We start from the raw sequence: 144,179 nt of genomic DNA, 5'->3' as shown, positions 1-144,179 counted from the left end.
AACATATGAAAGTAAAACTTGAACAAGAAGACAAGATCCATAGAAAAGGAAAGGCAAAAAGAATATACTGTGTTTGTTTATGTTGCATGTTGTTGTTCTTTTTTCTTGGTTGTTCTGTTCAATTGAAAAGGGTTTTACTAACAGAATCTGCATGCATAAATAGATGGGGTCATATCTGCAAATTTATGATAAGATAGTTCTGTTGATTAATTGAAAAAGCTGTCTCTGGCATAAGTTGCATTGATCAATACAGAACGCCATATATGTAAATGTAGAATAGAATGCATAGTATGTATGTTGTTATCACTTCGTTTACCACAAAAAGATATTGTAGTATGCTTTAGTAAAATAGATATGGTAAAAGCAATGAGATATTGCAAAAATGTCAAAATTTGGAATTTTGTAAACTGTTTCATGTGTATATCATAGGTCAAGGACAAGAGATATTATATCATGGTCAGACCAATATGCATCCAATACGAAAATTCTATAGTTTATATTGCCTAGATTTGCCCAAACATGGTCAATCAATGATTTGTGCATGCTATTAGTTTTGTCAACTAGGAAATGAAGATTGTAGTTTTGCATGTAGGTTTCTAGCTGCTTTTTTTTTTGATTGCAATGCACCATATCAATATTCAAGTCCCCTAGTATAACTATGATATTGTTTAGATCTAACTGGTATAAGGATTTTGCAATGACGTTGAGGATATTGTTTAGGTTTGCATGTGGCAATGCATATGTATTGAGTATTGCAATTTCTAATGTGTCAACTTTTATTTTTGCAAACAATGCTTCTACAAAGCAGTCTTCAAAATGGGTATGTTCAAGGATAATGATATTTTCCTTTATCAATATCATTACTTCATGCTTAATGCAACTTGAGATGCAATTGAAAATTTTGAAGTCTTCATTTAAGTCGAACTAAGGTTTACGGGGCAGAAAGGGTTGGGGGTCTTATTACGCGCTTTGCATGGTTCGAGGCGAATGGCACGTGGCGCACATGAGGGGCACGTGGTTGCATGCGGTCTGGTGGTCTGATTGGCGGCCAGGTGTCCGTCCTCGAGATGCTGGAATGTTCAGCTTGTGTTTTACTGTCTTCGCAGCATTTGGGTTGGTATTGTTACTTGCTTATTTAGCTCTGCAGTCTGTGCGATGTTTGGTCTGCGGTAGAGCTCCTGTGGTAAATGTCTGTGTGAAGCTATGATTCTTAGTTGTATTGTTTAGAGGTTAAGTTCGGCTACTGCATTATAAGTTAATGGCATTTGGATATGGTTATACTATATGGATCTAAACAGAATTCAAGGATCAAGGAACCCAAACAAGGCATTGAGAACCAGATACGAGTAGTGCATAAGCATAATTCCATAATGCTTCTCAAGAAGATCCATCATTATGGGACACTGCAGGTATGATCCATATAAATGATGAACATGTAATATATTCAAAGGGCAGGTTTGGCAAACACAGCAACAATCTGCCTAAGCAAATTGTCCCAAGACTATTGGCAATTGTCGCATGTGAAAGAAGATGCCCAAAAATTACAGATCTTTGATGATTCACAAATTGTGGTGAATTCGATGAATGGAACAAATTGATTGGATAATTATAAACTTCAACTTATATTTCAGGAGATTCGACTTCGTTAAACATAGTATTTAACACATTATGTTTGAACATGTTTACAAAGACAGGAACATGGAAATTGATGGACTGTCAAAAGCAAGATTACACTTGGTAGCATGAGCTTGGCTCATTCAACAAAGAGTGGAAGGAGAGCTGATGGAATGTCTTTTAAATGCCAATATCTATGTATAATTTTTTATGCCACTGTTTATGAACATATCTAGGACCTGATTCTTCATGAGACAAAACTGGTTTCAAATCTCTAATGTATGTCATAATGACCATGACATGGCTGTCATATTGACATTTTTGAAAACTGGTTATGAAGCAACATATCTTTTCAGCCATACTTTTATCACTTCCTATGCTTAAGCATATCTCTATATCTATATTTTTTTATGGGACTGTTTATGGACATATCTAGCAGCTAATTTCTTATGAGATAAAACTCCCTTCAAAGCTCCGATATATGTTAGAATGACTATGATAGGGTTGTCATATTGACATTTTTGGAAACTGTTTATGAAACAAGATATGTTCCCAGCAATACTTTTATCACTTCCTATGCTTAAGCATATCTGTGAAATGCAGGAACATATATAATAAATGTAATTTTGTTTTCATAATAAAATAATTTTTTCTGTCTGAGCAGAATAAGGTAGTTGAACATCATATGAGAACCAATCTGGTTATAACTAGCTAACATGACATTTTAATCTAAGGTTTAAATAGACAAAATGTCTTGATTCATCATTATACGGAGCTAGTTGCATGCATTACTCAACTTCTACTTGTTGGGATCATCTCAAATAATATTGTTGTTATGATTATAACAATTGATAATATTAATATTAATATTAATGTAAACACAGAATAAACAATGACAATTTCATATTTGAATTCCAATATAATTGAATGACAGAAAAGATATAAATGACTGAATACAGCTTAAATATCTATGTTTTTTAAAACAATCACAGAGTAACTCGACTATAAATCTAGAGTAACTGAACCATAAACCTACACAATGCAAAAATTAAAAGCCTAACAAATTTACAAAAAGCAATTAATAGAAAAATTGACAAAAAGCAATTAGTCGAATAACAGCGTACCTGGAACAAAGCCGACTATTCAAATTGCTTCTTGTCTAGACCATATTCATGCACAACAGAGCCTGTACCAAGAACCACAGCTTCACCTAGGCCATCTCGGCCCAAATGACAAGGAAGTCACATGGTGCTCGAAGCTGACATTTACGGGAATTTCCATAAAACCCATGCAGGTAAGAGAAACCCTCAGATGGTATTAACTAGCTAAAAAACTGCGAACCCTGCTCTGCGACTGAGTCCTGCGAGCGCGCCTCGTGATCCTACTTGTGCCTCAGCATGGATCCTCTGGATCCGCCTGGTGGGGATCCGGATCTGCAAAGGGCTTTCTCCAATCTGGTCAAATCTCTTCCGCCGCAGCGACCTAGACCAACTGCAACAAAATTTGTGAAGAAGCTGGATGTTTTGCAGGAAGTCCAGCTGCCGCCTGCTACGCCAAGAATGGCTGCTCTCTCTCTTTCAGAGAAAGGATTAATTGGACAGTTCACAGGGCTTTGGCCGTCGCCCAGAACAGTCCAAAGGTGGGTCGAAAGGAACTGGTCGGATAAGACTCAAGGAAAAATTGCTATCAGATTCTGTGGCAGAGGATATTATACCTTTCACTTTGAGACCAAGGAAGACAAAGATCTAATATTCAGAAACGGGCCCTATTTTATGGACTCCAGGGGCCTCTACCTCAACAAATGGACTCCGGATTTTGATCCAGAACTTGATATTCCGAATGCGGTTCCAGTTTGGGTAAGGTTACCCCATCTTCCCCTTCACTGCTGGGGGGACGAATCAGTTAAAGCCATAGGAAATGCAGTGGGTAAATACATAGATCGCAGCGAGCCCAAAGACAACATGCAGGCGTGTGCTTGGATATGTGTTGAAGTTGATCTAGGTCGCGGATTGCCGGAGGCGATCAAGCTGAAGGTGGACGATTGGAGTCACATTCAACAGCTGGACTATGAGCAAATTCCATTTAAGTGCAAGGTATGTCACGAGTACGGCCACTTTGCAAATAGATGTCCAAAAAATGTGAATGTTGATAATGATGAACAAGAAGGGCAATGGGAACCTGTTAAAAAGAAAAAATCATCTCCTCCCACCAAACCAACCGTGGATTCTGATGCCCCCGGAACCTCAAATCAACAGCCTCCTGCCTCCCCTTCTCGGACCCCAGATCCTCCTCTCCCTCCCTCTACCAATCCCTTCTCAATCCTTTCCGAAGTTGAATCAGGGCCTGACTTTCCCACCATCGAGCCCCCGCCCATGCACTCGACCTCTCCCATTATGCAGCCCCCCCTCCAGCAGCTGACCCCTTACCTGCAGGCCCCCCCTGAACCTCCAGTTTCGAGAATTACCAGAAGCTCTTCAAAGGATCATGGAGGGCCCAGTGATATACCAAAAAAGCACGGACCTGGAAGAAAATCAGCTAAACAGCAAAGGGATGAAAGTGCTCAAAAAGACATAGCAATGGGCACTCAAACGCCAATAGAATCTTTTATAATGGGGCATCCGGAAAAAGAAAACAATGGCAAAGGACATGAGAGGCGGGCACCTCTCCACACAGTAAGTTTATCATGATGAAAATACTATCTTGGAATAGCAGGGGATTAGGGCACCCCTCCAAGCTAGTTGCCCTCAGGGACCTGATCCACAGTGAGAAACCTGAAATCATCCTAATTCAAGAGACAAAGCAAGAGCAGTGTGAAATGAACAAAGTCATTAGCCAGCAAATTTTTTTTTGTGGAAACATAAGTGAGGCAAGAGGAGCCTCAGGCGGTATAGCAACGCTTTGGGACAGTAACAAATGGATGTGCAGCTCTTCAAATATTCACCAACATTGGATTCGAACTGCTCTGGACAGCAGAAATGGAGGTCAGTCAGTGATAGTGTATAATGTGTATGTCCCAAACCAATGTAGAGAAAAAGAGATATGTTGGGACACTTTGAAAGAAAATATAGATCTGGATCAGAATGCCAACCTTATAATAGCAGGGGACCTTAACCTTGTACTGCATGCAAACGAAAAAAGAGGTGGTATCTTTACCACTGATCCCTACAGAAGTCGGTTAGAAACTATAATTCAGGACCATGATTTGATCGATGTCAGGCCTAAAAATCGTAAGTATACCTGGAGCAATAGAAGACTTGGAGCCAGCAACATCATGGAACGGCTGGATAGATTCCTTATCAGTATAAATTTCCTTTCCTCGTTTTCTTCAGGCTACTCAAATATTCTTAACGGGTCGGCTTCGGACCACTATCCAATAACTCTATCTCTCCAAAGTCACTGCCCGTTAGGGCCCATCCCATTCAAATACAGTTCAATATGGAATCGGATTCCGGCTGCAAAAGAAGTGGTGCAGACAACATGGCGCCAGCATGTAGAAGGATCTCCAAGTCACATCTGGGAGACAAAGTTAAAACAAGTAAGGCAGGTCTTAAAGAGCTGGGCAAAAACCAATTATCAAGAGCCCGAGCTAAACAAACTAAAAATCAAACAAGAGCTAGAGGAAATACAACAGAGTATTGAAAGGCAGGGGATAACTCAGCAGAACAAAGAGCAAGAGGGCAGAGCTTACTCTCAATTGAGCCAAATCCTTAGAGATGAAGAGGAAAAATGGAGGCTGAAATCAAGACAGCTCTGGTTGCAGGAAGGGGACAAAAACATTGCTTACTTCCATAAGCAAGCCACTGTGAGACAATTCAGAAACACAGTGAGCACAATAACAGACAACGAGGGAAACATATATAGTACTCAGGATTCAATAAAAGAAGCAGCCTCCAGGCACTTCTGTCAACTTCTGACAGAAGACAAAGATCCTGAAGACTACTCAGACATGCTCAAGCACTTACCAAAAGGGGTCACCTCAGAAATGAACAACAAGCTTATGAAAGAAGTGGAAGATGAGGAAGTTAAAGCAGCTATCTGGAATTTACAACCGGATAAGGCCCCAGGACCGGATGGATTCCCTATATGCTTTTACAGGGAATACTGGTCTCTGATCAAAAAAGACCTCTTAAAGATGATTCGATGGGTGTTGAGAAAAGGTAAAATGGGGGGATTCACCAATTCCACTTACCTAGCTTTAATACCAAAAGAAAACCGCCCTACAACATTCTCGAGATTCAGGCCAATCTCCCTATGTAACTCAGCCTACAAAATCATTTCAAAAATCTTGGCAACCAGGCTAAAACCCCTCCTCTCCACCTTGATCTCTGAAAATCAAGGGGGCTTCCTCCCCAATAGACACATTACTGATTCTATCCTTCTTGTTCAAGAGGCTATCCACTCCAGTATAACCAGAAAGGAAAAAGGCTTTGTTCTAAAGCTGGATCTTGCCAATGCATTTGATAGGGTAAGACACTCTTATCTGTATGTTGTTCTTCACAAAATTGGGTTTGACCCTTCCTTCATTACTATGATTACAGCTTGTATAAATGGACCTTGGATCTCCCCTCTAATAAACGGGAGGCCTTGTGCAGCCTTCCAGTCATCCCGAGGCCTTAGACAAGGCTGCCCTTTGTCTCCCTACTTGTTCCTTCTCATGGCTGAATCATTCAGTCAAGCCTTGGATTATAACAGGAGAGTAGGCTTAATCACTGGCATTAAGATTGAGCATGGAGTAAAGAATATCAACCACTCACAGTTTGCGGATGACACACTGTTGATGGGAGGGGCATCAATAACAATTGCAAGGAGATTTAAAAAGATCTTGGATCAATTCATGGACTACTCAGGAGGGAAAGTCAACCAAGTTAAAAGTTGCATCTATGGTTGGAATACCTCAAACCACACTATCCACAGTATAGCAGGCATATTTGGAGTTACTTGCAACATAGGCTGGAATCACTTCTCCTACTTGGGAATGCCAGTGAGTGTTGGCCCACTAAAAGCAGATACTTGGAATGGGATATTGGACAAAATAAAGAGGAAGGTGCAGCAATGGGGCACGATGTGGCTGAACCCAGCAGGAAGGTTGATTCTTCTAAAAACAGGTATTGCTTCTCTCCCTATTTATCGCTTCTCTCTATATCAAGCTCCCGCTATCTTCCATCAGAAAATGGAAAAACTCCTCAGGCACTTTTTTTGGCAAGGGGGGAAAACGGATAAAAGAAAATTTAATCTTGTCAGTTGGAAAAGCATAATCCAAATTCAGGAGAAGGGCGGATTGGGCATCAAATCCCCAAAGCTTCTCAATCTGAACCTAGGAGCAAAAATTGTTTGGAATCTGATCACAGGGCCTTCAGTGTGGTGGAAAAGGGTTTTGGAGGCTAAATATTTAAACTGCACAAGGCAGCAGCTGTTGAATTCCAATATTCCTAATAGGGATTGCACAAAGATCTGGCATCTTTGCAAAAAGGCAATGCCTTTCATGAACCAAAACATATCCAAAGTCCCAGGTGGAGGAAATAGTGTCAATTTCTCCTTAGACAAAATCCTCGGGCAGCAGCCTATTGGAGAAAAAGCCGAGGCAATGCCAATCATAAGCTGGCTCAATGGAAAAGGACTTCATCTTTTGTCCCAAATTTCTAAATGGGATACCTCCACTCAAGCCTGGATAGGCTGGAACTTACCAGATCCTCCCAATGAGCTGGGAAATAGTCTCAATGTGCTAAAGGAGCTTCTCCACAGCAAAGCTCCGGTCCAAGAAGGTGCTCTGGATGGATATCGTTGGGATCCATCTGGAACGCAGTATACAGTCAAAGCGGGACATCAATATCTCTGTGACAGTATTTATCAGCAAGAACCCTGGAACAATTGGAAATTAGTATGGAAAGCAGAAGCCCCCCCTAAGGTTAAGTTTTTCCTCTGGCTTCTCCTGAAAGGGAAAACTTTGACAGCAGAGAATTTAAGAAAGAGAGGCATAATGGGCCCATCCAGATGCCCAAATTGTTGTAGGTCAGAAGAAACAATGCAGCATTTATTTATTGATTGCCCGGTAGCTGGTGAGTGCTGGAAGGAAATGGCTTTACTCGGAGAAACACCATGGGAACCCCAGAACACAATTGCTGAAACCATCCATAAATGGAGGAGGAGCTGTCCGTGGAAGAAGAAAGGAAGTCAACTGGCACAAAGAGTATGGAACACCATACCTCTCACTCTCTTATGGCGCATCTGGCTAGCGCGAAATGGTAAAGTTTTCCAAGAAAAAGGATCCAGCATTAGGAAAATTTGTCACAAGGCCAAAATGCTGGCTCTGGAAACAATAACAAATCACACCAACAGTAAAGTTAGTGCAACAAATTACAGTGTAGAGGAGCGAAATTTCCTCAGCTATGTTTTGGAGAACACACCCAGGGCCCAGGAAGTCAGCAGGACAGGGATCAAGGCGAAGGAAGTAAACAGTGCATGGAAGTTACGAGTGAAAGAGGAGGAACTGTCCAAGTGGATGAGCAACTGCAATAAATTCTGCCTATTCTTCGATGGGGCTTCAAAGTCGAATCCAGGATTGGCAGGTGCAGGGGGCCTTATTTGCAATGCGAATGGTGAGCGCATCCTTTACTATGAATGGGGACTAGGGGAGAATTCAAATAATAGAGCCGAAGGACTTGCCCTGTATCAGGGGCTCATTCAACTAACCAAACTCGGGATAAAAAAAGCAGTCGTGTTTGGAGATTCTTCAATAATAATTAGGCTCATGGCGCACAGGAAGAGCACTCCCAACATTCTTCTTCAGCAAATAAACCGGAGAAACCAACTACTTCATGAAGCAATGGAAGAGATAAGCTACTATCACATACTCCGCAGTCTGAACAAGGAAGCGGACAAATTTGCCAACAGGGCATGCGAAAGGCCCGTTGGCAGTCTTCGCTGTAACTCCAGCGTGTCGTCCCAACCGCTACCATGACCGTTCCAAAAACAGTCAACAGCTCTCTGCCCCAAACTGACAGCAACAGAAGAATCGATCAGGTAATATGTGCCGGTGGCAGAGTCAAGCATGTGAAAAGGATTTTGCCCGGATTGGTATATCGAAACCTGCCTAGAAATGTGAATTGGCACAAGCTAACAGAAGAGGATCGTCCTTCCAAATCGAACCGCCATACTAAGCCAGATCTGCAACCGATTACACATCAGGCCAACAGTGATTCCAAGATGATCGATTTGATCTCTCCCCGCCTCCGAAAGCAGCAGCCCGACTCTATAAATTTACCAGAGAACAGATCTACACAGCGCATCAAGAATAGAAGTTTGTATGAGTATTGGTATAGTATTGGGCAATCTGCTCAAATCAGCAAGAGCGCTCATTCCATAGCAGCAGCGCCACTCAGCTACGCTCAGGCATTGGAGACTCGGGGATCAGTAGTAAGAGTAGCAAACAGGACGTGGTTGAAGACAAAGATGGCTAGATCAGAGGATTGTTGGCATTGCGCAGACCTCCAGGCTGAATTCGACGAATTGAGAGCGCAACATCTTGCCATGGAAGACCAGGTTAAAAGCCTGGAGACAAGAATGGAGGACCAATTCAAGATTCTGAACGAGAAGTACAGAGCTGAAATCAACCTCTTTCTGCATCGAGTATCCTCACTACATGAACAATTTAGAAACCTGGCCAACCGCTGCAGCCACGCAGAGGAATCAATCTCAATCCTCCAATATATGATGGATAAGAAGAACAAGGATGCCCCCAGCTCCTCCAGCGTCAAGCAGCCTGATCCAGACCCCCACCCAGAAGAATCCACAGCCAGACAGATCAACCACATTGAAATAGACTAATTATGAAGTGTAGATGTAAATTTTGGTCTCTGCAGTTTGTTAGGATCTACAGTAGCCTAGGAATACTTAGTGATAGAACTACTAAGGCAAGGGTCAAGGAAAGGATCTCTTTTGTAATTCCTTGGACCCAGAATAGCCAGAAAATACTGTATATTTTTTGGAGAACTGACTCCTTCTTTTCAGCCATAATATAGCATCCGAAATTTGTCTTAAAAAAAAAAAGAGAAACCCTCAGTATCACAGAAAAGCTTATAATTTTCGCAAACGAAACATTTCATCCAATATATAAGCAACAACAAATGAACAACATCTAGTACCAATATAGCAAACCTTCAATTCAGCACTTCTTAACAAAGCAAATGAACTTAACACTAACTAAATGAACTTAACAAAGTCGTTAACAAAGCAACCTTCCGTTCTAGGAGTAATATCAGAGTCGAATATTCATACATCCATAACAGAATTACAAACTTGAACAAACATTATGGACCAAAGTAAACATATACATAAATTATACGAGCGAAAAACGTTGAATACACGCCTAAGATAGGAAACCGTGCAGTTACAAAACAGACTACAATCTTCAATATTTTAACATTTCAAACAGTTCAAAATCCCCAATTTATTTAGATCTTCATGTGCAAAAACAGTTCAAACTACAAAAGACTGCGACTCAATCTGTACCAAGAACCATAGCTTCGCCCAGGTCCACTCGGCTCAAATGATAACGAAGTCACATCGTGGCTGAAACCCACATTTACAGAATTTTCCATAAAACCTATGCAGCTAACAGAAACCCAGAGTATCACGGCAGCCAGCAACCGCATCGGTCAACCCAAAGTCAGCGATCTATCAATCGCATATAGTCCCCAGCAGGGATCACGGAGTAACTGGACTATAAACCTAGAGTAACTGGACCATAAACCTACACAATGCAAAAATTAAAACACTAACAAATTGACAAAAAGCAAGTAACACAAAAATAGACAAAAAGCAATGAGTAGAATAACACCGTACCTGCAACGAAGCCGAGCGTTCGAATTCCTTCTCGTCTAGACCATATGCATGCACAACGCAGCCTATGCCAGTACCATGAGAAAATGTGCAAATGACGAAATTGGTTAACGAAGTCTGAACACAAAACCCTCAGTATTCAACCAGAATGCCATTAACTTATAATGCTCAAATAACCATGGACTGTTGCATGTAGGTAACAGAAACCCTCAGTATTTAACCAGAATGCCATTAACTTATAATGCAGTAGCCGAACTTAACCTCTAAACAATACAACCAAGAATCACAGCTTCACGCAGACATTTAGCCAAATTTCCATAAAACCCATGCAACTAAGACAAACCCTCAGTATTCAACCAGAATGCCATTAACTTATAATGCTGAAATAACCATGGACTCTTGCATCCAAGTAACAGAAACCCTCAGTATTTAACCAGAATGCCATTAACTTATAATGCAGTAGCTGAACTTACCAAAGCGACAGCACACAGTCGAGCGATAGAAGCTGCACCTGGAACAACACAACCGCAACCAAACGTTTGCGATAGAGTTAACCGAGCAGCCAGGAACCGCATTGTGTTTTCACCGCAGACAATACAACAAATACAAAGGAAAAATCGCAGAGACCGCAGAGCTAAACAACCAAGCAACAATAATAATCCAAATGCCATTAACTTATAATGCAGTAGCCGAACTTAACCTGTAAACAATACAACTAAGAATCACAGCTTCACGCAGACATTTACCGAAATTTCCATAAAACCCATGCAGCTAAGACAAGCCCTCAGTATTCAACCAGAATGCCATTAACTTATAATGCTCAAATAACCATGGACTCTTGCATGCAGGTAACAGCAATCCTCAGAGCAGGCAGGAACCGCATTGTCTTTTCAGCGCAGACAATACAACAAATAGAAAACAAAAATCGCACAGACCGCAGAGCTAAAGAACCAAGTAACAATAACAACCCAAAGGCCGCGAACAGGGTAAAAGCCAAATAACCATGAACTCTTGCATGCACGTAACAGAAATCCTCAGTATTTAACCAGAATGCCATACAGTAGCCGAACTTACGAAAGCCACACCCAGCAGGCAGGAACCCCAGCGCAGACGAAAAATCGCACAGACTGCAGAGCTAAACAACCAAGGAACAATACCCGAGCAGGCAGGAACTCCACCGCAGACGAAAAATCGCACAGAGTGCAAAGCTAAACAAGCAACTAACAATACCAATCCAAAGGCCGCGAAGACACTAAAACCCAAGCCGAACTTTCCAGCATGTCGAGGAGCAACAGCTGGCCGCCGACGAGACCACCACAGCGCATGCCGACCACAGCTAAGACAAACCCTCAGTATTCAACCAGAATGCCATTAACTTATAATGCTCAAATAACCATGGACACTTGCATGCACGTAAGACAAAACCTCAGTATTCAACCAGAAGACAAACCCTCAGTATTCACAATAATAATCCAAATGCCATTAACTTATAATGCAGTAGCCGAACTTAACCTCTAAACAATACAACTAAGAATCATAGCTTCACACAGACATTCACCGCAGGAACTCTACCGCAGACCAAACATCGCACAGACTGTAGAGCTAAACAAGCAAGTAAATACCAACCCGAATGCCGCGAAGACAGTAAAACACAAGCCGAACATTCCAGCATCTCGAGGACGGACACCTGGCCGCCGATCAGACCACCAGACCGCATGCAACCACGTGCCCCTCGCGCGCCACGTTCCATTCGCCTCGAACCATGCGAAGCGCGTAATAAGACCCCCAACCCTTTCTGCCCCATAAACCTTAGTTCGACTTAGGAAATATGCCAAATATTTGCAAAAATCGCGTCCGTCAACCCATGGACAAACCCTCAGTATTCAACCAGAATTCCATTAACTTATAATGCTCAAATAACCATGGACACTTGCATGCACGTAAGACAAAACCTCAGTATTCAACCAGAAGACAAACCCTCAGTATTCACAATAATAATCCAAATGCCATTAACTTATAATGCAGTAGCCGAACTTAACCTGTAAACAATACAATTAAGAATCATAGCTTCACGCAGACATTTACCCAAATTTGCATAAAACCCATGCAGCTAAGACAAACCCTCAGTATTCAACCAGAATTCCATTAACTTATAATGCTCAAATAACCATGGACTTTTGCATGCAGCTAACACAACCGACAGGAACCGCATTTTGTTTTCACCGCAGACAATAGAACAAATAGAAAGGAAAAATCGCACAGACCGCGCAGCTAAACAACCAAGTAATCATAATAACCCAAAGGCCGCGAACAGGGTAAAACCCAAATAGCAATGGACTCTTGCATGCAGGTAACAGAAACCCTGAGTATTTAACCAGAATGCCATACAGTAGCCGAACTTACCAAAGTCACACCGAGCAGACAGGAACCCCACCGCAGAAGAAAAATCGCACAGACTGCAGAGCTAAACAAGCAACTAACAATACCCGAGCAGGCAGGAACTTCACCGCAGACGAAAAATCGCACAGACTGCAGAGCTAAAAAAGCAAGTAACAATACCAACCCAAAGGCCGCGAAGACAGTAAAACCCAAGCCGAAATTTCCAGCATGTCGAGCAGGAACAGCTGGCCGCCGATCAGACCACCATAGCGCATGTCGACCACAGCTAAGACAAACCCTCAGTATTCAACCAGAATGCCATTAACTTATAATGTTCAACTAACCATGGACTCTTGCATGCACGTAAGAGAAACCCTCAGTATCTAACCAGAAGACAAACCCTCAGTATTCAACCAGAATGCCATCGACTCTTGCATGCAGGCCACACAGTAGCCGAACTCACCAAAGCCACACCGAGCAGGCAGGAACTCCACCGCAGACGAAAAATCGCACAGACTGCAAGCAACAATACCCGGGCAGGCAGGAACTCTACCGCAGACCAAACATCGCACAGACTGCAGAGCTACACAAGCAAGTAACAATACCAACCCAAATGCCGCGAAGACAGTAAAACACACCCCGAACGTTCCAGCATCTCGAGGACGGACACCTGGCCGCCGATCACACCACCAGACCGCATGCAACCACGTGCCCCTCACGCGCGCCACGTGCCATTCGCCTCGAACCATGCGAAGCGCGTAATAAGACCCCCAACCCTTTCTGCCCCGTAAACCTTAATTCGACTTAGGAAAAACGCCAAATATTTCCAAATATCGCCGCGGTCAACCCAAAGTCAGCGATCTATCGATCGCTTATAGTCCCCGGCAGGGACTAATAACAACATATTTTTAAGTTACAATAACCATTTAAATTAATTTATTTGCATAAACTATTTAGATTTATTTTTAAATATTATTTATTTATAATTTATTTATTTAGAAAATGTTTAATTTATTTATTTATTTTTATATGAAAAATATTGATGTTGCATTTCAAAATTTATATATTTATAATTTTTGGTACAATTTTTTACATAATAATAATAATAATTTAATTTTAAAATATATAAGTATGATATTATATGTAAAACTATTTTAAATTGAGCTTTATGATTACTATGTATTATAGTTTATGATTACTATGTATTGTACTTTATATATATATGGTTTTGGAGGTTTTAACTCTATAAACATTTAAATTAATCTAAAGTAGCTATCAATTACATTTTACATAAGGAGGTACTAAGTAGCAACACTGCATATTACACTTGTTTATTAATTTATTTATTTAATTGTTGTGGTTGTTGTTTTTTTCATATTTATAATAATAAAAGAATATTAATAATGTTTGGAATATTATATCTATGGACATGTTTATCAATAAAATATTTTTTAATATAATAATAACTTCCATCATTATATACATATATCCATTGACATTTTTGCCATAATTTAGTTTAATTATTTTAAAATATTAATATATTCTTTTAGTATCAGAATTTTGAAATGGTGTATCAAAAGTTGAGTTTGTCATTTTTATAAATATGCATGATTTATTAGAGAGTCTCAATTAATTTGTTATTTTCTTAAGGTTTGATAAATTACATTGGTCTTAGTGGGCGTTAATCATTATCATCATCATCATCATCAACATCTATTAAAGATATTCCATTATAAAAATTTGTCACAACAATAATTATAATTTTAATATAACTATGTTTTTGTTGAGATCTTCTGGAATACGATGTTGCAACACTATGTGTTGATGTTTCAGGCAAACACTTCACTCATCCTATGTGTTGACGTTTCAGGCAAACACTTCACTCATCCTATGTGTTGACGTTTCAGGCAAACACTTCACTCATCTTTAGCGACAGAAAGCTATATTACTGATACAATGAGTGCTAGGCCAAGAATAAATACATTAAGAATGTGAACGTTAAGGGATATAAGGATATTTGATGAACGTTATTGAAAACTAAAAAAAATAATTAAAATTATAAAGGAAGAGGTCAACTAAGATTGGAGTTGTCTATAATGCGACTTTTTGGAGATTCCGATCACAGAATCCGGCGGAAGAAATTGAGGTTAAATCTTGATTTGTTGCAGTTAAAATGGTTTTTTAACTGCATATTTGGATTCAGCACCTTGAAAAACCCCTGGGACCCTTTGATTGTGCAGAAACTAGATATCAAACTTGCGATTCCAATAAATTGCGGCCGGATTTTGACCGGAAAAACCCACCGGAAAAGCTTCCAAAAAGTCTCATTATAGACAACTGCAACTAAGATTAGTAATAATAATATTATATAATTAAATCAAATCCTTAGTTTATGAATAAATTAAATTAAATTAAATTTAAAAGATTAGTCAAAACGACACAAGAGAAAAAGAGGTAAATGAATTGAATACAATATAATCAATAATATGACTCGTTAATATTAATTAAAAGAATAAGGTTAATAAGAAATTTTGGTCATAGTAACGATAAGCTACAAATATTAATTAGAGAAAGCCAAATTAACAAATTAATAAAATAAGGAATAACAGTAAAATAACAAATTAATTAAAAGAATAAGGTTAATAAGAAATTTTGGTCAAAGTAACTATAAGTTACAAATATTAATTAGAGAAAGCCAAATTAACAAATTAATAAAATAAAGAATAACAGTAAAATATCAGATATGAAAAAGATGATGGTAAAAGTAAAAGGTAAAGAATTAGGTCAAAATGAAAAACCGATGATAAAGATAAGGTTAATAAGGAGATATTATAACTAGCAATTTCCCTAAAAGGTGCAAAGAGAAGCCGATAGACTTTTTAGATTGTGATAATTTTTACATTTGAATTCAACTTCCAACATTATCGACATTTAAAGGGAGAATATATCACTATTTAATAAGAAATAAAAAGTGGAATGTCAACCCATTAATTGATTATATCAAATTTAAAAAAGTTGAGACATCTTTTTAGGTGATCTTTTTCAAATTTCAATGTGAAGTTAGAAACATTTCTGGTTGTGGCCCAAATTGTAATAAACCCATATATACGGTTATATAACTTCAATAAACCCATACATACGATTATATAACTTCCTAAGAGGTGTTGGTTAGATCATTATAAATATTCTTATATGTAGTTATCATAAATTATTGGGGAGATCATTTTTAAGAGAGGTGGGTTAGAAGAGTATCTCATTTATCAAGAAAGAAATTTGCAACTTTGAATCAATTGTCTCCCAGAATAACTAGAAAGCGTGAGTATTGCTCACTGGAGGAAATTATGGTGAAAGGGATTCTTGTTCGACCTTTACTGTGACCTAAATTAGAGTCTCCACAGATAGAGACATGTCCTACTTGGCCATGTCCAATAGCTTGACACAACTATACTACCAAGCCCTCATTTCATTTTCCAGTGTTGTTAGTAGTCAATAATAGGGGGTTAGTTTTGAACTTGTGACTTCATCATGACCCGCTCCTCATTTCGTAGCGTTGTTAGTAGTCAATAATAGGGGATTCGTGTATAATTCATCGTGACCCACTCCAAGTTTGGCTAGTGTAGAAAAAATAGATAATGAAACAGAATGGATTTACCATTTGAGCTAGTAAATCCTGAACAGGAGTATGTACGAGCATTTGTCTGACTAATATGATTTACCATTTGAGCTACTAAATCCTTTGTTAATGATGTCATAACCCTTCCATATCATGTCATCTACCGTGCAGGAAGCTCACACGAAAAGTTGTTTTTGAGAAAATTGTGGCGAAAAGGTGTGTGATAGTCCGCATTCTACCTACCGTGCACAGGAAGCTCACACTCGAAAAGTTGCTCATAACCCTTCCATATCATGTCATCTACCGTGCACAGGAAGCTCACACGAAAAGTTGCTTTTGAGAAAATTGTGGCGAAAAGGTGTGTGATAGTCCGCATTCTACCAACCGTGCACAGGAAGCTTACACTCGAAAAGTTGCCTATCCTGCACAGGAAGCTTACACTCGAAAAGTTGCTTTTGAGAAAGTTGTGGCGAAAAGGAGTGTGATAGTCCGCATTCTACCGTGCACAGGAAGCTCACAATCGAAAAGTTGCTTTTGGGAAAGTTGCCTACCCTGCACAGGAAGCTCACACTCGAAAAGTTGCTTTTAGGAAAGTTGTGGCGAAAAGGTGTGTGATGGTCCGCAGGAAGTGGGTAGTGGTTACCAATAGAAAACGACCAAATCGTTGAGACTTTGACGTCTAAGGACCAATAAACATATTTTATGTTGGCGAGTGTTTCTTGGCGACTTGAAAATTACAGAAAGCAACCTTATGCACTAGGGATTCAATCGTTTAAATAACTAGGTATTGATACACAGACAAAGTAGCAAAGGTGCAGCTGGTAACTTCATTGGAGTTCAGTCGAAAATATAGAGGTTGATGTTGAAATCGCAATTTCAACGCAGCGGCAACATCGCCAGAATCCGTTCAGCATACACGCCTGGAACTTCTCGGACCAGCTTTCTGATGAAGGAATAATCCGGCAAGGAGCTCCGAGAAAATTTGGAGCCGACACGTGGTTCAGCCCTTACGTAACGCAACGTCATTTTCTCGGGTGTTAAAGTTGGGCAGCTAACTGACTTCCGATATTGTTGTCAGCCGTTCGATTTGCTTCTTCATCCTCCACCGTCGATCTTCGAAGATGCAGTCAGCCCGCATCAAATCAAGTTACGTGGAGTGTAAGGTTTCAGTTTGACCGCCGTGGAGGTAACACTGTGGCCTTTAATGCATTTACGAAGTTTTGGTGAGGCCCCTTTAATATGGGTATGGGCACATACGTATTTATATTTTTTTTATATGTTTTATATATTTTTATATATATATACGTTGTCATAAAAGTATACGGTGTGGAGTTTTTAGATAGTGCGTGCTGCAGTCTTCATTGGTTGTGTGCCTGCAAGCAAAAGGAAGTTTTATGGGCATGGTTGCTGCGCACGATGTGAGTGCGATTTTTTTATATGTGTTGCCCATTAAAAACCAGAGGAGCAGCGAAAACCAAGTATGATTGCACAGCAATGCATATGAAAAATTGTGGAGCGTATATATATTTTTGAGTTGACATTGTGTTGAGTTAGAGTGCACACCTGTGCATGAAGGAGATAGCAGAATGTTATTGTTGCACATGGGAGAGGTGTAAGGTGCAACAGCGAAAGAGCAGGGAGTGCTCAGAATGAAGACCAGCACATGAAGCAGGTGAAGACATTGCACGGTAGTGCATAGATTTTATTAATGAAATTGGATTTGCATTGAGATGTAAAAAGAAAAGGAACGCATAAGTTTTTTTATTTAATGTGAAAATCCAGGAATGAAAAAAAAGGATTTCACTCAGATGTAAATGTAAAAATATTTTTACAGCAGTATGTGTAAAAATAGTTTTACACCAGCAAATGTAAAAATGGGTTTTACAGCAGTAAACCCAGCTCAGTAAATTCTGAGGAGACAGAGTAGTTTTTTATTGGTTGAAATTTTTGTGGTGAATCCCTCTCAGCAAAGAGGATGAAGTTTGTATCAGGCTTTATATTGTAATCAATAGAAATATTTTTATGGCTGTGTAATACTCTGTTGTGAGAATTTTTATTAAAAGCTTCCCTGTGCACAAAGATCCTGGAACAGTGGAAACAGAGCATTGGCTCTGTGGTGTTTGTTTGTCTGGTTTTGGTATTTCCCCATTGCAAAAATACCCAACAGTGGTATCAGAGCTAGTCCAGGCTCTTTGAAGACTCAAAGAAGCTGAAGGAAGGTGTGGTTGCAGCAGTCAAACTTCTCCAGCAGTGTGAAGACTCAGCCAAAAGAGTTAAGGTATTTTTCAAAGCCTTCCTTTCTGTTGCTGTGAAAGGAACAGTCAATGATTTAAAAGAAAACACAGTCAAGTATTTAAAGCCTAGATAAGAATGGCAAGGTCAAAGAAGAAAGCCTCCAAGCTTGTTAAAAATGTGTCTCCCTCCCCTACTAAACTAGAAGGCAATCCATTAGAATACATTCTATTTGAAACCCCAAAGTTTGATGGAAACTTTGATGTATGGGAAATAATGATGAGGGCTTTCCTAATGTCTGAGGGGATTGAAGTCTGGGAGTCAGTGATTGATGACAGCAAGATGGATAAGGAATCCATGGAGTATGATGCACAAGCAGCAAAACTAATCTTGGATGGACTCCCTGATTCTGTGAAGAGGAATCTAGGAAAATATACATCAGCAAAGGATATATGGGACAGACTGCATGACCTTCATGCAAAGGGAGCACTGACCATGACAATGAGTCAAGAAGAACCCATCATAGAAGCTGAGAATGAAAAGCTTGACCTCATCAAGCTTCAAGTAAAAGAAAGAGATGAAGAGCTTGCTAAGCTTAAGAAGGAGCTTGATCAATGCAAGAGGAAACATCATGAAGAAGTCATATCCATGACAAATCAGCTGAATGAAGCAAAGAAGCAGGAAGATGCCTTGTCAAGTCAACTTGAACAAAGGCACATGAGAGTGAATAAGCTTGTAGAAGAGATTGGACAATACAAGGTAGAGGTCTCCTCCCTTAAGTCTGAACTACAAGAGGCCAGGAAGCAGGCACAAGAAGCTGAGAAGAAAATGGAGAGCAGTCAAGCAGAAATCTCCAAAATGAACACAGAGATTATCTCCTTCAAAATAGTAGCAGCTGAAGCTACTCGTAGCAAGGAAGAAACTGAGGGACAACTAGCAAAGAAAAATAATGTATGTGAAAAGTTGGAAGAAGAGGTTGTCCTCCTTAAGAAAAAGGTTGAAGGGATGAACAAAATCATGAAGAGCTCTCAAGCTTTGGATGACATGCTCAGCTATCACAGATCTCCATCTGATAAATCAGGACTTGGGTATGTAGCTGAACCCTCAAACAAGGATGAGGATGCTTTAAGCAAAGGAGATGTGAAGAAGCCAGAAAGAGATGGTGATGCTCCTAGTTCCAGCAAAGGCAAGGAGAAAAATGAAGGCTGCAATAGAAGAAATCCTATTCCAAACAGAAAACCAGCTCAAAGAAGCAATGTAGCTGATGGCAAAGAGGCAAGAGGCAATGGTCATCAACAAAGGATCTCAAGGCAGCAAAGATTCAGAAGTACATCAAGAAAACCTCCATCTCCCAGGTACCAAAGTTCATTTTATGGTTATTGTTATGCTTGCTCAAACTTTGGTCATATGGCAAAAGACTGTAGAGCATTTCATAAAGATAGATGTTGTGGTCTCCGACAACCTCCAAGAAACAGTTTTAGAAGAAATCATGAAATGTCATTCATGAAAAATGTAGAATGTTTTAAGTGTCATAACATTGGGCATATGGCACGAGATTGTAACTTAACATGGGATCTTACACAAGCTAGTCCCATGCAAAAGAAGAAAGTTACACAAGTATGGAGAAGGAAGGAAAGGCAATCTGAAAACCCCTTGAACTCCCCAGTGGATCTAAATTTATTTTGAGAAGAGTCTGCCAAAAGAAGACAAACACACATTAAAGGGGAGCTTGTAATTTTTTTTGTTTGCTGAACTGTATTAACAGTCATTTGTTGATGGAGGATGTATTGCAGCGCAGCAGTTGCAAATGAAATCTTTGTTAATCCCTCTAAAAGGTAATATGCAGTAGTGATGAAATCAACAATGTTTTTGCTTTGTGTTTATGCAATATGCACAGAAATGCATAAAGAAGAAAAGATGGCAGCGCTGAAATGTAAAGAGCAGCAGCGAGATAAGAGAAAAATGCAAAGCATGGAGACCCTCACTGCAGTGGGAAGATAGAACATAAAACAGCTGTTTGGAAATTTTTTGGAGCACATGGATTAGAATGAACAACAGTTTTGAATTTTTGCATGGCAATGGAAGGTAGTTTCCTTCTATGTAATGTGAGAGAACATACTCACAGAAGAGTGAGTATAATACACAGCAGATGGAAATGTTTTATGAAAATGCAAAGCAGTGAGAAGAAAATGAGAAGAAGGCAAAACGCAACAGAACGTAAATGCCCAGTGGTTGAGAATGCAATGAAATTGTTTCACACAGCAGTAAAAAAATGTAATGTTTTTTTTATGCAATGCAGCATGCAAAGAAAAGCATAAAGAAAAACAGGGACAGCAGATTTTTAGTGCACTTGGGTGAATGATAATGTGTGGCAGCAGAAAAATGAAAGGAATTGCACAGCAGTGCATTGTGTAAAAAAAATGAAGACTAAGATTGTGTGAAGCAAGGGTGCATAAGAAAAGGCAGCAGGCCGTGTTATTTTTTTGTGGAGAATGAAGTGCCAAAAGTATGGCACACAGCAGTATGATGAAACAAAAGGCAGCCACAGTGCAAATTGCAGAGGCAACGCAGCAGCAAATAAAAACCCAGGGATGACAGTCTATGGTTATGGGTATGGACAGCAGTGAATGTGAAAAATGCAGCAGCAAGAAATTTTGAACAGCAGCACATGCAAAAGAAATTTTCCTTACAGCAGTAAAGGTAAATGTAATGAATTTGTTGTTCATTAAATTGAAATGCAATGTATGCAACAGCAGTGAATGTAAGAAATATTTACACACAGCAGTGTAAATTTGTAAGGTGGGACAGAGTAATTGTTCCAGAAAAGACAGAGTATTATGTCTTTGAAGAATGCACAGCAATGCAGAGTTTGCAAAGAAATGTAAGAGAAGTGCAGCAACACAACATCAAGTGTAGACACAGCAGTGTGGGATAGACACAGTAAAGAAGATGGCACAACAGTGCAGCAGAGAATATGCAGCAGCATAAAAGAACAATGTAATGAGTTTGCACACACAGCAGTGCAATGATTGTTTGTTTTGGAACTGCATTTGAAGCAGTCATTTGATGAAACCCTCTATTAAAGAGGAAGGTGCTTTTCAGCACAGTGTCATGGTAAATCCCTCTATCAAGAGGATGATGCTTTTCAACATAGTAATAGGTGAATCCCTCTGTCATGAGGAAGGTGCTCTTAAGCACAGTTTCAGGTTAATCCCTCTATTAAGAGGAAGACAACTTTGTTTGTTTGTGAACTGCATCAGAAGCAGTTGGTGAATCCCTCGATGTGAGGAAGTGTTTGGGTAAGATTGAATGCCCAGCTGTTGAAATTAAAGGGGAGTGTTGAAATCGTAATTTCAACGCAGCGGCAACATCGCCAGAATCCGTTCAGCATACACGCCTGGAACTTCTTAGACCAGCTTTCCGATGAAGGAATAATCCGGCAAGGAGCTCCGAGAAAATTTGGAGCCGGCACGTGGTTCAGCCCTTACGTAACGCAACGTCATTTTCTCGGGTGTTAAAGTTGGGCAGCTAACTGACTTCCGATATTGTTGTCAGCCATTCGATTTGCTTCTTCATCCTCCACCGTCGATCTCCGAAGATGCAGTCAGCCCGCATCAAATCAAGTTACGTGGAGTGTAAGGTTTCAGTTTGACCGCCGTGGAGGTAACACTGTGGCCTTTAATGCATTTACGAAGTTTTGGTGAGGCCCCTTTAATATGGGTATGGGCACATACGTATTTATATTTTTTTTATATGTTTTATATATTTTTATATATATATATACGTTGTCATAAAAGTATACGGTGTGGAGTTTTTAGATAGTGCGTGCTGCAGTCTTCATTGGTTGTGTGCCTGCAAGCAAAAGGAAGTTTTATGGGCATGGTTGCTGCGCACGATGTGAGTGCGATTTTTTTATATGTGTTGCCCATTAAAAACCAGAGGAGCAGCGAAAACCAAGTATGATTGCACAACAATGCATATGAAAAATTGTGGAGCGTATATATATTTTTGATTTGACATTGTGTTGAGTTAGAGTGCACACCTGTGCATGAAGGAGATAGCAGAATGTTATTGTTGCACATGGGAGAGGTGTAAGGTGCAACAGCGAAAGAGCAGGGAGTGCTCAGAATGAAGACCAGCACATGAAGCAGGTGAAGACATTGCACGGTAGTGCATAGATTTTATTAATGAAATTGGATTTGCATTGAGATGCAAAAAGAAAAGGAACGCATAAGTTTTTTTTATGTAATGTGAAAATCCAGGAATGAAAAAAAAGGATTTCACTCAGATGTAAATGTAAAAATATTTTTACAGCAGTATGAGTAAAAATAGTTTTACACCAGCAAATGTAAAAATGGGTTTTACAGAAGTAAACCCAGCTCAGTAAATTCTGAGGAGACAGAGTAGTTTTTTATTGGTTGAAATTTTTGTGGTGAATCCCTCTCAGCAAAGAGGATGAAGTTTGTATCAGGCTTTATATTGTAATCAATAGAAATATTTTTATGGCTGTGTAATACTCTGTTGTGAGAATTTTTATTAAAAGCTTCCCTGTGCACAAAGATCCTGGAACAGTGGAAACAGAGCATTGGCTCTGTGGTGTTTGTTTGTCTGGTTTTGGTATTTCCCCATTGCAAAAATACCCAACAGTTGAGCTCACATTCCCCAATATCTGTAACACATTTTGGTTATTGCTTCTCTGTTATTCTATATCCAATGGCAGATATGATTAACTCGACAACAGTTGGTGACGCTACTTGCTCGGCATCCTCCACCACATCCATATCACAGGGCAATAGCTGCAGCTATGTTTTTGATGTATTCATAAATCACCGTGGTCCTGACGTGAAGGAAGGCCTCGCCAAGCATATCTACCATCGCCTGAAAGAACATGGATTAAGAGTATTTTTGGACCAACCAGAATTGGAAAAGGGAGATAGCATAACTTCTCAAATCGAAGAGGCGATTCGAACTACCACGGTCCATGTTGCAATTTTTTCTCCAAGATATGCTGAATCTAGTTGGTGTCTCAACGAATTAGTATTGATGTTGGAGTCGGGCTCAACAATTATTCCCGTCTTTTATCATGTCAATCCTTGGGAACTTCGGTGGACGCAGAGCCAAGATGGAGTTTATGCTCGAGCCCTGAGCATACTCCGGTGTATCCTTCTGTGTAAAGAGGACGAAAATGGAGCGTATGCTCGAGCCCTGTGCATGCTGGAAAAGAAGACAACGATAGATCCTCAAACCAATACAAAGAGGCCACGGCATAACTCGAAAACTATTGAGAAATGGAGGAATGCCCTTTCTACTGTAGCAGACACAAGCGGCATTGACCTGAAGGCGTGTAATGGGTAAGAGCGCCCCTGCTTCTCCCTTGTTAGTTTTAATTTTGTGGATTAATAAGGATTTCGATATCTTTTAGGCGTTCCTTACAGACACACATTTATTGTGGATATTATTCAGTGACGAAGTACTGCTCGTTGATGAGATCGTTGAACAAGTTCTGAAAAAAGTTCGCAGACCACTTCTGAATGTCGCTAAATATCCAACTGGCCTGTTTGAAAAAGTAAAGGATGTGGACATCACAGTGTCACTGCAACGGCAAAGCGGGAAGCCCAGTGTTGTGGGAATTGCGGGTCTTGGCGGAATTGGAAAAACGACCATCGCCAAAGAATTATTCAATCGGGAGATGTCAAATTACGATCGATGTTGCTTCTTGTCTGATGTCAGATCAGGAAATTTGCTTTCCCTGCAGAGTACCCTTCTTAACCGTTTGAGTCTCTCGAATGTACATATAAACAACATTGATGAAGGCATGGGGGCCTTCAAAAGGCATATCTCTTTTTCTAAGCGGGCTCTCATTGTTGTAGACGATGTTGATCATATTAATCAACTAGATGCATTATTTTCCCCACTTAAAGATACTATTCATCCAGGAAGCTTAATTTTAATTACAACTCGCAATAAAGACGTGCTCACAAGCTCAGGGATCGCAGAGTCTTCTATTTACACGCTGAAAGGCCTAAATCGAGAGCACTCGCAAGAACTCTTTTGCTCCCATGCCTTTGGTCAGCCCCGTCCTGCGTTGGGATTTGAGGAGGTGGTGGAAAAGTTTTTGGATGTCTGCAATGGGTTGCCCTTATCTCTTAAAGTGCTTGGAGCCCTTCTTTGTGGAAAATATGATTTAGAATATTGGAGAGCACAATTGCACAAAACCTCCAAAATACTTCCCAGTGATATTCAAAGCACACTAAAAATTAGTTATGACGCCCTGGATAAAGAGGAAAAGCAGATATTCTTAGACATTTCCTGTTTTTTCATTGGAGAACACAGGGATACCGTCATCAGAATATTGGACGGATCCGGTTGGGAAGGATGGCTGGGTCTTTGTAACCTAGAGAACAGATGCGTTATCGAGTTCGACAGTGAAAACTGTATAAGAATGCACGACCAGGTTAGAGACCTTGGCAGAGATCTCGCAAAGGAAACTCCTGAGCTTCGGCTTTGGTGGTTGACTGACAGCTTTCTTCATAATCTTTCTACGCGATCTCCTGTAAGTATTTTGTAGATTTCAGCTGGCTTCAAAATAAAGTTGCGTTAATCCTTTGAAGTTTTGAAGTATTACAACTTTGCAAGATTGACCATCTTGTTTCTAACAGTTCGAGGTGATCAATTCAGGTGCGTGGAATTAGCATGGTTCACGGAAATGTCTCTGAACAATCTTTGGAAACCCTTACGGACAACTTCAACCTAAGCAGCTTAAAGCTGCTTAGGGCTGAAGGTTATTTTGTTGAACGCCTATTCCGGGCTGGGCAGGTACCACAACTAATATATCTCCGCTGGGAGAATTGCCCGTACTCGTCCTTACCTTCCTAGATTTCACTAAAAACTTTACGAGTTTTATATATACAGAAGGTGAGCCACCTGCAAACACTATGGCAACATGAATCCCAGGTAATCTTTTCTTTTTTCTTTCAAGCAGATTTCTGTTTTGTTTTTCTCCAAATTATAAAAATTGCTTGCACTTGAGAATTGTCTTCGCATACCACAATGCCAGAATGTTCACATTTACAGTGTCGAACCCATTTTATTAATGTACATTGCAGGCACCTCTAGAATTGAGGGAGTTGTATATTCGTGCTCCCCTTTCAAAAGTTCCAAAGTCTATTGGAACGCTAAAGCACCTCCAAAAATTTGTCTTGTGGGAGAGTCACCTAGAAATTTTGCCAAATGAATTATGTCATATGGATTCCTTAAAACACCTTGCATTAAGGTATTGCTGCAGTCTGCAGGCGCTCCCAAACTCACTGGGGAACTTAACAGCTCTCCAAAGTCTTGACTTGGGCAACTGTTTTGCTCTGCATACGCTCCCAGACTCGGTTGGGAATTTTGTTGAAATCGTAATTTCAACGCTGCCTACGTACACATCCAAACCGCCAGCATGAAACCACAAACCGCCCAGACGATATCGCACCACCTTCCAGCGAAAAGCAGTTTCCGTATATTGGCCTCCGATGCGTTTTGGTGCAGGCATGTGGCTCTCGCCTGACGTAAGCAGCTCTGACATATCGGGAGCTATCGTTCACTCAAGTGAGGGCTTCCGATATCTCTCTCCACCGTCGGATTTACTCCATCGCTCTCCACCGTTGATCAACCAAAGCTGCTCCAAACCTGCATACGGCAAATATTAAATGTTGCGTGGAGTAATTTAAAAACTTGGTTGACCATACCCTTCTTTAATGCATTGTCATAAGCTTAGGTGAATAAGTTAAGTTAAGTTTTTTTATATATATTTATATACGGCATGTATTAAATATGAACTCGTATGTAACAAGTTTTTTTATGTTTTGAGTGTTGACTTTTTTTTTAAATGTAAGTATGGCACACGGGAGGCAATGAAAAATGTGTGTGTTCGCAGCAGCGAAAAAGAATGAGAGAGATGTATGCACAGCAGTGTGAAGAAATTACAATGAACAGGTTGTAATGTTTTTTGGGTGGCATTTTGTAAAACAGAGGTGTAAGAGAAAACCATGTGTGGTTTTGCACAGCAGTGCATAAAGAAAATGGTGGAGCGTGTTTTTTTTGTAAGCCTGTGTAAATTTTTTTTACAGCAGTAAACATATGTAAATTTTTATTACAGCAGTAAGTTGTTTTTCACAGCAGTGAATATAAGAAGGATTTTACAGTGGTAAATCTTTGTATCAGGTTTTAATGAATAGAATGTTTTTATGGTGGTGAAATACTCTGTTCCTCAGTGAAATTTTTTTTAAGTCTTCCTGTGCACAAGAGGATCCTGTGGAGGTAAAACAGAGCATTGCCTCTGTGTTTTGTTTGAATCTTGGTTTTTGGTATTTTCTTCCATGTAAAAATACCCAACAATGGTATCAAAGCAGGCTCAGGCTCTTTAAAGAAGTTAAAGAAGCTGAAGGGAGAAGGTTTGTAGCTGTAGCAAAACCTCTCAGGCAGAAAGAAGGCTCAGACAACGAAGGATTCAGGTATTCCTCATAGCTATCTTGTTTGTTATTGAAGAGATAGTCAGTTTTTAAAATACACAGTCAAGGAATGGCCAGCACAAGCACTGGTATGGGTATGTTTAACACCCAGCTCCCACAGTTTAATGGTAAGAACTATGACTACTGGTCAATAACTATGAGAGCCCTGTTTGCCTCTCAAGATTTATGGGAAATAGTTGAAGATGGTTTTGAAGAACTAGCAGATGAAACTGAGTTCAATGCATTAACTCAGGGAGAGAGAGATCTCCTGAAGAGCAATAGGAAGAAGGATGCAAAGGCCATCTTATTGTTGCATCTAGCAGTAGACCAGAGTATATTTCCAAGGATAGCAGCAGCTAAAACATCAAATGAAGCATGGCAAACCCTCAAGACAGCCTATCAAGGCATGGAGAGAGTGAAGATAGCAAAACTACAATTGCTGAGAAAGGATTTTGAAAACTTGAACATGAAGGAGTCAGACAACATTGAATCATTCTTTACTCATGTGATTGGTGTAATCACACAAATGAGAACTCATGGAGAAACCATTGAAGACAGAAGGATTGTGGAGAAAATATTGAGGGTCTTACCCTCAAGGTTTGATGCCATAGTCACCACCATTGAAGAGACAAAGGATCTCTCAAACTATTCAGTTGATGAGCTACATGCATCACTGATAACACATGAGCAGAGGTTGAGTAGGAATGAAAACTCATCTCTTGAGCAAGCCTTCAAGACCCAGATGTCCTTTGGAAGAGGAAGAGGTCAAGGCAGAGGAAACAAAAGAGGAAGAGGCAGAAGCCAGAACAGAGGTGGAAGGAACAGCCCATCAAATGCACAAGGAAGAGGCAGCAATCCAAATCAGAACCAAGGTCAAGGCAGCAGCCAACAAAGAGATCAGTATCAGGCTCAAGGACAAAGGTATGATAAATCTAATGTTCAATGCTATTATTGCAAAAAGTATGGACATTATGCTAGTGATTGTAGAAAGAAACAACATGATAAGAACAACAGACAAAATGCAAATGTTACAAGAGAAAACAGCAGTCAAGAAAATGTCCTGTTAGCTTGTAACATGGCTGAAACACATAGTGAGGACATATGGTTTTTAGACTCAGGTTGCAGCAACCATATGAGAGGGAACATAACCCTCTTTTCAGCCTTAAATCAGAATTTGAAATCAGAGGTCACACTAGGAACTGATAGTAAAGTGTCTGTTATGGGAAAAGGGGAGATAAAAATATTTACAAAACAAGGAGAAAGGAAAACCATAGCAGATGTCTACTATGTCCCCGGAATGAGATGTAACCTCTTGAGTGTTGGACAGCTTGTCCAAAAGGGTTACAATGTTTACTTTGTAAATGATGTGTGCACCATCAAGGACATACCACCCAACAAAAGATGCATTGCTGAAGTGAAGATGACAAGGAACAGGATGTTCCCTCTCCGGATCAGGGCAGACATGAAAAACAAAGGTGAAATTGCAGCAGTCACCCAAGAGGCCTTCCAAAGCGTGCCAAAGGATGAGAACTGGTTATGGCACTTGAGATTCGGGCATCTAAATTTTGGAGGTCTAAACTTATTGAGCAGAAAAGGAATGGTAAAGGGATTACCATTGATAGAGAAACCGGACAGCCTATGTGAAGGCTGCATTTTGGGAAAACAACACAGAGAAAGTTTTCCATCAGGGAAGAGCATAAGGGCAAAGACACCCTTAGAGATTATCCACTCAGATTTGTGTGGACCAATGCAAGCTCCATCATTAGCTGGCAGCCTATATTTCTTGACATTCATTGATGATTTTACAAGAAAGACTTGGATATATTTTCTCAAGAACAAAAGTGAAGTCTTTGAGAAATTCCAAAATTTCAAAGCACTTGTGGAGAACCAAAGCGGGCTGCACATAAAAGTATTGAGAACTGATAGAGGAGGTGAGTATATCTCAAATGAATTCCTAAAGTTTTGTAGAGAAAATGGAATACATAAACAGTTCACAACTCGGTACACCCCACAGCAAAATGGAGTTGCTGAAAGGAAGAACAGAACCATCATGGAGATGGCAAGGAGCATGTTGAAGGCAAAGCATTTGCCAAATGAGTATTGGGCTGAAGCTGTACATTGTGCAGTTTATATATTGAACAGGTGTCCTACAAAAGCAGTCTTCAACAAAGTGCCAGAAGAGGCATGGAGTGGGAGAAAGCAAGGAGTCACCCACATGAGAGTTTTTGGGTGTGTGGCCTATGCACACATACCAGATCAGCTAAGGAGGAAGTTGGACAGCAAAGGGGAGAAATGCATCTTCATTGGATACAGTGATGAATTCAAAGCCTACAGGTTGTACATTCCATCTACCAAGAAGTTCTTTGTCAGCAGGGATGTTCAATTCATTGAGGAAGAAGCTTGGGATGGAAGCATAGAGAAAACAGTGAATGTCAAGAACTGTTTGTCTCATGATGAAGATGAAGAGGAGGTGGCTGAAATGCATCCCCAAACAGCAGCGCGATCACAAGGACAGCAAGGGACACCATTGAGGATCAATGGGAGTGCTTCTCCAAGCACACCACAAGGAGGAAATTCAAGTGCATCTTCAAGCACTTGCACACCAAGTGAAAGAGGTAAGAAATTTAGAAATCTAAGTGACATTTATGATGAAGGAATGAATTCCTTATTTGCCTTGTATTTTCATGTTGATGATCCTATTCATTTCGAAGATGCAATTAAAGATAGGAAATGGATAGAAGCTATGGATGAGGAGATGAATGCCATAGAGAGAAACAAAACATGGGATTTGGTTGAGTTACCAAAAGGCAAAGAAGTCATTGGTGTGAAATGGGTCTATAAGACCAAGAGCAATGCTGAAGGCAAGATAGAAAGGCACAAGGCAAGGCTGGTTGTCAAAGGCTACAAGCAGCAGTATGGGAGAGATTATGAGGAGACTTTCGCCCCGGTTGCAAGAATGAAAACCGTGAGAGCAGTGCTGTCCATAGCAACACAAAACAAATGGAAAGTCTACCAAATGGATGTGAAATCAGCATTCCTAAATGGAGTGTTAATGGAAGAGGTCTATGTGGAACAGCCTCTCGGATATGAGAAGAAAGGTGAAGAGCACAAAGTGTGCAAATTGAAGAAAGCTCTTTATGGGCTGAAGCAAGTGCCAAGAGCATGGTACAGCCAGATAGATTCATATCTATTAGATAATGAATTTGACAAATGTGAAGGAGAACCCACAGTCTACATCAAGGAAAAGGATGGTAAAATTTTAATTGTTGTCTTGTATGTAGATGATGTTATTTTCACTGGAAATGATATTTATCTTATTGAGAATTTTAAATCAGTCATGAAGGATGAATTTGAAATGACTGACATGGGCTTGTTGAGATACTTCTTAGGCATAGAAGTAGATCAAAATGAAAAAGGAATTTTTATATCTCAAGCAAGATATGTAAATCAAGTTTTGGGCAGATTTAAGATGGAAGAATGCAAGGCAGCGATCACTCCCACAGTGATGGGATTAAAGCTCAGCAGAGAGGACAGCAGCAAGGATTTTGGTCCTAGCCTGTACAAAAGCATTGTGGGCAGCCTTATGTATTTAACAGCAACTAGGCCTGATTTAATGTATGCTGTTAGTTTAATTTCCAGGTTCATGGAGAGGCCGAAGGAGGCACATTGGCAGGCAGCAAAGAGAATTTTGAGGTATGTCAAAGGCACCAAAATGTTTGGAATTTTATATCATGCCTCAGAACATTCAGATTTGGTTGGATACACTGACAGTGATTGGGCTGGAAGTGTAGATGATCGGAAGAGCACTTCCGGTTATGTTTTTCATATGGGTTCAGGAGCCATCTCATGGGCTTCTAAGAAGCAGTCCATTGTAGCATTGTCTACAGCAGAGGCTGAATATGTGGCAGCTACAGCAGCAGCATGTCAAGCAGTGTGGATGAGAAGAATGTTGAGAAGCTTAGGCCAAGAGCAGGCAAAAGCGACAGTGATTTTTTGTGACAATAGCTCAGCTATTGCATTGTCAAAGAATTCAGTGTTTCATAAGAGAACGAAACACATTGATACAAGGTTTCACTACATCAGAGAATTGGTGAACAATGGAGAAATTGTCCTAGAACATTGCAGGACTCAAGAACAGGTAGCAGACATCTTGACAAAGCCACTTGATCAGAAAAGCTTTGAATTTTTTAGGAAGTGTCTCGGTATGACCGAATGCCCAGCTGTTGAAATTAAAGGGGAGTGTTGAAATCGTAATTTCAACGCTGCCTACGTACACATCCAAAACCGCCAGCATGAAACCACAAACCGCCCAGACGATATCGCACCACCTTCCAGCGAAAAGCAGTTTCCGTATATTGGCCTCCGATGCGTTTTGGTGCAGGCACGTGGCTCTCGCCTGACGTAAGCAGCTCTGACATATCGGGAGCTATCGTTCACTCAAGTGAGGGCTTCCGATATCTCTCTCCACCGTCGGATTTACTCCATCGCTCTCCACCGTCGATCAACCAAAGCTGCTCCAAACCTGCATACGGCAAATATTAAATGTTGCGTGGAGTAATTTAAAAACTTGGTTGACCATACCCTTCTTTAATGCATTGTCATAAGCTTAGGTGAATAAGTTAAGTTAAGTTTTTTTATATATATTTATATACGGCATGTATTAAATATGAACTCGTATGTAACAAGTTTTTTTATGTTTTGAGTGTTGACTTTTTTTTTAAATGTAAGTATGGCACACGGGAGGCAATGAAAAATGTGTGTGTTCGCAGCAGCGAAAAAGAATGAGAGAGATGTATGCACAGCATTGCGAAGAAATTACAATGAACAGGTTGTAATGTTTTTTGGGTGGCATTTTGTAAAACAGAGGTGTAAGAGAAAACCATGTGTGGTTTTGCATAGCAGTGCATAAAGAAAATGGTGGAGCGTGTTTTTTTTTGTAAGCCTGTGTAAATTTTTTTTACAGCAGTAAACATATGTAAATTTTTATTACAGCAGTAAGTTGTTTTTCACAGCAGTGAATATAAGAAGGATTTTACAGTGGTAAATCTTTGTATTAGGTTTTAATGAATAGAATGTTTTTATGGTGGTGAAATACTCTGTTCCTCAGTGAAATTTTTTTTAAGTCTTCCTGTGCACAAGAGGATCCTGTGGAGGTAAAACAGAGCATTGCCTCTGTGTTTTGTTTGAATCTTGGTTTTTGGTATTTTCTTCCATGTAAAAATACCCAACAAATTTAACAGGACTCCAAAGTCTTGACTTTGACGGGTGCTCTACTCTCCAGACGCTCCCAAACTCGGTTGGTAACTTGACGGCACTCCAAAGGCTTGACTTAGGTGGGTGCTTCTCTCTGCAGAGGCTGCCTGACTCGGTTGGGAACTTGACGGGTCTCCAAAGCCTTGACTTGGCCGGATGCTCTCGTTTGCAGAGACTCCCAGGTTCGATTGGAAACTTGACGGGCCTCCGACGTTTTCACTTAGGCGGGTGCTTCTCTCTGCAGATGCTTCCAGACTCGGTTGGGAACTTGATAAGCCTGCAAAGTTTTCATTTGAGTGGGTGCTCCGCGCTGCAAACACTCCCAGACTCAATTGGGAATTTGATCGGCCTCCAATATCTTGACTTTGGCGGGTGCTCCGCTCTGCAGATGCTCCCGGACTCGGTTGGGAGGTTGACAGGTCTCCAACGTTTTCACTTGGGAGGGTGCTCTGCTATGCAAACTCTCCCAGACTCGATTGGGGATTTGACGGGTCTCCAACGTCTTCACTTTGGCGGATGCTATGCTATGCAAACGCTGCAGACACTTCCAGTTTGGATTGGGAATTTGAAGGGCCTCCAATTTTTTAACTTGGGCCAGTGCTTCGCTCTGCAGACGCTCCCAGAGTGGTTTGGCAACTTGACGAGCCTCCGACAACTTCACTTGGGCGGGTGTTCCTCTTTGCAGACGCTGCCAGACTCGTTTGGGAAGTTGACGGGCCTCCAAAGTCTTTACTTGGGCGGGTGTTCCTCTTTGCAGACACTGCCAGACTCGTTGGGGAAGTTGACGGGCCTCCAAAGTCTTAACTTGGGCCGGTGTTCTGCTCTGCAGACGTTACCAGACTCGGTTAAGAACTTGGGTATATTCTCCACTGTGCAGACCATCCAAAGCTCTCAGAGTCAGTTGGGAACTTGACGGGTTTCCAAAGTCTTTACTATGCAGAGTCTCCCACGCTAGGTTGGAAACTTTATGGGACTCCAACGTTGAGCATTTTGGAAGGGTGTTGCAATTCACGGATGGTGTCTACAGTTAAGCATTTTGAGGTCGTTGGAAATGTCCCAAACGGCACTGTTGTGGTATTAAGTCAATCAGCGGCACGCCCGGTTTTTCTCATTGGGTGATAATGTTTGGCAGTCTTACCCATGTTTGTATGGTTTTTTTTTTAATTATTATAAAATGCATTTGAAAATATTATATTAGCGAAATTTTGTACAGTTATGAATTTGTATGATGTTTCATGTTGGTTCCAAATCTGTCTTTTTTTATAGTTTTTTATCATATGAATATAAAATGTATTTAAAAAAATTATATTAATAAAATATTTAAAACTTTTAAGATTTTTTAAAGGTTTTTTAACAAGAATATAAAGAGTGGCTTAAATAAAAAGTTTTAGGTTGGTTTGAAAAAAGTAAATAATTAAATGAAAAGTTGTTTATTAGGTTTTTTAATTTAATATTTATTAAATTTGGTATTTTTTTTTTGAATTTTTACAAAATAAAAAGAAAATATATATTATATAATTTAGATTTTAAAATAAAAATAAAAAATTTGTTATATGATTTGGATTTTTATAAGATTTGTTTTTTGGTTTTGTTTTTTTTTGGAAATATGGTTAGAGAAAATTTGATTATTATAGGATTTGGATTTTTTTTCAAAGGATTATAATTAGATTTTTTTTATATGGTCAAAATGAAATTATATTTTTGAAAGTATTAATACATGGAATATTTTAGAAAAAAAAATACTATTTTAAATTATACAATTTCAATCAACAATTTTACAATTCCAACAAAATTTTAAAAAAATTAATTGAATTTTGAATAAAAACAACTAAAAAATATTTAAATCATAATAAGTTTAAATTAAGTTAGATCTAAGACTTTTGTGATCCAAAATGTAGATATTAGTTTTTGGGATTAATCACATTGTTAGGATTTGGTCGACCTTTGGAACCAACTAATGTGGTTTAAATTAAGTTATTTTTGAGCCGCAAGGCTCATTCTACAACCCAGTGTGAGGGGATGTGTAAGTTTGTCCCTCCATGCCCAGTTAAAATAAAAATTATGTTCTAAATAAAAAAAAAATGTTGGCTATAATTAAAAAAAATGAATACGTTGTAAAGTAATTAGAAGTAAAAAAAAGATGTGTGAATGAGATGTTTAAATCTTATATTTTTCAAAAATATTTTAACAAGAGATTTAAATAAACTATTTGAAGATCTATGTTAACTAATTTATGCGGTATCTATGTATAGGAAAGAAATTAAGTTTTATGATTAAAATTTTTAGTTTCTCCTATAGATAATTTATTTAGCATTCAAAAATACGATGAAAAACAACACAATGTATTTTGCACTATAAAAAAGTTCACTCGTGAAGAAATTTGATCCCTCTCGGCTCATGTTAGATCCATACTTAAGATGGATTTATGCTGGTTCTTTTATTTTTATTTTTAAGGAATGCAAATTTATCTAATATAATTGAGTTATCAAGTGATTGTGAGGAATGATTGTTATTCTTCTCACATAAATTCAATTTCTGCAAATAATATTGATAACATTGATATCTAACCTTTTTGTATCAAAAGTATGTATGTTTCCTCCTAAGAGGTCACAGGAGTATGTATGCCTCCGTAGACTTAGCAATCAAATGGTTGGGTTGAGGTGGCCAAACAAGGGGTCTCATACACGAATTTGGTATTTGGCCTGCCCGTTACCTTAAAATTAGATAATAAGAAGAAGAAGAAGAAAGAACAAATGAATTTAAAAATAGAAATAAAACAAATGTTTAAAAATATGAAGAATTAAAATAATATTTTATTTTTGTATATATTTCATCTCTCTCTCACACACACACACATATTAGAATTTAATCATTTACAAAAGGATAAACTAAAAAATTAAATATTTAATTTAATGAATATTTAAAATTTTAGTTTTTCCATCCAGTTATTGTTAACATCTAATTATATATTCTTTGGTGAAATTTGCAAGTGAGCCTAATAAGGTATCTCCACAATTAATATATGCAATTCCAATAATTCATTTTTTATTAATATTTTTAATTCTCAATCTTTTAAATTATTAATTTACAAGGTCATCATGAAGAGTAATTATGTCATAAATAAGATTCAACTTGGATAAAGATCATAATAATTTATCCTTTCAGCTACAAGGTATCTCAAAACTTGATATTTGCAATTCCAATAATTCTTTTTCTTTTAATGTTTGTAATTCTCAATCTTTTACATTCTTAATTTATGAGGTCATCGTGAAGATTAATCATGTCATAAATAAGATATGAGCTTGGATAGAGATTGTAACAATTTATCCTTTCAACCATTTGAACTAGACACAATGAATTTTCAAGGTTGAATTGATTATATTAATTTTGTTAAGATTAATTTAAACTCTTTCCTTCTCCATTTAAGAATTTTATGTGTGTGTGTGTGAATTAATGTTAAATGATAGTACTTAGAAAACAAATTTACATGGATTTCAAAAGTGACCATGGAGGATAAAACCTCTCCTCATCTTGTTGCCATTAACAACCAAAGGACCAAAAGACTCCCATAACCAGGTTACATTGAGGCCAAAGCTAGAATTGGAGTGTCTTGCTACCCAACTATCCCATACATAAATAACAAATAGACTACCCAAGTATAAATGTCACCTACAAATTTCAAACAACAAAAGATCCCACCAGAATTCAAACATAAGATACCTTAAAAAATTACTATGACCAGTACATAAACAACCAAATTGAGACTAAATTGTCGCATACAACCATTTCCATAAAAAAGGATTTCAAAATAAATAACAAGTTCTTTGCAAAACGAGCCGAGAACCACCACGAAGATCACAACGTCGCAACCGGCCTATGCCGACACAAAAAGGAGACCAAAAGAGATAACAATTTCCCTACATAAACAGACCAATAACTACCAGAAGACCAACATAATGCACTACCTACCATTTATGCTCAATGATCAATATCTGAGGATGAAATATTTGTCGAAGTCCTTGCACTAGAACCAAGAGGATCCATTAGGTCCCCACCATCTGAATCACAGAAATATGGCTCTCCACATGCGCCAGGTGGGAGTCAATCCTATCCAAGAAAAACATTTGATTTCTGAGCAGCCTCTTGATGTCTTCCAGGGATGAAAAAGCATTGTACTTCTCCACTTGCTTATCCTTTAACACCAGGCCCAAAAAGGTCTTCATTTGCCAACGAAGATCCACATAGTTTAGTTATTTCTTCCTCCTTCCCCTAGTATACCCAAGGTCAGGAACCCAAGACGACATGTCCTCCAAAAGCTCGGAATCCGAAAAGTATTGTCTTTTTCCCCTCACTTGGGTCTCAAGCTTACAAATTTCCTTCCAAGTATTTGGTGAAACAAAATTGAAATACGTGGCAGCCAAGTCATGGGCACAAAGTCTCACACCTCATTTCCCTAGCTGAGCTCTTCCACCTCCCCCCATTTTGCACCCCATTCTCTATCTTTGCGACATAGCTGAGACTCGGGGGGCACACTTATTGCAACTTCTATGAATTCATCTACCTGCAAAAAACAAGAGAATGGATGTGACCCACCTCCTACAAGACCATGATACCAGTAGACCAAATCATCACAAAAGCTCCAGACATGTGACCCAAACCTTACAAAAGACCCACTGATTGAGACAAGGGATGAAACTTCCTCGACCAAGACCCTTTTCCCATTAACCATTGAACAAGAGAAAGACAATACCAATACCAAATGACTTCACAAACCAAGAGTGTGCAACCAGACAATGAATTCGACAACCAATGCTCATCCTTCCATGGAAATGACCCAACATTTTAGGACCCTCATAATTCACTTCGAATAGGACTCACAAGCCCCAACTTAAGCTATAAATGCACCCCCCAAAACAAAACCTAACGCAAAATTAATAAATTTCTCCAGATAGAATCCATAGACCAAAGATGAAAATACATACACAAAGATTTGTCCCCTAGACACACATACCTAGACCCGATGAAACACCTACATAAGGAAACCAAGAATAGAAAATAAATAACCTTAGATTCCACATTGCACTTGAGACTAGAAGCCCCCAATAACTCTTCTAGAAAGTAATCTCCCGGCATCCATGAACAAGACTAGGCGTCTAGGGAACACCAAGCATTCAAATGAAATTTACACTGGCCAACATGACCTCCTTTCCAACCTTTGAAACCCACTACAACCCACAACACTAAGATTCTCACACACTCAAAATGAACAAAGGAATTACACCAGGAGGCCAAGGACCTTACCTTGGTTCCTCTCTACTCACCACATAATGTCTCACCGCCCATCGAAGACCTTAAATAAAACCACCACCAACTGTGATACTACATGCACATGCATGCAAGGGAAAGCTTTGTCCTCCCTCTTTAAATGCTTAGTGTGTACTCAGGGTGGTGGGTGTAGCCTCCAAGGGCCCCGTTCCATCTACATTTACATGCCCATCAGGGGAGTACATACAATTTTAAAAATAATGATAAAATTTATATCAATTTAGTATATCTTCACTATAATAACAATGAATACATTGAAATTTCCATGTAACCATCTCCCTCCCTTTATCATCACATTTTAGGAGGGGTATGATTTTTGTCTTTTCTCATTGATTTGATCCTTCAGGGTTATGAATTTATTTCCATTAGAACTATCCATCATTGTGTGGACCAAAGACAATGGATGGTTCTATTCTCATGTTTTCATTTGGCCCTTTTGAAATTTTAGATAAACATGAAATTAAAATATTAGTCATGTGATACACATAAATACATAAGATTATGACTCTTGGTTTCATATCTGAAGAGGTCTCTTCGAATTCTCATGACTCTTGATGTTCACTTGTGGCTTTTCAATTTCCGCGCAAGTGAATATTACAATTTACATAATTCCCTATGGATTATGTTTCCAACATTCACCCCTACCCTAGTCCTACCTTAACCCAAAGGGTGTATTTGAGTCCAAGAAGAGAGCTGGAATATGAAGGTAAATAACAACCAATGGCTAGATGTGATCTATAAATCTAGTGGTTTAAGGAAGACCACAAATCAAATGGGGTAGAAAAAATCGGAGTCTTCTACTAGTGGTGGTTTAAAGAAGATCACAAATCAAAAAGGCAGTACAAGCCAAAGTCTTCTATCAATAGTAGTTTAAGGCTAGTCACCAACTATAGAACTTGGCTTGATTCAATTCCTAGAGCAATTTCTAATCTTGCTAGAAGTTTATGTCTTCTACTAAATGGAAGTGATTTTTATAATAGTTTAAAGATAACCACAAACTATTGAAATGGTGGTTTGAAGATGACTACAAGTTATATAGCAAAAGCAATAAGTCTTCTACTAAGTGGTGGTTTAAGGAGGACCACAAACCAAATGTTGGTTTTGGGATGACCATAAACGAAATTTTGTTCATGGAACATGAGTTTGTCTCTAGTTACATCTTGGACTCTGATTTTGGTTGACTATAGCTTTAGGCTTCGAGTACTAGCTTTGGTTTTGACTATGGCTCAAACTCACTTAATATGACTTTGAAACTGGTAGTTCACTATCAATTTCAACCTCATCAGATACAAAGTGAGAGGAAGTGAAAATGAAAAGTATGTTATTTTTAGCTTCGAGAGGAAGTTCCTATACATTTTAAAGTTAAACACATCATACGAAACATGTCACTAATGTTGATATTTCTTTGAAAATTTTATATAACTAATCTAGTATTTATGCATGGAAAGTTTCCATTCTTAGAATACTAAGTGATGTGACACAATCCAAGGTCTTGCAACAAGCAAACATGAATTACAAAACCATAATTGTTGTTATAGAGTGCACAACCCCAACCATTCGGTTTTGGATACTGTATTAAATGAATTCAAATGACTAAATCACATAGCATAATAGAGAGTAATTTAAGCCTACACACGAGAAATCAAAATAGATTTCAAATATTTTCTATTCATTCAGAATGTGATGTTACATACAAGAAATTTAGATCTAAGAGACTGGAGTCCTCAAAGTACTTGTAATTCATATGTTGTTACATAGTGATACCATGCAACAACCAAAACACTCTCGCTAACTCATAGAATGACCAGTTGATCTGAAATTAAAAACTTGAAGGTTTCTTAAAAAAAAATTGCAAGTCTATGTCTTATGGGAGATGGATCAAGTTGCAAAAGCACATAAACTTAGTGCTTTTAGCTTAGTTTGTAGAAATAAAACAAAGAAAAATGAACCATAAAAGAAACACAACACAACAATTTGATACCGGAGTTGACCCTTCATGGGCTACGTCTCTGGGTCCAGCTTCCAATGTTGGGCCTCTTCAATTATATGCTCAAATATGAAATTATATCAGTTTATAGTGCTCAAATAGAAAAATAGTGTTTCCAATGGATTTAGAATGCTCAAAAACCCCTATCTAGCTCTTCTTGAGCTCAAAAAGGTTGAAAATGAGCAAGATATGCTTGCTGAAACCAATATTTGTTATATGTTCTACAATTTTACAAAAATGGCTAGCCATTCTATGTATTCTACCTTTTCCCTGCCTGCCGAAAGACAAATTCGCCTAGTGCTGATGGGATTCTTGCCGAAAAATGCACAAAATGTCACCTCTTTAACTCCGGCAATAACCCCTTAAGCACCCAAGTTTTAGCCCCAATAGCCAGTCATATGGCCCATATGGTAAGGGGTTAGGCTAGCCGCATGTCCCCACCAGTTTAGTTATGTTGCTCCAAACGTTGGTCATGGGGTTGGTTTGTGACCGAGGATCGATGCTTATCCTCCCACCCCCTCTGTTGTAGCCTCCTGCTGATGGTCTTATGGGCACCACATAGAACCAAGGTTTGGGCCTAGTCACTACCCCTCTGTCTTCGGCTCCTCCCAACTAGTTGTGTGGTGGCATATAAGACTAGGGGCTAGGTATAAATACTTGACCCCTCTTCCCTAAATGTGCCATTACTCGATTTGAAATAAAAATTCCCACAATGTTATGTTAAGAACCATTGCATTAGTGTGCTAGTAAGGTGTTGTGATGGCTTGCCAAACGTCTAGGGGTCGAAACCTGTCGACGCCCTTTGGCACTGTTGAAAAAATAATTTCGAATAAGAATCCGCCACATGGCAGCCTATGATTGGTCATAAACAAAACACACCAACCAATAAGATCTTGCCAACCCAACTTGTATGACCCTTCCACATGTCAGCATGGGATTGGCTCGTCTGAAATCGTACCATACATAGTTAGTTGATGATGTCATCATATGGATTGCCAAGTCAGAAACCCAGTTAACTCTATTATTTGACTTTTTAGTTATTTGGAAAAAACTTCAGAACATCATAACTTTCTCATACAACTTCAGATTGAGGAGATTCAAGCAATGTTAGAAACAAGACAACAAACACGATGATTTGGCATTTGTTTTGAGTGATTTTGAGTACTTCCATTTTTGAGCATTTTTCTTATCCCCTAGATCATTCCTCCCCACTAGAAGCTTTTGAACCACCAAAAGTCTTGTTTCAGTCAGCAAGTAAGTGAAGTACAACTCCCTCGCTTTTCTTATCTCAATCCAATTGAATTTACTTGGATTAGTTCCTTTGAGCCCCACACGAAGATACTCCATGTTGCCTCTGCGCGAAGTTCTTATCCTCCTGTCAAGAATAGTATCTTGCTACAATTATTCTAAGTATTCAGGAGAAAAGTATTATATGGATGGAATTTGAACATTCTCTCCTTGATATTCAATCATAGGAGTCTCATATAATCTCAAATTTTCCACATTCACGACGACATAAATTTTCATGTATGGTGAAAAATATAATTGAAAAGCATTATTACCAATCTTCTCTAAGATTATAAAAAGACCATATCTGATTGCCTTGAGCTTTTTACCTTCACCTTGAAGTCTTTCCTTGCTGATATATAGCCAAACTTGATCTCCCACCTGGAAGATGTGGTCAACACGATGCTTGTCATTTCTCACCTTGTACTTGGCTTGACTCTTCTCCAACTGTTTTTTACCATCAGATGCACCAAATGAATTTGTTTAATGAAGCGCTTTGCTTTGTCACCGCAACATCTTTCCCAAAGATAAAATCTAAGGGATATTTGGTAAATATCCCAAACTTGCTTCGAATGGAGATGTCTTAGTTGAAGAATGCTTAGCTCTATTTTAGGCATGTTAAATGCAATGTAAGTGTTCATCTCAAATCTTAAAATGTTTGTTGCAATATCCACGAAGGATATGTACTATTGTTCTGTTCACTACATCTGACTGGCCATCGATTTTTGGATGAAATGTTGTGCTCTTCTTCAACTTGGTGTCCATCAATTCCCATAAACTTGATCAAAATTTCCTGAAAAGTCAAGAATCTTGATCAGAAATAATAGAAGTGGGAAACCCAAAGTGTACCCATACATTTTGGAAGAACATATTTGTGGTTTTTTTAGTTCATGTTTCTTACATGGCATCAACACACACATTTTGCTGAAATGATCCACAACAACATACAAATAATCATGACCTTTCTTTGAAATTGGTAGTCCTCCTACAAAATCCATAGAAATACTTTCCAAAGGACGAGAAAGAAACTGGAGTATACAAACCCAATTTCCTATTGCTAGGCTTTCTATTAGCACACATAGAACCTCCTCTTACATATCTTGAAACATTTTCATTCATGTGAGGCCAATAACAATATCTATGTAATTGTGAAATTGTTTTTCCTACACCAAGGTGACCAGTAATAAGAGAAGTATGAGCTTCCCTTATGATGTTGACTCCTTCACCTTGTGGAACACATGAATTGCCAAGATGATACAACAACTTGTTATGAACATGATAATCCAACTCTTCAACATGATTGCCTTAAATCAAAGTTGCATAAACATTTTTAAAATCATCATCTTGAGCATATTGTTCAATATAAATTTCATGCATGATTGAGTTATGCTTAATAATGACAGATCCATTAACAATAGGGCTTGACTACATATCAACAACTTTGTTGTATATACCTTTCTTGTACCTAATTACCAAATGGAGTTGTTGTATAAATCCCATCCACAATCCACTTGAAATGGCTAGCTTGTTATAGCTTGGTTTGAAATTGTAAATATTGCATAGGTTTATGGTCAGCATGAATAGTTGTTTCCTTACCCATCAAACAATGCTTCCATTTCTTCATGCTTTGTACCAAGGCAAACAAATCTTTATCATAAGTGTAGGTTTTAACCCCATACAAAAATTGTTGGAAATAATAATGAGAAGGGGGTGGGGGGATGAATCAATATTAGCAAATCTATAACCTTTTCATTTCCATTATCAAATTCATATACACTACTTCAGTTATGGCAACCCACGTGTATACACAACTGTGTTTAATGCAACTAGCGTATATCCAACAAACTTATGATTCAGTTAATTCATCATATGAGTGCATCAAAACATTATTAACCATATAAACAGTAAACAGGTGCAGTAAAACAGAACAAATCATCACACATGAACACCATGATATAAGGTGGAAACCCAATGCGAGACAAAATCCACCTGTTGTTGTTTTCTTTAAGATAAGAAAAACCTGTTTACAATCTTGTACTAGCGTAGACTCATACCAGTATGCAGGCACCCCCTGTAGAAGGCTACAACCTTCTCTTGTTCTCTAGCTTCTACTAGAAGGGAGCTATAACCCCCTAGCTCTTGTACTAGCCAATATATATTTACTAGTACGTAGGCACCGGCCTACAGAAGGCTACGACCTTCTCTTTTCTTCCAAGGACCACGTTTCATAAATTTTCAAAATGCATCCATCAATACTACACAATCACCTCTGCAATACAACCATCAACTATATTTGCATCATCAATCTCTGAATCACCCAACAACTGAATCACTAAAACCCTGTCATCAAAACACAGTCATGAGAACACAGTGTAGAACCCAGAACTCTGCAACGACCACTAGAACCAACAACAACCTCAAATATCAAATCTCATAATGTATACGCTACTTGGCTATGTCGAACCAGTGTGTATACACTCTTTCACCAAAGGGAAATCGCGTACAGATATGAAAATAATTACTTATACCTACGCTGCAATTTTCAACTTTAGATATACCCAGACCATAAGATATAAAGGATAAGACATGCATCAGTATTCAGATCTATTCATGATCATACCATATAATGATAATGCATTTTAGTCTTCATAGTCCTGGTTCATCAACCTTCATTCGCCACATAGGTGCATCCTTAACAAAGCATCACATACCCATAACCTGCATACTAGATCTCACCCTTCATCAGATATTCATCACTTGCACGCTTGCACTATGGCCTAATGATCTTCTTCTCCTTATATAGGTTTAGGCCTCTCTCAATACCATGGTCCAAAACCACATAGGACCAATACCTTGGACCTGGGGTCAATACCACGGACCAAAAATTAGTTTTCCAACATGTACGCGCCTTTCCTTCCATGAAAGTGCGTGTCTATGCTATATGTGCCTTTTGGTCTGCTAACCTGCGTGTACATGTGGCTTGGTCTATAGTGAACCTGCGTATACCTTACTTTCTTCATTCTTGTTGTTTACATGTTATACTATGATCTTCCATCTGAGAGAGTTGCCATCAAGGACAACACTTATGTCATACCTGTATCATAATGCCAACAGAAATTACCTGCACATGAATTGTAAAACAAAAAATAAACAATGCGAGAGAATAACACATAAAACACATATACACAAAGATTTTCCCCTGGATCCCAAAACCGGGACTACCAAATTGATTTTTCATTATTTTCCTTTTATATGTTACAATACATATATATACATGCTGAAGCATCCAATACCATGGACCGAAAACCATCGCGACCAAAGCCATGTACGAAAACAATGCACAAAACCATAGGTAGGTTCACCCACCTAATATAGGGTCCAAAAATATTTTCCTCGGGGTGCTGCCCCAGACCCCGTAGAGGGGGGCTACCCGCCCCCCTCAAACCTCTTGGATAGGGTGGGCTTCTGCTCCCCCCCATAACCCCCCGATTAACTAGGGGAGTTAGTCATAGAAAGAATATAACACAACCCAACATTCTCCCACTTGTTGTTTTCTTTCCACGGGAGAGCTTAGTTATTTATCCATCCTTGCAATGCTCATTGTTTCTCTACACCAAGAGAAATTCTCAGAGCTCACAAATTTTGTCAATGCATCTGCAGTATTCTTCAAAGTGTCCACCTTTACCAGCAACACCTTTTTGTCTTCTATCATATCCCCCACAAAGTGATACTGAACATCAATGTGCTTTATCTCTGAATGGTAAGCAAGGTTCTTTGCCAAGAGAATTGCACTTTGGCTGTCACAATCTATCCTTAAAGATCCTTGCACTAACCCCATACTTCAACACAATCTCTGCAACTAGACTACTTCCTTGCTTGCATGAGTGGCTTCCATGTATTCTGCCTCCGTAGTTGATAGTGCCACTATAGATTGTTTCTTACTCATCCAAATGACTGCACCTCCAAATAGGTTAAACAAATACCCACTTGTAGGTCTTCTTTGATCCAGATCTCCAACGTAGTCTGCATTAACAAAGCCATGAATATCCAATATTCTTTCCAATCATGGTCTTCCTTGGTAGCACAAATAATAATCACTAGTGCCACACAAATACCTGAAAACCTGTTTCACTGTTGTCCAATGCTCCTTCCCTAGTTTTGACATAAACCTGCTCAATACTCCCACTGCATGTGCAATGTCTGGTCTAGTATAAACCATTGCATACATTAGGCTATCGACTGCACTTGCATATGGAACACGAGACATGTCATCTTCCTCTTCTTGTGTCTTGGGACACTTTTCAGCAGATAACTTCACACCTACAGGAATAGGAACCTTTACCGGTTTACTATCTTGCATATTAAACCTCTGCATTATTGTCTCAACATACTCCCTCTGGTTTAACCAGAGCTTCCTCTTTGCCCGATCTCTTTTAATTTCCATGCCCAAAATATAGTTTGCAGCACCAAGATCTTTCATGTCGAATTTGGAGGACAATTGAGTCTTCAAATCCTGGATAATTTCTTTCTCATTTCCAACTAACAACATATCATCCACATACAAGACCAGATAAATAACATGGTCACCAATTAATTTAAAATACACACAGTGATATGATTTTCTTTTGGTGAAGCCAAGTCCCCGTATAAATGTATCAAATTTCTGATACCACATCCTTGGTGATAGTTTTAACCCATACAAAGACTTTTTTAACTTGCATACTAGTTATTTCTTACTCTTCACCGCAAAGCCTTCAGGATGCTTCTTGTAGATCTCCTCTTCTAGATCCTTGTGAAGAAATGTTGTCTTCACATCCACCTGTTCTACCTCAAAATCAAAAGTAGTAGAAACAGATAAAAGTAATCTAATAGAACCTACTTTGGTAATAGGAGAAAAAATACCACCAAAATCAATTCCCGACACTTGGGAATAACCTTTTGCTACCAACTGAGGTTTGTATTTCTCCACCTTTCCTTTTGCATTCGTCTTCTTCTTGAACACCCATTTGCTGCCAATGGGTTTCCTTCTAGCTGACAACTCCACTAGATCCCATGCTTCATTCTTGTGCAAAGATGCCATTTCATCAACCATGGCCTCTTTCCAGATTTTGCCATCCTCTGAATCTACTGCTTCCTTCACAGTTCTGGAATCATCATTAGTAATAGATAAAGCAAAATTTTGAACAAAAAGCAGATGGACTATACCTTTCTGGTTGCATTCTTTCTTGAACTGATCTTCTCACAACCAGAGTTTGTGGCTCTTCATCTTCTGATTCCCCTTCTGCTATAGATTCTGATTCTTCCTCCTTTAGCTCAAACTCTATCTTCTCAGGTACCTTTTATGGCAGTTCATGTTTAATAATATATTTCACCTCTCTTAACACCACATCTCGGTTGTACACAACCTTCCTTGTTACTGGGTTCCAAAGCTTATAACCCTTTAATCCTTATACCAAATAAATACGCAATTTTCATATTTACTATCCAAATTTGTTCTTTTCTTCTTTGGAACATGTACATATGCATCACATCCAAATACCCCCAGATGTGAAAAAGAGGGTTTCTTACCAGTCCATACCTCTTATGGAGTCTTATCCTCCAACGCTGATGAAGGTGATCTGTTGACTAGGTAACATGCAGTCTCCACTGCCTCTGCCCATAATTCATGTCCTAACTCGACACCATTGAGCATGATTCTTGCCCTTTCCATCAACGTCTTGTTCATTCTTTCTGCAACTCCATTTTGCTCAGGTATGTATGGAGTAGTCTTTTGTCGTGCTACACCACACTTCTTACAGAATTCTTCAAATTCCTTGCTGCAAAACTCTCCATTGTTATCTGTCATCAGCACCTTTATCTTCTTCTCTGTTTGGTTTTCCACCAGAGACTTAAATTCTTTAAACCTGTCAAAGACTTCATATTTCTTCTTGAGGAAATATATCTATGTATTCCTTGAGAAGTCATCTATAAATGATACATAGTACACAGACTTACCCAGTGATGGAACCTTCACAAGTCCAAACACATAACTGTGCAAAATCTCTAATATTTGTTTCGCCTTCTTACCACTATAGGGGAAACTCACCCGATTCTGCTACCCATATACACAATTTTCATAGAAATCAAAATCCAGAGAGCTATTAGTCATACCTTCTACCATACCTTTATCATGAAGTATTCGAAGGCCCTTCTCTCCAATATGTCCAAGCCTTTGATGCCATAGCATGGTCTTTTCTCCAGAGACCACTATATTTTCTACTCCACTTTCAGGAACCACATAATTATTGCACCCATCAATAACAGTGCTACCTTGCAGCTTGTACAGAGTTCCAATATGAACTCCTCGCATCAATACTAGTGCTCCCCGAACCATCTTGCAGGTGTCTTTCTCGAACACTGTTTTTACACCTGCATCATCTAGCTTGCTTACATAAATTAGATTTATGGCTAATGCAGGAATATGCAGAACACCCAGAAGTGTTCTAATCCTTCCACCTTGCAACTTCAACTTGACTTTTCAGTGACCAATGATTCTAGCCTTCCTGTCATTCCCCAAGAAGACATCACCACCATCATATTTCTCACACTCGTAGAACCACTCTCTATGGGGAGTGAAGTGAAAGGATGCACCTAATTCAATCAACCATGCCTCATGATCTACATGTGTACTTGAAGAAGCCAAGTACGCATCCCCTCCTTCATCTGAGGTGGTTTTCGCCTTTGTAGGAGGAGCATCATCAGATCCCTTTCCTTTGTCAAGAGCTTTAGATTTACATTCCATTTTGTAGTGCCCTTCCTTTCCACATTTCCAGCACACCACCTTTACATGTTTTGTTGGAGAATTAGATCTCCCTCTAGAATTAGATCTCCCACTGGATGACTTATTTTTGTTTATGTTCAGGGATCGTGCCCGTACAGACAAGGCATCACCATTCTAGCTCTCCATATTTTTCCATCTCATCTCCTCCATTAGTAAGGATGAGATTATTTCATCAAACTGCAAGGAAGTTTCATTTCTACCTATTGCAATAACCAGACTATCCCACGAATCTAGTAGAGAACACAACAAACTGATGCACTTATCTTCATATGGAATTTTAATATCAACATATAATAACTGATTTACCACAGTATTAAATGCATTTAGATGCTCTGTCACCAAGTCTCTATCTTTCATCCTCAGGTTATACAACTTTTTTCGTAGGAACAATTTATTCACCAGAGACTTAGATTGGTACAAAGTCCCTAATTTGACCCACAAAGCTTTATTCATAGCTTCCCCTGATGCATTCAGCAATACTGAATCTGAGACACACAATCGTATTGTGCTGTTTGCCTTCCGAACCAACTTCTTCCATTCTTCATTGAACACCCCTGTTGGTTTAGTACCCATATCTACCACGATTCACTGATCTTTATCTACCAATAGATCCTCCATCTTGAGTTTCCATAACTCAAAACTCTAATCATTAAATTTCTTGATCTCTATCTTTCCCCTGCTCGCCATCTTCTTTCACCAACAGAATCGATCCTGCAGATCTCCCACTTAACAGGGTCTACCATAGGCTCGAGGGAAACCCTTCAGCAACTAAGGTGTCCCCTTGAAGCCAAAACAACTATGATACCAAATGTAGGTTTTAACACCATACAAAAATTACCTGCATACGAATTCTAAAACACATAAAATAAACAATGTGATAGCATAACACATAAAACACATATACATAGATATTTTCCCCTGGGTCCAAAACCGGGACGACCAGATTAATTTTTCATTATTTTCCTTTCATATGTTATAATACATACATACATATATACATATGTATATATATATATATATATATAGATATATACACATGCCGAAGCATCCAATACCATGGATCGAAAACCATCGTGCCCAAAACCATGTGTGAAAACCATGCACAAAACCATAAGTAGGTTCGCTCACCTAATATAGGGTCCAAAAAAAATTTCCTCGGGCCGCTGCCTCGAACCTTGTAAAGGGGGGATACCCGATCCCCTCAAACCCCCTATAACCCCCTAGTTAACTAGGGGAGCTAGTCATGGAAAGAATATAACACAACCCAACAATAAGTTTGATAGTTAATTATTGCATTGGTAATGTAAAACCATTCTCCCACATTTACCCATGTTAACCAGTCTGCTAGGGTAAACATGTGATGAGAGGCTACTATGATGTGATTCAACTCCCCATGTACAATTAAGGAAGTGGAACCGATAAAACCAAACCAATATGATGTTCCACACATGCTACATAACCTTCAAGAGCTAACTAACCCTTCTAGGTGACCAAGCCTTGAGATAACTTGACATTTCACTGATCTGGACCCCGAGCTGCTCCCATGACAAGCCATGCATGCGACTGAGGTCTTCTAGTCACTCCCACAACAAGGCATGCCAACGATTGTGGACTTTTTCAAACAATTCTCAGCTAGTGACCCCAAATATTATGCCACTTTTTTAGGGCCAAGACTCAGGCCACTGCCCAGAACTTCATGAAATTTTTAGAAATGATAAATAGCAATGGAATAAGGCTACTAATGCAATCATTGGTACAAGAAATTGATTTGAACCCTACTATCCATGACAGGAATTTCGTCAAACATGTCACAAATATGTAATCTATAGTTCATAACAATAGATATGAGCATAGATATCTCATACTTATCGCAGACTCGTGAAGAAGCATTGATGTTGTAACACCCTCCTCCCACATTTACCCAACTTAACTGACCCGTCGGGGTAAACATGTGATGAGATTCTACTACAATCTGATTCAACTCCCCATATACAGTTAAGGAAGTGGCACTGACACAACACAACCAATCTGACCTTCTGTACATAGCACAAACTTCATTAAATTTTGACCGCTGGGGAAATTCTTGCTCGTATTTGATAAAGTTCATTAAATTCCTTAACTTCTGTGATGTGTTGCGGAATGGTTCGCACAATACTTCTGTTTTGGCTTCAGTCCTTCCATCTTCAAACAAAGACACAAACTGCAAAATACTTTTGACAAGTATGGCTGCTATCAGAGTGTTTATTGTGGTGGTTGGGACTATTATTTCCAACAGTCCCCCTTAATCATAATTGTCCCTATTGAAAATTCCCAAACAGTTTCCGAGATAAACAAAACTTTCACGTGCCAATGACTTTGTGAAGATATCAACAAATTGTTCCTGTGACCTGTAGTGTTGCAACACAATTTCATCATTGTTAATCAAATCTCTGATAAAATAATATTTAGCATCAATATGGTTGGTCCTCTTGTGAAAGAAAAAATTCTTTGACAATGCAATTGCTGAGGTGTTGTTGCAGAAAATAGTTGTCGTTCCCTCTTGGTCATGATGAAGATCCCTCAACATCCTCCTCATCCAAACTGCCTGACACACTGTTGTTGTTGCTGCGACATATTCAGCTTCTGTTGTTGACAATGACACTATTGGCTACTTGTTGGAGGCCCATGAAATGGCTTCAGAACCAAAATGGAAAACATACCTTGACGTGCTCTTTCTGTCATCGACACTTCCTGCCCAATCACTGTCAGCGTAACCAACCAACCTGAAATCACTTGTTGTTGTGTACAAAATGCCATACTGCTTTATTCCCATTAACATGCCTTAGAATCCTTTTCGTTGCTTGCCAATGTGTCTCCTTGGGTGTCTCCATTAACCTCGACACCAAACTTACTGCATACATTATATTCGGCCTAGTGGCAGTCAAATACATCAAGCTACATGTCATGCTTTTGTATAATGTTGGATTGGCATTGCTGTTGCAATCTTCTTTGCTCAACTTCAACCCCATGACAGTTGGAGTTGGTGTGGGCTTGTTGTTCTGCATTTTAAACCTCTCCAATATGTCTGCCACATTCTTCACTTGAGAGATAAAAATGCTATTTTCTGTTTGCTTCACTTCTATGCCCAAAAAATACCTTAACAGTCCCAAGTCAGTCATTTCAAATTCACTCTTCATGAATTGTTTGAAATCAGCGATGAGGAAACCATCACTGCCTGTAAAAATCAAATCATCTACATATAAGACAACAATAAGAATCTTACCATTGCTCTCTTTGATGTAGAAAGTAGGCTCACTATCACATTTGTCGAAACCGTTGTCCAGCAAGTAGGCATCTATCCTGCTATACCATGTGTGCGGTGCTTGCTTCAACCCATAAAGAGATTTCCTCAACCGATACACTTTGCCTTCTTGGCCTTCTACCTCATAAATAGGCGGTTGCGCAACATACACTTCCTCTTTCAACACTCCATTCAAGAATGCTAAGTCCATTTGATACACTTTCCATTTATGCTGCGCGACAATCGCCACAACTGTGCGCATTGTCTCCATCCTTGCGACTGGCGCAAATTTCTTCACGAAATATCTTCCATGCTACTGCTTGTATCATTTGATGACTAGGCTTGCTTTGTGGCTTTCAATCTTTCCCTCAATGTTGCTTTTGGTCTTATAGACCCACTTCACTCCAATGACATGTTTTCCTTTCGGAAGGTTCACTAACTCCCATGTGTCATTCCTTTCTATTACTTCTATTTCTTCCTCCATTGCCGCAACCCATTTTTCTTCTTTGACTTCATCCTCAAAATGGATTAGGTCATCCACATGACAAAACAAGGCAAATAAGGAATTCAGACCAATGTTACTATCAACTTCATCTTGCTCATAAATTCCATTTAAATTTCTGAATTTTGGTCTACACTTGTTGAAGATGGGCTTGACATGTCACTTGGTGTTGCGCTTTGCGGCGTGCTTGGAGAAGCACTTGCTTGGTTGCGCAAAACTGTCCTATTATTTGTTGATGGTGTTGTTTGTTGCCTGCTTTGTTGCGCTTTAATAGGAGTAGTGGGAGTCAATGTTGAGGAATTACTTGTTGCTGTTAATTCCTCTTTGTCCTCATGTGGTATACATGCTTTGACATTGACTGTCTTCTCTAAACTTCCATCCCATGCTTCCTCTTCTAAAAACTGCACATCTCTACTGATTATGACCTTCTTGGTTAATGGATTGTAGAGTTTGTATGCTTGGATTCATCACTGTATCCAAAAAATATACATTTCTCCCCCTTGCTATCCAACTTCTTCCTCAACTCATCCGGGACATGTGCATGCGCCACACATCCAAAAACTCTCATGTGAGTGACACTATGCTTTCTTCCACTCCATGCCTCTTCAGGAACTATGTTCTGGACGCTTTTGGTTGGACATCTATTCAAGATATATGCTGCACAAGCGACAGCTTCAGCCCAATAATCATTTGGTAAATGCTTTGCTTCATCATACTCGCCATTTCCATAATGGTCAGGTGTTCTTCCTTTCTACCACACCATTTTGCTGAGGTGTATACCTTGTTGTAAATTGCTTGTGAATTCCATGATCCCTACAAAAACGAAGGAAATCATTTGAGATGTATTCTCCACCTCTGTCAGTCCTGAGGACTTTGATGTAGTGTCCACTTTGCTTCTCAACAAGAGATTTGTATTGGTGAAAGCGCTCAAACACTTCACTTTTCTGTTTTAAGAAATAAACCCATGTCTTCCTTGTGTAGTCATCTATGAAGGTCAATAAATAGTGGTTGCCACCAATTGGTCCACATAAATCTAAGTGGACAATCTCCAAAGGTGCCTTTGCCTTTACTGACTTTCCAGCTGGAAATTTCTCTCTATATTGCTTGCCCAAGATACATCCTTCACATAGGCTGTCCGATTTTTCTATGAGTGGTAGTCCCTTCACCATGCCTTTCCTATGCAGAAAATTCAAACCTCCAAAGTTGAGATGTCCAATTATCAAATGCCATAACCAATTTTCATCTTTGACCTCTGCTTGAAAGTTTACTTGTATGGTAGCCGCATCTTTTCTTGCATCCTCTTGTGGGTTCATTGAAAGTTGTGCTTGTGCACCTTCTCTCTGCAAATCTGATCTTATTTTTAGGGGAAACATTCTATTGTTTGTCATCTGAACCTTTGCAATCAACTGTCTGAATGGAGGTCTATCCAAAATTGTGCACACATCATTTTTGAAAAAGACATTGTAGCCCTTTTGTATGAGCTGTCAAATGCTCATGAGGTTTATGCTTCAGACCAGGGACAAAGTAAACATCTGATATGTACTTATTCTCCCCCTTCTTTGTTAGGATATTAACGCTTCCTTTGCCCATGACAGAGACTTTGATATCAGTCTGTAATGTCACTTCAGATTTCACACTTTCATCTATATTGGAAAACGTTTCTATGTTTCCTGACATGTGGTTGCTACACCTTGAATCTTGATACCATATATCATATCACTTTGTTTTTCTTGTGCTACATTACAAGCTAAAAACATGTTATCATGGTTCTGACTTTCTTTTGTGAAATTTACACTTGGTTTTTCATATTGCTTCTTTCTACATTCATTTGCATAATGACCATACTTCTTACAGTAATGACATTGAACTTGAGATTTATCATACCTCTAACCTTGTGCTTGATTTTGGCTTGGGCCTTGACTTGGATTTTGATTGCTGCCTATTCCATTTGAGCTTGAAGGGCTGCTTCTTCCACCTTTGTGTGGTCTTCTTCCTCTTCCTTAGCATATGATCTTCCTCTGCCTCGACCTTGACCAAATGATACTTGTGTTTTGAAGGCATGCTCCAATAAGGAGCTTGTTTCTCTATTCAGTCTATGTTCATGAGAAACCAGTGATGCATTAAGCTCATCCACTAAGAACTGTGAGAGATCATTTGTCTCTTCTATGGCCACAATAATGACATCAAATCTTGCTGGAAATCTTCTCAAAACTTTCTCAACTATTCTTCTTTCCTCAAGTGTCTCACCATAAGACTTGATTTGAGTAACTAGCCCAATTACATGTGAAAAAAATGAGTCTACATTCTTAGACTCTTTCATACAAAGTGTTTCAAAGTCTCTTCTCAACATTTGCAGCTTTGTTGTCTTGACTTTTACCATGCCTTGGTAGGCTGTCTGGAGGGTGTCCCATGCTTGCTTGGACTTCATTGCTACTGCAACCCTTGGAAAAACACATTCATGAACTGCTTGAAAAGTGTAGAAGAGGGTTTTTGCATGCTTCTTACTGTTATCTCTTAACAACTCTCTTTCTTATTGAGATAGGACATTGCATGCTGCTGCATCTGCTGGTTCTTGAAAACCATTCTCCACCAAATCCCAAATGTCTTGAGAAGAAAACATGGCCTTCATTGTAATAGCCCAATAATCATAATTTTTACCTTTAAACTGAGGTATTTGAGGATTAGTCAATCTTGTGCTTGATGTTTCCATTTCTAAGTGTAAGAAAAAAACTTTCTGCCTATTGGTAAATATGCTAAAAACAATCTACCGTCAAATCAATTTTAACTTCCAGTAAATTTAAACACTTGTTTTTACATTAACAGAGTTTAACCCAAGAATGTTTGTTTTTGTTTTTACATTAACAGACTTTAACCTGAAAACGCTTGTTTTTACATTAACAGAGTTTAACCTGATCTAATACCATGTTAGAAAATAGGATTTAGGCGGAGAGACAGAGGGGAGAAGAAGCATAGGAAAGTAGTTTCGCAGAGAGTTGACATGCGTTAAGGATTTTGGCGCAGCTATACAAGGATTTCACGTAGCTATCCTCAGGCTTAAAAAACACAGAATTCACTCACGACAAAAAAAAACAAAGTAAAACAGAGTAAGCTTGGAGCAACACAATAAAAACTTAAGATTAAATTCTAATTCATGAAAATACATTTATATGAGACTTCGGCTCATTCACCAAGTAAAACAAAGGTTTACAGTGATTTACACTTCACGAGGGGTTGCAGAATAACACACAATAAAACATAGTAAATGTTGTTTCCACACGCCCACCAAAATTTGCTCTACGATTTTCTCCTCACAGACTCTAGGTGTCTAACTTACCCAACCTCTCTTTCCCTCACTTACAAAATGACTTTTACATCTATATTTATCTCAACATAGAATTTGACATTAATACATGACAAAGAAAAATAATTAATACGATGTTATTGTTGAGTGTGGACAGTGATCGCACAGGTGTTTATGGAGTATGGAGAATAGTCGCGTTGTAAATGCTTGTCCATATTTGCTAAACTTCATGTGATGTGCTACAGAATGGTTCGCGTGGTACTTCTGTTCTGGCTTCAGTCCTTCCATATTCAAACAATGACGCAACCTGAAAAAATACTTCTGACAAGTATGGTTGCTATTAGGGTGTTTATTGCGGTGGTTGTGATTATTATTTCCAACACCGATTTGATTGGGAAGGATGGTTGGGTCTTCGTAACCTAGAGAACATAGGCCTTGTCAAGGTCGACAGTGAAAATTGTATAAGAATGCATGACCATGTTAGAGACCTTAGCAGAGATCTCGCACAGGAAACTCCTAGATGTGAGCTTCGGCTTTGGTGGATGACTGACAACCTTCTTCATAATCTTTTGACGCAATCTCCTATAAGTATTTTGTAGATTTCAACGGGCTTCAAAATAAAGTTGTGTTAATCTTTTGAAGTTTTGAAGTATTACAACTTTTCAAGATTGACCATCTTGTTTCTAAAAGTTTGAGGTGATCGATTCAGGTGCGTGGAATTAGCATGGTTCACAGAAATGTCTCTGAACAATCTTTGGAAACCCTTGTGGACAGCTTCAACCTAACATGCTTACAACTGCTTAGGGCTGAAGGTTATTTTGTTGAACGCCTATTCCGGGTTTGGCAGTTACCACAACTAATATATCTCTGTTGGGAGAATTTCCCATACTCATCCTTACCTTCCTCGATTTCACTTAAAACTTTACGAGTTTTATATATACAGAAGGTGAGCCACCTGCAAACACTGTGGCAACATGAATCTCAGGTAATCTTTTCTTTTTTCTTTGAAGCAGATTTTGTTTTGTTTTTCTCCAAATTATAAATATCGCTTGCGCTTGAGAATCGTCTTCGCATACCACAATGCCAAAATGTTCACATTTACAGTGTCAAACACACTTAATTAATGTACATTGCATGCACCTCTCAAATTGAGGGAATTGTATATTCGTGCTCCCCTTTCAAAAGTTCCAAAGTCCATTAGAACGTTGAAGCACCTCCAAAAAAATTTCTTGTACGAGAGTCACCTTGAAATTTTCCCAAATGAATTCTGTCATATGGATTCCTTAAGACACGTTGGATTAAAGTATTTCTTAGTCTGCAGATGCTCCCAAACTCACTGGGGAACTTAACCGAGTCTTCAAAGTTTGGACCTATGCAGCTGTTTTACTCTTCAGACGCTCCCAGACTCGGTTGGGAATTTAACGGGACTCCAAAGTCTTGACTTGGAGGGGTGCTCTACTCTCCAGATGCTCCCAAACTCGGTTGGTAACTTGCCGTCACTTCAAAGTCTTGATTTAGGTGGGTGCTTCTCTCTGCAGAGGCTGCCTGACTTGATTGGGAACTTGACGGGTCTCCAATGTCTTGACTTGGGGGGATGTTCTAGTCTGTAAAGGCTCCCAGATTCGATTCGAAACTTGATGGGCCTCCAACGTTTTCACTTAGGTGGGTGCTTCTCTTTGTATATGCTTCCAGACTCAATTGGGAACTTGATAATCCTACAACGTTTTCATTTGAGTCGGTGCTGCGCGCTACAAACACTCCCAAACTTTATTGGGAATTTGATGGGCCTCCAATATCTTGACTTGGGCAAATGATCTGCTCTGCAGATGCTCCCAGATTCGGTTGGGAGCTTGACAGTTCTCCAACGGCTTACTTGGGAGGGTGTTCGATTATGCAAACGCTACTAGACTCAATTGGGGATTTGACGGGTCTCCAACGTCTTCACTTTGGCTGATGCGTCGCTATGCAAACGTTGTAGACACTCCCAGATTGGATTGGGAATTTAACTGGCCTCCAACATCTTCACTTGGGTCAGTGCTTTGCTCTGCAAACGCTTGTAAAGTGGGTTGGCAACTTGACCAACCTCCAACGTCTTCACTTTCGCTGATGCGCCTTTACGCAAACGTTGCAGACACTCCTAGATTGGATTGGGAATGTAACGGGCCTCCAACGGCTTCACCTGGGCCAGTTCTTCGCTTTGTCAACGCTCCCAGAGTGGGTTGGCAACTTGACGAGCCTCCAACGTCTTCACTTGAGTGGGTGTTCTTCTTTGCAGGTGCTCCCAAACTCGATAGGGAACTTGATAGGCCTCCAAAGCACGCCTGGAATTTGACGTCTTTTAAGACGTATTTTGGGTTTCAAGACGTATTTGATGACAACCGGAAAATTTAACCTGTCACATATGACGTCTCTTTGATATCTGCAACCTGTCAGAATGACGTCTGATTTCAAATTTAAATTGTCAAAAATTATAATACCTATAACATTGAAGGGATTTTCCTCTCAGCATAAGTTTAAATACAAGTAGTTGGTTGCACTCTCAATCTCTCGAGCGCGTTCGTATTAAATCCACAACTTCGCGATAAAGCATAATTGCATTGAATATTTATGTCTAGGAATTCACGTTTCCAACCACTATTCTGCACCCTCAATCTCTCTGGCGTGCCCATAGTAACTCAAATACGGTGAAACCTTATTAATCAAAATACAATGCCATATCACAATCATTTAGTGCACTCAGATTGTGTTCCAAATGCCAATGTAATCTTTCTAAAACAGCGCTGCAAAAACAGAGTTCCCCCATCCCCATCTTCAACTATGCCTCACACCTTGGGCCTTTCCCATTTCCCACAGGATTCCGGCATCGACTCCATCTCATGCGGGGAATTCCCTTTTGGCTGTAGGAATCGTTTCACAAGCCTTTCTATTGCAGTCCTACTATTCATATGGAGGCGAATATTGTGGAGGACAGCGTGGACGACTTGCCCTCCGCTGCCATAACCTTTTCGATTAAGATGCTTTTGGAATTGTGCAGAAATGGAAGGAGAGGAGGATATGACACAATTTTTTAAAATTACGGTATTCCTCCATGGTAAAACATGATCTATTTTGTTAATTCAAATTGAAAATTAAAGAGCTTGGTTTATTATAAATGGTTCAAATGGTTTTGTGAGTAGATTGTTATCATTTTGTTTAAATATTTAAATATTGTTAAGTACGTTAGCATTAGTTTATTATCATAATCTTATGTTTTCAAATTCGATTTCTGATTTTCTTAGTGCACCATATCTCTTTCTATTGTTTTCTCTTTGAATTTATCATCTTTCAAGTCAATTTTTTTTCTTTCAATACAATAGGTGGTCTAACATTTAACCAATTTTTTTTGGAATACTCATAAAAATTTTCGTAAAATATTTTTATTTTTGGAAACCTAATGGAATTGACCTTTTATCTATACCATTCATGTCAATTTTTTGTATAATGCAATGTCCTATAACACCCATAATTACTTCTAGTTAGAATTTGTGTGTTTATCACTGGATTTGTTAAGGGTTCAAACTTTGTACAATCCTAATAACCAAATTGTTATCTCAACTAAAAACTTTGTGGGATAATCTTTTAAGAAGACAGCATATGATTATAAGTTTTTAAAATAGTTATTATATAATAATATGGTTGGATGCATATATCAAATTCCAAATTTGATATGTTATTCATTTGTGTGAACTTGTCATATGCATTTTGAAACTTCACATATTCAAATTTAAATGGATTGAGATAACATTCATACTAATAACATTGAATGCACCCAAAACTTTAAATTTATTGACATATGCACTTCACACTTCCTCAAGAGTTGAGAGGCCATCTTGATCCCACTAGCATGCCCAACCAAGGTTTAAAACTTCACACTTCCTCAAGAGTTGAGAGGCCATCTTGATCCCACTTGCATGCCCAACCAGGGTTTAAAATGTCTATAGTTTACATCGTTGCTATCAGTCCAATAAAGCACAAAAGTATTTTGAGGTGTTTTTGACTTGCTAAAGAAATGCTAGGACTTACTCCCAATGTGATTGTGGAGGTTGTACGTTTGATTGAGGCGGTTAGTTTTATGAGTTTTATGAATGTACATGGTTTGAGGTTAATAAAAATTTAGTTGTTTCCGGAGTGGTATGCACTTGATATTGGAAGCTTTTCTTATTTAAAAAAAAAAAATTCAAAATACTATTGTGTATTTTTTAAAATAATTTAATTGTATTTTTGGGTGGGTTTTAAAAAATAATTTAATTGTTTTTTAGGTTTAATGTTGATTTAATTAGTTATAATATATTTTGGGTTGTTTTATAAATTAATTGTTTTAATGATTAAATGAAATTTAAGTTCAATTTAATATAATTATAACACATAACTCTTAAATAAGAAGTAAGGATTAGTTGTTTTGCTTATATTTTCAAAACTCTGAAGAATTTATAATGCTTTGTATGAGTAAAAATAAAAATAAATTATGGATATCTCATTATTATAAATCTTTTAGCCAAAAGCTTTGTATGAGTCTCATTAGTTTTTTCCTTTATCAATTCTCTCTCTTACATACGCATAGATATATACTAAATTAAAATCATATAAAATTTAAAGATATAAAAAATAATGGAATTAAGGTCTAATTATTTTTCATAGAAAGTTATTATATGAATAACAAAATCTATATACTTAAATCCATTTTGCAAATTGAAATAGTTTTTAATGTGGAATATTTTATAACATAAAATAAATTTGAGAATGAAATAACTTATTCTTTTAATTTGAAAATAAGAGACTATATGATTAAAAAGAGAGAATTAAACCAAAGATGTTACTACAGAATAAAATTGCAACAATTCTTAGAAAAAACAAGGTACTTTTAGAAGAAGATTAATGAAATTTGAGATGCAAAAATAGTTGAAAGAGAGTTTCAAGATAAGAGAAAGTTCACATTCACAAATTTACATGAAACTTAAAATGAAAAACATGAAAAATACAAAAACGTTATCAAACTTCCATTTGGCAGGCAAAGAAGATTTGGAATTCCAGGATTCCAGGCCTGCTCTAAAGTCTTTACTGTGGCGGGTGTTCTGCTCTGCAGACATTACCAGAGTCGGTTGAGAACTTGACGGGGCTTCAAACTCTTTCGATTGGGTAGATTCTCCGCTGTGCAAACTATACAAAGCTCTCAGGGTCGGTTGGGAACTTGACGGGTTGGCGCAGGGGCAACACTATGCAGAGTCTCCCATGCTCCTTCGGAAATTTGATGGGACTCCAACGTTTTCACTTGGAACATTGGAAGGGTATTGCAATCTACAGATGTTGCAAATTTGACGTCGTTGGAAATGCTTGAGAGGTGTCTTAATGTCTTAAACTGCAATGTAGTAGGTATTAAATCGATCAGTCGCACGCCCCGATATTGCACGCCATTGATCTCCCTGGAATGAATGGATTTATTTTTGTATTCGACTTTATGGTGCGCAAATTGATCATGGCGCCATAATATTGGATTGTTTAATGTATCAAATAGTTTTGGGTTTTCTCATTGGGTGATAATGTCTGCGTAGTTTAACTTGCCGAGGAGTTGCCTGGAAAGTTATGGAAATTTCAGGGATATCTACAGAAAATCTAGGAAGGATTTTTGTAAATATAAGTTATAGTTATTAAACTTCAAAATTTTAGGTGTATTAAACATTTTTGATGCTGCTGAATCTATTTCCATCATAAAAACGCGATTCAACAGTCTCTACAAGATTTTTTGAATTTGTTTTGATTAGCTTCCGACCACTTTTGATTTTTTGAATTTTTTTTGCTCAGCTTCCGACCACTTTTGGTAGTCCGAGCAAATTCCTCCGTTTTGAGGACTCCCATAATGTTTTGCCACTCTTACGTAAATGTTTGTATATATACTTTTCCATTATATTCTTAAATGTATATGTTTGCATGATTTTTTTATTTTTTTTTGGGTTATATCAATAAATGTATTTAATAATATTATATTAGCCAACTTTTGTGTAAAATTGTTTTTTATAGGAATATAAAATGTATTTAAAAATTTATTTTAATGAAATTTTAATATTTTTAAATTTTTAATTTTTTTATAATAATATAAAGATTTGTTTAAATAAGAAGAGAGTCGTCTACGGATGTGGAGGAATTGTGTCGATGGTCAAAAATGGCTGGAATCTGGACAATTTCAAAAAATCTTGTCTAAGACACTAAAGATTTTGAAGTTTAACCATTGTAACTTAGATTTATAAAAATCCTTGCTGGATCTTCTCAAAATATGACCAGAATTTCCATAACTTTCCCGGCAAAAAAACCGTCTCCTTCCCAATAAAAAGTTTTAAGTTGGTTTCATAAGTCTAAATAGTTAAATGAAAAATTGTTTATCATGTTTTTTATATTTAATATTTATTAAATTTGGTAAAAAAAATTCATATATGAATTTTTTACAAATTTATTAAAATAAAAATGTAATTATTATGTAATTTGGATTTTTTTCAAAAAATTATAATTAGATAAAATTCAATTATTATATGATTTGGAATTTTTTCCAAAGAATTATGATTAGAGTTTTGTTATATAATTGGAATGAAATTGTATTTTTGAAAGTACAAATATATTGAATATTTTAGAAAAAATCACCGTTTTAGATTGTACAATTTCAATCAATAATTTTACAATTTCAATAAAGTTTTAAAAACTTAATTGAATTTTAAATAAAAGAAACTAAAAAAATATTCAATCAAGTTTAAATTGAGTTATTTTTATTTTTAAGGAATGTAAATTTATCTAATATATTTAAGTTTATTAAATTATTGTGAGGAATGATTGTCATTTTTCTCACCTATATCAATTTTTACAAATAACATTGATAAATATTATTGTAATGACATCTAAATTTGTATCAAAAATATAAAAAGAAAGAACAAATAAGTTTAAAACTAGAAATATAAGAAGTGTTCAAAATATGAAAAATTAAAATAACATTTTATTTGTTATATATATATATATATATGTATGTGAGAATATTAAAATTTAATCATTTACAAAAGGGGAAATTAAAAATTAAGTATTTAATTTAAAGAATATTTAAAGTTTTAGTTTTCTAACCAATTATTATCAACATCTAATTATGTAATTTTTGGTGAAATTTGCAATTGAATGTATTTGGACAATTGATATATGCAATTCTAATAATTCATTTTCTTTTAATATTTTTAATTTTCAATCTTTTAAATTATTAATTTAGGTCGTCATCATGAAAAGTAATCATGCCATAATTAAGATTTGAACTTGGATAAAGATTATAATAATTTATCCTTTCAGCTACAAGGTATCTCAATAATTGTTATTTGCAATTCCAATAATTCTTTTTCTTTTAATGTTTTTAATTCTCAATCTATTAAATTTTTAATTTATGAGGTCATCATGAAGATTAATCATGTCATAAATGAGATATGAGCTTGGATGGAGATCATAACAATTTATCCTTTCAACCATTTGAGCTAGACACGATGACGTTTCAAGGTTGAATTGATTATATAAATTTTGTTAAAATTAATTTAAACTTTTTCTATGACACCTCAGGTGTCGTAAATATTTATTAGTTACTTTCACTGTTGTGAACTCAGTAATTTACTAAGCAGAAGAAATGATGGATTCTGGACTAGTTTTTTGAAATGGTAATTAGTTATTATTAAAAAAAAAAACATTATCCCTATAAGAAATCTTAAAATTTACCAATGGGGCCCTTAAAATAAATAAATATATACATATATATGATACAAGACACTTAAGAGTTAGGAACATTTATATATTTTCTTCATTTCCCCAAAGATGAGGGGAAGGGGAGGAGAGAAAAAAAAACTCAGGACCATGTCTGTGAAGTATTTTTCCCGAGCTGAGAGAGCCAGTGGGGGACTTCAGTTGATTGATTTCCTCTGTTGAAAGAAATTAAAATTCTAGGTTGGACTTGGAGGTCCTGATGCCAGTGAATTCAAAACTGTTGCCTAAGTGAGATTGAAGAACTCGAGGGAGTTCGAGGGAGAAATTGGACGTCAAAATAGCAGATAAATGTTTAACTAATTAAGGGTTTTTCCTCTTATAAAGCTATTGTGAGTAACTCCCTTGAAAGCCACTAGTTGTTATGAATAGCAGATAAATGTTTAACTAATTAAGGGTTTTTCCTCTTATAAAGCTATTGTGAGTAACTCCCTTGAAAGCCACTAGTTGTTATGTGATTTGCAAACTGGAATTTGTCATGATAATCTGCTAAAACTAGTAGGATGGTAGAAGCAGATGTGATTTTGCGAATAGAAAACAATACAAGAAAATATGCATGTATATGTATAAACATATTAAGTAAGAGGTTATTTCTTGAAAAGAACAGATAAGTATTTTGTCTGTTATTTATGAGTAGGTCAAACTACAAAGAAGTTGTCTCTTAAAATAGTTCTGTGTATGAGCAAAAAGTATGTTGCTTTCTTTCCCGATATCCAAACCTGTAAATATTAAACTTTAACACAGTCCAACTTTTATAGTCATCAAGGATTCGGGGGTCCAAAGTCACAAAACGGTGTGGAGACATAGAGATTATAATGAAAACTGGAAAATCTTGTAATATAAACCAAAAGAATTGAATTGCAATTATGTGTTTGAATTAGAATAGAGAAAGACCTTGACGCATTCCAAGGGTAAGGGTTAGACTGGAACCAAGCCAAGATTTCCTCGGCAGTTCCAGGCAGTCCCTTTCCTGCAAAGAAAGGGTTGAGCTTTGAACATGGAACAAGGTATGGACTAAAAAAGGAAAAAAATACAAAGCCATGTCGTGACATAACATTGTCGTGTCTGCAAGTCCGTAAACAAGATATGGGTTATGATTCTAACTAATGTTAGCGTTAGTTGACATAAACTGAAAACTCATGGGACTCTTTGTATTAATCGACATTTACCTTAAATTTCAATATGTCTTGCTTCAATATGAGGCCAAATAAGACCTCCAAGTTATGTATTGGTTGAAATAACCATGGTATAATGTTCATAAGTAGATGAAAAAATGCTTCATAAAATATAAATCTAAAACATTGGGTTAAACTGAATGGATTAATTTTGGTTTTTGTGTGGGAATAGTGCAAAAATAGTCTGTGCAGCCCTGAAGGGGCAGGGACTAATAACATATTTACTAACTTTTATAGGATAAAACGATGACATGACCACACTAACCAATAAGAAAATGTACATGCAAGGGAATTAGGGTTGTTACAACCTCTCCCTTGTGAGGGGAACATTGTCTTCAGTGTTCCATGACTATATCCAATACGACAAAATATAAGTAAGGCAACCTCTCATTAGGTTTCTTTCAACGAGATGATCTTGGTGATGTAAAATTTTGCCTCAAACAGGCTCCGAAATCATGAGATATGGTGTTACACTTATTCATAATGTACTCATGATTAGGCTTGTAAAGAAAGAAATGTTTCTGTTGAACAGGTATATAAAAAAAGAAATTCGAAGATAGATAGTAAGTGTGAGATCTTCCAAAATAATAAGCATGAGAATGTGAAAAGTCCATGTGCAGAACAACTACTAACAATTCCATACTAAAGGGTAGAAAAATATTTGTATGGACAACATAACTTTAGGGTGTTTCTTTGATTTCAAACATGAGAATATTTTAGCAAGGAGCCTCCCTTCTTTTCTCTCAAAATGGGGAAGATGATCAAGGAGGATCACAACATGAGTGTAGCCCAATCATTCTCATTAAAAGTTAAAGGGCTACACGTAAGAAATATGAACATGATATATAGTGAGACATTGAAATGTATTTAAAGCCTGCATCTGCTTCGATCATGACTCAATATGAAATCAAAGATTTCAACGGATTACAATCAAGTGGAGTTCGGGTAGAAGTTTCTGAATGAGATTGTATGCCTTCATTTCTCTTGATGAATAATTGAGGTAGTAATTTGATATTTGATGTACACCTATAGGGGAATTTCAGTGATATTATCTAGGTGAGTAAGTCATAGCATGATAGTGCATCACAAGAAAACTATTCATTGAAACACAATTTTCATTCTTTCTATCTTCCTCCTTACGGCCATTGTTGTTTTTGTTGTGAGATGAGGGGCTTCCTCTTCTGATGACGATGAGTAGCCCTTTTCATGTCATATATGTTTATACCTTTGGTTATTTGGGAAGTTTAGTGTTCTATATTTCAGATTCTGGGAGTTCATTCCACACATTCAATGTGCCACTACTGCATCATATTTTTGAGTCACATTGACCTACTTTGTGGTCATTCACTGGACGTTAAATTTATCTTATTCATCTATGGAATTATCCCTGGGAAACTAAAAAAGAAAGCATCAGAAAATAGATAAACAATGTCGTTTGTTCAAATCTTCGATGTACTCACTTTGGTGAAATAATTGTAGTTATTACTCACTTATCTTAGACAAGATTTGTAAAAATTATCTAGAAGTTTGCCTCATGTCAAGCTTCCGTACAATTTGTACTAAGTTTATTTTTAAATTTCGATTGAAGTTGTAGTTTAGTACAGATGAAAGGGAAAGTCCAGTATAACAAAATATTTCATGTAAGAGCCTGCATGTGAACTCTTGTGTATGCATAGATCATACTATGCTCCACATAGTGAGCCCATACCTCCAAGGGTTCTTCCGTGTTCTACCATTCATACCCACAATTCAATTCATGCATCCTATATACCTTGAAATGAAGCGGATATGCTCCTTTAGTTTAGAAATTCTGCACCTTTTCTGCCTAGACATCATGGTAAGGAAAAAAATGATCCCTTATGCATTTTTATTTGATGCCAAATAGAGGTTAAACATGAAAATGAATTTAGGTTCAATAAAAATGAAACTACCTAACATATGAAGACATTGTTTCATGTTGTTAAATAACAAATTTTGTTAGAGAGGCAACTCACCTTGCATTTACGTACCAAAAAGGCATCCAATGCAAGAAGAAAAAGCCAAAACAAAATGTAAAGAACAAAATAGGGATTTGACAGAAATTAATCTATTAATAGGTTGGTCAGTTTTTAAAAATATTTTTGTCCACAAGGCCAACTATTCTAGGGGATGAAAAGCACATCTCACTATAGAATTCCTGTGCAAACGGAATAAGGTGACAAATGAATAGCTCTAAAGTGTTGTAAGAAGCACCCACTCAATTCCAATGACAAAGAAGATATCCCAACTTTGCATTGCAGCAGGTAAAAGGTATATAATGCTACATACTACATTATTAATAATATTGCTCCTATATTCACAACTATCAGTAATGAAGTTTGGTTAATATATGTTACGACATATTATTTGAGATTATTAACTAGAAATTGCACCACATGTTGCAAAGGAAAAGTTGTAAGGTAGTAGCATAGGAAAGAGTAGCATTAAATTGTTACTCTTCCATGATGACAATGAAAGCATCAATTGCAACATTTGGAGCAAAAATCATTGATGTGGTTGATACTCAAAACCAATTCAACAATTTCAAACATTGTGAAAGCATGCAAAAGAATAAGAACTTTGTTCATGAAATAAGAGCCATTTTCAAACATTCTTTTGTGGTCTTCCAGATCTGCAAAGATCACTGTGAAGAAACCCTTGGCCCTCATTCGAAGTTTTGTTGGACCCACCAGCCTCTATTTCTTTTGGATCCATTTTACTATATCTTGCTCCTTCAACTGAATGTCCATCAACTTACAAATCAAGGCATGGTCCTTCATAAACTTCCATGATTCCTTTAGTTGATTATTTGGAATGATGTACTTGGGTTTTGATGTTACCTTGTGGAGGCACCGCCCCCACAATCTAGACTACAATTGGGCCCCAAAACAGGGTTTCCTTTGTCCCAAAATTTTATGTAGAGGAACAGTTTGGTCCATCTGTGGGTTTCTGTGATCCCATAACAACATTGCGATTGGAGGGGATTGTGAGTGTCCCTGAGGTACCACTCATATGGCTCGTCAGTGGAAGCAGTTGATAAGAAAATGAAAATTAAAGCACTCAAATATGAAAAAAATCATAGTCGTGATTCAGTAAAAAAGCCTGTAAGGGCAAAGACCGCATGCAAATAATTTTACTGTCAATGGTTGTTTCTAAAACATAATCAAGAATAACATAATGGAATATTGGCACCACATTAGAAAGTTGGAAGAAATAAAAAAAAAAAATGAGAATTGAGATATTGTGTAATATTTGATTCCAACGCCAACAGAAGATGTCCAAGTATTCCTTTTGGTCCATCTTGAAATGATCATGAAAATCAACAAACAGAGATGTAGGGCGTGGCCCCTCTTTCCCATTGTTCATCATATCCATAATTGGAGTGAAGATCACGAACCAGATATAAGATAAACCAAAAAACACAACGCTCCATCAATCGTGTAAAACAATAATTGTTAAATTTAATTTGTTAATCAGAAAGAGAAGCGTAGAGATTCATAAGTGAAAGAGAATTGGAGAAATTCTAAAGCGTATGTTACGTGATTAAAAGTGCATTGCTGATTAGTGATGGTGAGGAAATTGGTATCGCCACAGCCAGGTTTGCAAAAATTCTCAGGTATTCGATTTTCCACAAATAATGTAATTGCAATTATATGCAGATCGAAGTTATCGTCCAATTAATTTGCATCAAATTTTATCGTGAAACCATTGTTGACATTTTGGAGACCACTCAAATGTGGGGGCCAATCAAGGCGTTATGCATGTGGGGTTTAGGAGTCTCCCATTGCTCGTCATCGAGGATTATGTCACCCGAAAAACATCATTTACTAGGTCATATATCACAATAGTGTGTGATTTTACCTTCAATCTAATTCTCACGTATGTAAACCTTGATTTGTCGACATGAAGTTTCGTATATTCTAAGTTTGGTCCTTGCTTCCAATTTGATGGAAGAATATTGGAATCACTAACTATTTTTGAGTTGTAGCATATTTTTCTCTTGTTTTCTTTGTTTCATTTTCTTGATATATGGTTGTTTTCAATACATGTTTTGCTTACCTCTTTGTTTCATTCACTCATTTGGTTTTCTAGCTAAAATTAACGCTGATAAGCATCGATGGGCTTTGGGAGAGACCTATTGCTATAGAAAATGAACGATCAGTCCTTCCGGCAGTCTACAATGATGTAAAATACTACGAATAAGAGAGAACCGTTTTCCTATCTTCCATTGAAGACCTATATAAATGGTGAGTGACATGATATAGCTGATTTTATTATATATTTGAAAAGTTTTTATCCTGGAGAAGGAGATGAAGATGAAACAAATTTTAATTCTAACATCGTCAAGCATGAAATGGTCAAGTCTCTTAGCGATGCTTGTGGACCCAGCCCAACCATTTCTCCAGGTTAGAATAAAGGGAGCCGAAAAAATATCCACCAAGTGGATCTTGCCAAAAAAATCGATGAAGTACCCCGCCAATGGGTCCAGTCTGCAGTGACCCCACCATACCTCATTATCTTCAATGGTGAGGTTCAAATAACCCGCCAAAATAATGGATACCATCTTTAACAGGTCGCAGGATTCCAATTTATCCCAAAAGTATCTTCTGGAAGAATATGGCGCATATGTATTAAGAATATTAAATATGTCCTTCAAGCCCCTCATGAAACTAGATAGAAGGATACCTGCAAAGGATTTTTAGGCAAGAAAATTCATGACCTTAGGATCCCAAAAATCTTCAAGACCGCCAAATAAACTCAAAGAATCCACAACACATACCCACCACCTAAGACAAATGTATAGGAGATTGGGCCAAATTTTGTCTCCAATCATCATCGTCTCTTGTAAAAGGATAATAGAGGGGTGATTAACCCCAATCAAGTGCCGGAGTATGATGATTTTTTCGACACTCCCAAAGCCCCTCACGTTTAAGGATGTGATTATCATGGTAATCCCTCATAATCTGGCAAATAATATCTAAGGGCCCGAATAAGAGAGAAAGTAGAAACAAAATATGACGTACCAAGATACAATGTTCTAGAAAGATTGTGAAGATCACTATCAGTCCCATTTGAACAATTCGAAGGTTTCAAAAAATATTCCTTCATAATGGTCACATTCTGATGAGAATTGGGACTGATAGAGATGTTAGGAGACGAGGGTGAACGAATTAGCAAGGTCTCCAGATGGATAGTAGGATGAAGGCAGAAAAACTCGACATAACTCCCCACCAAATTAGTAGGAGAAACATCTCTAGAAAAAGTCCCAAATTGAATGTGAGTAGGGTCGGGGCTAACAATCAATGAGTCATGAGTAGTGTAGGTTGTTCCATTCGCATCAAAAGATAGAGTTTGGGTAGATTCAAAATTGTCTTAACATGGATCAATTTCTGGTACAGATAACAATGAAAGATGTTCAATACCATCAGAATGTGGCAGCGGAATATGCGAAGAAAAAATACGTAAAGGATGGAATGTAGAATCACTAAGGGAAACAACACTCGCTACCAAATCATTACGAATATGTTTCTCAGGACATGTCATAGGTGGTGTGATTTTAAGCTTACCCGAGAGAGAGTGCTGACCAATCTCCTGAGCCATCGGAGAGTCTACAAATGTGAATGGAGGACCCCCATCACAGGTGGTCTCTGATATTCCATGTCGCTGATTTCTAAATCTACGCGAGCGCTTAGCAATAATATTCCCAACATTATGATAACCTAGGTAGCAAAAAGGAATTGGCCAATAGTCAATTCGTTGCCTAGTAGAGAAGCCACCGCAATTGAGCTTCACCTTCGTGCTAAGGCCAACAACAAATTCCACCTCCACCGAAATCCATTCGATACATTTATCTCTCTGTAACATGATTGCTTCCTCTAGGAAAACAAATTTACCAATGGAATTGGCGATCATCATGAGTGATTCACGTGACTAGAATACAAGGGGTAAACTAGAGAGTTTATACCAAACCAATTTCTTTCGTGGTAATTCTAGGTATGGATCAAATTCCACATGCCACTGATGTAAAGAGAGGAAACCATGGCCATCAACCCAATACGATCCCAAAATCTTTTCATCTTCGTCATCATTAATAAAGTGGAAGTAGAACCACTAATTGTATAAAATGCCGAAAAGAGGAGAGTACTTAAGAATAGGGTACTAGTGTTCTTTAACACAAGACGTCATCTGAGAGTCATCCATTCATAGATAATACCACTTACCCGCCAAAGCCCGTTGTTGTAATCCTACCACCCGGTCCCAAAAAACATCAGAACCAAAAACGAGTTTCTGATAATCCAGATCAACCTTAACTGCATTCTTTTTCCGTGAATGATGGAATTTTTTTTCCATGGATTACCACATTCAGGTTCAATAGCCGGTGGGGATACCAAAACATTTGAATCCACGTGTATAACTCCATGTACAAGAGATATCCCAGAGGGTTGGACTCCCGACTTGGGATAGCCACGACTCTCTGCCTCAATGGTCTCATGTACCAACGCATTGGGTAATGGCATGTGATCACCCCAATTGCCTTTAGTATCAAGTGACATCCTCCTGATAGATGTAAAGGCCAGTTGTATAGCTGACACCGTCGACACTCTGCAACCCCACCTATATGTGCACCAAAGTAGAGAGCATTACTAAAAATACCTTATGCAGAAGTGTCTGAAAAAACCTCGATAAAATATGTAGACAGTAAATTAATGTCAATTATCAATTATAGGCCCCACTCATTGTAGGTCATCACCAACTTAATCCACTAGGACACCCTTTCAAGTACAATAAGCTGACCAATCACCACCAACCAATGTCGTTAAGAAAATCTCATCAAGCACACAATCGACAAATATCTTCAATGATGACCCAAACCATTAATGGATTCTCCCTCATAATTAATGGCCAACTTGGAAAATAAATATTTCCCCGGACCAATTAATGACCCCAAGAGACTCCTTCTTAATAGAATTCAAAATTAAAATATGTTACCAACTCCACCAACCAAAATGAATGCACTTACGTAGCTATAAAGATCATCTGAAATCCCCCGATCAACCAATTCAAAACCAAAGAGGAGTAGGAATATCCACAAGAGAAAAAGTTTAGAAGAAAGACCACGTAAAATGACCAGCTAGTTCGTCTAAGATAGACCACAGAGAAGACCAATAGGTAGTAGCTAAGATCCCAAAAAATCCCATGATCGACCAATCCCAAACTAGAGAAGGAGAAGGAAGATACACAGGAGCAAAGGTTTAGAAAAAAGACCACAAAAACAACCAACTAGTGCGTCTCTGATAGACCACATAGTAGAACAAAAACTAGAGTGTAAAAAAAATTGTTATTAGTGTACCTTGAAACAAAAAAACCAATAGAGATCTCTGATATCATCTAGAATCATGATAAAAACTAAATCTAGCTCAGATAATTGTGCTTAGACATATTGCACTCAACAACACCAACAACTGCACCAGTGAAGGCTACATTTAATCAATTTACCTCCACACATGTAGCCAAAATTACCTTCCTTGTGAATTTTGTGACTAATGATTCCACAATCCAATCTTTTATCCTGAATGTCTGCTTCTCGCAAAAGTTGTCGTAGAGATTTTGAAGTAGGCATATTGTCTGCCAACGGATATTTTGTAATTTTCCTCCACCGTCCTTGTAGAAATTATGGTGTAGATTTGCAACTGCTCATGAAGTTTTAATCAAAATCACAAGACACAAACCTACTATACTGCTCTGCGGAAGTTAATTCACAATTTAGAACAAAAATTTCAAACATGCAATAAGAAATAACACACATGCACACAATATTTTTCCTGGGGAAAGAAATCTACTAAAAACCCCAATTCCTGCTTGGATTAATATGATGAATAGAGGTGTATTACAATTTCTTTGCTCAATTGAGCACAAACTAGAAGTGAATAACCTATCTGTTTTCTCACTAAGAAGCTATGACCTAAAATTAGTCAATTTATGCCTCTACTTGAGCCCCTATTTCCTTGCGAAATTCCTTGAGAAATTTGCCCCTATTATTTAGGAATTTTTCCAAAATGGATTCCGCAATTCCCAAGGTTGATCATCTGACTGCATGCAAGACCTGTACACTCAAGACTAGTCTACAACTGATGTTACACTCCCTTGGAATCTCCACCATAGCTGGGGAACTCGAATTCTCTTCATGCACTAGTTATTATTTTGGGTTGATTTATCAATTAACTAAATGATCACTGAGTTTGACTAAAGTCTGACTACATAATTGACCTTCCACTAGTTCTTCCAACAATTGGAACTAGTTTAACTAAAAACAACTTGATATAATTGACTTTAATTGCTACAAATTAGCAATCACACATGCTTAACTGAACTCTAACTCCTCCAACTCAAATTTATTGAGTAAGCTAGTGACACAAGTCATGTCACACAACTTAACTGCATCCAAATTGTCTGCTGAAGTGGAAATTCAAATTTTCTCAATTTAATCAAGGCAAAATCAAATTGAGAATTTCTTGCTGCATTTTTCAACAATCCTTCAGGTGAATCTAATCCATGTTATCGATGACAGTCAAGAGTTCCAACATAACAATGTGTTGATAACAACAATGAGTGGATAGAAGTAGCATTCAAAATAAATGAAACGATCAAAAACACAAATTACAACACAATCAATGGAGACCCTGAAAAATACTCCAACTATGTTACTGTGTATTCATATTCAACGAAAGTGCCTCCATTTCTCCTCTCACTAAGCACACATCTGTTGTGATCTCCATCGCCCTAAATCCCATCAGTTGTTGTTAACCTCCATCGCTCCACTTCCTGAATAACCCATCAATAGTGTAAAGACAAACCCCTAATCTTTTACCTTTACCTTTTTTACAAGTGCCTTGTATTGAAAATTTTAAGACAAATGATTTCTTTTATATTAAAAAATTATCTTAAAATCCCCCTTTGTTTAGTAGTGTCGAATCCAACGACAAACAAGTTGTCTCTAATTGTATCAATAGAGATCGAAGGGACATAAGAGGAATTGATGTTCGGGAAATCTTGCTGGGGAAAGTTGTCACATTCTCCAGAGTTGGCTACCCCCACAAAACGAAGAGCACAAAAGGTCATTGTCTTTATATAAGATAACGTGAATGGTAATTGAAATAGCAGCATCGGTATATGCGTGAGACAATAGTAGCCTGCAAGCTAGTGGACTTAGGGCGCACTGTCAGAGTTAATTTTGCAATTGTTAGATAATATTGTTTTAAATTGATATGGTTTTTCCTTAATTTTTAATTGTCTTAAATAGGTTTCATCTTAATTGTTATTGTCTTAAGTGGCCATTGTCTTATATGTAAAGTTTTGTCTTAAAATATTTTTATCTCAAACTGCTTTTGTCCTAAAATATTTGTGTCTTACACTGTTTTTGTCTTAAATATAAAGCTTTGTCTTAAAATATTTTTGTCTCAAATTGTTTTTGTCTTAGTTTTGTCTTAAGATATTTTTGTCCAAATATGAAGTTTTTTCTTAAATTGTTTTTGTCTCAAATTGTTTTTCTCTTAAATTTTATATTTAAGACAATTTAATTTATATTAAATTTTAATGTAAAATAATTAAAATAAAAAATGACCTTTTAAGAAAAAATATTTCTTGTCTTAAGAAAACATCTTAAAAGTTCCCTTAGTGTAATAGTAACTAGTTCATTGAAAAAACGGATATTGGAACATACTCCATTTACCCTTATCTTAAAAATCAAACGCAATATACAGATTAGGGTCATTTTTGCTTCTTTTATAACTATGTTGTAGGAAAAATGAATCAATTTTATCATACCACGACTTGGGTGCCTGTTTTAGTCCATACGATGCTTTCCTCAATCTATTGAATAAATGCTTCCTAATACCATGTTAAAAATGGAAGACCATTGACCATACCTCGTTTCTGAAGTAGCAGTAGGTCATTAAAATTGATATGACCGAATCTTTGATGCCATAAGTCTTTTGTAGTGATAACTGATGAAGTCAAGGCTTGGTGTTGTACACTTCTTACATTAAGCTTATACATTCCTCCCACTCGAATATCTGATGCAATTGGCTTCATACAATCTAGAAGATCTTTAATAACACAATAAGACTTAAAAAACTCTACCTTAAGTTTCTGATATGTTATCATAGAAACATAGATCAGATTCTTTTTTATTCTTGGTACATACATTACATTTTGAATATGCCTAACATTTCCATCAGGAAATACGGCAAAAACATTACCATACCCTTTGATTTGGTACCCTCTATCACCACCAAAGTAGATATTAGCACCACTGTTCATTTCTTTGAAATTATCAAACCAATGTCTGTTACTTGTCCTGTGAGTGGAAGCTCCTAAGTACACAAACCAATTTTCCACTTCATCATCCTCAGTGGAGTACACATAATCAGATACAAACAATCTGAGATTCTAATTCTGATCATCATCAGCAAAGTTCCCTGCATGATTCTTATGTATATGTCGACCTTCATCAAGCTTCTTTTAATGGCAATTCTTAGCAATGTGACCAACTCTACTACAATAAAAACAGTTGGGTTATGAATCACTTCTGTTTGAAGACATACCTTGAGGTGGTTTTCTTTGTGGTGTACCTCCGCCTTTTTGTCTTGCATTTGCCTTCTCTCTGAAGGGCTTTTTCTTCGACATTAAAGCAAGATCTGAACTCTGGCGTTTTAGAGTCATCCACCTTTCTTCCTCTTGCATCAGGATCCCTGTCGATTCTTCAAATTTGGGGGTTTTCTCTCTCGCATTCAATCCCGTGATAAACATCTAATAGTCATCAGTCATACCATTCATGGTAATCGTGACAAGATCAGTGTTTGGCATTGTCTCCCCTATGTCACCCAGGTTATCTCTGGGCTTCTTGATTCGAGAGATGAATGCAACCATTGATTCATTCTTCTCCATTTTAATGGAGAGAATCTTGCTTTTCAGAAGCAACAGGTGATTTGTGTTTTTGATCTAGTACAGGTCCTTGAGAGTTGTCCAAATGTCATTTGTTGATTTACATTCTCGGATGTGAGGGATAATACAATCTTTCACTAACAATTTTAAGAGCACTTTTTCTTTATTCTCCCTCTTTTCCCAATCCTGGATTGTTGTTGTTGTTTCGTCTGTAGCTATGGCCGGCTTCAACTCATCACTGCTTGCAATTGCTCATGCGTTTTGCCTCTCCAACAGGGTCTGCAACTTAAATTTCCAATTAGAATAATTGGATCTGTCAAGCTTATTGCTCTCATTCAAGTATGCTTCTGTCATCTAATTGTTCATATTAACAGGTCTATCTCAAAAAAAATATTCAACCTCTAACAATTGAAATAAAATGGATCTATCTCCATATCTTAAAAAAAATGGTGCCCTTAATACAACCCCTTTCAGATGGAGGCACAAAACAAATCATTTTTAAAGATATAGAAACCTTCTTAAAAAAAATGACCCCCTTTTAAAATGCCCTCCAAACACTTTCTGCTTAAAAATATTATAACCCCTTAATAAAAAAGTATTCAAAAGGAGAAAAAACGATTTCAAAGATACCCAACGATAGAGCTCCTTTCTTTTGATTGCGCCTCGGAAGGTCTCCATAGTCGGTCAACACCATGACCCGTGCACTCAAGTTCTCTGCTCCTCAAAACAAAATCGCAGCAGATCTCGATCCACTACCCGGCTTCCGCCGCAGTTGACAAATCAGACCCTCTACCTTAGATCAGGTCGGTCCACCTACGCCAACTCGGCCCTTTTCACGTTGCTTTGTCAACTGACTCCACGCCCAAACAGAGATCTAATCCATTCAATCACTGCGCACACCGATGCCAACTCGTAAACCCCACATGTTTTTTTTTTACACGAAGAAAAAGTATGATATATTCCTAAAAAAAAGATTATATATTGCAAATGCAAGAAGCATATGTAAAAACGTGGACCGAACCACTTACAAAAATACCCCAAAAAAAATATCCAGAAATAACCCCAGAAACCCCAGATGTTACCACAACAACAACCTCCACACCACTATTTCGCAACAGATCTATGACCTCCGATGGCTTCTCTAAGAGCAAAATTCGGCCACACACCCGGCGCAAGCTGCCGCCAATCGACCTGCCCAACTTCGACTGCAATTGATAGATGCAATCAAGCCACCACCAGCATGCAGATCCACCATCCAGTGCTGGCTCTGTGGATCTCAGTCCACCGCTGCACCACACCTCACCGTTGCGCCCCGAGACCACGACTCTGCCACTACCGCCCTCACCGTTGATTGGCCTGATCAGTGGAGCCATAGATCGAGCACCCACGATTCCACTGCACTAACAATCTATAAATGCGTAGCCAACGGGTCATAAGTGCCAAAACTTGGTACCGTTCATTGTTCTGAATCTGCACGTCCATGCAAACCGCAGTTCGACACTCTCTTGGAATGAGCACCGCTCCACGAATTCAAAGCTGCTGACGCCCTCGGTCACTATTTCCCTGCGGCTGGCTCATCTGATCAACAATATCTACACCGATCTCCAGGCTTGCGTAACAACGCCTTAAAAAACAACCAGTCAGCCAACCTCCACGTCGACCAGGAGGAACGCCCTCTCGAGAAAGTTGTGGCGAAAAGGTGTGATCGTGCAGGAAAATGATCGTGGCAAGCGGGCACCAATAGAAAAATCAACAACTCTTGGGAAATTGAAAAATCAACAATTATCAATGTTGGAAGAAACTAATTCCAACTACCACCATTATTACAGCGGTCAGAATTCAACAGATGATTTAATGCAGGTTCTAGAATTCATTGACAATGGGCAATTAGGAAGAGTGTTGGAAAGAACTAATTCCAACTACCACCATTATTACAGCAGTCAGAATTCAACAGATGATTTAATGCAGGGCAAAACTTCCTGAAAAAACCACCGCCCCAATCAATCTCCAGAACTTTCTTTGTCCTGTATAAATACCTGATCAGCGAATGAAGTTGCAAGTTGTTAAGTTCCAAGTTCTAAATTATGTGCTGTGTTTATGTGTTTGAGTCTTTGCTCTCTGATAATCAACACCATCAGATTTGATTGACGGTAAAAGATTATTTGGATGATCGGTCGTGGGTTTTTTTAATTCAACAACTACACATTGAAATATCAACGCACGTGTAATTGTTTGATGTTTACGTACATCACTAGTACACTAGTATCATTGAAACAGCAATAGTATCATTGAATCTGGTAAGTGTAGGAAAAAAATCTACAAATTAGTTTAAAAATAATAGAAATTAGTTTTAAAAATAATAGAAATTTTGGTAAGATTATAATAAAATTTAGTATAATTTTTTGAAAATTTGAATTATAGCTGTTAAATTTTAGGATTTAAGATTTTGGGTTTTAAAGATTTTTGATAGTACTGAATCCATTTCTATTGTAAAAAGAATTTAAACACTCCAATATTTTGATTTTTAAATTTTTTTTAAAACCAGATTCCAACCAAAAAAACTAGAAATATATAGCCATATGTATTCATCCATTCTGATAAAATTAAATTTAAAATCCAAATTCTAAACTTAATAACTAAAATTTAATAAATCCATAACTGTGACATTGTTGTGCATGTACGTCTACTTCCTCTTAGCTTCTTATGGTGGATGCCGGTGGTTTTGCAGAGTAAAGTGTAAATAAGGCTACTGAAAAGAAAAGTGTAAATAAGACATATTTTATGTTGGCGAGTGTTTCTTGTGTACTGAAGGTTTTAATGTACAAGGATAGGTAACATCTGTGGAAAAAAATAAACACGATGCAATAAGCAAATGAATAGTTAGGCTATATAAAAAAACAATAATATAAACTGTGGTCGGAAGTTCATGTTTCCACGGTTCAAATTGCGGTATTGATTCTTTCCATCCAATTCATTCAAAAATAATTTAATAATAAAAGAAAGAAGAGGATAATATGGGGACTTGAAAATTACAGAAAGCAACCCTATACACTAGTATTCAATATTTTAAATAACTAGGTATTGATACACAGACAGAGTAGCAAAGGTGCAGCTGGTAACTTCATTGGAGTTGCGAGATCATTCAGTCGAAAATATAGAGGTTGAGCTCACATTCCCCAATATCTGTAACACATTTTGGTTATTGCTTCTCTGTTATTCTATAGCCAATGGCAGATATGATTAACTTGACAACAGTTGGTGAGGCTACTTGCTCGGCATCCTCCACCACATCCATATCACAGGGCAATAGCTGCAGCTATGTTTTTGATGTATTCATAAATCACCGTGGTCCTGACGTGAAGGAAGGCCTCGCCAAGCATATCTACCATCGCCTGAAAGAACATGGATTAAGAGTATTTTTGGACCAGCCAGAATTGGAAAAGGGAGATAGCGTGACTTCTCAAATCGAAGAGGCGATTCGAACTGCCACGGTCCATGTTGCAATTTTTTCTCCAAGATATGCTGAATCTAGTTGGTGTCTCAAAGAATTAGTATTGATGTTGGAGTCGGGCTCAACAATTATTCCCGTCTTTTATCATGTCAATCCTTGGGAGCTTCGGTGGACGCGGAGCCAAGATGGAGTTTATGCTCGAGCCCTGAGCATACTCCGGTGTATCCTTCTGTGTAAAGAGGACGAAAATGGAGCGTATGCTCGAGCCCTGTGCATGCTGGAAAAGAAGACAACAATAGATCCTCAAACCAATACAAAGAGGCCACGGCATAACTCGAAAACTATTGAGAAATGGAGGAATGCCCTTTCTATTGTAGCAGACACAAGCGGCATTGAACTGAAGGCGTGTAATGGGTAAGAGCGCCCCTGCTTCTCCCTTCTTAGCTTTTAATTTGGTGGATTAATAAGGATATCGATATCTTTTAGGCGTTCCTTACAGACAGACATTTATTGTGGATATTATTCAGTGACGAAGAACTGCTCGTTGATGAGATCGTTGAACAAGTTCTGAAAAAAGTTCGCAGACCACTTCTGAATGTCGCTAAATATCCAACTGGCCTGTCTGAAAAAGTAAAGGATGTCGACATCACAGTGTCACTGCAACGGCAAAGCGGGAAGCCCAGTATTGTGGGAATTGCGGGTCTTGGCGGAATTGGAAAAACGACCCTCGCCAAAGAATTATTCAATCGGGAGATGTCAAATTACGATCGATCTTGCTTCTTGTCTGATGTCAGATCAGGAAATTTGCTTTCCCTGCAGAGTAACCTTCTTAACCGTTTGAGTCTCTCGAATGTACATATAAACAACATTGATGAAGGTATGGGGGCCTTCAAAAGGCATATCTCTTTTTCTAAGCAGGCTCTCATAGTTTTAGACGATGTTGATCATATTAATCAACTAGATGCATTATTTTCCCCACTTAAAGATACTATTCATCCAGGAAGCTTAATTTTAATTACAACTCGCAATAAAGACGTGCTCACAAGCTCAGGGATCACAGAGTCCTCTATTTACACGCTGAAAGGCCTAATTCGAGAGCACTCGCAAGAACTCTTTTGCTCTCATGCCTTTGGTCGGCCCCGTCCTGCGTTGGGATTTGAGGACGTGGTGGAAAAGTTTTTGGATATCTGCAATGGGTTGCCCTTATCTCTTAAAGTGCTTGGAGCCCTTCTTTGTGGAAAATATGATTTAGAATATTGGAGGGCGCAATTGCACAAAACATCCAAAATACTTCCCAGCGATATTCAAAGCACACTTAAAATTAGTTATGACGCCCTGGATAAAGAGGAAAAACAGATATTCTTAGACATTGCCTGTTTTTTCATTGGAGACCACAGGGATACCGTCATCAGAATATTGGACGGATCCGGTTGGGAAGGATGGCTGGGTCTTCGCAACCTAGAGAACAGATGCGTTGTCGAGGTCGACAGTGAAAACTGTATAAGAATGCACGACCAGGTTAGAGACCTTGGCAGAGATCTCGCAAAGGAAACTCCTGAGCTTCGCCTTTGGTGGTTGACTGACAGCTTTCTTCATAATCTTTCTACGCGATCTCCTGTAAGTATTTTGTAGATTTCAATCGGCTTCAAAATAAAGTTGCGTTAATCCTTTGAAGTTTTGAAGTATTACAACTTTGCAAGATTGACCATCTTGTTTCTAACAGTTCGAGGTGATCAATTCAGGTGCGTGGAATTAGCATGGTTCACGGAAATGTCTCTGAACAATCTCTGGAAACCCTTGCGGACAGCTTTAACCTAAGCAGCTTAAAGCTGCTTAGGGCTGAAGGTTATTTTGTTGAACGCCTATTCCGGGCTGGGCAGGTACCACAACTAATATATCTCCGCTGGGAGAATTGCCCGTACTCGTCCTTACCTTCCTGGATTTCACTAAAAACTTTACGAGTTTTATATATACAGAAGGTGAGCCACCTGCAAACACTGTGGCAACATGAATCTCAGGTAATCATTTCTTTTTTCTTTGAAACAGATTTTTGTTTTGTTTTTCTCCAAATTATAAAAATTGCTTGCACTTGAGAATTGTCTTCGCATACCACAATGCCAGAATGTTCACATTTACAGTGTCGAACCCACTTTATTAATGTACATTGCAGGCACCTCTAGAATTGAGGGAATTGTATATTCGTGCTCCCCTTTCAAAAGTTCCAAAGTCTATTGGAACGCTGAAGCAACTCCAAAAATTTGTCTTGTGCGAGAGTCACCTAGAAATTTTGCCAAATGAATTCTGTCATATGGATTCCTTAAAACACCTTGCATTAAAGTATTGCTGCAGTCTGCAGGAGCTCCCAAACTCACTGGGGAACTTAACAGCTCTTCAAAGTCTTGACTTGGGAAGCTGTTTTGTTCTCCATACGCTCCCAGACTCGGTTGGGAATTTAACAGGACTCCAAAGTCTTGACTTGGACCGGTGCTCTACTCTCCAGACGCTCCCAAACTCGGTTGGTAACTTGACGGCACTCCAACGTCTTGACTTAGGTGGGTGCTTCTCTCTGCAGAGGCTGCCTGACTCGGTTGGGAACTTGACAGGTCTCCAAAGTCTTGACTTGGGCGGATGCTCTAGTTTGCAGAGACTCCCAGGTTCGATTGGAAACTTGACGGGCCTCCGAAGTTTTCACTTAGGCGGGTGCTTCTCTCTGCAGATGCTTCCAGACTCTGTTGGGAACTTGAGCAGCCTGCAACGTTTTCATTTGAGTGGGTGCTCCGCGCTGCAAACACTCCCAGACTCAGTTGGGAATTTGGTGGGCCTCCAATATCTTGACTTGGGCGGGTGCTCCGCTCTGCAGATGCTCCCGGACTCGGTTGGGAGGTTGACAGGTCTCCAACGTCTTCACTTGGGAGGGTGCTCCGCTTTGCGAACGCTCCCAGACTCGATTGGGGATTTGACAGGTCTCCAACGTCTCCACCTTGGTGAATGCTCCGCTATGCAAACCCTGCAGACACTTCCAGCTTGGATTGGGAACTTGAGGGGCCTCCAACGTCTTCACTTGGGCCAGTGCTTCGCTCTGCAGACGCTCCCAGAGTGGGTTGGCAACTTGACGAGCCTACAACATCTTCACTTGGGTGGGTGTTCCTCTTTGCAGACGCTCCCAAACTCGGTAGGGAAGTTGAAGAGCCTCCAAGGTCTTTACTTGGGCGGGTGTTCTGCTCTGCAGACGTTACCAGACTCGGTTGAGAACTTGGGCCTTCAAACTCTTCGATTGGGTAGATTCTCCACTCCTCAGACTACCCAAACCTCTCAGAGTCCGTTAGGAACTTGACGGGTTTCCAAAGTCTTCACTGGCGCGGGTGCAACACTATGCAGAGTCTCCCACGCTCAGTTGGAAACTTGATGGGACTCCAACGTTTTCACTTGGAAGAATTTTGGAAGGGTGTTGCAATTTACAGATGCTACAGTTGAGCATTTTGAGGTCGTTGGAAATGCATGAGGTGTTTTAATGTCTTAAAAGGCAATGTCGTAGGTATTAAAACAATCAGCGGCACGCCTCGTTATTGCCTTGTAATGAATGGAATTTTATGCAATTTAGAGATGCTACAGTTCAGCATTTTGTGGTCGTTGGAAATGGTTGATGTGTCTTCATGTCTTAAACGGCAATGTCGTAGGTATTAAATCAATCAGAGGCACGCCCTGTCATTGCCTTGTACTGAATGGAATTTTTTTTTGTATTGGAGTGTTGAATGTATCCATTCGTTTTGGTTTTTCTCATGGGGTGATAATGTTGGCCACTCTTAAAGTAAATGTTTGTATATGTATATGTTGGATGATTTTTAAGATTAAAGTTAAATCTGTTAAATGCATGAAATAGTAAAGGGATTGTACCAGCTGATTCACGTGTGGGTCCATGGGCACCACCACTGGCCTGTACACAAAGCTCCTCTCGATCCTCGTGCAATATGGCATCCATTCACTTAGCATTACTGTACTGTAGTGAGCAGTGTGCAGCTATTACGTGAGGGATAGTTGATTGTGGTAGTTTTGTTGTTTGAAGACTTTGAGAGTCCAGAGGTTTATTGAGTTTAGAGATCATTTTTCATTTTTAGGGGCAATTCAGTTTAGTTTTAGTTTAGTTTAGTTTTTTTTAATAAAAAATTTAAAATTTATGTTTTAAATAGAAAATTAATGTAGATTATAATAAAAAAATAAATATGTTGTAAAATAATTAGAAGTAAAAAATTAATTTGATTATTGATCAAATATTTTAACTAATTAATATTGACATTATTTAAAAATATATGTTAATAATAAAAAATCATTTTAATTTTCATAAATGTATATGTTATGTAAAATATTTTAATGTCAATTGCTTATATATTATATAACATTTTAATTTTTTAATGTATATATAATGAAAAAATTTAAGTTTTATGTATATACTCTATTTAGCATTCAAAAATACAATTTCAACCATGAAAAATAACACATTGTATTTTACACTGAAAGAAATTTGCAAGCAAAATAAATTTGATCCCTTTCGGCTCATGTTAAATCCGTACTTAAAATGAATTTATGTTGGTTTAGTTTTATTGCGGGCAGTGAAAACCACATCCTTATCACTGGAAGTACCCATCTCCATCTCTCCCATACATGTGCAACCACTCATGTCACCAACTCTCCCATACATGTGCAACCACTCATGTCACCAACGCTAAGTTGTTGTTGTCAAATATCTAGCCAAATTTACACACGGATAAATTTGATCCTCTCCCCTCATGTTAAATTCGTACTTAAAATAAATTTAGGCTGATTTGATTTTATTGCACTTAGTGAAAACCACGACAACCAATATTTCCAACCCTATAGGTCCATTAATACACTCTAATTTATGCTAATTTGATTTTATTGCACACAGTGAAAACCAGGGCAACCAATATTTTCAACCCTATAGGTCCATTAATACACTCTAAAGACAGTGTGTCATGCCCATACATCCATCTCTTTCTCCTCTATGCACATGTGGTACTCTCTGTTAGAAAAATAAATAGAGCGAGAGAAAGATTGTTCACACAACACAAAACACACGTGAAAACTAATACACTCTAAGGACAGTGTGTCATGCCCATACATCCATCTCTTTCTCCTCCATGCACATGTAGTACTTTCAGTTAGAAAAATAGAGAGAGCGAGAGAAAGATTGTTCACACAACACAAACACACACTATCTTATTGATCTCACGGACATTAAATATACACGAATACCCGATCTTTCTAGATCCGATAATGGTGGATCTAGATTACTAAAAATAGCTAGTACACCTATTAACCTAGGAACTCACACAATACAACTCAGGACAACTTGGAAGTCATGGAAGCATTACTTCCAACACCCTCCCTTAATGCTTACATGTAGAAAATATAAAAAACCCACATTATAACAATAAATAAATTTTTATCAGATTTGTCTGATATGGTCATCATCAACACCCACATCCACTTTGGAATCTTGCAAACACCGCTCTTTCACCACCACATATTCGAGCTGTCACTTGATCTCCATTTAAAACATAACTGCCTCTGACCATTGTTGATGAGCTTTGCAGAATTGACCCTTCTCAACCTCCGGGAGCGCAATGGGTTAGTCTTGATACTGAACTATCTTATGTGTAAGGCCTTCGTTTATGTCGGGCGCGGTTGGGCGAGCAGGCGAGCCGGGCTGTACGACGGTCGAACGAGCGCGGGCACGGGCGCACGGGCGGGCGCGCGAGTTGAGCTGCACGCGGGTAGGCGCGCGGGCGAGCGGGTGGGCGCGCAGGCGGGCGCGCGAGCTGGGCTGCACGCGGGTAGGGCGCGGGCGCGGACGTGCTGGCCTGCACGACAATGCGACGTTCGGGCGAACTTCATGCGACGAAAGTTCAACGATATTACGACACTTGGAAAATGCGATGGCACGTTGGGGAGTTTATAACCTATATGGCATAGGGATGTTGGGGGCTGGCCGACATACTCCAGAGCGCTATGGAAGGGGTGTTTAAACGTGGTTATGTGGTCGGCCCAAGAGCCACCACACCCCACTACCATGCATATATATGTTCAAGCGTTGAGAGCTCATTTGGCATAACGCATTCGATCAAGTCTCTTCACTCAAGGGTGCAGGAAAAAGTGCGCACTAAAGACAAGGAAAAGCGCATTCCTCATGCGCTTAAGGTTGTCTTTTGCACAGGTTAAGGTCGCACTTGGGATGAAACGAAGGGTGGGCAAGGTGTGCCCGTGACTTGGTAAAAGTGCAGATTTGTGTAAGGCTTGAGGAGGGGGTCTTGGTGTCTCAGGTGAGCACCCTCCCACCGTGCAAGGTATGCACAAAGGTTGTAAAAGGCTGTTTTGCCTCTATTGTAAAATTGGCTAAGTATAGACTTGGATTTTGCCAAGGATACTTGTGAAGCTTGTATTATTGAAGAAAGATTGATTAATATATATTGTTGGGCAGACTCATTGTTCAGGGAGTTGCCCCTCCCTTTATACTGTGCAATTGTTGTTCTCTTTTATAATTGCTGATGATAATGAATGAGTATGGGTGTTCATTAGTATAAAGGTTATGCATAATAATACTTGGTTGCGAAACACAAATTAAGTAAGAGAAAGTGAATTAGGCGTAGTCCATGACCATTAGTATTGGTGAAAAGAAAGTGTTCAGTGGTGCCGCACCTCGCCAAGAGCGGTTGGAAGACTACCGCAGGCCTGGAGGCGTGACATTATGGAATCAGTAGACAATTCTACAACTTGACCTTGTATAAATAACCTGTAATGACGCTCCCGGAGCACGATGGGTCACACCAACTTGACCTTATTAAGAACTACCTATGAACAATGCTCCTAGAACACGAGGGGTCACTTTAGTCATTAAATAATTCATCTGTTCTTTGTGGTTCTGCATTTCTTCTTTTTCCATTTTTCCCTTTTTAATTACCCAACAAAATAATTTTACAAACAACACTAATAAAACCACCACAACTTCACACATTATTTTCTCAACACATTATTTTCTCAACAAACTCTGCTGTCAGAACCATTAAAAATCTGCTACCACGTGGTTGATAAAATAGTCGTGTTGAACCCTCTATATGTGTGAATAATGAATAAACCATTCGAATAAATTGCTTGACTTTGAAAAATAAAACCACCACAACTTCACACATTATTTTCTCAACAAACTCTGCTGTCAGAACCATTAAAAATCTGCTAACGTGGTTGATAAAATAGTCGTATTGAACCCTCTATATGTGTGAATAATGAATAAACCATTCGAATAAATTGCTTGACTTTAAAAAATAAAACCTTTTTTTGTCAGGTGACCTTCATAAAAATAAACTTCTAAAATAATTAAGTTTGCAAGTGGCTCACGGCGCATATTCCTCTGAACGAGACTTCGGCCCTCAGAAATAATGGACAACTACGGTTTGAGGGAGACCTGCGACTCTGCTTGAAGAAAACAAACTGAGAAACTCGCTGGCAAAATCTTTAACCACTTTTGACATATATCACTGGCGAGTCTCTCTCCATCAAATGCCAACGCAAGCTTTCACACATCTGCAGAATACAGTCAAATTGGAGACGTTTTTCCTGGCATAGCTGTAATTTGTTAATATGGATCCGGTCATAAGAAAAAACATCCATTTGTTTTGAAAAGAACAAGCATACATCCAAACAGTTTTGGAGGTAGTTACGCTGGGGGAGATTTCGAAGAACCACATGAGAATTTGACGTAAGAAGGATCCGGCACACTGGAAGCAGCTACAAATAACAAACAGATCTATAAATCTACACACTTAATCACCAAAAAGAAAATTCTCACACTAAATTAATCTATGTACGGAAGCAAGGCAGCTAAGGTTTTCTATCTTCCTGGCTTTCCCACGAAGGAGTCAAGCCAATACTTGCTCTGATACCATGTTAGAAAAATAGAGAGAACCAGAGAAAGATTGTTCACACAACACAAAACACACACTATCTTATTGATCTTAAAGACATTACATATATAGGAATACACGATCTTTCTAGATCTAAGAATGGTAGATCTAGATTACTAAAAATAACTAGTACACCTACTAACATAGTAACTCACACAATACAACTCACAACAATTTGAAAATCATAAAAACATTATTTCCAATACTCTCGAACTTACCCACCACTTGGAAATTAATATTTCCAACCCTATAAATCCATTAATACACTCTAAAAACAGTGTGCTATGCCATACATCCATTTCTTTAAAAACAGTGTGCTATGCCATACATCCATTTCTTTCTCCTTCATGGGCATCTGCTACTCTCGTATTTTACCGATGGTTCTGGTTCCTCAGCTTTGGAAAAACCAAGTGTAATATTAACTTATTCTATTGATGAAGTTTTTTTAAGTTTCTGATTCATGGTTGATCCAATTGCTTTATGCGAGAATTTTTTTTTTTTATTATATTTTCGATTCAGAATTCCAAGCTGAAGAGTTTGAAGGTTTTTTTATAATATATGGAATTCAAAAAAGAAATTGTCTTAATTATTTTTTTAATATCAATTTAGTTTATATAAACATATATTAGTTGTTTCACACGATCAAAGAAATTATATTAATCGTTTTACCTAATTAAACGGGAGTTATTGTCAATATAATGATGTTGGACTCATGTTCCTTCTTCGGATGTGCTTTTCTAAACAAGCTTCATATTTATACCATTGAAAATGCATTGCATTGGTTGATTTTGAAGAACTAAGCAATGGAATCACTAATAGCCCACTGCAATTATTAGCCGTTTTGGATAAAGAATGCAATTATATTAATATTTTTTTAATTAGTTGTTATTATTGATAGTAAATAACTGGTTAGTAGAGTTAATAATAAATTTAATGAGAACAATGTGAATGTTTTAATGTATTATTATTTTTAATTTAAATAGTTAGTATTATTTGTAAATACATAACAAAAATCTAATTAAATCATTCTTTTATAAAAATTCCTAGTGTTTTTTTAATTTTTAATAAGAAAGAGAGGTTCTATTCATTTTTGCTAACTAGTTGTCATATGGGTGAAAAATTCCACAAAAAATCATGTTTAAATATCCATGAATCTCATAGTTAAAGGTAGAGTAGGAGATAAGATCATAATGCTAAAAATAAATTGCTAAGTAATTGTAAAATTATTTTAGGGTTCCAGTTGTTATAATTAATTGTAAAAAAATGATTACTTAAAGGCTAAGATCAAATTGGTAGATTACTGTTCTAATGCATTATTATTTTCAATATAAATAATTAGTGTGAATTGTAAACATATATAGACATTTTTATCATCCCAGTTGAATAGTTAGCTCCCATCATTCTATATCTGGGTATTATTATGCATTTGAGGCAAGAGAGGATTTAATAAAATTTCTCTGTTATGAAGGGTTTTTAATTTGTAGTGTTCTTGATTTCTAGTGGGAAAGACAAGATCCATTGATTTTTGCCTGATAAGCCTCAAGTGGGTGAAAATATTCCAAAGGAAAAAAATTCTTAAATATTCATGAATTGCTTTTTTGTAATATATCCTTAATAAGTGATTAAATACAATTATGAAAATAAGAGCATATGGAAGAGTTGAGGAAATATTTTTTATTATGTTTATGGGATAAGAAAATTCTAACACAATGTTTAAAAAAAAAACCTTCTCTTAATCATTTTAGGGTATTTAGCTATGATGCTTTATACCTGTTTCAAACGAGAATATGAGTAAGCCATATCAGAGAGTTGAAAATTGTATCTTTATTGAATTTAAAAAATGTTATAGGCTTTGGAACTCAAAAACTAAGAAGGTTATGTATAGTTGAGATGTGGTATTTAGAGAAGTCGAAGATGATTTCAAACAAAAAGTCCTACTAAGGGAGAAAGAACTAGAAAGACAAAATTTGAATTGAATGATGATGAATCAAACTCTACATAAGAATAAGAATTGGAAGAAGAAAATCCACAAAATCTGACACTAGGAAGATCGGTTCAAGAAAGAAGGCAGCTAGAAAGATATACTCCACCTCATTTCTATTCAAATTTCTCTTTCTTTATCACTGATAATGATCCTATAATTGTTAGAGAGACAATGGATTCACATGATATAAAACTATGGAAAAAGGTCATGGTTGAAGAAATGACAGCCTTGGACAAGAATGGAGCTTGGGATCTAATGGAGTTGTTATTTGGCAGCAAATCCAGTAGCAACAAAAGGGCGTTTAAAAGGACTTTGAATGCACAGGGGAGAGTGAAGAAATAGAAATCTTGATTAGTAGCAAAGAGTTATTCTCACATAAAAGAAATTTATTCTGGTGATATTTGTTTCTCATGTTGCCATGTTAATTTTTATTAGATTTAATTTATTTTTTGTTGTTGCTTTTGTTCTTGAAGTAGAACAAATGGACATGAATACAACATTCCTACATGAGGATTTCAAAGAATAAATCTACATGAAGTAGCCAGAAGAATTTTTTGTCAAAGGAAAGAAAGAACTAGTATGCTAGATGGAAAACTCCCTTTATAGGTTAAAACAATATAATATTTTTTTTTATTTTTTATTTTTTAATTTTGTGATTGTAAATAGGAACAACATGGCTCATTTGTGACTAACAAGAAATAAATAAATATGAATATTGAGCCTTATTTAAAGGTGTTTTTATAATTGTTCTAGCATCATTATTGTGTATAGATAGCAAAGTTTGCTTGTATCTTTTAGAACATGAATATTAAAATAGTCTTCAATAGAGCACACACTTCATATAAAATATAACACACACACAACAAACTGACACTTAGCAAAAGCCTCAAACTATAATATCCTCATCCCTTTAATTCACATTTGAAATTGTATGTGCATTTTTTCTTATATGAGTAATACACTTTAAACAAGTTGCATATCAACTATACCTGTGATATTCTTTGGAATTTTCCTAAAGTTCTTGACATAAATGTCCATGATTATAATAAGTAAATGATGTAAATGTCCATGATTATAATAGGTAAATGATGTAAATGGTCATGATTCTTTCTTTCTTTACATGCTTGTTAGTAGCTTGATGATGTCCTTCATATAGTGATCTCACAACATAGTGAAAAGGAGTCGGAGTCCTTAATAGACACTTAAATTTTCTTTTATTGTTTAAAATTTCCGGGTTTTAAGGTTTTCTATGGCCACCACATAAAGAATTGTCATAATTGAAAAAGTTATAACTCATATACTAAAGGGTTTTGTATTTTAATCTTTACTTCTTCTAATAGGAATCATTTCTCAACTTTCTTAGAAGAATCTTTGAATATTCAAAACTCAAATGTTGAGATTTATCTGGAAAGTAGTTATGCCTTTTTGTTTTTTTAATTAAATTAATTAATTAAAAAAAAAGGTCATACCATGGCAATGGTCCATAATATTATAACAAAATCTATTTATAAATTAAGATTCTCCATGGTAAGGTGGTGTTGAATCTCCATGGTTAATAATCTTGTTATATATATTTTTAAAAATATTATTCATTTATTAATTATTTTAATAATAATAATAAAAGAAGTTAATTTTTATGTTTTTTCTTTCAAAATTTTCAATGTGAAATGTATTCTAAGGTAAGTGTTTGATGTCTATCAACATTTATTAACAATTTAATTTATATGGTCATTCTAGTTTATACGTAAAAATATGACCTATTATCATCCAAAAATTACCATAAATTATTCACTTAAATCAGGATGATTATAACTGTAATTAAGCTATAACTTAATTTTTTATAAGATATAACTTAAAATTTATTATAAAATTATTTTAATAAAGCATATATTATAATAATAAATAAAATTGTGATTTAGCTTTTTATTTTCTTTTATTAAGATTAAGATGGAATATTACTATAAAGTATATAATGTCATGAATTCATAAACGCTATTTAAATTGAAATCATTTTTTATTTTTTTATTAAATTTAAAATTATTTCTAATAATAAAAATAATAATTTAATTTTAAAGCTATGGTTCTGTGTGAAATAAGAGATTTTATCCACATAACAATTTGGTTAAAAAAATAGATTTTAGAGAGGTCTGCATATTCTACTCCATCTAGATTTGAATTATGACTGTTAGCTCTGCTACTACCTTCAACAGGTGAAGGTCAAATTCGGGTCTATCTGCGTGGTTCGTGCTCAAAAAGGGACTGGCGTCAGCTGTCTTTCTCATTTTCCTTCACTCTGTTTACACTCGCATAAACCCCGCTACCTCCGTTTTACCTCTAAAGCTCCGGATAAGCCCACTTTCCCTTAGATTTCCCCTAAGTCCAACAAAGTCCTTTTCAGCCCCGAGCGCTTAACCTATGAAGCTGTGATCATATAACCCTTCACCTTAATCCCCACCGTCGATCGCGCATCCCGATCTAACGATCTCTGTGCTTTTCCCGCTCATTAACTTGGTAGCTCGTTCCACCGTCCGATCGTTCCTACCGCACGATTCAATGGCAGTCGCACCTCCCACTAACGAAACTTGCCCGCGCGTTAACTTGCAATATCGGCGGTTTTCGACACGTCCCATCTGCCATGTGTTGGGTGCCGATGGTGATCGCGTCCCCTACGTACGTTTACCGCCCTCCTCCATAAGCGGTGCGGGGAAACCACTTACCGCCATTCGCCCGTTTCCCCGCTCGTTATCATCCACGTACTTTCAACCTCCGATCATCGTCGGATCTGCTCGACTGCGATCCGACGAACCACGTTTGTCCGTCCACGCTTCCTCCCGATAGCTCCCTCTGATTCAATCTTAGCCGTTCATCCGCGCGATCCAGTGGCCAATAATTGTTCCCGTCATACTCACGCCTCCGCCATCAAGTCTACGCCACTTTTGACTAAGCTGTGCTTCCGAAGGACAATGGCGATCATTTACCAGCTCTCTGTGCAGTTAAGCTTCAATTACTACATTCAACGCATTGTACACCCGAAGGACGAGACGAGAAGGACAGCGTTAAGTAGATAAACACTTTTACTAGTTATGGAAATTTTTCCATACGACATTCCACCTATTTGAGAAGGACAACAAAGTACCAGAGAATGTCAAATTAATTTATTGAAGCAGCAGATTGTATCAGAGACCCATATCAGAGAGTTAAGGTGGTTGGTGGTCCATTATGACCCCTCCACGCATATGATAGCAGATATTTTTGTAATCAACCTCTATATATACCCAGAACACAGATGTAATGAGGGTTGATGGATGTTATTTTGATGTAAGGTTCAACTTTTGGAGACTGCAATTATTGTGATACCTGCAGCATCTGGTCTTCATTTTCAGCTAATACAAGCTTCTTTTGCTGTTAATTGCTCACTTTCCATTTATGCTATGTTCTAGGCTGTGCCGGTTATGTATTTTTCATGTGCTCTTGATGTTTAGCATTAGAGGGGCTGTCATCCCACCTCTGTGTTAGAATCTAGTATGTATCATTGAATATGCTGTGCAGGTTTCTGTTTACTTAGTGCCAGAGAGTTGTCATCCTGTTTGTGCATTAGGAAATATATTTGCAGATCTCTTTACTAGTTGCAGCCGGCCATCACAGGGTCCTGTGCATCTGCTGGTGTGGTTAGTATTCTCCATGTTCACCTAATCCTCAAACTGTGAGTAATTGGTGGTCTAAAGCCTTGTAGTCTGGGGGTGTTCACCCATGTTTGGGGTTAAGCATAGTAGGAGTGGTTATCTGGCTTGAATATGTATCATTCCTTCCATTCATCCAGCATTTTCCAACATTTTATGTTGAGTTTCTAATGTTCCCGAGCATCTCTGAGATACAACCTAGCAAAGTTTCTTGGGGTGATAACATTAATTGGCGCCATTGCCGGGGAGAGGAGATTGAAGCTCAGATTCCCTGGGAGAACGACATAGTTCCAGGTTTTGATGATAGACAAGGCCTGGACACATTTCTGGTTGTAATCATCTATCTGGCGACTCTACTGGAGGAAGAACAACCTTTGGCGACTCCACATTGAAGCTCTGGCTCAGTTTGTGAGGCATACTCGAAGAAATCCTCAGAAATCACCAGTTGAACCAGTGCCTGATCTTGAGAAGATTGTTAAACCGAGGAAAAAATCACAGAAAGGGGCACTAGGATCAGGTAAGCATAAGAAATCTCATGCATCTCTGAAAGATAAAGTTATAGTTGAAGATATACAGTTTGAAGATTTAGAGCTCAACACTGTTATTAAAGAACTCCTTCAGAGATTAATACAACCCCTTGTCCATCTAGTTCCCCTTTGAATCCCAGTCCGAAGAAAGTCTCCCATATAGTCCATAGCATCCCATTGTCTCTGTCATCCATTTCATTGTTTCATACTGCTCAATCTGCCAGTGTTCTTCCACATACCCCAGTTATGGCAGGCCAGCAAGCAACTACGAAGATAGAAAGAATTGTAGCTGCCAGGTATGGACCACTAGTCCTGCCTGTTCCTTTAAATGCTATGCCAACAGGAGAATATCAAAAATATATGCCTAAGTTTACTGGTACAGAGGGAGTGACAGCAAAATAACACCTTGAGGCTTTTTATAGTTATGCTGATAACTTAGACATAAGTGAAAGTGATGTGTGGATGAGAGTTTTTGTACAGAGCCTTGATGGAGAGGCTAGGAAGTGGTTCAGAGAACTAGCCCCTAGATCTATTGATGATATTGAAACTTTAGATGATGCATTTTTGAAGCACCGGGGATATAAAAAAGATTTTCTATATTACCATACTGAGTTTGGTAACCTGAAGAGAGAAAATGGGGAATCATTGCCTGATTTTAATAAGAGATTCAATCGTATGTATAGTAAGATACCAGCTGAAGTAAAGCCTACCCCCACCTCTGCCAAACTCACTTATGCCAATGCTTTTGACTCTGATTTCTACCTATTATTAACAGAAAGAAGATGTGCCACTCTAGTTGATATGCAGGATGCAGCACTAGAGGTGGAATCTAATATCATGGCTGCAGAAAAGCTCAAAACACATGCTGATAGAAGAAGGCAGAGAGGTGAGGCTTATTCTTCCTCTACCTCATCCTCAGAGCCTAAATTAGATAAAATGACCAAGATGATAGAGTCATTGGCTGCTGAAATATCTAAGCTGAAGGTTGAGCAGAATTCAGGAAAGACAAGGCAACATAACACATTTGCTCCAAGAAATTCCAATCCATTCAGAAGAGCAAATGAACAGTTGCAAATCATTCAGAAGGGTAAAGAACCAAATGAAGAACAGAAAGTTAAAGCTCCTTTCCAGAATGTAGTCATGGAGGAGGAACAATTTGAAGATGAGGATGAAATTCACTGTATGGAAGATAAAGGCAGTGCTACCTTTTTTACATTGGCTGAATACGAAGAATCTTTGCTGCAAGACCAAATAGGTCAAGAATGGGACAGAGAGGCTGTTCTGCAAACTGCTGACCAACAAAGATACAATCTGAGGTCAAATGAAAAAAATGTCAAGGAGAATCCCGCCCAAAGAGCTGCTGTCTGAACAGAGTCACAGAATAGCAAGCAGAGAAAACCAACAGTTGATGCTGTCATCCTCAAAGCTCCAGTTCAGGAGGTAAGAGGTTCTGACAAGTTCCCTTCCTCTTTCAGCCTTGAGTCAGAAGTCCAGAAATTAAAAATATTTGTGCCTCTGGTAGAGTTGGTAAAGAGCGAAGTGTTTAGAAAGCCTATCCTGGAAGCTCTTGAGTTGGAAACCACACAAGCCTCCACTGGCTCTGTCAATTTGCAAGATGACAAGCCTGCCATTATGCTTAGCCCCATGATTGAACCTGCTGATAATAATTCTCCATCTTTCTATGTCTCCTTGACCATTCATGACAAAATCCTCCACAATTGCCTGCTAGAAACAGGGGCCAGCCACAATTTGATGCCTAAAGCTGTCATGGAAGAGTTATGCCTTGATATCACCAGACCCTATCATGATTTATTCTCTTTTGATTCAAGGAAATTGAAATGCCTAGGATTAATCAAAGACCTGGCCATTACCTTAACTCAGCTACCCATGAAGAGTATGATTATGGATATTGTGGTAGCAGATGTCCCTCCTAAGTTTGGCATGCTGCTATCGAGAGGATGGATTAAGAAACTAGGTGGGACATTACATAATGATCTATCTTATGCCACTGTCCCAGTTTTTGGAGGAGAAAGCAGGAGATTGTACAGAAAAGCATAGTTGGCATACATAATCAGTGATGAGAAGAATCCTACCAATCATCCTATATATGCTTTGGACACCGATTTTGGAGCATGTATACTCCAAATAGAAGAATCTCAGAAGGCCTCAATGCAGATCAGGAAAACACGGAATCAGGCCGAGGGAAAGCAAGGAAGTCAAGTTTGGGAGATATTCTTTGATGGAGCATATTCCAGGGAGACTGCAGGAGCAGGGGTGGTGGTGGTATCTCCAGAACAAAAAAGCACACAACTGTCTTTTAAGCTAGCTTTTCAAGTCACAAACAATATAGCAGAGTATGAAGCTCTGATATTGGGCCTTAATGCAGCAAAAGACAAAGGAATCAGGAACATAAAGGTGTTTGGAGATGCTGATTTGATCATTCAGCAAGTAAATAAAACATTTCAGGCAAAGCACCCAAGGCTGAAAGCGTACAGAGATGAGGTATGGAGACTCAAAGATTCCTTTGAAAATTTCTATATTTCATATATCCCTAGAGCCAAAAATCAGCTTGCTGATTCCCTTGCTGTGTCTGCTAGCATGTTTATCCCTCCCATGCCTCCCAGACTAGTATATGAAGTCCAAATGAAATATAGACCATCCTTGCCTGATAATGTCCAGCATTGGAAATTTTTTGATGATGATGATGAGATAAATAGGTTTCTGCAAGTCATTGATGAGTTTTCTGAAATACAAATTGACCAAGAGAATGAAGCCTTGGAAGAAAACCCCCAATCCCAGCTTAGAAACAAAATTGGTAAAGATAGCATTGTCCAGCTTCCCAGCAATCATATTCCTAAGGGTTTAATTCCTCTAGAAAGACTGTTTGACCAGAATGATGTGCCTTACAAGGCTGCCCAAAAAGAAGATCAATCTGCAGTCTGTAAGCATGACATAGGGAGTCCAGGTCAGCCTAGATACATAAATCTGTCTTCCCATCTATCTGCTGACCAAAGTTCTGAGTACTGCAATTTAATGAAGCAATTTGCTGATGTGTTTTCCTGGGAGTATAGTGACCTGAAAACCTATGATAAAAAAATGATTCAGCATAAAATCCCTCTAGAGAAAGATACCATTCCTTTCAAACAAAAGCTGAGACCAATAAATCCTATGCTTCTCCCTATGATTGAAAAGGAAATTAAAAAGTTGTTGGCTACCAAAATCATAGTCCCTCTCAGATATTCAAAATGGGTAGCCAATTTGGTGGTAGTGAGGAAGAAAAGTGGAGAAATCAGACTGTGTGTTGATTTCAGAAACTTAAACAAATGCTCAAAGAAAGACAATTATCCCCTACCCAAGATGGAGCATTTGCTGCAAAAAGTCTCAAGAGCCAAAGTAATGTCTTTCTTAGATGGATTTTCAAGGTTTAATCAGATTGCTGTGCATCCAGATGACCAAGAGAAGACTGCATTCACCACTCCTTGGGGCACTTTTATGTATGCCAAGATGCCTTTTGGGTTGATGAATGCTGGAGCCACCTTTCAGAGAGCTATGGATATAGCATTTGTGGGAGAGAAGGATAAGTTTGTCCTTATCTACCTTGATGATATAACAATATACTCCAGCAGCCATCAAGATCATTTGCAGCATTTGAAAAGGGTGTTCCTGAAGTGCAGGAGGTTTGGGATTTCAGTCAATCCTAAAAAATCTCAATTTGCTTTAGAAGAAGGCAAGCTGTTAGGACATGTTGTTTCCGTTGTAGGTGTCTGAATTGACCCAGAAAGAGTAAAAGCAATACAGACTTTGTCTGTCCTGAGATCAAAGAAGGATATTTAGTCCTTTCTGGGCAAAATTAATTTTGTGAGGAGGTTTATACCAAATTTTGCAGAACTGGTGAAGCATGTTACCTCCATGTTGAAGAAAGGATCAGAGGTCAGATGGACTGATGCAGCAAGAAAATCATTTGAGTCTATTAAAAAAGCCATTATGGAAGCTCCCACTCTAAGCAGCCCAGATTACAGCAAGGAGTTCCATATATTTTCATTTGCCTCTGAAGACACCATTGCAGCAGTTTTATTGCAAGCAGATGAAGAAGGCTCAGAGCATCCAGTGGCATTTTTCAGCAAAAACTTAAGGGATGCTGAACTGAGGTATGACATTATTGAAAAACAAGCATATGCTCTTATCAAATCCTTGAAAGCTTTTAGAGTTTACATTTTGCATTCCAAGATAATTGCATATGTACCCTCTGCTGCAATAAAAGATGTCTTGACACAACCTGATGCTGATGGAAGAAGGGCTAAATGGATTGCAAAATTGATTGAGTTTAATATAGAATTGAAGCCCACTAAACTGGTCAGAGGTCAGGGTCTTGCCAAGTTGTTAGCTGAAGAAAATTGCAGAACATTGGACATACATTTCATGGGCACAATTGTAGAAAATGGTCAAACAGAAGAAGAGGAAGCAGCTGAACCAGAGAGAAAGCAGTCGGTGGCCGAAAATCTAGCTTCTTGTGATTGGTATTCTGCAATAGTTAAATTCCTACTCAAGCTAGAAACTCCTCCAGGCTCAAGCATAAGCCAAGCAAGAACTGTAAAGCTTAGGGCAACTAAATATTGCATTAATGAAAATCTGCTCTAATGGAGGGATCCGTCTGGAGTGCTTTTGAGGTGTCTGGACAAAGAACAGTCAATGGAAGTTATATAGTAGTTTCATTCCAGCATATGTGGAGGGCACCATTATTGGAAGACTACAGCCCATAAAATCCTTAGAGCTGGATATTACTAGCCCTCCTTATTTTCTGACATAGTTTCATTTGTTAAATCTTGTGACAGGTGCCAAAGATTTGAAGGAAAACAACAGTTGAAGTCCTTGCCCTTAAAACTGATACATGCAAAAGAACCTTTTCAGCAGTGGGGCTTGGATTTCATTGGAGAGATCAATCCACATTCCAGTGGCCAGCACAGATGGATATTAGTAGCCACTGATTATTTTACTAAGTGGATTGAAGCAATCCCTACCAGAAAGGTTGATCATAAGGTGGTCATGAAGTTTTTAATTGAAAATATCATTACTAGGTTTGGTTGTCCACATAAATTAGTCACAGATAATGCAGCAGCATTCAGGGCAAAAGAATTGGTGGATATGTGCAATTCAATGGGTATTAAACTGGTTCATTCCACCTCATATTATCCTCAAGGCAATGGTCTAGTAGAATCTTCAAATAAAAGCCTGATAAGGATAATTAAGAAGCTGCTGGAAGACAATAAAAAGAATTGGGATTCCAAGCTCAAGTATGCACTGTGGGCTGACAGAGTGACCATTAAGAAATCCACAGGGAATTCTCCATTCAAGCTGGTATATGGCACTGAAGCTGTATTCCCAATTCAGTTAACTCTCCCTGTGGCAAAATTCCTTCAAGAAGAGTAGAACGAGGAAGAAGACATGGCAAAAAGGATCACTGATTTAGTAGAGGTACATCAGATTAGAGAACAGCTGGTTGAAAAAGCTGTAGCACATCAGAAAAAGATCAAGGATGCTTTTGACAGAAAGACAAAGACAAACAATTTTCAGGTTGGAGACTTGGTGCTGAAGTGGGATGCATTGAAAGAGAAGAAAGGCAATCATGGGAAATTTGATGCTTTCTGGACAGGCCCTTTTATCATTTCTCATATTCAAGGGAACAATACCTTCATACTGAAAAGTATGGGGGGAGAAGCAGTTTTTGATGGCCTGGTTAATGGGCGGTTTTTGAAAATTTATGTGATTTAAGGTCTTTGGCCTTAAAAGTTGTAAATATTTTGCTTTATCACTTTTAGTGTAGGTTCAGTCAGACTCCATGCCCAATGGAACACTAGCAATTTTGGTAATTTGTTTTCATCGGAAAGGCATTGATCTACAGGTTCTTGAGACCTCACAGGGAGGATCTCATCCCCAGAAGGAGCCAGTGTTAGCTCTGCTACTAGCTTCAACAGGTGAAGGTCAAATTCGGGTCTGTCTGCGTGGTTCGTGCTCAAAAAGGCACTGGCGTCAGCTGTCTTTCTCATTTTCCTTCACTCTGTTTACACTCGCATAAACGCCGCTACCTCCGTTTTACCTCTAAAGCTCCGGATAAGCCCGCTTTCCCTTAGATTTCCCCTAAGTCCAACAAAGTCCTTTTCAGCCCCTTTTCCTTAGCCCTGGGTGCTTAACCTATGAAGTCGCGCCCATATAACCCTCTGCCTTAATCCCCATCGTCGATCACGCATCCTGATCTAATAGTCTCTGTGCTTTTCCCGCTCGTTAACCTGGTAGCTCGTTCCATCGTCTGATTGTTCCTGCCACACAATCTAATGGCAGTCGCACCTCCCGCTAACGAAACTTGCCCGCACATTAACTCGCAATATCAGCGGTTTTCGACACGTCCCATCTGCCACGTGTCGGGCGCTGATGGTGATTGCACTCCCCGCGTACGTTTACTGCCCTCCTCCATAAGCGGTGCGGGGAAACCACTTACCGCCATTCGCCTGTTTCCCCGCTCGTTATCATCCACGTACTTTCAACCTCTGATCACCGTCGGATCTGCCCGACTGTGATCCGATGGCCCACGTTCGTCCATCCACGCTTCCTCCTAATAGCTCCCTCCGATTCAATCTTAGCCGTTCATCTGCGCGATCTAACGGCCAATAATTGTTCCCGTCATACTCACGCCTCCGCCATCAATTCTACGCCACCTTTGACTAAGTTGTGCTTCCGAAGGACAACGGCGATCATTTACCATCTCTTTGCGCAGTTAAGCTTCAACTACTTCATTCAACGTGTTGTACACCCGAAGGACGAGAAGGACAACCTTGAACAGATAAACACATTTACCAGTTATGGAACTTTTTCCATACGACATTCCACTTGTTTGAGAAGGACAGCAAAGTACCAGAGAATGTCAAATTAATTTATTGAAGCAGAAGATTGTATCAGAGACCCATATCAGAGAGTTAAGGTGGTTGGTGGTCCATTATGACCCCTCCACGCATAGGATAGCAGATATTTTTGTAATCAACCTCTATATATACCCAGAACACAAATGTAATGAGGGTTGATGGATGTTATTTTGATGTAAGGTTCAACCTCTGGAGACTACAATTACTGTGATACCTGTAGCATCTGGTCTTCATTTTCAGCTAATACAAGCTTCTTTTGCTGTTAATTTCTCACTTTCCATTTCTGCTATGTTCTAGGTTGTGCCTGTTATGTATTTTTCATGTGCTCTTGATGTTTAGCATTAGAGGGGCTGTCATCCCACCTCTGTGTTAGAATCTAGCATGTATCATTGAATATGCTATGCAGGTTTCTGTTTACTTAGTGCCAGAGAGCTGTCATCCTGTCTATGCATTAGGAAATAGATTTGCAGACCTCTTTACTGGTTGTAGTCGACCATCACAGGGTCCTGTGCATCTGCTGGTGTGGTCAGTATTCTCCATGTTCACCTAATCCTCAAACTGTGAGTAATTGGTGGTCTAAAGCCTTGTAGTATGGGGGTGTTCACCCATGTCTGGCATTAAGCATAGTAGGAGTGGTTATCTGGCTTGAATATGTATCATTCCTTCCATTCATCCACCATTTTCCAACATTTTATGTTGAGTTTCTAATGTTCCCGAGCATCTTTGAGATACAACCTAGGAAAGTTTCTTGGGGTGATAACAATGACATTTTAAGAGAAAATTTTAATATTAGAAGAGTCTTCAATAAAGCACACACTTTATATAAAATATAGCGCACACACATAACAAACTAACACTTACCAAAAACCTCAAACTATAATATCCCCTTCTCTTTAACTCCAATTATCACTTCTTTACCTATATATTTTTTTTTCATTTCCTCTTCCAAGGAAATTATCTTCCTCTCAATTTCTTAATAAATATTTTTCTTCTCACATATATCCTTCATTGTATTTCATATATTTATTTCTTTAAATTTTCCTTAATGTCCTTTAGTTCCAATTTTTATTTTTTTGTACACACATAAGTATGAAAATTAGGTAATGTTAGTTAATAATTATGAAGGAAAATTGAAAGGAGAACGATATTATAATATTTGCATGCAAAGCATCACTTATATCTATAACATTTCATTAAATCTTTATAATGGTTATAAAAATTAGGTTGAAATCAATGAAATTACATATAATATGAAGATAAGTATATATAATGATTTATTTTAAGTAACAAGCACTAAAAATGATGAATAATATAGATGAAAATTTAGACTCTAAATTGTGGAGAGTGGAAATTTGAGACTTCCATATATGCCAGCTTTTATATCTATGCACATATATAGAAGTTGCACATATATGGAAGTCATCTTCATATATGTGCAATGTCTTTATATGCACTTCGATATGAAATCATACATATACAAAAGTCACACATATAAAGAAATGAGAGTGAATATAGAAAAATCAACTTCTATATATGTGCTTGCATATCTATGTGCATATATAAAAACTGCACATACACAAAGTCTCCCCTCACAAAACCTTACAAAACTTCCCCCCTTTGGGAGAGGTGTTATGTATCTCCCTTTGATCCCTCTTCAAAGGGCCCCCATTAGCACACCATCTCATACGTCAGTGTTAGGTAGTGTTAGGCAGTTCTCTTCGACCCCTTCCACCTCAGTGACTCATTACAAGTCACCCCCTGACACCAACATGGTGGCACCACCTCCATAGTGGTTTACCTAAAAAGTATAAAATATTTATCTAAAAAAGAGACTTCCATGCTTAGTGATATGCATTAATCAAGACCATAATATTTACTCAAACAAAACTATTTTCAATGCAATTTGTATAGGCATTTGAAGAATGACTAAGTGGGAGAGGATTAACGAGTTGGAATTTGAAGACCCAGAGGATATGATACTATTTTCAGCAGAAGGCTTAACATGGACAAAGGTTGATGGGGACCCAATTGCAGTTATTCCATATTGTCGACTTGAGCGGAGATGAATTGAATGAATGTGCACCCACTCAATTTCTTCTTAAGTCTCATCAAAGTAAAAAAGTAGAGGATATCAAACAAACCTATTTTTCAATGTATGTAGAGCACACCATGTGAGTATTTATATATTTTTATAATATATGTATAATTTCTTCAATATGCATAAATGTTATATCTAATTTGTTGTAAATTTTTTACATATAGTTATTAGTGTGCATATGGTCTGGGGTCCAAAAAAAGAATTATGAGTGCATCCTCAGATCAAAAGAGAAACTACAATCGACATGAAAGTATTAAAGTTGGTTTCCAATGTCACTTCATTGTGCGAAAACTTCAACTTAGACCAAATGATGATGTAATAATATTCACTACATGTAGGCATACTGATAAATCCAATGTTGTTTGTAATGGAAAATATGCAATTGGTAGGCCTGTGAGATTCAGTTATGGACCAAATTTAACAAGGGATATGCGATCTAGTGTCCAACATTTCATTCAAATCGGTTTTAATGTTTCAATGATATGGGACAAGTTCATCTCTGATGTGAGGGTTGGATCTGGTGAGTTATACACATGGATATTTTTAGATACATACATGAAAAGACAAGATATATTAAACATTTACAATGATACCATAAGGCTAGAGTGTATTAAAGATAAAATTGATCCAAACTGTGTAGAATGTTGGTATAAGGAACACCCTGAGAGTTTTTTCTTCTACCAAAAACAAGATTTTGCTGAAAGCATCCATTTTATTATATGCATACAAACAAAGTGGATGTGTTCAATGATGCTAAAATACTCTCACAATAATATTATCTCAATGGATTCAACATTTAGTACAAATAAATATGGGGTGAGTACATATTAATCCTAAATAAGATTAATTTATTCAACCTCGTTTTAATGCATGTACCTTATATAAATATGATTATGCACATTGTTTGTAATGTAGTATCAACTTTACACCTTAATGGTTTTTGACGAACATTACAATGGGGTTCCAGTAGCTTGGGTGATATCATCACACAATACTATAAGTTATATTTTTAAATGGATGATAGCCTTATTTTCCATTGGAAAGAAATAGTGACCATATTGTTGAAATTTCTAAGTCTAACCTGTTAGCAATTCCTCCTGCATTATCTGGTTTATTTCACCTACTTGTTTATTCCTTTAACAATTTATTTAACCATTTAAATACTGAAAATAAACACAAATTCAGTCTCAACTCATCTACAGATCATGAACTAAAATAACAGACAAACACATAAGGGACATCGTTATCTTTGGACAATTGTCCCCGGAAAAACCCAACTTGGGAAAATAGGTGCAACAGTTCTGAGGGTTTTATTATTAATCAACTTTCTTGAGTACAAATAGGGTGCCAAACTGGCTCACCCAACAAGATATTTATCTCGTAGTAATACCTCTCTTTGGAAGCAGATATTCAGCAAGTCTGCTCCACGAAAATCCTTCCAACGCTTCTCTGAGGCTCTGCGTTAGCCCTCCTGGCCTCTACATAGCTCTTAAAGCCCCTGCGTCAGCCCTCTACTGCTCTGTGCTGGTTCTCTGGCCTTCTGCGTCACCCCGGCAGACCCTGCTAGCCTATGCGCAGTCTCTCTGGCCCTCTGCATCGCTCCTGCTAGCTCTGTGTAGCCTCCTCAATCATTGCACTGGCCCTACAACACTATCTCTGCCTCTCTGCTATGCACTCACTGCCCCTCACTGCAACTCAAATCACTTGTTTGAATTTTCTCAGCAAACCCCACTCTAGAAAATCGAACTGACTGATCAATCTTGGTGTGTCTCCAACTGACCCTCAAGCCTCCTCTTATACTTTTCCTGTTAAGTCTTCAACGACCAATCTTAAGTACCTAATCAACGGCTAAGATTATATTTGGCTTGATCCATGTAATTTAGAACATTCTTACCTAGTTTTATATTAATAACCATTAATATTTTAATTTTCCTAAGTTTAGACTTAGGAACCCCATTAAAAATATTAATTATTTTAATATCCCTCTAACCGGATGGAATTTCACCAAACCATTGCTGGGTCTTGGAGATCTCATGTGCTTTAGGCTCTCCACCAATTTTCATGGCTATATCTCATCCGATGATACCCCAAAGAAACACTCCCTCTTAGCGAGGAATGTGCTCTAGTAATGCTCCACCACTGAACATCACCCTGATCATCTGGCACCGGTACCTGTGATGATGCTTGGCCTGTTGACCAATATCCTCTGCACTACTGCCTACTATACTGTTGCCCATGGCTCTGCCACTACCACTACTACATCTGTGCTGCAGCTCCCTCTACATCTGTGTTTTTGTTGGTCCTTCCTCCCAACACTGCATCTGCATTGCAGTTATCTCTCATCATGTTTCATCGTGCTGCCCATAACACTACCACTGCTAATTATTGCACTGCAAATCAGTTACTGATAAGTAAGTAACTGATCTACCCAATTACTGACATCCTTGTCAAGCTAGAACCCCCATGATGTTGAAGCCACATCTGTTGCTATCTTATGCTCCCTTTGCTACCTTTGCGCTGCTGCAACACCTATGTCCCTCTCGCACTACTGCAACCATCCTTGGGTCTTTCTACACTGCTACAACCACCTTTGTGCCTCTTGCACTGCTGCAACCTTCACTGCATTGCTAGAGACCACTGCACTCTAACACTACCTTGTCGCTCCATTTGCATCTTGCTTATACTGACATCCATCATCCTGTTACTGTCTCTCGGGGCTCCCGTAACTAGATATGATCCAAGAGTTTGGGTACCTCAAGGATCCTACCCCTCATCTTCTATAGTCCTCTTGACTACAACGCGATGTCACCCCACCTCTTCTCTAGAGGTGCATGAGTACTCATGGCACAATCATCATCTGTCTCGACTTCTTTCTCCACCTAAGCTAGAGCTTCCTTGGAGTCAGAAGCCTCTTGATGCAATGTCTATCCAGAACATACAGAATCTCGACCTTTCAGATGACAAAGTTGGAGGCCCCGTCCAACCTGTCTTTATCCCTCAGTCTGTTCATTTCCATATCCACTCCTCTTCTAAGCTCCCTCTGAGTCTCGACTTCCCTCTTGGAATTTCTCTCCTAGACTCCTTTTGAGTCTTGATTTCCCTGCTAGAAATCTTCTCGCCAACTCTCGATCTGCACCTCTCTGGTCCTCTTTGTAATTTCAACTCGGATATGGATTCTTGGCTAGAAATCTACTACGGTAGCGACTCCCTCTACCTTGGTTTTGTCCCATTAGGTACTGTTTTGCTTCGACAGCAACAACACCCCACCATCCTCCCAATCCACAATCTGCCCACAACTCCCTAGGCCCCAACAACTGAAGAAACTGAGCCCCTCATCTCTGCGCAATCCCGACAAGGCTGAATCGTTGTTCTAGCCAACTATGTCAAGACTACCTAGCTGAGTAGGATGACATGGCTCTTTGTGAGCCGCTTCTGCCTCTGCGTTGGCCCTCTCTCTTGCTCGAGATGATGATGAAGACCCTCTGTGTCACTCCTTCTTTGCTACCTTCTGCTTAGGAACAACTCTGTCTCTCGGGACAATTGTTTCTGCTGCAAATTTTCTGATTTTAGCTGGTGCCTTCAGTTCTCTTGTGATCTGCAACCCTCTAATACCATGTTGAAATTTCTAAGTCTAACCCATTAGAAATTCTTCTTGCATTATGTGGTTTATTTCACCCACTTGTTTATTCCTTTAACAAGTTATTTAACCATATAAATACTAAAAATAAACACAAATGCAATCTCAACTCATCTACAGATCATGAACTGAAATAAAAAATAAAAACACGAGGGACATCATTATTTTTGGACAATCGTCCCCGGAAAAAACCCAACTTGGGAAAACCGATGCAGCAGTTCTCAGGGTTTTATTATTAAGCATCTTTCTTGAGTACAACTAGGGTGCCAAACTAGCTCACCCAACAGAGATATCTATATGGCAATAATACCTCTCTTCGGAAGAAGATATTCAACAAGTCTGCTACACGAAAATCCTTCCAATGCTTCTCTGAGGCTCTGTGTCATCCCTCTTGGCCTCTGCGTAGCTATGAAACTCCCTATGTCAGCCCTCTGCTGCTTTGCACTGGCTCTTTGGCCTTCTGCGTCACCCACGTTGGCCCTGCTAGCCTCTACGCAATCACTACACTAGCCCTCTGGCACTATCTCTCCCTCTTTGTTATGCACTCACTGCCCCTCGCTGCCACTCAGATCACTTGTTCGAATTTTGTCAGCAAACCCCACTCTAGAAAATCGAACTGACTGATCAATCTTAGTGTGTCTCAACTGACCCTCAAGCCTCCGCTTATACTTTTCCTGTTGAGTCTTCAACAACCGATATTAAGTCCCTAATTAACGGATAAGATTGGATTTGGCTTGATCCATGTCATTTAGAACATTCTCACCCAGTTTTATATTAATACCCATTAATATTTTAATTTTCCTAAGTTTAGACTTAGGAACCCCATTAAAAATATTAATTATTTTACTATTTCCCCAAACCATTTCTGGGTCTTGGAGATCTCATGTGCTTTAGCCTCTCCACCAATTTTCATGGCTAGAACACATCCGATGCTACCCCAAATCAACACATATTTCCATGTTCAAGCCTTCATCACAGATGATGCTACTGCTGAGATTGAAGCATTAAGGTGATGTCTTTTTATTTTTATAAGAGACATACAAAATATTCTTAATGTATATTCTCTCTAAAAATTAAGTTATTCTAGGTCTTCAATCAAGTGTATAATATTATTATGTGTGTGGCATGTTTGTTGTGCATGGTTGAAGAATGTTGGAAATAAAGTCCAAGAAAGGTAAATCCAAATCCACATTTTTTGTGCTTTAGGAGAAATCACGCACACATGTCAAGATGATGAATCTGTAAAAAAAGGCAGTTGAAAGGTTCTTTGAAGAATTCAGTGAACATAAAAAGTTTTTGGAATAGTTTAAAACCACTTGGTTAGCCAATGAAAAAATATGTAAGTTTCCTGTAGGTGGTTTTAATGACCTTTATTTTTACATATGTAACATACATAATTCTTTGAAGGAATCTTCCTTCATTTAAATAAGGCTTTTGGCCTAGTAGATTGTTTTTGTCCTCTTTGCTTCTAGAATCTGCGGGATTTTTTATAATATTTTGGAGTCTGGCATGAACAATGTTGGTTACATTGGACTATATTCTTCTTTTGTTTCTTTTTGCAGTCAAAATGGTACGTCTTTGCATAGATGTCACAAATTTTTGGATTAAACCCTAGTTGCTTCTTAACATTTTTCGGGTAAATGGGCTTTTTGGAGGGATTGTAGGATAATATGATGGAGACTCGCTAATCAAAGATTTCAATATGTAGTTTATTTAAATCAAGATATTCATGAACAAGAATTGGGATTCTTCTAGGTATAGATGCAAGATAGTGTCTTAGATATGCAACATTGTCTGGATCAAGGGTCTGATACAAAAGATTCTGCATTGTGCAATAATATTTTGGAAGCTTTTTTATGTTGCATAATCGTTGAGACATATATAGCTTAGCAAAATGATCTGTTGGTGGAGGAGTCAAGCCATAACATTATTTGGATAAGGCTTTAGATAGTTCTTCTATAGGCCTATCAGACTCCATTATACCAATTTTATCATCATGTTTTAATCTATCTCACCACATTTTGACAACTCTTGTCAAACCCCATGTGATTCTTAAGGCCAATTCTTGCTAGGAGACATGTTTTTTGTATTGGAATTTCTGTGTCAAAGCCCATGCATTCAATTTTTGAATAATCATAAGAACCTCATCCTTTGATTTGCAATTTAGATTAATCATTGGAGAAACATCTTGGTTTTCTTTGCTCCAAGTAGGATAATTTTTTGTATTCAAATGATCAAAAGGAACTTTCTTTGAATCATATCCATATTTGCGTTTACACCATTTTTTCCAAGCAGACTCAAAGGGTTCTTGGCCTTTATATTGACCAGATTTTCTTAGAATTTTGATATCAACTATGAAAACGTATTTATTAATGACTTTATTTTATGTTGTGTAGATTCCATTGTCAAATTGCTTCAAGAACATTGTGAACATCAAACAAGTGAAAGGAAAAAGTTGTACAAGCATTGAAAGAAGTGTTATGATAATCCAAATAAATATTTGGTTTTGATAATTGATGGTATGGACCAGAAGAAAACACTTCTACTACATTTTGTTCCCACACCCAAAATTTTATAGGAGGAAAATTTTATTCAGTTTCACTTGGACGGTTGTATGGCGTTCAAAGGGAATATGTTGCCAAGGGTATACTTCACAACTCTAAATATTCATAATGATGCAAATCTGACAATAACCATAATTCATGATGTGCTTTCTAATTGGTCTGGTAATATTTCTGAAGTTTTGTATCTACAAATGGACATCACTTGTTGTGAAAACAAAAATCAGATTGTTTTTGGATATCTAAACATGCTTGTTGAATTGAGAATTTTTCAAAAGGTAAAGGTTGGTTTCTTTCTTGTTGGGCACACTCATGACCATATTGATCTGATGTTCAGTCATTTTTTAGTCACATTGAGGAGGAAGGATGCTGGGAGCTTCCCATCATTAATTGAATGTATTAAGAAATCATACATGCCAAAGCCTATTTTTCATGTGTTGGAAGAAACTGTTGACATACGAAGGTTTATTCTGGGATCGCATGGTGAGGAGAAATGCATTGAACAACTTAATGACATTAGCTTCCAACATCAATTTCGTATAAAAAAAATTGATGGGAAAACACTAATATGGGGAAAGAAGTATTCAACTACTGCAGAATGGGCGCCGTCATCAGGTTTGGAATTTTTGAAGTTCATTCCAGATCATCCAATATTTGCATCAAATATATTGTTATTACAATCAGTTGCTGAAGTTCATAATGCACGTAGGCAGAAGAGAGATATAAATTATTCTGATTGCCTGGAAGAAATTAAAAAATGTATTAGATATACATATGAGTACTTTGATATTGTTGATTCAGTTTGGTGGGAGTCTTTTTTCAATAATCAAAGTGATATCATTTCAAGAACAACAAATGAAGATATACCTTTAAAAACTACATTTATTTGGCCACAAAATGTGTTAAATGAACATGAGGAAAGAAACATTTTTGAACAACAAAAATCTCAAGGTATTATTAATTATTCACACGTAGAGGAAAGAGAAATGTATATTGGTTCCAGAAGGTCTCATGCACAATGTGAAGCCATGGAAGACCTTTACAGGGCTTCAGTACATGATATTAAGGAGGGTTGCATGATCATAGTGCTAGCATATGGAGATGAAAATGGCTATCCATTATGGGCTGCTAATGTTATAAAAGTCATTACAGAAAATGAAGATGTTGCAGGTGTTGAAGTACATTGGTATGCCACAAATACACACCCATTCAATGGTGTGTACAACCCAGAGATGATAGTTGATAAAAAAATTGGTGGAAAGAGAAAAATAAATGGTACAAATATAAATTGTCGCCGCACAAACATCTTAAAATTAGAGGATGTTGACATACTTGTTTATGAATTCAATTTAACAAAGAGAGGAACTCTTCGCTTCAGGATGATAGAGATTTTGAAGAGGTTGTTACCAGAAGAAACAATGTTGAGATGGGAGTCTGTTGAACCTAGTCAGAGATCTAGAAGAATTTTGAAATCTGAAATGGTGGTCATACATGTGGACTTAGATGGGGCACTAGTTGATGAAAGAGAAGAATATGAAACATCTTCATTTGCATCCAGTCATTCATCTGAAGATGTAAATTCTAATGATGTGCAAGAAGATATGAGTGATTTTGAATAATTGTCTAAGACAATTTATATAACTGATGTTTGAAGTCATATCTTGAAATGAAAATTTTGATTTCCATATGACGTTAAAAGAAGTTATGAGTCATTTTTATGTTTGTTGGATTATATATTTTAATTATGATGAATTTTATTGTTTAGAATATGCACAATGAAACAATAAATTAGAGATATAATTTATGTTTCATTCAATCTACAAGTACTGATATTTTGATTAATTTAGTCATGTAATTTGTTCATAATGTCATGGTTTAAATGTGTTGAAAATTTAGAGTTTTTTTAATTCTATGGTTGAAAAATTTCTATTCTTTTTTTTTTTAATGTCATGGTTGAAAACAATTAGAATTTTAGCGATCTTTAGTGTCATGTTATTATATGTTTAATGAAATGGATGAAAATTGATTGAATTTTAATGTGTTTTGGATCCCATTATTTTATCATTATCATCATTACTAAAAATTGTTAAAATTATACTTCGGAAAGAAAAATGTTATTCTACCAAAAACATTAGTGTGTTTTTTTCATTTATTTTGCACAAAAAAATTGGTTTTACTACCATTTTTTAAATATGTTGAAAATTAACCCTAAAAAAAATTAAAACATCATTCCAGAATACACACTTTTTGTTTTTTTGGACTGTTTTTCATGTTTTTTTGGGGTTTTTTTGGCTAGAGTTCCCGTTTTGACTTTATAGTTCTAATTTCAAAGGTCACGTTGTTATGTATTAATATTATTAGGTTGTTGGAAATCATGTAGTCTGTAAGGATTTGTCGTCTCTCGGATGGGATTTTGTGGTGGTGTGGGTCATCTTATTTTCCTGTCTTCAGGTGGGTCGTGTCTATATTATTTGAAGATTTTTTCGTTTGGGTTTCTTGGGGTGTTTTTCTCCCATTTCTTAGGTCCTTCTGACCCACACTCTCCTATAGTTCATGTCTTCTCTAGTCGTAGTCAGTGGTGTGTCAGCAAATTGTTGGTATCCTATTATTTTTTTCTTTGTTCAAGATGTGAGGCAACCCTGACATTATCAGTTTTAGCATCTGGGAAGAACCGAACAAGGCTTCACAAATTTTCTGCATGTCCTCTGAGTTATGTTTGATGTGTGCAATTTCCTCTATCACCCACTCCCCGTCAGTTGTGCATTCCTTCAGACCTTCTAGTTTTCAATCTGGCCCTCCCCCTTTGGATTCTTGGTGTCATCCCCATATGTGCTTGTGGGTTTGTGGTTGGGGATATTAGTGTCCTTGTCTCAGAAAGGGATACCCAAGGTTTTAAGTCACCATTGAAGGTCTCTACTCCTCCACAACTCAGTGTGTCTCGACCTATCACTTTTTAGAGTTCTATTTTCAAGTTTTCAAGTTTTGAGGTTGTCATTCCTCAGCTCAAAGGTGAGGATAATTTGGGTCTAAATGTTTATGCGGGGCGGGTTTGCAGTCGGGGGTCAGAAGCATGAGGGGTTGAATGTTTTAGGCACTGAAAAGACTAATCAAGGTTCCCGGCCCCGTCTGAAATTTCTCTCTCCTCTAGAGGTTGGTTTGAATTTTATGCCCTCCCCACTGTTTCTGGTCGGCTATGTCAACCACATTAATATTTTTAATGTGATTGTGCTAATAATAATTATTAGTGAAACTTATATATATATATATATATATATATATATATATATATATATATATATATATATATATATATATATTCTTTTAGTTTTATATTTTATGTAATAACAAATCTAATAAAATCTCTCTTATAAAAGGTTTTCAATTTGTATTGTTCTTAATTTTTTGATTGACAAGTGTGAATCTTGTGGCTTATCCTTATCCCTTGGTAAGCTAGATATGGACCATTGCTTATGGAAGCTTCTTTGTGACCTAAATCTGAAATAAACTTAATAAGCTGGAGTTTAAAAAATGAAAAAATGATTTATTATACATCAAACCTTCATAAATTGAACTAGTTCATTGAAAAAACGGATATTAGAACCAAATGGATTTACTGTTGGAAAGGTGGAGGAGACAAAGCATGAATTTACACAAAACACGAGTTGTTGCTCTTCTATTGATCACACAAAACATGATGCTTACAATGAACCCGGTGAAGGGTATTTATCCTTTTCTAACTAGATATTCGCCTTGACATGCATCCACATGAAACCACACATCTATCACTTAACTTGACTTGACTTAACACTCAAATACTCAATCACTCAATCACTCAGTTAACTGACTCTCTATGTTTAGCCAACTCCACATGCAAGAGTAATTACTATTTCTAACACTCCCCCTTAATTATGACCGTATGACTCAACATGACTTAACTATGAAACAAACATGCTTGCTGGTTTATGTCTTAGCTAGGTTTACAATGACTCAAGGATTTTACAATTTCGTATTTTCTTTTTCTCTGCTTCCAGATTCTATATCCTCTAAATTTCTTCATTCTCTGTTGAACTTTCTTGCTATTGGCTTTATTCACTTGTTGCTGCTGCAATTTTTCTTTGACTTGTTTTGAACTTGTTCTGAAAAAAATTGGATCTTGTCTTCTACACCTTCCTCTTCAAATATTTGTTCAACCATGAACTGCTGCCAAAACATTACATCTTCAATCTGTCTTCTTTGCTTTGATTCTTGTGCTTTATATTGATGAGTTTGACTCACTTCAATTTGTCTTATTGGTTTCTGAATCCATTCTTTAATGAGCTTCAAATCTGCATGAAACTTATTAACAACCTTGCTTTCAACTTCTTTGCCCATGCTATTCTAAACACCTTCATATTAAAAAACAATGTTAAAAATATCTTTAATATTACTCTCTTCAGTGAGAGCTTCCTGCTCTACATCTGCCTTCTTTTCAACTTCACTGAATCTATCTTCCACTATTATGTGGTCAGTGGATATTCTCATAAAACACTCTTCAATCACTTTATCCTGTTCTTGATACTGCTTCATGAAAAGTTCCAACTGCTTCATATCTTGTAGCTATAGTGGCAGCTTCACCCTTCAATGCTTAATCAAACACAATGCTTACCATATTGCCATAATCAATCCCTATTTCAAAAAAGAAACCATGCATATCATCAACATAATGTTCATCCAAACTATTGTGGGATATCTGAGCATGCATGTGCTCATTGTCAATTTCATTGACAATTTCAACTTCACCAAATACATCAGTTGCAGTTGGATTCACTAATTCATATATAACTTTGCAGTCATCATCCGCATGTGTCTCATCACAGTGGGATTCACTATCATCTACGTCATCCATCTTAAAGTGGAGTCCTTGAGCATTTATATGCTCTTGCTTTATTTCACATACAAAGGCTCCTCCTTCTCTCTTTGCAATCTTTGTTGCGTCTTCTTCATCCATATGTATGCTTTCATAATGGGTTTCAATTTTATGGTCTTGACAACCATCATCCACTTTTGAGTGGGGTTCTCAAAGCTCTATTTTCCTCTAAGAGTCTTTCTTATCTACTCTTAGATCTGCAAATGACTTCTTTTCTTGTGACATAATCTGCTGTTGCATGTCACTCTCCTTTGTGCCAAACTCTACTTCCAAGATCTTCCATGCTTTCAAGGAAGTTGTAGCTTTTTCTACCTTGCACAAACACATCTCATCCAATGCATATTTTATAAAATTCAATTCTAAAACATCAAATACTGCATCATATGGGTTATTAGATTCATATTCAATTAACTCTTTAGCTCTAAGAAAAGTTAACATCCTGATAACCTAATGATCAAAATATTCACATGTAAACATAGGAGGTGGTAGCAGATCAAAGCTACACCAATCACCCTCGATTTCTTCTCTGTCTTCTGCTAGACTTTTCAGTTCCTTGGCTACGGCCTAAACCTCTCTAACCATGGCAACAATCTCTGCCTCTTTTTTCAATTTCTATTATGAATATGCTTCAGTCACACTTTGCGACCCATGACCATGGTCACTCCTTTTCTTATAGTTGTTTTGCTGATTTCATGCGACTATCTTCCATATCGCCCCGAAAAAAATATGATTCTCAATAAATAATTTTGCAGACTACCGACTTTTCAAAGCCCTAAACTCTCTTGCCAATAAAAACTTGATAGAACCTTTCATAAAATCCCTTGATTATATATATATATATATATATATATATATATATATATATATATATATATATATATATATATATATATATATCACTCAATCACTCAGTTAACTGACTCTCTATGTTTAACCAACTCCACATGCAGGAATAATTACTATTTCTAACATTTACCATTTGAGCAAGTGGATCCTATACTGAATAGGAGTATGTGCGAGCATTTGTATGACTAATATGATTTGCAGTATGCCCTTTCCTTTATTAATGATGCCATAATCCTTCCATATCGTGTCATCTACCATGCACAAGAAGATCACATTGGAAAAGTTGATTTTTCGAAAGTTGTGATAGTCCGTAGGAAAATGATCATGGGTAGTGGGCACCAATAGAAAACGACTAAATCGTTGTGACTTTGACTATGTTTATGATGATTATGATGTCTAAGGACCAATAGAAAACCTTTTTTTAGCATTTGGATGATTATGAAGTGTAAGGATGTGAAGCTATCACAACATTTATTTATGTTCATCGATGCCTACTGTTTCTCATGAAAACAAACGTCTTGCTGCAAGAAGTTAAAAGGAAACTGGACGACTTCGAATACAACAACAAAAGGTCCAGCCATAATCAAGTGAAATCAATGTTCCGCTTACAAAATGCACATAGGTATTGTGCATTATTGCAATTTCAAATGCCGTGTGATTGTAAAAGGCAATTTGGATGATGGTTGTGCGTCTTTTGAATTCAATGTCTGGGGAAATTGAAAAATCAACAATTATCAACACTATCAGATTTGATTGACGGTAAAAGATTATTTGGATTATGGTTATGCGTCTTTTTAATTCAACAACTACAGAAATTGAAATATCAACAACTTTGAAAATCAACAACCATCAATGCTCGTGTAATTGGTTGATGTTTTCGTACATCATTAGTATCATTGAACCCGATAACCAGTATCATTGATGTCTTCATACATCAGTAGTATCATTGAATCCGATAACTAGTATCATTGAATCCGATAAGATTAGTCTAAAAAATCTATAAATTTGTTGGAGGTACTACACACCTAGGACCTTCATTACTGGCACATGCAGACACTTAGTTAGAGCATGGGACTACATGAAAGATCCTTTCTACATGATTTACTTCCTGATTTTTTCCTCCTTTCACTCCACAACTGGCTAGTTCTTCTGCATGATTTACTCCCTAATTTTCTCCTCCTTTCACTCCACAACTGGTTAGTTCTTCTGCATGATTTACTCCCTGATTTGCTCCTCCTTTCACTCCGCAATTGGCTAGTTCTCTCTAAAACTTGTTGTAGGTATTGAGTCCTCTCATTGATCACCACTATGGTGCATTACCTTGGGATCTTCACCCAGTAATGCTATATCATGAGCATTGTAACCTATTTTTTGAATCAATCATTATTTTTGTTCTTTCGATTTTATTTTAGTGTTTTTGCTCTGCAAAGTTGTGTGTTCAACCTTTACTAGCTAGATTCATCTGTGTAGGTTTTCTAACACATTTACAGTATCAGAGCCCATAGGTTGCTAGATAAAAGGCGCACTAGTACTTTATTCTGCAGTTATTACAGCTTGGAGATTGAAGATCGACAGAAAAATGGAGTTTCCCAAAGCATCGATCCTAACACCGTACAACTATCATGAATGGAAGGACCAAATGGCTTGATACCTTCATCAGAAAGGGTTGTACATGATTACCATGGCTGCAGAAGTGGAACCCACTTCAGCCATAGAGAAATCCAAGTACCTCAACCGCATGGATGAGGCCCATGGATCCATATGCATGTGCATCTCCCCAGAGTTGCAGTTTCATCTATCTGCCTGCAGTACTCCTAATGAGATTTGGAAAAAGGTTGAAGAACTCTATGGAAAATAGGATGAGATGAAAGGACATCTACTCGAAGTGGAGCTGCTCTCATTGGATCCACGGAACTATGACAGAATTGAAGACTTCTTCACCAAATATAATGATCTATTGCTGCAACTCAAGGGTTGTGGAATTGACAAATCCAAGGAGGAGAGTCGCCAAGTTCTCTCTATTATGTCAAAGCTCAAACCATAATACTCCGTCTTTGTGTCTACATTTCATTTAGTAAGGCTTGCAACAAGTAAATCCTACACTATGCCTTCTCTCAAAGAGTTCATGGAGTCCCTCACTTTTGAGCAAGATAAATTCATTGGCATGGGGAAAATCAAGCCTCCAAAAGTGCATGCACTTGCTGTGCATGATGGAAGCCACAATAAAAATCACAGATCTAATTCAAATTAGAAAAATCAGCAGCAAAAAGACAAGGGAAAGCGCACCCATCCAAATAAGGAAGGGTACACCAAGCCCTTCAATGACTCCTCTGGCTCCAGAAATGACAAAGGGAAGAAAGGAGACAAATGCACCTACTGTCACCAAGGATTCCATCCGGAATCCTCTTGCATGAAGAAAAAAATTGACAAAATGACAGAAATCCTTTAGAAGCACAACCTTGGGGACCACATCCCTCAAGGCGCTAAGAAGAAAACTGAGGATCCGCCACACAGGAAAGGTAACAATTTTCATGCTTTAGTGCAATTAACTCTTCCCCTGATGCATGGATTATAGATTCTGGTGCATCACATCATATGGCTACTACAAAGGAAGTATATTCCTCTTTAGATGCATGCAAAAGACCTCCCATCCTCATGGGAGATGACTCGCCTATTGAGGTTACCAGAAAAGGTAGAGTGGAACTTTTACACGGAAGCTTTGAAGATGTGCTTCATGTTCCAAAACTTTCGGTAAACCTGCTTTCAGTTTATCAGATCACTCATTCCGGCACCAGAAAGAGAGTGGAATTCACTCCAGATGCAGTGAACATATATGACCTACATAGCAGCTCCAAAATTGCAACTAGTGAGGTAAACAATGGAGCTAGACTGTATACATTTTCTGAATTTATTGAATCTGAATCCTCCTTATTGCTTACACATGCTGATGATAGTAGTAGGCTTTGGCATGAGAGGTTTGGTCACTTAAATTACAAGTATATGCAGCAGCTAAGCAAGCATGAGATGGTGGAAGGCTTGCCAAATATCAGTTTCTCCAAAGGAGTTTGTGAAGGGTGTGTCCTTGGCAAACATCCTAGAGAAAAGTTTGACACTGGCAAGACTCACAGAGCATCCTCTCCTCTAGATCTAATCCATAGTGATCTCATGGGGCCTTTTCCTCATCCTTCCATCAACAAAGCAACGTATGTGCTTACATTTATTGATGATTTCTCACGGTATACTTGGGTTTATCTTCTCAGGGCCAAATCTGAAGTTTTTACACACTTTGAAGATTTCAAAGCACTAGTTGAGACACAGTGAGAGAGAAAGATCAAAGCCCTCCGTACAGAAAATGGGGGGGAATATGTTAACACAACACTTCAGAACCTTTGCCTTGAGTCCGACATACAGTTGCAGCACATAGTTCCATACACTTCGAAGTAGAACGAAGTTTTTGAGAGAAAGAACCGATATCTCAAAGAGATGGCTTCCTGCATGTTGCATACTAAGTCACTACCTCATAAGCTATGGGTTGAAGCACTTAATTGTGCTAACTACATCCAGAACATATCTCCTCATAGTTCTGTCAAGGATCAGACCCCCTTTGAGGCTTGGAGTGGCACTAAATCGAAGGTCACCCACTTCCGTGTTTTCGGCTCTCGAGCATGGGTCAAGATCCCCTCTGAAAAGAGGAAAGCTCTTGATCCACAGAGCATTGAGTGCATCTTTGTTGGATACCCTGATGGTGTGAAGGGATACCGACTCTTGATTTCCTCTATGGACAAGCTCATCATTGAGTGAAGTGTCCAATTTGAGGAAAGTCTCTCGCATGCACCTCAATTTCTGCATGCAGACACCTTTTATCTACCTCATGACCAAGATGATGACTCAATACACTCAAATGCAGATACAGAGCATGCAGATGTCGAGATAAAACATGAAAATGCAAAGACAAAGTCTTAAGATACAAATCCATTGCATGCATATGATGATCCACATCCAAGCCCAGATCGGGCTTCCAACAGTGAATCAACTTCCCCTGTCATAAATCAAAGAACAAGGAGCTTAAGTGAGATATATGCACAAGACCACCCAACTGCTAGAAATGGTCTTGTGGGGGATAATTCTGATCCATGGAGGACTAGCTCAGAGTTTATTGAGCCTCCTCTTGCCCTCACTGCCACTGAACCAACGCCATCCCGACATTGTCATTTGGTTCAGTCTTCTGATCTGCAGTCTTATGCTGAGGCTGTTGGGCATCCCTCTTGGGATTCCGCCATGGAGGAGGAGTATAACTCCCTCCTCAAGAACCAGACCTGGGATTTGGTCCCCCTTCCTTTAGGAAGGAAACTTGTACGATGAAAATGGGTCTACGAGACCAAGAGTGATGCAGATGGGAAAATCACTAGACAGAAAGCCAGGCTAGTAACCAAAGGCTTCTAGCAAGTGCATGGCATTGATTATGATGAGACCTTTGCTCTAGTAGCAAATATGGATTCGATATGCCTTTCACTTGCAATTGCGGCTGCCCAGGGGTGGGAAGTACATCAGATGGATGTGAAGAATGCCTTTCTTCACGGAGACCTATCTGAGGAGATCTACATGGAGCAGCCACATGGTTTCATTCAGGATTCATCTTTGGTCTACAGACTGAAGAAGTCTCTCTATGACCTTAAGCAGGCCCCGAGAGCTTGGTATGCGAGGATGAATTCTTTTCTCTTATCACAAAAATTCGAAAGATGTAAGTCTGATCCGAATGTTTACATGCTCAGGACACATGATTCTCTTCTTATCTTAGTTTTGTATGTGGATGATCTCCTGATCACCGGCAACTCGCCTTCAGCCATTGCTGCAATCAAGAGGGCCTTGCATGATAGGTTCTTGATGACGGACATGGGTCCATTACACTTCTTTCTTGGTCTTGAGATCAGCCAAGATGCCACAGGCATCAAACTCTCTCAAGCGAAGTATGCACGGGATCTCCTCGAGAGATTTCACATGACGGACTGCAAGCCAGCACCGACTCCTTTTCTGTTTGGGGTCCGCCTTGAGGATGGAGGTGACACTCCATTAGTTCACAGTACTCTCTACCAACAGCGAGTGGGGAGCTTACTGTACCTCACCCACTCCAGAAAAAATCTCTTATATGCAGTAAGGGCAGTTTCCAGATACATGCAAGAGCCGCATGAGCTACACTGGAATGCTGCCAAGCGCATCCTCCGATATGTGCAGGGCACCATCACCTTCGGGATTCACTATGCAATAGGCACTGCATTGAATCTCCTTGGCTTCATAGATTCTGATTGGGCAGGTGACAACATTGATCGTAAGTCCACCTCTGGATATTCACTTTGTCTAGGGTCTGGTCCTATCTGTTGGTCAAGCAAGAAGCAGGCTACTATTTCTCTCTCTTCAGCTGAGGCTGAGTACAGAGGAGTAGTCAACATCACCATTGAGGCTCTGTGGCTACAACACTTCCTCACTAAGTTGGGCGTCCAGTTCCACCAGCCCTCTATCATTTGGTGTGACAACCAGAGCACTCTCAAATTTTGCAGGGATCTAGTACAATGGAAGCGGAAGAAGCACATAGAGAGCCATATGGACTACATCAGAGACTTAGTACATGATCGGTTCATTGATTTGCAGTTCTGTCCTTCAACAGAACAGACTGTAAACATCTTCACCAAGACATTCACTGAGCAGAAGTTTCACTTTCTACGCGATCATCTTGGAGTGAAGGACACAGTTGCTTAGCAATTGTCTTTTCTTCCTCTTTTCTTTTGATTACATTGTATTTTGAGGGGGGGGTTTTCCCACGAGGTTTTCCCTCTTTCTTCAATTTTAGTACAAGTTGCACTGTATTTTAGTTACCCTTGGCCTTAGTTGCCAAGGCCCATTTTCTGTTTTTCCCCGTAGTGGTGTTTAGGGGGGGTGTTGGAGGTACTACACACCTAGGACCTTCATTACTGGCACATGCAGACATTTACTCCCTGATTTTCTCCTCCTTTCACTCCGCAACCGGCTAGTTCTTCTGCATGATTTACTCCTTGATTTGCTCCTCCTTTCACTCTGCAACTGGCTAGTTCTCTCCGGAACTTGTTGTAGTTGTTGAGTCCTCTCATTGATCACCACTATGGCGCATTACCTTGGGATCTTCACCCAGTAATGCTATATCATGAGCATTGTAGCCTATTTTCTGAATCAATCATTCTTTTTGTTATTTCGATTTTCTTTTAGTGTTTTTTCTCTGCAAAGCTGTGTGTTCAACCTTTACTAGCTAGATTCATCTGTGTGGGTTTTCTAACACATTTACAAAATAAAACTGAAAAATAATAGAAATTCTGTCAAGATTATAACAATTTTTTTAGAAATTTTTTGAAAATTTGGGTTATAATGGTCAACATATTTTATGTTGGTGAGTGTTTCTTGTGTACTGTGTAATGAAGGTTTTAAGGAAAAAAATTAAACACCATGAAATAAGTGAAGAATAGTTAGGCTATATAAAAAAACAATAATATAAACTGATAATCAATTTAAAAGGTGTTAAATAGGGTGCATAATAATATCTAGTGTGTCGCAATACTCAATTATCAATGTCAGGAGGAAAGCTGGTCAGAATTTCATGTTTCCACAGTTCAAATTGTGGTATTGATTCTTTCCATCCATTCATTCAAAAATAATTTAATAATAAAAGAAAGGGATAATATGGCGACTTGAAAATTATAGAAATCAACCTTATACACTAGGTATTCAATTGTTTAAATAACTAGGTATTGATACACAGACAAATTAGCAAAGGTGCAGGTGGTAAGTTCATTGGACTTGCCAGATATTCTGTCAAAAATATATAGGTTGAGCTCACATTCCCCAATATATGTAAAACATTTTTGTTATTGCTTCTTTGTTATTCTATATCCAATGGAAGATATGATTAACTTGACAACATTTGGGGACGCTACCTGTTTGGCATCCTCCTCCACATCCACCTCACAGGGCAATAGCTGTAGGTATGTTTCTGATGTATTCATAAATCACCGTGGTCCTAACGTGAAGAAAGGCCTCGCCAACCATATCTACCGTCGCGTGAAAGAACATGGATTAAGACTATTTTTGGACCAGCTAGAATTGGAAAAGGGAGATAGCGTGACATCTCAAATCAAAGAGGTGATTCGAACTGCCACAGTCCATGTTGCAATTTTTTCTCCAAGATATGCTCAATCTATTTGGCGTCTCAAGGAATTAGCATTGATGTTGGAGTCAGGCTCAACAGTTATTTCAGTCTTTTATCATGTAAATCATTGGGAGCTGCAGTGGACCCGGAGCTAAGATGGAGTTTATGCTCGAGCCCTGAGCATACTCCGGTGTATCCTTCTGTGTAAAGAGGATGAAAATGGAGTGTATGCTCGAGTCCTGTGCATGCTGGAAAAGAAGACAACAATAGATCCTCAAACCAATATAAAGAGGCCATGACATAACTCGAACACTATTGAGGAATGAAGGAATTCCCTTTCTATTGTAGCAGACACAAGTGTCATTGCCCTGAAGGTGTGTAACGGGTAAGAGCGCCCCACTTCTTCCTTTTTAGCTTTTAATTTGTTGGATTAATAAGGATATCGATATTTTTGTAGGTGTTCCTTACCAGACATTTATTGTGGATATTATTCAGTGATGAAGAACTGCTCGTTGATGAGATCCTTGAACAAGTTCTGAAAAAGGTTCGCAGACCACTTCTGAATGTCGCTAAATATCTAACTGGCCTATTTGAAAAAGTAAAGGATGTGGACATCACAGTGTCACTGCAATGGCAAAGCGGGAAGCCCAGTATTGTGGGAATTGTGGGCCTTGGCGGAATTGGAAAAACGACCCTCACCAAAGAATTATTCAATCGGGAGATGTCAAATTACGATCGATATTGCTTCTTGTCTGATGTCAGATCAGGAAATTTGCTTTCCTTGCAGAGTAACCTTCTTAACCATTTGAGTCTCTCGAATTTACATATAAACAACATTGATGAAGGCGTGGGGGCCTTCAAAAGGCATATCTCTTTTTCTAACCAGGCTCTCATAGTTTTAGACGATGTTGATCATATTAATCAACTAGATGCATTATTTTCCCCACTTAAAGATACTATTCATCCAGGAAGCTTAATTTTAATTACAACTCACAGTAAAGACTTGCTCACAAGCTCAGGGATTGTAGAGTCCTCCATTTACATGCTGAAAGGCCTCAATCTAGAGCACTCGCAAGAATTCTTTTTCTCCCGTGCCTTTGGTCAGCCCCATCTTGCGTTGGGACTTGAGGACGTGGTGGAAAAGTTTTTGGATATCTGAAATGGGTTTCCCTTATCTCTTAAAGTGCTTGGAGCCCTTCTTTGTGGAAAATATGATTTAGAATATTAGAGAGCGCAATTGTACAAAACCTCCAAAATACTTCCCAGCGATATTCAATGCACACTTAAAATTAGTTATGACACCTTGGATAAAGAGGAAAAATAAATATTCTTAGATATTGTTAGTTTTTTCATTGGAGAACACAGGGATACCATCATCAGAATATGGGATGGCTTATTAGAAAATAGGATTTACGCGGAGAGATAGAGGGGAGAAGCATAGGAAAGTAGTTTCACAGAGAGTTCACCTGTGTTAAGGATTTTCATGCAGCTATACAAGGATTTCATGCAGCTATCCTGAGGCTTAAAAAACATAGAATTCACTCACGGCAAAACAACATAGTAAAATAGAGTAAGCTTGGAGCAATACAATAAAAACTTAGGATTAAATTCTAATTCATGATAATACATTTATATGAGACCGCGGCTCATTCACCACGTAAAACAAAGGTTTACAATGATTTACACTTCACGAGGGGTTAGGGGAATAACACACAGTAAAACACAGTAACTGTTGTTTTCACATGCCCACCAAAATTTGCTCCATTATTTTCTTCTCACAGACTCTAGCTGTCTAACTTACCCAACCTCTCTTGCTCTTACTTACAAAATGACTTTTACATCTATATTTATCTCAAAATACAATTTGACATTAATACATGACATAGCAAAATAATTATTACGATGTTGTTGTTGAGTGTGGACAATAATCGCACAGGTGTTTGTGGAGTACGGGCAATAGTCGCACGGTAAATGCTTGCCCGTATTTGCTAAACCTCATTAAATTCCTTAACTTCTGTGATGTGGTGCGGAATGGTTCACACGGTACTTCTGTTCTAGCTTTAGTCCTTCCATCTTCAAACAAAGACACAAACTGCAAAATACTTCTAACAAGTATGGCTGCTATCAGGGTGTTTATTGCAGTGGTTGGGACTATTATTTCCAACGCTCCCCCTTAATCACAATTGCCCCTATTGAAAATTCCCAAACAATTTCCGAGATAAACAAAACTTTCACGTGCCAATGGCTTTGTGAAGATATCAGAAAACTATTCCTGTGACCTGCAGTGCTGCAACACAATTTCATCATTGTTAATCAAATCTCTGATAAAATAATATTTAGCATCAATATGTTTGGTCCTCTTGTGAAAGAAAAATTTCTTTGACAATGCAATTGCTGAGGTGTTGTTGCAGAAAATAGTTGTCGTTCCCTTTGGGTCATGACGAAGATCCCTCAACATCCTCCTCATCCAAATTGCCTGACGCGCTGTTGTTATTGCTACGACATATTCAGATTCTATTGTTGACAATCACACTATTGGCTGCTTCTTGTAGGCTCATGAAATGGCTTCTGAACCAAAATGGAAAACATATCTTGACGTGCTCTTTCTATCATCGACACTTCCTACCCAATCATTGTCAGTGTAACCAACCAACCTGAAATCACTTGTTGTTGTGTACAAAATGCCATACTGTTTTGTCCCATTGACATACCTTAGAATCATTTTCGCTGCTTGCCAATGTGTCTCCTTGGGTGTTTCCATGAACCTTGACACCAAACTTACTGCACACATTATATTTGGCCTAGTGGCAGTCAAATACATCAAGCTACCTGTCATGCTTTTGTATAATGTTGGATTGGCATTGTTGTTTCAATCTTATTTGCTCAACTTCAACCCCATGACAGTTGGAGTTGGTGCGAGCTTGCTATTCTGCATTTTAAACCTCTCCAATATGTCTGCCACATACTTCACTTGAGAGATAAAAATGCTATTTTCTGTTTGCTTCAGCTCTATGCCCAAAAAATATCTTAACAGCCCCAAGTCAGTCATTTCAAATTCACTCTTCATGACTTTTTTGAAATTAGCGATGAGGAAATCATCACTGCCTGTAAAAATCAAATCATCTACATATAATACAACAATAAGAATATTACCATCACTCTCTTTGATGTAGAGAGTAGGCTAACTGTCACATTTGTCGAAACCGTTGTCCAACATGTAGGCATCTATCCTGCTATACCATGTGCGCGGTGCTTGCTTCAACCCATAAAGAGATTTCCTCAACCGATACACTTTGTCTTCTTGGCCTTCTACCTCATAACTAGGCGGTTGCGCAACATACACTTCCTCTTTCAACACTCCGTTCAAGAATGTTAATTTTACATCCATTTGATACACTTTCCATTTATGCTGTGCAGCAATCGCCACAACTGCGCGCACTGTCTCCATCCTCGCGACTGGCGTGAATTTCTTCGTGTAATATCTTCCATGCTGCTACTTGTATCATTTGATGACCAGGCTTGCTTTGTGGCTTTCAATCTTTCCCTCAATGTTGCTTTTGGTCTTATAGACCCACTTCACTCCAATGACATGTTTTCCTTTCGGAAGGTTCACTAACTCCCATGTGTCATTCCTTTCTATTGCTTCTATTTCTTCCTCCATTGCCGCAACCCATTTTTCTTCTTTGACTGCATCCTCAAAATGGATTGGGTCATCTACATGACAAAACAAGGCAAATAAGGAATTTAGACCAGCGTTACTATCAACTTCATCTTGCTCATAAATTTCATTTAAATTTCTGAATTTTGGTCTACGCTTGCTGAAGATGGGCTTGACATGTCACTTGGTGTTGCACTTTGCAGCATGCTTGGAGAAGCACTTGCTTGGTTGCACAAAACTGTCCTATTATTTGTTGATGGTGTTGGTTGTTGCATTCTTTGTTGCGCTTGCATAGGAGTAGTGGGAGTCAATGTTGAGGAATTACTTGTTGCTGTTAATTTCTCTTTATCCTCATGTTGTATACATGCTTTGACATTGACTGTCTTCTCTAAACTTCCATCCCATGCTTCCTCTTTTAAAAACTGCACATATTTGCTGATTATGGCCTTCTTGGTTAATGGATTGTAGATTTTGTATGCCTTGGATTCATAGATGTATCCAACAAATATACATTTCTTCCCCTTGCTGACCAACTTCTTCCTCAACTCATATGGGACATGTGCATACGCCACACATCCAAAAACTCTCATGTGAGTGACACTATGCTTTCTTCCACTCCATGCCTCTTCGGGAACTATGTTCTAGATGCTTTTGGTTGGACATCTATTCAAGATATATGCTGCACAAGTGACAGCTTTAGCCCAATATTAATTTGGCAAATGCTTTGCCTTCATCATACTCCTTGCCATTTCCATAATGGTCCTATTCTTCCTTTCTGCCACACCATTTTACTGAGGTGTATACCTTGTTGTAAATTGCTTGTGAATTCCATGATCCCTACGAAAATGAGGGAAATCATTTGAGATGTATTCTCCACCTCTGTCAGTCCTGAGGACTTTGATGTAGTGTCCACTTTGCTTCTCAACAAGAGATTTGTATTGGCGAAAGAACTCAAACACTTCACTTTTCTATTTTAAGAAATAGACCCATGTCTTCCTTGTGTAGTCATCTATGAAGGTCAATAAATAGTGGCTGCCACCAATTGATGGTGTCTGCATTGGTCCACATAAATCTGAGTGGACAATCTCCAAAGGTGCCTTTGCCCTTACTAACTTTCCTGCTGGAAATGTCTCTCTATGTTGCTTGCCCAAGATACATCCTTCACATAGGTTGTCCGATTTTTCTATGAGTGGTAGTCCCTTCACCATGCCTTTCCTATGCAGCAAATTCAAACCTCCAAAGTTGAGATGTCCAAATATCAAATGCCATAACCAATTTTCATCTTTGACCTCTGCTTGAAAGTTTACTTGTATGACAACTGCATCTTTTCTTGCATCCTCTTGTGAGTTCATTGAGAGTTGTGCTTGTGCACCTTCTCTCTGCAAATATGATCTTATTTTTAAGGGAAACATTCTATTGTTTTTCATCTGAACCTTTGCAATCAACTGTCTGAATGGAGGTCTATCCAAAATTGTGCACACATCATTTTTGAAAAGGACATTGTAGCCCTTTTGTATGAGTTGTCAAATGCTCATGAGGTTATGCTTCAGACCGGGGACAAAGTAAACATCTGATAAGTACTTATTCTCCCCCTTCTTTGTTGGGATGTTAATGCTTCCTTTGCCCATGACAGAGACTTTGATATCAGTCCCTAATGTCACTTTAGATTTCACACTTTCATCTAGATTGGAAAAAGTTTCTATGTTTCCTGACATGTGGTTGCTACACCCTGAATCTTGATACCATATATCATATCACTTTGTTTTTCTTGTGCTACATTACAATCTAAAAACATGTTATCATTGTTCTGACTTTCTTTTGTGAAATTTACGCTTGGTTTGTCATATTTCTCCTTTCTACATTCATTTGCATAATGACCATACTTCTTACAGTAATGACATTGAACTTGAGATTTATCATACCTTTGACCTTGTGCTTGATTTTGGCTTGGGCCTTGACTTGGATTTTGATTGCTGCCTCTTCCATTTGAGCTTGAAGGGTTGCTTCTTCCACCTCTGTGTGGGCTTCTTCCTCTTCTTCTAGCATATGATCTTCCTCTGCCTCGACCTTGACCAAATGATACTTGTGTTTTGAAGGCATGCTCCAATGAAGAGCTTGTTTCTCTATTCAGTCTATGTTCATGAGAAGTCAGTCATGCATTAAGCTCATCCACTAAGAATTGTGAGAGATCATTTGTCTCTTCTATGGCCAAAACAATGGCATCAAATTTTGCTGGAAAACTTCTCAAAACTTTCTCAACTATTCTTGTTTCCTCAAGTGTCTCACCATGAGACCTGATTTGAGTAACCAGCCCAATTACATGTGAAAAAAATGAGTCTACATTCTCAGACTCTTTCATACAAAGTGTTTCAAAGTCTCTTCTCAACATTTGCAGCTTTGTTGTCTTGACTTTTTCCATGCCTTGGTAGGCTGTCTGGAGGGTGTCCCATGCTTGCTTGGACTTCGTTGCTGCTGCAACCCTTGGGAAAACACTTTCATGAACTACTTGAAAAATGTAGAATAGCGTTTTTTCATCCTTCTTCCTGTTATCTCTTAACAAATCTTTTTCTGCTTGAGGCAGGACATTGTATGTTGCTGCATCTACTGGTTCTTAAAAACCATTCTCCACCAAATCCCAAATGTCTTGAGAAGAAAACATGGCCTTCATTGTAATAGCCCAATAATCATAATTTTTGCCTTTAAATTGAGGTATTGGAGGATTATTCAAGCTTGTGTTTGATGTTTTCATTTTTGAGTGTAAGAAAAAAAACTTTCTACTTGCTCCTAAATATGCGAAAAACAATATACCCTCAAAACAATTTTAACTGCTAGTAAAAACACTTGTTTTTACATTAACAGAGTTTAACCCACTCTGATACCATGTTAGAAAATAGGATTTAGGCGGAGAGAGAGGGGAGAAGAAGCATAGGAAAGTAGTCGGAGAGTTCACATGCGTTAAGGATTTTGGCACAGCTATACAAGGATTTCATGCAGCTATCCTGAGGCTTAAAAAACACATAATTCACTCACGGAAAAAAAAAGAGTAAAATAGAGTAAGCTTGGAGAAACACAATAAAAACTTAAGATTAAATTCTAATTCATGAAAATACATTTATATGAGACTGCAGCTCATTCACCAAGTAAAACAATGATTTACAGTGATTTACTCTTCATGAGGGGTTGCAAAATAACACACAGTAAAACGTTGTAACTGTTGTTTTCACGCACCCACCAAAATTTTCTCTACGATTTTCTCCTCACAGACTCTAGGTGTCTAACTTACCCAACCTCTCTTTCCCTCACTTACAAAATGACTTTTACATCTATATTTATCTCAACACAGAATTTGACATTAATACATGACAATGCAAAATAATTAATACGTTGTCATTGTTGAGTGTGGACAGTAATCGCGCAGGTGTTTATGGAGTATGGACAATAGTCACGCTGTAAATGCTTGCCCGTATTTGCTAAACTTCATGTGATGTGCTGTGGAATGGTTCGCACTGTACTTTTGTTCTAGCTTCAGTCCTTCCATCTTCAAACAAAAACGCAACCTACAAAAATACTTCTAACAAGTATGGCTGCTATTATGGTGTTTATTTCGGTGGTTGGGATTATTATTTTCAACACGGATCTAATTGGGAAGGATGGCTAGGTCTTCGTAACCTAGAGAACAGATGCCTTATCGAGGTCGACAGTGAAAATCGTATAAGAATGCACGACCATGTTAGAGACCTTGGTAGAGATCTCGCAAAGGAAACTCCTGGATGTGAGCTTCGGCTTTGGTGGCTGACTGACAACCTTCTTCATAATCTTTTGACGTGATCTCCTGTAAGTATTTTGTAGATTTCAACGAGCTTCAAAATAAAGTTGTGTTAATCTTTTGAAGTTTTGAAGTATTACAACTTTTCAAGATTGACCATCTTGTTTCTAACAATTCGAGGTGATCAATTCAGGTGCATGGAATTAGCATGGTTCATGGAAATGTCTCCGAAAAATCTTTGGAAACCCTTGTGGACAGCTTCAACCTAACCTGCTTACAATTGCTTAGGGCTGGAGGTTATTTTGTCGAATGCTTATTACAGATTGGGCAGTTACCACAACTAATATATCTCCATTGGCAGAATTGCCCATACTCATCCTTACCTTCCACGATTTCACTTAAAACTTACGAGTTTTATATATACAGAAGGTGAGCCACCTACAAACACTGTGGCAACATGAATCTCAGGTAATCTTTTCTTTTTTCTTTCAAGCAGATTTTTGTTTTGTTTTTCTCCAAATTATAAATATCGCTTGCACTTGATAATCGTCTTTGCATACCACAATGCCAAAATGTTCACATTTACAGTGTTAAACAAACTTTATTAATGTACATTGCAGGAACCTCTTGAATTGAAGGAATTGTATATTTGTGCTCTCCTTTCAAAAGTTCCAATGTCCATTAGAATGCTGAAGCACCTCCAAAAAAATTTCTTGTACGAGAGTCACCTTGAAATTTTGCCAAATGAATTCTGTCATATGGATTCCTTAAGATATGTTGGATTAAATTATTGCTCAGTCTGTAGATGCTCCCAAACTCACTGGGGAACTTAACCAAGTCTTCAAAGTTTGGACCTATGCAGTTGTTTTGCTCTGCAGACGCTCCCAGACTCAGTTGGGAATTTAACGGGACTCCAAAGTCTTGACTTGGAGGGGTGCTTTACTCTCCAGACACTTCCAAACTCGGTTGGTAACTTGCCGTCACTCCAAAGTCTTGACTTAGGTGGGTGCTTCTCTCTACACAGGCTACTTGACTTGGTTGGGAACTTGATGGGTCTCCAACGTCTTGACTTGGGGGGATGTTCTGGTCTGCAGAGGCTCCCAGATTCGATTGGAAGCATGACGGGCCTCCGACTTTTTCACTTAGGCAGGTGCTTCTCTTTGTAGATGCTTCCAGACTTGGTTGGGAACTTGATATGCCTACAACGTTTTCATTTGAGTGGGTGCTCCGCGCTGCAAACACTCCCAGACTCTGTTGGGAATTTGATGGGCCTCCAATATCTTGACTTGGGCGGATGCTCTGCTCTGCAGATGCTCCCGCATTTAGTTGGGAGCTTGATAGGTCTCCAACGGCTTCACTTGGGAGGGTGCTAGGCTATGCAAATGCTACCAGACTCAATTGGAGATTTGACGGGTCTCCAACATCTTCACTTTGGCTGATGCGCTGCTATGCAAACGTTGCAGACACTCCCAGATTGGATTGGGAATTTAACGGGCCTTCAACATCTTCACTTGGGTCAGTGCTTTTCTCTACAGACGCTCCCAAAGTGGGTTGGCAACTTGACCAACCTCCAACATCTTCACTTTCGCTGATGCGCCATTACGCAAATGTTGCAGACACTCCCAGATTGGATTGGGAATTTAACAGGCCTCCAACGGCTTCACTTGGGCCAATTCTTCATTTTGTCGACGCTCCCAGAGTGGGTTGGCAACTTGACGAGCCTCCAACGTCTTCACTTGAGTGGGTGTTCTTCTTTGCAGGTGCTCCCAAACTTGGTAGGGAACTTGATAGGCCTCCAAAGCAAGCCTGGAATTTGACGTCTTTTAAGATGTATTTTGGGTTTCAAGACATATTTGACGACAACCGGAAAATTTAACCCGTCATACTCTTTGATATCTGCAACCTGTCAGAATGACATCTGATTTCAAATTTAAGCTGTCAAAAATTATAGTAATCAGAGATCATACACAGTTAAACACATGAACAGAACTTGCCTTCATTCGATCGCTTGAACAGATTTTTATACACAACAAGGAAACTTCTGGAGTTCGGTGGGGCGGTGGCTTCTCCAGGAAGCTATCCATTTGTCAATGCATCCACCGAATTCTAGAAGCTGCACTTGAGACATCTGCTGAATCCTCTAGAGGTGTCTAGCTACTGCATTAATGGCGGTGGTTGGAATTACCATTGTTTTCCAACACTCCCCCTTAATTCCAACCATATACTATAGCACAATATACAAGACACTATACTCTTAATTTTCATGCTTGCTGGTCTAAGTCTCAGCTAGGCTTACAATATAATCTTGATTTTCTACAACACATAACTTACTTCTACAAAACTCAAATTTTTCCTTCCCAAGAGGCTTAGTGAATATGTCAGCTACATTCTCATTTGTATTACAGTACATTAGAGAAATTTCTTTTGATTGGACCTTTTCTCTTACAAAATGATATTGTGTGTCTATATGCTTTGACCTTGCATGACATATAGGATTGTTCCCCAGTTTGATGGTGTTTTGATTATCACATCTGATCACTGTAGGTTCTTGTTGACCTTCACCAACATCTTCAAGTATTCTTCTAAGCCATATAGCTTCACAGGTGCCACTACATAATGCTTTATATTCTGCTTCAGTTGATGACAAGGAAACTGTTGCCTGTTTCTTACTACTCCATGATATAGCTCCTGATCCTATATTGAAGACGTATCCAGTGGTGGATTTCCTGTCATCTGGATTTCCAACCCAATCAGAATCAAAATGACCTGTCAATTCACCATTACAAGCATTAGTATATTCAATACCAAAATTGATAGTTACCTTTAAGTATCAAAGGACCCTTTTTGCAGCTATCCAATGGCTTTCATGAGGCTTAGCCATGAATTGACTAAGTATGCTTACTACATAAGCAATGTCTGGTCTAGTGGTAGTGAGATAATTCAGACTTCCCACTAATTGTCGATACAATGTTCCATTCACCTCTTTTGTTCTATCATCACTTCTTAATTTGATATTTTGTTCCAATGGTGTACTCACTGCTTTACATCCATTCATATGAAATCTTTTTAGTACTTCATTTGTATATTTTCTTTGTGTGATTAAGGTTCTTCCATCATTTCTCCATACTTCAAGACCTAGACAATAGTGCATCTCACCAAGATCCTTCATCTCAAATTCTTGTGATAACTTCATTTTTATATCTGTAATTAATTTATCAGCACTCCCTATTATTATTAGATCATCAACATATATAGAAAGTAATACTATATCCCCATTTCTGTCTGTCTTGACATACAAATTAGGATCATTTTTACTCCTTTTAAATCCTTGCTGAAAGAAGAATTTGTCGATTTTCTCATACCAATATCTGGGTGCCTGTTTTAGTCCATATAAGGCCTTTTTTAACTTGCATACAAGATGTTCTTGTCCTTTCTTTACAAATCCTTCTGGTTGAACAAGATAAATCTCTTCTTTTAAGTCACCATTTAGAAAAGATGACTTTACATCTAATTGATGTAGCTTCCAATCATATTTAGTTGCCAATGCTATCATTATTCTGATTGTATTCATTTTTGCAACCGGAGCAAAGGTATCTTCATAATCTATTCCTTCTTTTTGTGAATAACCTTTTGCAACCAATCTTGCCTTATACTTGTCTATGCTACCATCTACATTAAATTTTGTCTTGTACAACCATTTTGATCCTATAGGGACTTTATTTTCAAGTAATTATGTTAATTCCCAAGTTTCATTTTTCATTATAGAGTCATATTCTTCTTTCATAGCTTCCATCCATTCTTTATGATTTTTGGCTTGTTCATAATTTAAGGGCTCAAAAACAGTCATTACTTGAGACATTAAAGCATAATCTTTATACCTGATGGGGGCTTGAATCTGTCATGTTGACCTTCTTAGAGGTTCATTACTTTGTGGAGTACCTTCTCCTTTTCTTCTCTGTGGAGTGCCTTCATCACTTCTTTGTGGACTTTGATTCCTTGATGTGTCTTTTGGAATGTCCATGTGTTCTTGTTCTTGAGTTGATTCCACAACTTCTTCTTCTTCCTTAAAGTTTTCATAAGAAGATTGCCATGTATTATGTTCATCTTCTTTTATTTGTTTATCTACATGCTCATGAAATATAACATCTCTACTTGCAAAGACCTTGTGAGTACTTGGATCATACATTTTATATGCTTTTTGATCAGTGCAATATCCAATAAAAATACATTTGATGGCTTTGGCATCTAACTTTCTCCTATCCTCTTTAGGAATATGAGCAAAGGCCTTGCATCCAAATATCCTTAAATGACTAACTTTAGGTTTAAAACCATAAAATGCTTCAAATGGTGTTTTGTGCTCAAGATACTTAGTAGGGCTTCTATTTTTAAGATATACAGCTGTATTAATGGCTTCAACCCAAAAACTATTAGAAAGTCCTTTACTTTTTAACATACTTCGAGCACATTCAACTAATGTTCTATTCTTTCTTTCAGCTACTCCATTTTGTTGAGGTGTATGTGGTACTGTAAATTGTTGCATAATTCCATTTTGTTTGCAATATTTGATAAAAGCTCCTGAAGTGTATTCACCACCTTTATCTGATCGAAGAATTTTAATGTTCTTTCCTGTTTGCTTTTCAACCATACTCTTGAATTCTTTAAAGTATTCAAACACGTCACTTTTGTTTCTTATAAAGTATACCCAGGTGTATCTAGTGCTATCATCAATAAATATAAGAAAGTAATATGCTCCACCAAGTGACTTAGTTTGCATTGGACCACATACATCAGTATGCACTAGTTCAAGTATTTCACGTTTTCTTCTATTTTCATGCACAGGAAATTCTTCCCTATGTTGTTTTCCTAGTGCACAACCTTCACATTCAAAGTGTTCACCCTTTATAATTGGAAGACCTTCTACCATCAGTTTCTTTTGTAGTAACATTAGGTCATTATGATTTAAGTGTCCATACCTTTGATGCCAAAGTTCTATAGTTGACATGCCTGTTGATGCCAAAGCTTGATGCCCATTCTTCATTACATCCAACTTGTATAAGCCTCCAACTCTCATTCCTTTTGCAACAACCTTGTAGTTGTCCTGCACATCCTTTACCAGACAATTTGATTTCACAAATTCAACTTTTAAATGTTGATCTGTGATAGTAGAAACTAAAATTAAGTTCTTCTTTAACCCTGGAACACACACCACATTTTGAATTTGTTTTTCTTGTCCATTAGGCATCATAACACTTATAAATTACCATATCCCTTAATTTCATGTGATCTATTATCTCCTAAATAGATGTGTCCACCATTATTGATTTCATGATAAGTATCAAACCAATCTCTTTTGCATGACATATGGATTGATGCACCAGAATCTATAAACCAAGCATTATCATCATCAGTTTCTGCTGATAAAGCAGCATTGGACACAAAAAATTTAAGATTGCTAACATCTTGACTAATTACTTCATCTCTATCAACATAATTTCCTGAATGCCTTCTTTGTTTAAATTGATCAGACCTCCTTTTCATGCAATTCTTAGCAAAATGACCAGATTTTCCACAGTAATAACACACATCATCTCTACTTGATTTGGCATTTGTCCTTGGTAAATGGGTACCTTGAAATGATTTTACCTGTGGCTTTTTGCCTTTATTTTTCTCCCACTGTTTGCCTTTGAAGGACTGCTTCCCTTTGGCCATCAATGCCAAATCTGAATTGGGAGATTTCTGTTTAAGGCTTCTTCTCCGCTCTTCTTCCTGCATAAGTATACCTGCAAACTCATCAAAAGTAGGAGCCTTCTCTCTAGCTGAAAGACCAGTTATAAACATTTGATATTCATCAAGCATTCCACTTAATGTCACAGTAACCAAGTCTGTACTAGATACTGATTCACCAATGTCACCTAGTTTATCCTTTAGATCTTTAATTCTAGAGATAAAATCACTAACACTTTCATTTTATTCCATATTAATTGAAAGAAGCTTACTCTTTAAATACAATATTCGATTTGTAGTCTTCGTCTCATACAAATTTTTGAGAGTGTCCCATGTCTCCTTGGATGTTTTGCACTCTCTAATATGTGGAATAATGTTGTCCTTCACCGTCATCTGGAAAAGCACGTTTGCTTTGTTTTCCCGTCACTCCCAATCTTGAATTGCAACATCTGTGGCTTGAGGGGACACTGGCTTAACTTCAGCTCCAGACACAATTGCCCATGTATTGTTGCCTTCCATCAAAGTCTGCAACTTAAACTTCCAATTTGCATAATTTTCACGATCTAACTTGTTAGATTCAGATAAATAAGATTCTACCAATATATTAGCCATTGTCAATAAGCTTATAAATCCTTAAGTACCAACCACCAAGATACAAATTTTTCACAACTTCAATAATTAATTTCCTTACTCCTTAATCACAAATAATAACACCTCAAGCACAAGCCATAGAATTATATTAAGCTTCACAACTCAAACATCATTGGACGATATGGTCACCTCTCTTTTTTAATATTTCTTCTCCCTTTCTATATATATATATTTCCTTAATCCAAAAACAAACCAAGATTTCACCATTCACCGCCATCATCGCTCCTTGTCTCCATTAATTCTTAAAAAAAGAACACTTCATACAAAATATACCCACTTAAAAACCACAAAGTATTCTCCCAAATCACAAAAAATACAACAACCACAACTATTTTTTCACTTAGTTCGAACTTCCAACATATAAAATATCTCACTTTTAGACTACCAGACCTTCAGCTTAAAATCAATTAAAAAACTTCATTTATCACCAGGTATGGTATGGATTAAATATAGTGCAACCAATTTATAAAAAATATTGAGAGTATGGTTTTACCCTTATGTACAACCTGTACCAGCGAAGGCAGTGAAGGATCCTTTGATCTCTTTACAGAAATAAACGGTAATCTTGGTCAAGAAGCAACAGCTCTGTCTCACTATTACTACAGCAACTCTTCCCTCCAACAGATCTCTCAATTGCACTCTGCAGTCTCTACGCAGTAGCTCTTTCCTCCAACAGTTCGGCTCCCTCCAATAGACTACAGCTACTCTCTCTGCAGTGAAACACTCAGACGTGGCGATGTAGGAACCTTTGTCTTCACACAAGTTGAAACTCTGGCCAGTTTGCCTTTCACCAGAATATTGTATAGAAACTCTCTCCAACACACCCTTAGCAATCTCTCACATTGATTGCTCATACAGAAAGAAAACTTCACACTCTTAGTGCTAAACCTCACTCTGATACCAAATCAGAGATCATACACAGTTAAACACATGAATAGAACTTGCCTTCATTCGATTGCTTAAACAGATTTATATATACAGCAAGGAATCTTCTGGAGTTTGGTGGGCTGGTGGCTTCTCCAAGAAGCTATCCATTTTTCAATGCATCCGCCGAATTCTAGAAGCTGCACTTGAGACATCTGCTGAATCCTCTAGAGGTGTCTAGCTACTGCATTAATGGCGGTGGTTGGAATTACCATTGTTTTCCAACAATAATACCTATACCATTTTAGGGGTTTTCCTCTGAACATAAGTTTAAATACAAGTAGTTGGTTGCACTCTCAATCTCTCGGGCGTGTCCGTATTAAATCCACAACTCCGCAATCAAGCATAATTGCATTGAATATTTCTAACTGGGAATTTAGGTTTCCAACAACTGTTCTGCACTCTCAAGCTCTCCGGCATGCCCGTAGTAACTCCAGTATGGTGAAAGCTTATTAATCAAAATACAATGCCATATCACAATCATTTAGTGCACTCAGATTGTGTTCCAAATTCCAATGTAATCTTTATAAAATAGCCCTGCAAAAACAGGGTTCCCCCATCCCCATCTTCAAGTACGCCTTGCACCCTTGGGCCTTTCCCATTTCCCATAGGATTTCGGCACCGACTCCATCTCATAAGGGGAAATTCCCTTTTGGCCGCAGGAATCATTTCACGAGCCTTTCTATTGCAGTCATGCTATTCACATGGAGGCGAATGTTGTCGAGGATGGCATGGAGGACTTGCTCTCCGCTACCATAGCCTTTCCGATTAAGATGTTTTTGGCATTGTGCAGAAATGGAAGGGGAGGAGGATATGACACAATTTTTTAAAACTCAGGTACGCCTCCATGGTAAAACATGATTTATTTTGTTAATGCAAATTGAAAATTAAAGAGCTTGGTTTATTATAAATGGTTCAAATGGTTTTGTGAGTAGATTTTTATCATTTTTATTTAAATATTTAAATATTGTTAAGTACATTAGCATTAGTTTATTATCGTAATCTTATGTTTTCAAATTCGATTTCTGATTTTCTTAGTGCACCATATCTCTTTGTATTGTTTTCTCTTTGAACTGATATTTTATCTACACCATTCAGGTCAATTTGTTGTATAATGCAATGTCCTATAACACCCATAATTACTTCTTGTTAGAATTTATGTGTTTATCACTAGATTGGTTAAGGGTTCAAACTTTGTACAATCCTAATGACCAAATTGTTATCTCAACTAAAAACTTTATGGGATAATCTTTTAAGAAGACACCCTATGATTATAAGTTTTTAAAATAGTTATTATATAATAATATGGTTGGTTGCATATACCAAATTCCAAATTTGATATGTTATTCATTTGTGTGAACTTGTCATATACATTTTGAAACTTCACATGTTCAAATTTAAATGGATTGAGATAACATTCATACTAATAATACTGAATGCACCCAAAACTTTAAATTTATTGACATAAGCATACCTATGCACTTCACACTTCCTCAAGAGTTGAGAGGCCATCCTGATCCCACTCACATGCCCAACCACGGTTTAAAATGTCTATAGTTTACATCATTGCTATTAGTCCAGTATAGTTTACATCCTTGCTATCAGTCCAGTAAAGCACAAAATTATTTTGAGGTGTTTTTGACTTGCTAAAGAAATGTTAGGACTTACTCCCAATGTGATTGTGGAGGTTGTACATTTGATTGAGGCGGTTAGTTTTATGAGTTTTATGAATGTACATGGTTTGAGGTTAATAAAAATTTAGTTGTTTCAGTGAGTGGTATGCACTTGATTGTGGAAGCTTTTCTTATTAAAAAAAAATAATCAAAATGCTAGTGTATTTTTTAAAATAATTTAATTGTATTTTTGGGTGGATTTTAAAAAATAATTTAATTGTTTTTTAGGTTTAATGTTGATTTAATTAGTTATAATATATTTTGGGTTGTTTTATAAATTAATTGTTTTAATGATTAAATGAAATTGAAGTTCAACTTAATATAATTATAATGCATAACTCTTAAATAAGAAGTAAGGATTAGTTGTTTTGCTTATATTTTCAAAAGTCTGAAGAATTTATAATGCTTTGTATGAGTAAGAATAAAAATAAATTATGGATATCTCATTATTATAAATCTTTTAGCCAAAAGCATTGAGTATGAGTCTCAATTGTTTTTTTCTTCATCAATTCTTTCTCTCTCACATATGCATAGATATATACTAAATTAAAATCATATAAAATTTAAAAATATAAAAATTAATGAAATTAAGTTCTAATTATTTTTCATTATATAAATAGAATCTGAGGAAAACAATTTCAAAACATATTGTCTAAGAAAAAAATTCATATATGAATTTTTAACAAATTTATTAACATAAAAATGTAATTATTATATGATTTGGATTTTTTTCAAAAAATCATAATTAGATAAAATTCGATTATTATATGATTTGGAATTTTTTTCAAAGAAGTATGATTAGAGTTTTGTTATATAATTGGAATGAAATTGTATTTTTGAAAGTACAAATATATTGAATATTTTAGAAAAAAACACTATTTTAGATTGTACAATTTCAATCAATAATTTTACAATTTCAATAAAGTTTTAAAAACCTAATTGAATTTTAAATAAAAGAAACTAAAAAAATATTCAATCAAGTTTAAATTGAGTTATTTTTATTTTTAAGGAATGCAAATTTATCTAATATATTTAAGTTTATCAAGTTATTGTGAGGAATGATTGTCATTTTTCTCACCTAAATCAATTTCTACAAATAACATTAATAAAATTTATTATAATGATATCTAACTTTGTATCAAAAATATAAAAAGAAAGAACAAATAAGTTTAAAACTAGAAATATAAAAAGAGTTTCAAAATATGAAAATTTAAATTAACATTTTATTTGTTATATATTTCATCTTTCATATATATGTGAGAATATTAAAATTTAATCATTTACAAAAGGAGAAATTAAAAATTAAATATTTAATTTAATGAATATTTAAAGTTTTAATTTTTCTAACAAATTATTATCAACATCTAATTATATAATTTTTGGTGAAATTTGCAATTGAATTTAATTAGGTATCTGGACAATTGATATATGCAATTCCAATAATTCATCTTCTTTTAATATTTTTAATTTTCAATCTTTTAAATTATTAATTTAGTTTGTCATCATGAGAAGTAATCATGCAATAATTAAGATTTGAACTTGGATAATGATCATAATAATTTATCTTTTCAGCTACAAGGTATCTCAATAATTGTTATTTGCAATTCTAATAATTCTTTTTCTTTTAATGTTTTTAATTCTCAATCTATTAAATTTTTAATTTATGAGGTCATCATGAAGATTAATCATGTCATAAATAAGATATGAGCTTGGATAGAGATCATAACGGTTTGAGCTAGAGACAACGAATTTTCAAGGTTGAATTGATTATATCAATTTTGTCAAAATTAATTTAAACTCTTTCTGTGACACCCCCTTGTTGTAAATATTTATTAGTTACTTTTACTGTTGTGAACTCAGTAATTTACTAAGTAAAAGGAAATGATGGACTGGACTAGTTTTGAAATGGTAATTAGTTATTATTTAAAAAATAAAAAAACATTATCCCTATAAGAAGTCCTAGAATTTACCGATGGGGCCTCTATAAAAAAAATTTAAAATAAAATAAAAATAAAAATATCTTTGACAAGACACTTAAGAGTCAGGAACATATATATATTTTCTTCATTTCCCTAAAGATGAGGGGAAGAGGAGGAGGAAGGGGGAGGAGAGAAAGAAAACGCAGGATGATGTCTGTAAAGTATTTTTCCTTGAGCTGAGAGAGCCAATGGGGGACTTCAGTTGACTGATTTCCTCTGTTGAAAGAAAATAAAATTCTAGGTTAGATTTGGAAGTCCTGATGTCAGTGAATTCAAAACTGTTGGCTAAGTGAGATTGAGGAACTCGGGGGGAGAAATTGGACATCAAAATAGTAGATAAATGTTTAACTAATTAAGGGTTTTTCCTTTTAAAAAAGCTATTGTGAGTAACTCGCTTGAAAGCCACTGGTTGTTATGTGATTTGCAATCTGGAATTTGTTATGATAATCTGCTAAAACTAGTATGATGGGAGATGCAGATGTGATTTTGTGAATAGAAAACAATACAAGAAAATATGCATGTATATGTATAAACATACTAAGTAAGAGGTTATTTCTTGAAAAGAACAAGCAAGTGAAAAGAACAGATAAGCATTTTGTCTGTTATTTATGAGTAGATCAAACTAGAAAGAAGTTGCCTCTTAAAATAGTTCTGTGTTTTTAAAGGAATTAATGGTAGGCGAAGTATATACATATAAATGAGCAAAAAGTGTGTTGCTTTCTTTCCCGATATCCAAACCTGTAAATATTAAACTTCAACACAGTCCAACTTTTATAGTCATCAAGAATTCGTGGGTCCAAAGTCACAAAACGGTGTGGAGACATAGAGATTATAATCAAAACTGGAAAATATTGTAATATAAACCAAAAGAATCCAATTGCAATTATGTGTTTGACTTAGATAGAGGAAGACCTTGACCCATTCCAGGGGTAAGGGTTAGACCAGAACCAAGCCAAGATTTCCTCGGCAGTTCCCGGCAGTCCCTTTCCTGCAAAGGAAGGGTTGAGCTTTGAACACGGAACAAGGTATGGACCTTTCAAAAAAAATAAAAATTCAAGCCATGTCGGGACATAACATTGTCGTGTCTGCATGTGGGTAAATAAGATATGGGTTATGTTTCTAACTAATGTTTTTTTAGTTAACATAAACTGAAAGCTCATTTTGACTCTTTGTATTAATCGACATTTACCTTAAATTTCAACATGTCTTGCTTCAATATGAGGCCAAATAAGATCTCCAAGTTATGTATGGGTTGAAATAACCATTGTATAATGTTCATAAGTAGATGAAAAAATGCTTCATAAAATATAAATCTAAAATATTGGGTTAAACTGAATGGATTAATTTTGATTTTTATGCGGGAATAGTGCAAAAATAGTCCTTGTAGCCCCGAATGGGCAGGGACTAATAACATGTTTACTAACTTTTATATGATAAAATGATGACATGACCACACTAACCAATAAGAAAATGTACATGCAAGGGAATTAGGGTTGTTACAACCTCGAGGGGAACACTGTCTTCAGTGTTCCATGACTATATACAATAAGACAAAATATACGCAAGGCAACCTCTCATTAGGTTCCTTTCAACGAGATGATTTTGGTGATGTAAAATTTTTCCTCAAACGGGCTCCGAAATCATGAGATATGGTGTTACACTTATTCATAATGTACTCATGATTAGGCTTGTAAAGAAAGAAATATTTCTGTTGAACAGGTATATAAAAAAAGAAATTCGAAGATAGATAGTAAGTGTGAGATCTTCCAAAATAATAAGCATGAGAATGTGAAAAGTCCATGTGCAGAACAACTACTACCAATTCCATATTGAAGGGTAGAAAAATATTTGTATGGACAACATAACTTTAGGGTATTTCTTTGATTTCAAACATGAGAGTATTTTAGCAAGGAGCCTCCCTTCTTTTCTCTCAAAATGGGGAAGATGATCAAGGAGGATCACAACACGAGTCTAGCCCAATCATTCTCATTAAAAGTTAAAGGGCTACACGTAAGAAATATGAAGGTGATATACAGTGCAACATTGACATGTATTTAAAGCATGCATCTGCTTCGATCATGACTCAATATGAAATCAAATATTTCAGCAAATTACAATCAAGTGGAGTTCAGGCAGAAGTTTCTGAATGAGAATTGATGCCTTCGTTTCTCTTGATGAATAATTGAGGTAGTAATTTGATATTTGATGTACACCTACAAGGGCATTTCAGTGATATTATCTAGGTGAGTAATTCATAGCATGATAGTGCATCACAAGAAAAGTATTCACTGAAAACACAATTTTCATTCTTTCTATCTTCCTCTTCTATGACCACTGTTGTTCTTGTTGTGAGATTAGGGGCTTCCTCTTCTGATGACGATGAGTAGCCCTTTTCATGTCATACATGCTTATGCCTTTGGTTATTTGGGAAGTTTAGTGTTCTATATTTCAAATTCTGGGAGTTCATTCCACACACTCAGTGTGTCACTACTGCATCGTACTTTTGAGTCACATTGACCTACTTTGTGGTCCTTCACGGGACGTTAAATTTATCTTATTTATCTATGGAATTATCCCTGGGAAACTAACAAAGAAAGCATCAAAAAATATATAAACAATGTTGTTTGTTCAAATCTTCCATGTACTCACTTTGGTGAAATAATTGTAGTTATTACTCACTTATCTTAGACAAGCTTTGCAAAATTATCTAGAAGTTTGCCTCATGTCAAGCTTCTGTACAATTTTTACTAAGTTTATTTTTAAATTTCAACTGAAGTTGTAGTTTTGTACAAATGAAAGGGAAAGTCCAATATAACAAAATATTTCATGTAAGACCCTGCATGTGAACTCTTGTGTATGCATAGATCATATTATGCTCCACATAGTGAGCCCATACCTCCAAGGGTTCTTCCATGTTCAACCATTCATACCCACAGTTAAATTCATGCATCCTATATACCTTGAAATGAAGTGGATATGCTCCTTTAGTTTAGAAATTATGCACCTTTTCTACTGAGACATCATGGTAAGGAAAAAAGAAGTATCCCCTTTGCATTTTTGTTTGATGCCAAATAGAGGTTAAACATGAAAATGAATTTAAGTTCAATAAAAATGAAACTACCTAACATATGAAGACATTGTTTCATGTGTTAAATAACAAATTTTGTTATAGAGGCAATTCACCCTGCATTTACATACCAAAAAGGCATCCAATGCAAGAAGAAAAAGCCAAAACAACATGTAAAGAACAAAATATGGATTTGAGAGGAATTAATCTATTAATAGGTTGGTCAGTTTTTAAAAAAAAAATTGTCCACAAGGACAACTATTCTAGGGGATGAAAAGCACATCTCACTATAGAATTCTTGTGCAAAAGGAATAAGGTGACAAATGAATAACTCTAAAGTGTTGTAATAAGCACCCACTCAATTCCAATGACAAAGAAGATATCCTAGCTTTGCACTGCAACAGGTAAAAGGTATATAATGCTACATACTACATTATTAATAATCTTGCTCCTATATTCACAACTATAAGTAATGAAGTTTTGTTAATATATGTTACCACATATTATTTGCGATTATTAACTAGCAATTACACCACATGTTGCAAAGGAAAAGTTGTAAGGCAATAGTGTAGGAAAGAGTAGCATTACTCTTCCATGATGACAATGAAAGCATCAATTGCAACATTTGGAGCAAAAATCATTGATGTGGTTGATACTCAAAACCAATTCAACAATTTCAAACATTGTGAAAGCATGCAAAAGAATAAGAACTTTGTTCATGAAATAAGAGCCATTTTCAAACATTCTCTTGTGGTCTTCCAGATATGCAAAGATCAATGTGAAGAAACCCTTGGCCCTCATTTGAAGTTTTGTTGGACCCGCCAACCTCTATTTCTTTTGGATCCATTTTACTATATCTTGCTCCTTCAACTGAATGTCCATCAACTTACAAATCAAGACATGATCCTTCATAAACTTCCATGATTCCTTTAGTTGATTATTGGGAATGATGTACTTGGGGTTTGATGTCACCTTGGGGAGGCACCACCCCCACAATCTAGACTACAATTGGGCCCCAAAACAGGGTTTCCTTTGTCCCAAAATTTTCTGTAGAGGAACTTTTTGGCCCATCTGTGGGTTTCTGTGATCCCATAACAACATTGCGATAGGAGGGGATTGCGAGCATCCCTGAGGTACCACTCATATGGCTCGCTAGTGGAAGCAGTTGATAAGAAAATGAGAATTAAAGCACTCAAATCTGGTAAAAAAATAAAAAATAAAAATAAAAATAAAAAAATAAAAAAAATAAAATAAAAAAATAAAAAAAAAATAAAAAAAAATCATAGTCGTGATTCAGTAAAAAGGCCCGTAAGGGCAACAACTGCATGCAAATAATTCTACTGTCAATGGTCGCATCTAAAACATAATCAAGAATAACATAATGGAATATTGGCACTGCATTAGAAAGTTGGAAGAAATTAAAAAAATTATGAGAATTGAGATAATGTGTAATATTTGATTCTAATGTCAACAGAAGATGTCCAAGTATTCCTTTTGGTCCATCTTGAAATGATCATGAAAAGCAACAGAGAGATGAATGGCATTGCCCCTCTTTCCCATTGTTCATCGTATCCATAATTGGAGTGAAGATCGCGAACCAGATATAAGATGAACCAAAAAACACAACACTCCATCAATTGTGTAAAGTAACAACTGTTAAATTTAATTTGTTAATCAGAAAGAGAAGCGTAGAGATTCATAAGTGAAAGAGAATTGAAGAAATTCTAAAGCGTATGTTACATGATTAAATGTGCACTTCCGATAGAAGGATCGTTGATTGATGGTGAGGAAATTGGTATCGCCATAGCCAGATTTGCAAAAAATCTTAGGTATTCGGTTTTCCACAAATAACGTAATTGCAGTTATAGGCAGATCAAAGTTATCGTCCAATTAATTTGCGTCAAATTTTATCGTGAAACCATTGTTGGCATTTTGGAGACCACTCAAATGCGGGGGCCAATCAGGACGTTATGCATGTGGGGTTTAGGAGTCTTTGGTTTCTCGTCATCCACGATTACGTCATCCGAAAAACATCATTTACTGGATCATATATCACAATAGTGTGTGATTTTACCTTCAATCTAATTCTCATGAATGTAAACCTTGATTTGTCGACA

The 144,179-nt window shown here is 37.6% G+C and overlaps 1 protein-coding gene and 1 pseudogene across 1 annotated transcript; both read left to right on the top strand.

The window, feature by feature from the left end:
- The first annotated feature begins 23,389 nt into the window (after positions 1 to 23,389).
- Positions 23,390 to 69,405, top strand: LOC149200813 (disease resistance protein Roq1-like; annotated as a pseudogene).
- Positions 69,406 to 78,096: 8,691 nt separating this feature from the next.
- Positions 78,097 to 129,210, top strand: LOC149200812 (uncharacterized). The gene is given in 9 exon segments (XM_089401083.1): positions 78,097 to 78,734; positions 78,848 to 79,937; positions 80,063 to 80,338; positions 80,491 to 81,708; positions 81,711 to 81,765; positions 120,375 to 120,739; positions 121,078 to 121,377; positions 128,665 to 128,841; positions 128,923 to 129,210. Coding segments are annotated over 9 exon segments (4,407 nt in total).
- The last annotated feature ends 14,969 nt before the right edge of the window (positions 129,211 to 144,179 follow it).

Source organism: Pinus tabuliformis, chromosome 2_1, assembly GCF_031772625.1.
Source record: "Pinus tabuliformis cultivar Carrire ecotype Pingquan chromosome 2_1, CPIR1, whole genome shotgun sequence".
NCBI classification, from domain to species: domain Eukaryota; kingdom Viridiplantae; phylum Streptophyta; class Pinopsida; order Pinales; family Pinaceae; genus Pinus; species Pinus tabuliformis.
This window is presented reverse-complemented; position numbering and strand designations above follow the sequence as displayed.